The 126,413-nt window shown below is 39.0% G+C and overlaps 3 protein-coding genes and 1 long non-coding RNA gene across 6 annotated transcripts in view; 2 read left to right on the forward strand and 2 right to left on the reverse strand.

Annotated features, from left to right (window-relative positions):
- The first annotated feature begins 599 nt into the window (after positions 1 to 599).
- On the forward strand, positions 600 to 101,415 carry kif6 (kinesin family member 6). Its single transcript, XM_036593817.1, has 22 exons — positions 600 to 743; positions 3,116 to 3,225; positions 5,966 to 6,040; positions 15,881 to 16,028; positions 16,185 to 16,294; positions 18,080 to 18,209; positions 25,198 to 25,404; positions 26,063 to 26,206; positions 26,527 to 26,613; positions 35,567 to 35,670; positions 40,520 to 40,625; positions 45,483 to 45,624; positions 49,343 to 49,531; positions 68,220 to 68,322; positions 69,736 to 69,791; positions 85,339 to 85,389; positions 88,091 to 88,172; positions 89,501 to 89,636; positions 91,210 to 91,265; positions 92,844 to 92,927; positions 93,409 to 93,524; positions 101,314 to 101,415. Exons 1-22 carry the CDS (start codon positions 684 to 686, stop codon positions 101,319 to 101,321), a joined length of 2,304 nt encoding a protein of 767 aa, XP_036449710.1. The 5' UTR covers positions 600 to 683; the 3' UTR covers positions 101,322 to 101,415.
- LOC118823944 lies at positions 95,880 to 110,260 on the reverse strand. Of its 2 annotated transcripts, none has more exons than XM_036593816.1 (19): positions 110,214 to 110,260; positions 109,744 to 109,842; positions 109,509 to 109,644; positions 107,899 to 108,091; positions 107,050 to 107,094; positions 106,898 to 106,951; positions 106,035 to 106,097; positions 105,022 to 105,084; positions 104,705 to 104,758; positions 103,274 to 103,339; positions 103,073 to 103,135; positions 102,356 to 102,442; positions 101,856 to 101,912; positions 101,352 to 101,417; positions 100,482 to 100,541; positions 98,476 to 100,279; positions 97,654 to 97,701; positions 97,230 to 97,391; positions 95,880 to 97,085 (listed from the first exon to the last, which is right to left on the reverse strand). In XM_036593816.1, the coding sequence occupies exons 1-19, from the start codon at positions 110,230 to 110,232 to the stop codon at positions 96,763 to 96,765; spliced, it is 3,462 nt and encodes a 1,153-aa protein (XP_036449709.1). In that variant the 5' UTR covers positions 110,233 to 110,260; the 3' UTR covers positions 95,880 to 96,762. The 2 variants fall into 2 exon arrangements, with proteins under 2 accessions (XP_036449709.1, XP_036449708.1); XM_036593815.1 differs by having other exon boundaries at positions 106,898 to 106,960.
- Positions 110,261 to 120,545: 10,285 nt separating this feature from the next.
- LOC118824099 (potassium channel subfamily K member 16-like) lies at positions 120,546 to 125,184 on the forward strand. 2 transcript variants are annotated; one of them, XM_036594041.1, is made up of 6 exons: positions 120,546 to 120,658; positions 120,883 to 121,165; positions 121,272 to 121,386; positions 122,776 to 122,942; positions 123,338 to 123,506; positions 124,401 to 125,184. In XM_036594041.1, the coding sequence occupies exons 2-6, from the start codon at positions 120,953 to 120,955 to the stop codon at positions 124,622 to 124,624; spliced, it is 888 nt and encodes a 295-aa protein (XP_036449934.1). In that variant the 5' UTR covers positions 120,546 to 120,658; positions 120,883 to 120,952; the 3' UTR covers positions 124,625 to 125,184. The 2 variants fall into 2 exon arrangements, with proteins under 2 accessions (XP_036449934.1, XP_036449935.1); XM_036594042.1 differs by having other exon boundaries at positions 120,552 to 120,658; positions 120,880 to 121,165.
- The window catches only part of LOC118824100, an 18,657-nt gene continuing 16,361 nt past the window's right edge, over positions 124,118 to 126,413 (reverse strand). The window contains exon 3 of the long non-coding RNA XR_005008571.1: positions 124,118 to 124,620. This is a non-coding gene — a long non-coding RNA (uncharacterized LOC118824100). The remainder of the gene's footprint in view (positions 124,621 to 126,413) is intronic.

Consider the following 126,413-nt stretch of genomic DNA (forward strand, 5'->3'; position numbering starts at 1 on the left):
AATCAACTGAATTGTATACTTATAAACACTGGATGATACCACAACATTCATTGATTATAAGTAGCTAATTTGTGCCAAAATTAGAAGTAATATGTACTGTATTTGTGCATTTTTTTTATTTCAAATTTTGCACTTTTCAGAAACTATCATATTCAATGAAATAATACAAAATTTATATTAAAAGGGAAACATTACAACAAATATGTTAAAATAAATAAAGGATTTGGAAAAGAAATCAAATCACATCACATCTAAATATAAAAAATACCATTTTAAGGGGATTCATACAAAATACTCATAATATTTCAAGTATTTGTTGGGTTATTTTTGGTCTTTTGAGTTTAAAATAAAAGAATAAAAGAATTAAAATTATTTCCTACCAGTAAAATGTAAAATTTAGGAATTTAAATGTATTTTTTCTTCTAGATATTTTCCCAGTGCTGCTATTTTAGATGCGTATGAACACAAGACTACATAGCTCAGTAGGCTTCAGAGAGTGACGCAGACTTCTTGTAGCCAATCACATTTCACGTTTTCACCACGTTGCTCAAGCCACGCCTCCTCGCCTAGCAACCGCCACAAACGGAGGGAGTCTGGAGGGAGTATGGAGGACACTGGATACTATAGAGAGACTATAAACTAACTTATTTCTCACAAAAGCGCCGCTTCGGCCGCGAGTGAAGATGGTAAAGCAGACCATTCAGATCTTCGCCCGCGTTAAACCGACGGAGAAACCGCCGGCGGTGAGTGCTTTGGGCTTCAGTGCTGCTGAGTGCAGTTCACCTGGAGCCAGTGCTGTGCAGGTTTTCTCAGTTAATGTGGGGCAGTCCTCAGGTCAGTGCAGTCCGTCACTGTCTAAAACAGTTTAGCAAGTTATCCTACACTCATTACATTATCGACATAGCTAGTTTATAACTAGTTTTACTAGTTAAGTGTGTCCTGAATGTACCTGCAGGTCAGATTAGCCAGCAAACAGCACAATATTCATATTCATCATTCATTCACACAGGTATTACAGCAGGTTAAGCTCAGTAAATTGTGGAAGCCAATATAGAAAAATGTAGTTATAGCCCTTTAGTAAATCATACTAATGAAAAAGTTTTCCATTATTATGACTCACCTTCTAATAATTATGACAGCACCTTCCTTCTATTATGAGAAACCTTTGTCATCATTATGAGGTAGTAAGTAATTATTATGAGATACTGAGTCACAACTATCAGTGCTGGAAACAGACTTCCATAATAAATGCACTAATAACAATATAAAATATTCCCATATTGCAGGTGTTGTTAGAGGCTGTAGCCCATCTATTACCATGCACTGTGGGTGGGTGAATAGCAATGCTTCTGCACTTGAGGGAAAATTAGAGGTACACTTGGTAAAATACTATGTGATTAAAAGTACAAGTACTTTATCTGCATTTCTACTTGAATAAAAGTACTTTCTTAAGTGTATGTGTCCAACATAAAAGTACACTGAGGTATTATAGATCTTTTATAATATTATTCTGTTGGACAAGTGACCTGTGTGGTTGCAGACGTGGAAAGCTTGATAGAATACTTGTACTTTTACTCAAGTGGTATTTTACCAAGAGTACATCTAGGCCACTTTTACTTAAGTACAGAAGTATTGCACTTTGTCCACCCCTGCCAGTTTGAGAGTTTTGAAACCATGCGTCTGACTTGAGATGTGCAATATGGCAAACATGTCATAATGTCCCAATGTTTATTTTTTCTGACATCTGATAAACTGGAACAGACAATGTAGTTCCACATTAAAAATACTTTATAAAACCAGCATTTAGCAAATTGGGCTGCACTAAATCCACTTAAACAGGACTAAGTATGAGCTCTTTGTAATCAAACATGCGGTTGGAATGTTTTTAAGTACTGGCGATACCCACGATAGGTAAGTATAACGGGAGGTGTGTCTTCCAAAAAGTTCCACAAAATATTATTCCAAAAGGCTTGGCTGTTATCAAGGTGCTTTTTGTTTTTAATGATGATGGAATGATGAATGCTGACCTTATCTGAGGGGAAGTGTGGCCTGCGGTTCCTTAGATGTCGTCTTGGTTCTTTTGTGACTTTCTGGATGCGCCGTCGCTGTGCTCTTAGAGGAATTTTGGTAGGCCGGGCACTTCTGGGAAGATTCCTCACTGTTCCCGTTTTTCTCCATTTGCAGATGATGGCTCTCGCTGTGGTTCGCTGGAGTCCCAAAGCCTTAGAAATGGCTTTGTAACCCTTTCCAGACTGATGTATCTCAAATAACTATCTTTCTCATCTCTTCCCGGAAATTTCTGTGCTGCTTGTTGGGACCTTTTAGCCCAATTCACATTACTGGAAGGACTCTGTTTAAGGATATTTAGATTCACCAGGGCTGGCAGTAAAGGCTAGATGTGTCAAGTTTAATTAATTCCAATTATTAACTAAATTTGGTTTATTGATCTTTGTCTTATGTTAAAATGTTAAAAATAGTTTGACAAATATGTAAAAATGGAAGAAATCAGACTGGGGCAAATACTTATTTACTGCACTATAAGCAAGTAAGTCATCACACTAATGGGGTGATACATGGACAATGGTGGGATATAGACATGGATGGACTGAACATTTGGGCAATGCAGTAGCTGAGTGTTGTCAAACAGATATTAAAGACTTGCTTTCTTTAAGACTTGTCACGTTACACCTGTGTACTCAAAGCTTTGAATGGTATTCAAGCTTTCAGTGCATGTAACAGGTCAAAAATGTGTCTCATTGTCAAGAAGAATGCTACTTATCAAGGAGTGCATTCATTATACAAGCAGCAAGAACAGCAGTTAAGAGCTTTGGAGCTCTTCATGAATGTTCAGTCTACATAGCCTACATACCAGATGAGCTAGGCCATGTGTAGACACATTTGATTGTTCATTTACAGCTGATGTGGGATCTCCTGTTTTCCCCGCCCTGTCACATCTGAGTAAACTCACCAGGTGTTTATTAAGCAAGTCGTGAGCTGAGTCAGGTGTTTTGGCAGGTTTCCTGCAAAAGTGTCTGGTGAATGGGATCCTCAGAGGCCACTGCTCCGTAAGTTGTGCTCTCGAATGAGGAGGCTTTTTTTCTCTTGCTTTTTCCAGGTGTACTCTGTGGATAATGAGGAGCAGAGCGGAGGCAGATTGGAGTTTGTGGTTCCAAGAGATCTAGCAGATGGCTTCATCAATAACAAGAGGGAGAGCTACAGATTCAGGTGAAAATAATAAATGCAAATGTTAACATGCACTAGTCTGCATCTCACCACTCAAACATTAGACTGTACTGTACATGAATAATTTGTTGAAAACTTTAACTCAAAATTACACAGTTTTCCCTTTACCGCAAAAGTAGCCATCAGCTAAGACTATAGCTGTGAGGCTAATGTAGCTACATATAATAGAAGTTTAAATTGAGCAGAGTTGACTAGAGCTTGAAATATTTGTCAGAACCTGACAGGACCCAGCTATTCTTAGTGGGGACATCATTTCTCGAATATCTGTCGCTCTGGCAGTGTGGTCCGGTTAGGTCCTCGAGGTCAGCATGAGAACAACACATTAGCCTATGCAGCCTAAAATTTATTCAGACTGCTATCTATTAGAATGTTGTTTGAAGGCATTGATTCTTGAATATATATTTTAAAGTGAACTTCAAATGTAATTTTATTTAGCTGAAAATTAGGCTATTTTTTATTTTACTTTTTATTTTATTAACTCAGGGCTGTTATTGTCGTTAGGTAAATTAACACTGTCAGTAAGGTAATTTAGCAGGCCCCCCATTAGGAATGTGCAGATTTTATTTGGTCTCTGGTTGGTGGTCTTTGGGTTTGGGTTGGGTTGGCTTGGCTTGTCACAGTCATTAAGTTTTACTTGAGGATTTCTTGCCATGTAAATAATTGTGATTAACAATTTAATGTAATTTATTTATTTTCTTTTTCATTAAAGGCATTTAAGACTACAGGCTTAAAGTGGTCAAATTGGGTTGGGCTTCTTAGCTGTTGATACGTGAGCTCAAATAAACAAACATTGCTCACTGCTGCCCCTCTAAAGGTGATATAGCACCACTCAAAAGTTAGAACTTCTGTTGTTTTTTGTAAGAGCCATGCTGAATCTCAATAAATGTTTTTTGCTTTCATTTATTTATATGCTTTTGCCTCATCTGAATGTATGAACATGCATCCAATCCACATTCTGTTTGTTGTGATTTGAACACATGATTGTAAAAGCTAAGGAATATCGAAAGTAGTTGTGGTCGGCTGAAATAATTATGATTGTGAAAGGCCTAGTTTGGATTCAAATCTTGTGCTGTGGGTCAGTTCAAACTCAGACAGCATTAAAGCTCTCAAAGATGTTAGATAATCTGAAATAGACTTGCTTATGTTGTTCCTGACACTGTTTGACATACAGTTGGCTTAAGGGCCCTGTATTGTGGGAAAACAAAATTCCCCTTGCTTAAGTCAAACTTGAGCTTTGTTAAAGTTTCAGAAACATTCCCCTATGGAAACCTGCTGCAAAAAAACAGCCCATTTTGAATTCATTTTTTCTGTGATGCCGCAAGAACCAGCTCTTTTTCGTAGATCCATCTGTTTAGCCTACAGCAGTCTGCCCATTCATATTGAAGCTATATAGATTTTTTCACTTCTGAGTGCTTTTTGAATAAGCCATAATACAGGACAACCAATCACAATAGAGCCCGTTTATCTAATATCAGTATTACAGGCACAGTAACGAAGACAGTCTCTTTAATTCTTAGAAAACAGAAGTTGGAAATGGTCTGTTAATGTTAATTATGGCCATTTTTGGTCAAATATGGACCTCGGGAATAAAATATATATATATATTATATATATATATATATATATATATATATATATATATATGCATACATACAACAAAAATGCAGAATATAGGCTCTTTAAAGTCAGCAAAGTGTGTTGCATAGCAATAACAGTAGTAGTGGCAATTTAAAGCCTGTGTGTTGTCCATACTTTTGTCTATTTTTATAGAGAGCAGTATGCCATGCAGTCTCAGAAAACACACAAGGATGTCTATTTGAAATTGCTTAGCAACTCGATACAGTTTTAAGCGATTGTGTGATGCTTTAGGCATGCAGTTCGTGCGATGCTAACTGGTGACGTGGTAGCATCCATTACTTGTTGGCTGCATTAACCTCATAGCTTCGGCGCAAAAACTAGAGAAGCAGACTTCAGACACCAAACATTTCCTGGTTGATTGTTTTTTCATCAAACTGTCCCTGTAAGTATGCACATCAGGTCGTTATTAATTCACACAATTACTCTAACACTATGAATTTAGGGTCACTAACACAGCCAAGTCATTTTCACTCTTTGCCATTTAAGCCATCGTGTTTCATGAACTATCAGTGACATCTCTGTAAAGCTGGAGCTGCAGCATCTGATTTACTCTATTCACGGACACTCATGCTTACCCAGTGGCCAGCGCAAATTCAAAATTCACAGTTGTAAGCGCCAGTAATGGATAGTGCCAACCACAGGACTTTAATAGACTTCCCAAATCTCCTTTGCTCATGGAAAAGAAATCCCACATTTATGGCATTAAGAGTTGATTCCCATTCTTATCCCGTATAGTGTCACCCGGGACATTTTTTAACAGGGTGGAGCAACAATACAGAGCTTCTGAATAGAACACGTTTATCTTCAGCGCTGTGTTTCGAAAGAGTAATCAAACACATTTCATTCGAGACTGGATTCTGCTTTGAAGTAGACTTTCCAGAATTACTTGATTCTAACATTCCTCTTGCATATTCTCTGTGAAAATATTTTCTCAAATCCCAGTCTTAATGACAAGTTGACTTCAAGCTGACTTTGGGTTTTATTAATTTTTTGTGTTTTTAATTTTTGTTTTTTGTGTTTTATTCATTTTTTGAGTTTTATAAATTTTTTTGAGTTTTATTTAATGATTTATTTTTCTTTGTAGGTTTCAAAAGGTTTTTGATCAAGCAGCCAAACAAGAGGAGATCTTTGAGACAATTGCCAAGCCTGTAGCTGATAAGTGAGTATGATAGCTTGCTCTTTGGCTATATTTACACAGACAGTCAAGTCTAATTTTAACATGTGCCGTATGTATTTTATCTTTTCCTTGACCTGTGAACCACAGTAAACTAGAACCAGATCTTTTCCGCTTTGATTTGGATCGTATTCACAGACCAATGTAGCCGTTTCAGCAAACAATCACAGATCATCTTGTCTAAGTAGCAATAGCTTAGACAGGTTCAGTCAAGCCAAGACAACAAACCTGAATTCTTCATTACAGCCTTCTGTTTTTATTCTACAATTTCTAAGTCATGCAAAACATTTTTGCCTCTGCCAGAGCTTTTGTAGTATAATATTGAAAAACCTGGTTGAATGCTTTATTCAGATTGGTGAATGACCATGATTTTCTGATAATGACCAGTGCATAATGACTTCTATTTCACACCGAATCATATCACACCAGGGTTAATTAGGCACGGCTCAGGGTTAATTAGGTACGTCCTTCAAGCTGGATGTCCTCTAGTACGATATGAAACAATTCCTCGGACATTGTTTATGAACATGATTTGAAACGGTTTATTACAGCAACTCTAGCTATTTGGCAGGTCATGATTTTGGGGCACTGCAATTCACTGTGATGGTGGACCCTGTGCTCCAGCAGGAGTGGAAGGACATAAGAAGAAAAGGGCATTGTGTGGTGTAATCTAGCCTAACTAAAATTATGCTTTGTGGGAAAGACTGCAAACATCCTAAATAACATTCAGTGGAAGGAAATGAACCATTTGGTGAATAGCTACAGCATTAGCAGGACAGACTAGCCTCTGTTTGCTTCTACAGGTTGTTTTCAAGGTGGTTAAACATCTCTTTTCATCAGGGTAGTTGAACCTTCCTGCCACGGCTTACTTTGAATATGCATTTGGAACTACTTAAAACAGTTTACGGAGGTTTTACGGTCACCTGCAACCACTACTGCATGCAGTACTGTGGTATATCTGTCACTGCCTGGACAAAACCTTGCATCTCCAAAATGGACTTTTCAAGAGAAGGAGAAACATTGTTCACTTCTAATGGAAGTTATTGTAAAATATTGAAGTAATTTTGGACCATTTCTTTAAGTCACTTCACTATAAGAAATTTAACACAATTTAAAAGTTATGTGTCGTTTTCAAATTGTGTCAAAAAGTAATAATAAGTTTCAACAGTGGTGATACACAAGTCTGTAAAAGGGTACCAAAACAACTTCTATGACTTGTAGCAATAGCTCTTTTTTTAGTAATACCTTTTTTCCATGTGTCCATTCAAAGAACAGTTTAAGAATCCAAATTAACCCTGTCCCAATAATTGATATTACTGAATATTAAATAATTTGGCCCCACTTTATTTGGATGGTCACCTATAGATGCTCTACAGATACTTAAATCATTAACAAACTTTCTGGTGATACACAGTTGAATATCAAAACTTTATGGTTGTGAATAGGTTTAGGAGTAGGTGTAGATTTTGCCTTGAGGTTAGAGTTCGTGTTAGGTTTAGGATTAGGGTTAGATTTAATAGAATCTTCCACACTCAACTTCAAGTCCAGTTGCGTTTAATGTATATTTAGTTGAATGTCACTTATTGATATACTGACCATCTACAAAGCATCTACAGTGGACCATCCAAATAAAGTGTTACCCATAATAGGTGCCTGCATTATGTAAATTATCATTCTTTCATTAATTTTTAATGCTTTGCCTTTATTTAACCACCTCCTTTGTAGAATCGGTACAGTTGAAAAGATTGCACTTAATACAGCTGTGCAAACAGAACATCACCAACTAACTACCTACATGCATATATGCTTTGAACGTCATGTTGAAAGATTTTAACATAGATTTTTAATCTGGCAAAGAGTGATGAGATAGGTGCAAATGAAACGAGGCAACTCCGGATTTATTGGTGTCAGTTTGGCAGAATTTTTTTCCAACAAACGAATGCAGAGAACCGCTGGATGTTAACAGTGTTACATGCCAACTGTACAGAAAACAGTTATCATTATAAAGTATTAAGTAATATTAGCCAGCCTAGATGGTAATTGTATGGTAATTATGGTGCTTTGTAACTGAATTTGGATCATGATTATCTAGTTTATTGCAATAATTATGCTTAATGACTGTGATTGTTCATCTAGATTTACATTATTGTCCAAGCCTAATTCAAATTGCTCTTCGAGTTGCCATGGTTCTATATAGAGTCATTGCTTTTACTAAAAACCCCTGAGAAACCATTTTTAAAGACTGCATAAAGAAATGATATTGATACTGTACACCTAACCAAACAGTTAGCGGCGTGTTGAGAGACCTAGCAAAAATCCTTATAGGCCTTAACTTTGCAGTCAAGTTGGTCGTAAATTATCCCGAATGCAGTGAATTTTGTGACAATCACATATAAATGAATGCTCTGCTTCTGCTAAAATCTGAAACCATTAAATAAGTCCTACAAAAAATGTGCTGTTCAGTTTTAGCAGAGTGCTGTCAGACACAGCGAGGTCTCTATGGTTGAATTGCAGCTGTAATGTCTGCTGTAAAGTGCTGCCTTTGGAGCAGTTCTTAGCATTTCTCCCACTTATCCATGTCACTACTCTGATAAAATGAAATGTAGTCATTTTATATAGGCTAATTTTCTGCTTTTACCATCTGAGCCAAGCTCATTTTTTCATCATTTAAGCTCAAGCCAAGCTTTTTTCACCTACTAGGTTGCGACCTGCCTTTTTGAAATGGAGTGTTGCAGGCTATCTAAGTGTAAAGTGTGCAGGAAATTGTGAATGGTGTCTGGCCTGGACTTGGACCACACAGGCTTCATGGCTCACACAGAAAGCTGAGCTGGTACATGGACAGTAATGAAGGAAAGCTGTGATTCTTGGCCTGTCTTTGCCCTCTAACCACTGAATGGAGCATTGGCACTACATACAGTGCCATACCAGTCAGCCTTTGGAATTTCACTCGTTTCATCATATTTAGATTCTTGGAACGTAGAGGCGGCTGGATTTTGGAAAATACTCAATTTGTTGGTGATGATGATTTGATTTATTGTGTGAGAAGGTTATCATGAGCAGTTTAGTTCATTGGTTTTACCAGTGAAAGGCCTTTAGCATTCCTTCACTTACAAACCTTTAAACCTATAATATTAGTACAGTGCTGGCGAATGGCCTCTTTTAAGTTTACGAATACACTTGGTCAAAGCCTTGATCAACTCTCTCCTCCATCGGATGCCACGTGGCTGTATCTTGTCATTCTCATCAAAAAGTGGCTCGTCTAACAGTGAAATCATAAACCTCCTCACCAGCAACCAAAGGCACCATGAAAAACATGTCACCGAGAAATAAAACCAGGTCCTCTGAATATATTAAAAGAACGTCTCTCTTGCATTACTCATAATCTCAATTTGGAGTGTGCTTAAAACCCCACCCTTCATGTGGGTTGGTAGACCTTTAATTACCATGACGACTCAGGATAGGGACAGAGTGGCATGGACTTCTTAGTGACTCGCCCTTCGATCTTACCAGAGAAGTTTTATATAGACTGGTGGTGGATTTATAAATCCATAAGGAAATTTCCATTAAGAGGGGAGGAGCAGGAAGAGGGAGCTTTTGGAGGTGCAGACTTTATGAGGAATGTCTCTGCACAGAGCTTTTGTTGACTGCTGCCATTTGTGACTTGATGCTTAGTGTGAAACTTTCTGTAAGTCGTTCGGCTTTTGGTCTGTGAGCTTTCAAAGAGGCAGTCGTTTGATTTTGCTCATTAGAAGTCTAGACGTATTGCCATCACTTTATTGTTTTTTTTAAATGTAATGACACAAACACATGATTAATTACTTAGTCATGTAAATTACATGTGTATTCTATGTACATTCTGTATTGCCATGTTTGAATCTGCACTGATATTTTTGTTTTTTTTAATATCAACAAAAGATAAACATGGAAAATGTAAGGGATGTGTTTATCTTTCTGCATGACTGTACACACAACAAGAACTTTTTTTAATCTAATTCAAATCATAATAAAATATTTCCTACCAGTGAGGGGAAAAAAATCATATAAAATACCACCACATTTTTATTATTGTCAGTGATGATCTCTGAAGGTTCGTCAGCATCAGCATCAGCAGTACGTCAGTAATTATGACTGTATGACAGTTTTGATTTCATCATTCTAATTTTTGTCCCTACACTGTAAAAAATCACTGTAAAATTGCAATAAACTACTGGCTAATTTCACTGTAAGTTATTGTATCATATTAACAGTAAATTACAGTAATATAGCGAATATGCAGTCAGCTGGACCACAAGATTACTGTGATGTAGCTGTATTGTTTTTATTTTTTGTATTGTCTGTATTTTTACATAATGACTGTAAAAGTAACACAGCTCAATAGCCAGTAATCTACTGAAAATTTACATATTAAAATAATTTTACCATTTATTATAATTTTACCAGACATATAAATTTATATTAATTTATATTGTGTTCAGGTTTTCTTGCAATAATCTTAAATGATTATATGTTAATGCTGGAATACTGGAATGTTGCTGCTCTTACCAGGAATAGCTAGTAAACAATAATTCTAAACAATTATGAACAATTGATTTAGAACAAGAATAGAGCAAGATCATATTTTTGTCCTCTGGAGCAGTTTGAGTCTGAAAGGGTTAAATGCTCAGGCACTGTGAGACATTCTTGGCTAATGACTGAACACAACAAGCAATCGACTAGTCTGTAAATAAATACTATTGTATTTAACCAGATTATAGAGAGATTGTAAAACTCCAACATACAAAGTAAAAAAGTTACTTTAATGTCTGTTACAAGCCTTAATTGTCCATGTTTACGGTGGAGTATACTAAAAACATGACCAGACACAACCGTTAGCTTGATGCTGATATTACATAGGGATTTCTATTGATGGGCTAATGGAAATTAGCATTATGTCAGTGGTAGAGAGCGAATTGAAAACATGAAAACGTGAAACACGTTCATGATTTTATCTCTGTTTTACAGACACTAAGTGTTAATTCAAGTTATTCGTCCCTGAAGCATCCCAAAATGGTTTAAACATCATCCTGTGCGCTGTTTCATCGTCCCTGGGACGACGGGACAGCAGTAGTCTGATTTTACACTGTACTTATAAGTTGTGCAAACATGACCAAAAGCAATAAATATCACACCAATCAAAATAAATAAATAAATAAGTAAATACAGTCAGTGCAAAACTTTAAAAGTCTCACCAAAACCTGAATCATCAGAAAAAATTACATATTTTTATTAAAATGTTTATGCCTTTTTAGCTCAGTGTCAACCTCACAGTAATTTGCTGAGTTATTACAGAAAATATCTTAAGATGAGTTGATTTCACAATAATAATAAAAAAACAGTATTTTACTATGAAAAATTTGTGAAATAACAGTGTGAATATGGCAGTAAGAGAGCCTGAGAAAGACCATGGCGTGATCTCTCTTTCTCTGTCTCTCTCCCTGTCTCTGTTTCTGTCTCTCTCTCTCTCTCTCTCTCTCTCTCTCTCTCTCTCTAGCTAATGATTTGTGGTTTTCACTGATGTTTTATATGATCTGTGTTCTTACAGCATCATCAGTAGGACCTTTCTAAACGTCTCATGGTACCAGTCTGTTTAGTCAGAGACCCCCTCTTGCTTCACTGATTTGTGGATGAGTCAGGCGATGACCAGTTACTCCTTAATGTCAAACAGCTCCCAGTAAGCTTCCAGGATGCTGTTTATGAGGACTATTTACTACACTTTGGGCATTCCTAGACTTGACTTTTCCAGTCTTGTCTAATAAGTGGTTGGTGCTAAATGTAGACAGGTTCTGTGAGTCACCAGAGCAGTTGTAAGTAGCAATTCAATGTCCATAGTATTTTATCACCTGTAATGGACTTTGCTGAAGAAGAAAGATGTTCCACATATGTCAGTCGTTTTCTGCTCAGGGATCGAATAATTCTTTGATTTTTGTTGCACGCAATTCTGCAGTAAACTGTACTGAATCCAGATGTCATTGCACAGCTCATGATGACTAGTACCGTCAGGAAATGCGACTCCTAACAACTGTGCAGGACCTGGTAGACACCAAAACGTCCCCATCAGATGAGCAGTACTTTTAGCTTTCTTTTTTGAGAGAGAGGTGAAAATCAAGCTCCATTCCTGCTTCAGATTTGAAAAAATCCACAGGTGTTTCTGTCCATCCTTCCACTGTGAGAAGACAACTCAGAAGACTTTACTGAGAAAAGGAAACAGATTAACAAAAATAATAAAAAAAAAAAACAATGCAAATTAAATAAAGAATCTGCTGGTGGACAATGGACTAACCACCCTAGAGTCCAGATCTCAGCATCACCGAATGTGTTTGGGATTTTTTGGGTCATGAAAAGCAGAAAATGCAACAAACTTCTAAGACTGAACTTTGGAGTTGTGGAAAAATATCCCTGCAGAGCAGACTGGAATAAAGAATGTAATAAAGATAGATTTTGATATTATGTTTAGTTGTTGCAGCTTCTGTGTTATTTTGGGTTTTATGTTTTTTGCCTTTTCTCCTGACGCTGAAAAATGAGGAACTTGTTTGACCGAAAGTTAAAGAAATGTAGGGTGTTTTCTTACTTTTGCACAGAACTCTAGTTGATCAGTCATAAAATATTTGGTGTCCAAAGTTTTCTTCTTTAGTCTTGCCCTGGAGCTGTGAGGCTAATATAGCTAACAAGTAATGGAAGCTTGTACCCACCTATTAGCATCATGCTACCCGTGTGCCTAAATCAGTACACATGTTAAACTGTGTAAGTAAGTAAATAGTGTAATAGCTGTAAATCACTCTTAAAAAGATGGTTCTTCAAGGGTTCTTTAGTGAAGAAAATGGTTCTGTATAGAATCATAAACACTCAAATAACCCTTTGCATGATTAAATGGTTCTTTAGATTAATGGAGAATGTGCTGTAGATGTTTTTTGAAAAGGGTTCTATATAGAACCTTTTATTGTTATGATTCAAGCTTGTACTAATACAAGAGCCCTTTTTGGTGCCACATATAACTGTTCAAAAAAGTTCTAAATAGAACCATGTACAACACATTATTCATCAGTCTGAAGGACCCTCATGCCAAGGGTGCTTTGAGTGTTCATGGTTCTATATAGAAACATTTTTTTTTACTAAAGAACCATCTTTTTAAGTGTGTATAAAGTAGGCAAAATTCGTCCTTCAAAGTAGCTGTTACTTAAAAAGATGGTTCTTTGAGGGTTCTTTAGTAAAAAAGGTTCTATATATAACCATAAACACTCAAAGAACACAAAGAACCCTTTGCGTGATTAAAGGGTTCTTTGCATTATGAAAGCATTCTTCAGATTGATAGAGAATGTGTTGTGTATGGTTTTGTATGAAACCTTTTTGAAAAGGGTTCTATATATCACCAGAAAGGGTTCTTCTATTGTTACAGGCTAAATCAGTACACATGGTACATAGTAGTAGAAGAACAGTAATCATAACAGTAGAGTAACAGTAGAAGAACCCTTTTTGGTGCTATATAGACCTCTTTTTTTCAAAAAAGGTTCTCTATAGAGCCTTTTACAGCACGTTCTCCATCAATCTGAAGAACCATTTAACAATACAAAGACCCATTTAATCATGCAAAGCGTTCTTTGAGTGTTCGTTGTTCTATATAGGACCTTTTTCTTTACTAAAGAGCCCCTGAAGAACCGTCATTTTCAGGAGCGTGGATAACAGATACACTCTCATAAATCAGGTAATTTACTGAATGTGTTTCACAGTGAGAAAGGTGGTTTAAGGGAGGGATATGATGATTGTGATTGTTTAGATAAGGCAAGTCCTTGAAATAACGTCTTTATTTCACAAATGTCATGCTGTCCATATTAGCCCTGTGTCATTCAAGACGTGCTGTGGTGATTGGCAGTAATTGAGGTTCCAGGATAAATGCCCAGAGCAGTGGAGCTGTCCTGTGTAGCTCCTCCAGGAGCTCTGCGTAACATCATAATCACCATCAGTGCCTCCACCGAGTTATATCCAAAACCAGATTCTCTTACCCGCACTGCAACCATTACACCCTCCTACAGACATTTACGCTGAAAGATCTAAGGAAATGATGTTTTAGTGGCATCACGTCTGCTTTTTTCTCACTTCACGTGAAACGGTCTCGGGTGTCGGCCGCTTATCTGGTGTGGTCGGTGCGAAGGAAAACAGGCTCTAACTGTTTGTAATTTCTTCAAATCTTCAATGGTTTGCAGTCGAGTTAAGTGTAGCTCAGGTTTCCTGAGTGGCACCCTGAATGCCTGCTGCAGTGCCAAACCAAAAAGTGCTCTGTGCGATCCATACTGGTTTAGGGCTTCTGCTTGCAGTCGTTTGTCTGTCTCCATGGCCATGAGCGCCTCAGGAGCTTTTCCTTCCCCTGGGTGATTTGGAATGTCAGGTTTAATTGAGCCGAAGCTTAGAATCTCAGACACTGTCAGCAATTTTGTGCACTTTTTAGGGCCATGTCTTCTGCTTTGGTGCTGCTAAAGGGGGATTTCCACTGATTTTTCAAAATTTCTGAATAATCAAATGATTTAGATATAAACAAAGTTGTCCAGAGTGGTTTGATGTTAAAAATGCAGCATTCTAGAGACATTTACCAAGTCAGCATTGTTCACAGCAGGAGTGAAAGGACCCAGACATCTGAAGTGTTTAATGATGCCATATGCTACCTTTCAGAAAGTTCTTACAGGAAATGGTAACAGATACATGAGACATTGTTATGCAGTAGTTTTGCGGCAAGCATTTGGCTTTATTATGCCCATGTGGGGTATTGTAAGGCACAATAACTCCCCATAGGAAACCTGCTTTTTCTGGATTCACCAGTATTTTGCCTTTATTAACATGACATATAAAAATCAGAAGATACATGTAGGTTCACTGGGGTTTTGGATAGTAAATAAAATGTCTGTATTTGCATTGTAGACATTGTGACCCCTGGTTCCTATCACCACCACTGTAAAGAAAGAGTCAGTAAGTTTCTCTACAGTGAACCATTTCACATTAAACCACACTGAATAACTTTGTTTACATCTCAACCACTGAATTATGCAGAAATTTTGAACAATTGGTGGAATCCCCCTTTAAAAGATACTGTAATTTTTAGAATTAGAACAAAAATAATTGTAGTATATTAAATGCACATTATTGAATACATGTACCGTAACATGACATGGTCGAAGATCGGCTTGTGTTATTTTGGCCAAAATAATTTACGTAAGTTCCATAAGTTTGGGCACCCCGGACACTTCATCTACAGAGAACACACTTCTGCACATTTAAATACACAATTTAACATATTAAAAACATAAATAAATAAAAAATAAAACATAAAGTGTGGCCAGTGCAAAACTAATGGCACTTTTTATATATTTATATTTTTTTATTTATTTATTTATTCCTTTTTTTTACAATATGTTAAAATCAGCAAATAAATATGTTCACTAAAATTTGAAGAAAATACCATGTTTAAGTTTGTTCCCTGTATAAGAAGTGTTAACTAATTCTAATTTTTACTTAGAAAATCAACAAAATGTATTTTGATCTTGGGGGGAGACTTTTACATACAACTGTATCTTGATTCTGCATCATTGGTCAGAGGAAAAACATTGTTAATATCTGTATTGTAATAATAGTTGTGATAATAATGAACAAATTATATACTGTGCAGCCCTTGTGTTAACCACATTGTATGTATGTGTTGAGTGTATATTGTGCAGCCCTGGTATTGTATGTATGTATGTGTTGAGTTTATGTTGTGCAGTCTTAGTGTTAACCATGTTGTATGTATGTATGTATGTTCAGTGTGCTGGCAGGTTACAATGGCACCATCTTTGCCTATGGGCAGACTGGCAGCGGCAAGACCTTCACCATCACTGGCGGTGCCGAGCGCTACAGTGACCGGGGCATCATCCCCAGAACTCTGTCTTACTTATACCAGCATTTCAGTCAGGTTAGAGGCCACCTGCGATTTTCTCTTCAGTGTTTTTCAGTCTTATCGTTTTTGTTTTTTGTCAGTGTACATGCAGTCAGAGTTACTGAGCTGGAATACCACTCTATAGTTAGTGCTTGTGATCCCTTGTTCAACTGATTTTTTCCTTATTTACAGGATAGTAGCACGGTGCATACCACCCACATATCTTACCTGGAGATCTACAATGAGGTGGGATACGACCTTTTGGATCCCCGGCATGAAGCATCCAAGCTGGAGGACTTACCGTCAGTATCTCATTCTGTGTTTCAGTGTACAACAGTACTGCACAAAGTCGTTGTACCCTCTCAAATACTTCTATTCAAATTTCATTCAAATATCCCTGGCTTGGCTGGCTGCTGACCGTTGTGGCAGTTGAGGTCCTATAATACAAAGAATGTTCCTCTCAATGATACCAACTTTTTATATGAATTGAATGAAGATATTCATTTAGAGATTTGGTTTTTTTTGCATATACAGTTGTAAGCAAAAGTTAGGGTCAAATTACATTTTGTTAAAGCAAAAGTAGTGTGTTAAACTTAAAAAAATAAATAGAAATAAAATTTTAAGAAAAAATAAAATCAAGTCTGTTCTCTGTAGAGGATGTTTTCACATATTTTCACTTAGAAAGTTAACAAAAGCGTATAATTTGAAACCCGTGGGTTTCAAATTAGTGTCCCAGGTAAAAAGTACTTTGTCGACACAAGTAGGCAATATTTGAGTTAAGCCACGTCCCAAAGCAGGGTTGTAAAATAACAAGCTTCGGTGACAGGAGTGGATGATATCTGTCTCAACCACAGGTCAGGAATTTTCATTTACTTGTGCCTGTGGGCTGCAGTTTAATCTGAGCTGCTTCAGAATACGTCCGTCTGCCGTTCCTTTCCCTTTTATTCCTATCTCTGGGAGTCATGCTATCTCTGTGTATCCCACGGTATTTTCTCATTCTACTTCTCAGTTCTCTTATGGGGCTTCATTTAGATTTTCTCTTTGAAGTGTTGCTTAATGAACATGGAGCTTTTTGTGTTAAGAGGTTTGATCTGTGTGTGTTGCTGTTGGTCCTCTCGTCTGTTTTCTCTTGCTCTAATTCTCTCCTGTTGTCTTGCTGTCTCCTTTCTGTGGGTATCTAACTCAAGGCCTCAAGTCCCACTAATTACACACTGCTGAAAATAGACAATGCCCACTCCTGACCACACAGGCTAAACTTTCAAGGAGCTATGGTACTTGAAATCCTCTGTTACTGTTACAAGCAGGCTGTTTTCTCCTTCTCTCTCTCTCCGGCTCTCTCTCTCTCTCTCTCTCCCTCTCTCTCCCTCTCTCTCTCTCTCTCTCTCCATTTTCTCTCTCTCTCTCTCTCTCTCTCTTTATTCATACTGCTCTTGTTGTGCCATCCAAAACACTGGGTGTCAACAGTTAGATTACAGTTCAGCTGGGCCCAGCCTGTCAGAATTCCCTTCCACAAATTGAGCAACGGTCAGACTTTTTAACACCAACTGACAAAAGCAGATTTTGAAATGTTTATCTCATAGCTATATCTGTAGGCATTTCCATTCCAATTTTCCGTAGACCCAAGATTAATTGACAAACCAACCTCATACTCTTATTTTGATCGGTATGCGGCCAGCCTGCCTTCCCTTCAGGAAGCTGCTGGATTGCATTGAAGCCATAAGTTCAAAGCTAGCTTCCAGCATCTGCGCAAGCCATCGCTGAGCCCCAAAGGCACTGAACGTGGGCAGTAATTCATTTGTTTGTTTTGAAAAAGCTTGCCGGTTCATTATCACATTATAAGCCCCTCCACTTGATGGATAAAGCATGTGTGTAGCATGTTGCTAGTCCTACAGTGTTGGGATGCACAGCTGTGGTTTGCTTGAACTGTTTATATAAGTGGGCTTAGTTCAGTGTGTTTTCCTCCAGTCCCCTGCAAGCACTTACACTGCATTCATTTGCCTGGTGTTGGCTGTTGTACTGGAATGACTCTCTCGATTATCTTGTGCTTTGTGTTAATTGTTTCCATTTTGATGTTTTCCATTAATAAGGAAAGTGACCATAATGGAAGATCCTGACCAGAACATTCACCTCAAGAACCTGTCATTGCAACCGTCAGCCAATGAGGAAGAGGCGTTGAATTTGCTTTTCCTGGGTGACACCAATCGCATGATTGCAGAGGTGAGTACCTTACTGGTCAGCTTCATTCCCACGAGCCTTAGAAATTCCATGAATGTTTAACATGTGAAATACTTCGCTTCTTTTTGTGTTTTAGTGGGATTATTTCATGCCTTTTCTTCCCGTATCCTACATTTTTCTTGTATTTAATATTTTTCCTTGAGGTCCACTGATGACGTTTGTGTGGTTTTATGTGCCCATGATTCATTTTTACATTACTGTTTTCCAAACCTCTCTTTATTCCTTGGAATTAAACTGTTCATGTAAGACTTGTATATGTAAATAAGCTCTGTACTGATTGGCTGCCCTCTGTTGTGCCTCATTCAAAAGTCACTCCAGGCTGAAACATTCCTTTCAATTTTAGTGTGAATGAGCAGAGCTAAGCTGATGTACACTGAGTAAGCTGCTATATGCAAATGTGCATATGTTCAAATGTTTTTGTGACATCACAGAACAACAAGCTGTTTTAAATGTTTAGTCTGTATATAATACTTATTGTGAAATCAATGAAATGTTTAAATATGATTTAACTCTATGGATCTGTCAAATAATAATACATTACATAAACAGAGAGACACTCTGTGATGTAAGTGGTGCTTTAAGGTTGTTTTGAGCTTTAAAGACTAGTAACAGAACCTTGAAATCTATCCTGAATGATACAGGCAGCCAGTGCAGCTCTTTCAAAACGGGAGTGATGTGATCTCTCTGTGTTGTTTTTGTTAGGATGCTGCTGCATTTTGTACGAGTTGTAAGGGATGTGTAGTTTTCTTAGGAAGTCCAGCAAGAAGAGCATTACAGTAGTCAAGTCTGCTAACAAACGCATGAACAAGTTTCTCTGCGTCGCTCTGAGATAGAAAAGGCCGAACTTTAGCGATATTTCTCAAATGATAAAAAGCTCCTTTAGTGACCGTGTTTACATGTGGGGTAAAACAGAGCTCAGAGTCTAAGATCACACCCAGGTTTCGTACTTCAGGTTTGGTAGATGAAGCTAAAGAACCAAGTTTCTCAAAAATCATTTTTCTCTGAGTTTCTGTACCAACAATCAGTAATTCAGTTTTTTCCTGATTTAATTGTAGAAAATTTTGCAATATCCACTGAGAAATATCTGACACACAGCTGGTTAGTCTGTCTACAGAGTCTTGATCTTCAGAAGGAATAGTAATGTATAACTGGGTGTCGTCAGCATAGCTATGAAAATTTATACTATGTTTCCTAATAACATCACCTAGAGGTAGCATGTACAAAGAGAAAAGCAAAGGCCCTAAGACTGAACCGTGGGGGACTCCACAGGAAACAGCAGATCGTTTTGATGAATGATTTCCGAGTGAAACCATGAACTGCCTATGACTTAAATATGATTTAAACCATTCTAAAACAGTGCCTGAGAAGACGCTGGAGTAAAATCTTGTGGTCAACGGTATCAAAGGCTGCACTAAGATCTAATAAAACCAAAATAGAAGGATTTTGTGCATCAGCGCTGAGCCTTGAGTGAGCACCAAGGAAATACTGGCTTAGTATTATAGAGTGCTAGATTTAGGCATTCGTCCTGTTAGCACTGTTGCTGTAGCTTGAGCAATGCACTTATCTTGAGCAAGGCACTGAATTCCAGTCTCCCTTTCCACACTAGCATGGTGGCCCTGTGAACCCATGACGGGTTCTACCATGGATAAGTAAAGATGACCCCTTTTCACAGCAGCCATGAACTGTAATTTCCGGCTGTTTTCCAAGGTCCCTCTGCTGAATTATGCCTTATTTTCTTTCAGTAACATTGTTTGACTGTATTTCAAAGAAATGTGTAAGCACATTAGCTCATTAGCTAATTGAGTTTTTAATTGTCCATCTGTGAAGTTCTGAGAGGAAGCTCATTTAGGGTATATTGGGTAGGATGTTCAGATATGAGTTAAATTCCTTTCTCCACACAAGGTTTTGGTTATAGATGAACAGATTACAGTAATGCAGTTAATATGGTAGCACTTTATTTGAACCCCGCTACATATCGTTGACATAACCATGCTGTAAACATATCATAGCAGATGTCATATGCTGTCATGAGTTGTCCTGACAGATTATGCTTGGTAATATATAAGTCTCATATATGATTTGGAAAATCTGAAGTGAACTAGCTTTTCATCTTTGTAAGTGAGTAAACAAGTCATATTAAAGTGTTTTATGGTGTTTAAATGCTATTTTTTATTGTGGCTGTTGTATGCTATGAGTTGCATGAGCTGCAGTTGTGCTGTCTGTTGTATCTGGGCCACGTTTGTGGAGAGGTGTGATGTTTTTTTGCAGCAGAGGGTTCTCACCCCTCCCCTCGCCTACATTGCTCGCTAGCAGCTCAACACAGCACATTTCACACACAGAGACAACAGTGTCTTAGTTAATCTGATAACACAGATCTGGGGACAGTATTTTATTTGATTATATTTTTTACAAATATCCAAGTTGATTTCCATTCCTCCACCAGGGGGCCACAGAAAGGAGCTACAGGACAGATATATTTTGAAGAAATTGCTTTTAAGTCTGTTACAGTTGCCACATCATTTTAAAGAATTAACAGAATTGTTTGGTTGGGGTGTTGACAAAATAGTGTGACTTACTAGAGAACTTACTAGAATGAGAATATTTCAACTTGAAGTCAATAATGGATCAGTGTGTTTAGTGACTTAGCATGTATTCATCTAATCAGTGTATTTTAGTCAGTATGTTTCATGAACGTTTCATTATAAATGAATACATTAAAGATTTCAGGGAGCTTCTTTCAGCATTCTGCATTTGATTCCAAATTGACTCAACAGCTGCGCTCTCATCTGGATATAACCTTAGTGTTGGAAAACCCTTTAAGAAAACACATAGCGACTCCACAGTGCAATGATTTCAACCTGTGGGACTGTTTCTATCAAACTGCTGAAGTAACAACCAAAGAGGAAGTGTTACGCAATTTGGCAGGTTTGGAGACATTTATTATTTTAATCTGACTTTTTGCTCACTGTGATACATTGAGAATAGTCGTATGCTTTGTTGCCAAATTCCTTCAGGCCTCATTGTTTCCAGAATCACCACGCTGAGGACCAGCGATGCTTTTTAAGTCGTCCCTCTGCTATCTGACCTGTTCTCTCTGAAAGGGAGCGATGAGCTCATGGGTCTAAAGGCCCAGCCACCCACACTTCCCAGGTCAGTAAACAACCCCCTGTTCACTGGAAGAAGTGAAAGCTCTGAATGGGGTCTCTTTTCTTCATTTCCCACCTGGCTGCTTACGTGAAGCGCCCCATGAAGCAACCTCTGACCTCCTGCGATGCTCCACAGCTGCGGTTCCTGTGTCCTGCAGCCACAGCAGCCGGATTGTTGAGCCAGGGTCCGCTGACCACTGCTCCTCTTTTGGGGTCTTGCTGAGTCAGACATTGCTTGAAGTGTGTGGCTAGGGTGGCTGGCAAGGGTCAGCTTTTTTTAAGTGTACACAAGAACTGTGGTTAGAAAGCTCAGTGTCTGAACCTCATGAGATTAACCAGAGAAAGGGAGCATGTCAGATCAAATTAATGTGTTTTGTTTTCTTTATGGTTTGGTCAGTTTTTACTCAGCTGTTTGTGGTGTAAAAAGCCACAAACGAGTATATATTCTGAGCTATTAGCTAAGAGTCTGTCTATGGAGTTCTGAAAGCAAGCTCACCTAGGGTAAAGGGTATTACATCAGATATGGGCTAAATCCCATTTCCCAATTGCACTATGGAAAAACATGAGGTTTTAGTGATAAGGTTAAAGTGATACACAGTTAATAGGGTAACACTTCACTTAAACCCTACACATTGACATAGCCGTGCCATAAACATGTCATGGCAGATGTCATATGCTGTCATGTCTTTTTTGTGTGTCATGTTGCCATTACTGTTAAGTTATGATAGCTTATGTCGCATAATCATTTTTATTTTCTGCTCTGGTTAGCCATCAGACCATGAAAGTTGCACATTATTGAGCATAATCTGTCATAACTACTCATGACTGCATATGATATCTGCTACGGCACACACATAATGTCCGATATCATGATGGCTAACTAGTACACAGCAAAAATGAGCATGTGACATAAGCTCTTAAGATGTCAAATATTATGTCATCTGTCATGACCTGTAAAGGTAACATGACATTGTTATATTACTGAACAGAATTTGTCTTGACAATTTATGGCTACATAGGACATCTGTTATAACATGTTTGTGTAGCAAGTTTCAAGTAAAGTGTTACCGTATACTTTTCATGTATAAAAAGTTCAGTCGCGTTTCAGTTGCGGCTTTTGGTGACGCGTTATTTTGATATTCAATTGTAGGTGATTTGTAGATGATCACCTTGTCTTTAACTAACATTCCACCAGATAAATATTAAAATACAAATAAAAATACACTTTTAATGACGATCAAACTGCTCAACATCTGATCCATGAAACTTTCCTACAACGTGGAAACAAGTGGAAATTTTAGTGTAAATGGTGAATCAACTTCAGTGTGTGAAATCAAGCCTAACAATACCTAATTTATGTAGCATTTACATGAACCACACCCTAATTCATGCAGATGTTTCAGTAGGGAACAAATAAAATGACAGCATTCAGCAGCTCATGAGCCGATGGCTGTGCTTATTGAGGTCGAGCAATGAGTGCACTGCTCCCCAACTGACCAAACTCTACTGTGTTAAAACTATGACCACTGGAAAGATTAGAATGTGAAATAAACAAAATATGTATTATTGCCATGTGTGAGGTGCTTCTGCATTAGTTGTGTTTTGTATTTTTTTATATTTTGGGCGGTGTCAGTAGTCAAGTCGAGCCACTGCACAAAGTACTATAACACAAGGATTTATAAAGAACACATGAGGCAGTGTGTCATCTTGAATAACATCACAGCCATGATATTATTTGTGAGAACACTTCTCCTCAAGTGTTCCAAACATTGTATCAAACATGCTTTAATACTGGCAATTCCTTCAGGCAAAGAGGTAGTAGCTTGTTGAGTTGCAGACAGAGCCATAAAACTGTTGCAATATCAGGTTTACCTCAAATTTTTCAAAACTTACTAGATTAACCTGAAAGCTATTTCTTCCCTTCCAGTCTGTAAAACATTTCACAGGCCATCTTGTTTGCCGAATTGTGTTCTGTTTGTTTAGTTGTTCCGCCATCACAACTGCCAACCGAAAAGTAGGCCTGCTGTCACACTCTTCTTCAGAATCTGAACAGGCTGCAGGTCAAATATTATCTTACAGTAGTTGTCTAATCCATCTGTTTTCATCTTTTGTCACTTAGCAACGAGTGCAACAGTCGTTGTGAAAAAAATCTTGCTGTCACAACAGACAGAACAGGTAGAAAGCTTCTCAACCAATCAGATAGTGCTGTCGGAACTGTTGAATAAGTAAAACAATGTGTGTATGGAAATATAAAGAAACAATAACCTTATATATTTTAGGCAACTAGATAAAAGAAAAAAATTGAGAAATAGTAAAAATCAACACTTTGGTGAAGGTCAGTTTGTATACACAGCGCATGCAATTGTAAAAATTCTTTAAAAGTGAGATATTAATAAACTCTCAGCACTTCCATGTATGGCACATGCAGATGAGTTATGTTGGTTTTATTCATGGTTTTATTTCTCTAATGTTGAGGATGGTATTTTGGCTGCAGAGCTCTGCACTGTAATAGTCAACATGGCCTTGAATCAGTGAAGATTGTGCTGTCTGATCGTGTCAGTAAGCATGTGCTCAGTCAGCATTGCCTATGCATCATCAAACTCTAAATACAGTGCGCCTTTATCTGCTCGGGCTTTGGGGCTTTCTGTCGCTTCGATGTCATTCGAGGTTACACGCAGTCTCTCATTGAAAAATGTGTCCCAGTGAGTCAGACCAGACCCGTGCTTTGACCTGATCTGACCTGCTTATTTTTGACACTGGTAAAAGAACCTCATTCAAATGACTGCATTGTTTACCAGGCATCAGTCACACATGTCTGCCATTGATGCAAATGTTGCGCACATGCAAGGAAGCTCATACAAACAAAGAAAGGTCCCTGTTACAGCGTATTTGCTCATGCTGTGTTTACTCTGTGTTCCGCTGCTCCTTGCAGACGTTGTTCACAGACAACAGGATCTTCGTTCCCACCCCAATACAAAAGCAAGATATTAGCCGACTGGATTACAGGAAGAATGTACTAGTGGCTTAACTGGACTGCGCTCATGCATACAGTACAATCATACCAATCATACCATCACCATCAAAAGTCTGGGGACTTTTTCAGTGGAATGAAAATAAGCATGTTTTTGTCGGTTTGCAATAACTAGATCAGGTTTACTTTGAGAGAAACAATGTTACAATGAATATTTGTATGTTTGTATCAGTGCTGTTTGTGGATGTTACAGTACAACACATTATACTTTATTGCACTGTATTGTTCCAAATTGTTGCTAAGATGTTAGCTTGGGGCTGACGTGTTAGCATGGGGGTAGAGCATTAAATCCGAACACTATGAAGCACAGCGCTTGTTTCAAATATCATACTTTTATAATGAAAACTGTGCTAATAAACTGAAAATTGAATCATTGTCATATAAAAAAAAAAGGGACATTTTTAGCCTCTCCTTATTTTGGCCATATCGAAAAATTCAATGAATCAAGACATCAGTGTATCGTATCAGATCGATTTTTAAATTGTTTGAATCAATGCGCCCCCTTGTGCTATCTTAATAACCTCTGTCCTCTGCATTTGCCATACATGGACGTGCTGCCCATTTTATCCTGTTGTTGTGATGTCAGCACTCAAATCAGCACTTAATGAAGGTACTTTAATGAACGTGAAGCTGAGTGTTAAAAAATACTGGCTTTCTGATTCAAATATTAGTAAATAGAATTTTTTTTCTAGGTGTTCTTATTTCCTGAAAGGTAAGAAGGTAAAGTGACATGAAATATACGTCACCTTCTTCTACTAATTATTGCTATGCTGTCTCCCTATCTTTTTTCCAGACCCCCATGAATCAGGCCTCCACGCGCTCTCACTGTATCTTCACCGTTCACCTGTGTAGCCGTGAGCCGGGCTCAGCGACTCTGCGTCGCTCCAAACTCCACCTGGTGGACCTGGCTGGCTCTGAGAGAGTGGGAAAGACAGGTGTAGGGGGCCAGATCCTGACTGAGGCCAAGTACATCAATTTGTCACTGCATTACCTGGAGCAGGTCAGGAAGCTCTGTTCCTAATGTCCTTTTTAGCATTGAACTGATGGAATGTCTGGGCTGATAACAATATCCGATAGTTAATGCCTTATTATGGCTGGTACTGCTGTCAATATCTTTATGCACCCACTCCAATTATCGTTCATTTAAAGGGCCCGTATCATGGAAAACCGAATTTTCGTTTTTTTAAACAAAAGCGTTTTATGCAGTATGTGAACACTTGTCCATTCAGTCCTGTATGGATGCAAAACAGCCCATTTTGAATTCATATTTTACTGTGCATTTAAGACTGATATATGTAAATGACCTCTGTTTGGCTGTGCCTTGAATATGCCGCATTCAAAACGCAGTCAAGGTAAAAACACATAGAACTTAAGCATGAATGGGTGGAGCTAAACTGGTGTAGGCTGAATAGCCAGATATATGTAAATGCATTCGTCACAAAACCAGTGATTTGAATATGGACTGTTTTTGCAGTTTAGTTTCTTATGTGTGGACGGGAGAGAATGGTACATTTTGAATCTTTAACAGTGTTTACATACTACATCTGACACTTTTATTTTAAAACAGTGAGATTTTTTTTTCCATATGGGCCGTTTAAAGTGTTGATGTCATTGTTCTCAAACTTCTTTAACCTCACAAGCCTTCTGTGTTATTTCAGGTCATCACAGCTCTGTCAGAGAAGAACCGCTCTCATATCCCGTACCGCAACTCTATGATGACTTCTGTGCTCAGGGACAGCCTGGGGGGCAACTGCATGACCACCATGATCGCCACTGTGTCAGTGGACAAGAGGAACATTGATGTAAGGCTTTGTCTTATTTAACACTTAACTACTGTCTTAAGTGCTTTTCTGGTCGTGATTCAGTTTCCATTTCACGTAAACTGCAAGGAATCACATTTCAGTTCCTCATTCTCATAACTACTTTTTAGTTCCTGAAAAATAATAAGTCTTTATAACAATAATATTGAGTCATAAAGTTAATTGCATGCAATAAACTTGCAATATAAGGATTGACTATAAATAAATGTAGTGACTGCAAGTTCAACTCTATTTCTAAAAGAATGTTGATGGAAGAAAGCATGTTTTCTAATCTCATGTGACGATCTCTACTTTCATCTTAGGAGTCTATCTCCACCTGCCGCTTTGCCCAGAGAGTGGCTGTGATTAAGAACGAGGCTCTACTTAACGAGGAGCTGGACCCAGCACTGGTGAGTCAGCACAGCTAAACCTTTCCTCTTGTATAATGTGATGACCTGTCACTGTGTTCATTCTTCCATCGTTTAACAGGTTCTAATACCTCTTGTCACACTTATTGGTAACACTTCACTGCTTATCCTCCTACATAACATTGACAGAACCATACCATAAACATGTCATAGCAGATGTTATATGCTGTCATAAGTTGTCATGTGTTTTGTTCAGTAATACAACGGTGTCATGTTCCCATTACCAGTAATTGTCATGACAGATGACATAATGTCGTGAGAGCTTATGTCACGTGCTAAATTTACTGTGTGCTCTAGTTAGTCGTCATGATATCAAAGCAGCACACTACCGAACATCATCTGTCATAACAACTCATGACAGCACATGATATCTGCTATGACATATTTATGACATAGGTATGTCAGTGTTATGTAGCAGAGTTCAAGGACCGAGTCAACAATGAACTCTTATATAGATGTTTGACCAAATGTTCCTGCATATCCAGCACTGTATCTAACACAAATATATCTACAAACTGCTGTGATAGTGTAAAACTGTCATTACATGTTTGGTTCATTATGTAAGTGAAAATAAGTAACCACATTCTCTATAGGGAACAAACAATGTTGTTGCTCTTTGAAAAAAAAACTCAGAGTATTTGCAGAATGGTAACTTTACAGGAGAAGGCAAAAACCTCAATTTAGTGAATTTAGACCATTCATATTGGTCCTTTTATGATGTAATTTTGACATGATGTAAAGGACAGCAGCTGTGCTCAAATATAAAAATATTAATACATGCATACATGATCTAAACCACTTATCCTTCTGGGTCGCGGTGGGGTGCTGGAGCCTATCCCAGCTGTCATTGGGCGGAAGGCAGGATACACCCTGGACAGGTCGCCAATCCATTGCAGGGCAGACAGACAGACATACACATTCACACCTAGGGACAATTTTAGCATGTCCAATTAGCTTAACTGCATGTCTTTGGACTGTGGGAGGAAACCCACGCAGACACGGGGAGAACATGCAAACTCCACACAGAACGGACCCTGGTCACCCAGCCAGGAATCGAACCTAGGCCATTCTCGCTGTGAGGCAACAGCGCTACCCACGGCGCCCCCGTGCCGCCACAGTATTAACATATAATATATTTTTACATTTTATTTTTTTCCAATGTGTTCAATTCAGCATATAAACAGTAATTGTGCAATAACATGTGCTGGATGTCTGGATGGGTGCAGTAAAATGTGCTGTTGTGTGTTCTGTGTAGAGGATGTGTTCACTTATTTTCACTTTCACAGAAAACCAACAAAACATAATTTGACCAGGGGTCCCCAAACTTTTGCATACAACTGTATTTTGATATGTTATCTGTACTTGGATCTATACATGGATGATTTACCCTGGGAAAAAAGGTCAGTGGTCACTAGTGACCTGATGTTTGCATTTAAGGGTTAGCGTTAGGTAAAAATGTTAAATGTAGATAAAGACAAATTGACACTTAATATGGGTGGATGGCTTTGAATGTCCAGAATGTCCAGAAGCATCAGACTCCTCTCTCACACCTGTGCTTACATCGTCCACATTCCACCATGTCATCAGTGGGACTGGCTGCATGTCTTTGCGCACAAACATGGAAAAAAGCCGGTGAATGTCTTTTCTGATTTCTCGCATCATGTTTGCATTCCACTCTGAAAGTTTACATGCTCCGATTTTATGGCTCATCACTCAGTGGTGAACATTTCTTTCCCATACTGAATGTGCCTCAGACACACCTACTTATTAGCAGGGAATCACCATTTGGTGAAGCCTGATTGCTATGTACTCATTGACACTGCTTTCGATGGCAAACAGCTGTTAAAGCAATGAATGTAGTGCTCCTCAGACAGATATCTGCAAAGACCAAGAGTGTAGTGATGAGCGTAGCTTCAAAACGACTTGGCTCGAGGGTTTGAGCTGAAGTGCAGGTCCCCAAATTAACACAGTGCTGTTCTGTGAACCCTGGTTCCACTCAGAGTTTCCCAGCCTGCCTGCATCCCATCCATCATCTCCTGATTTTGACTGCTGACGTTAAGTGATGACTCCATTGAGAGTGAAGGTAAACATGGTGGAGTGAGCAAATGCTCCTGATTTGTTTTCATTGGAGCTAAGCTAATGAATCTTCTCCCTGAAACGTTCAGCAGAAAAGTTGAGGAAGGAAAATGCAGTGTCCCAATCACCCTGGGCTGTTTTTCCTCCCAGAACTGATAGTACTTGTTACGCGGTTCTGCTTGGGGAGCTTGCTAAAAGTTTCAGTGCAAAGATATATAGATGCTGTGCACCTTTGCCCCGTTAATCAGCTCCTCTCTGAGCCACCCTCTTTCTCTTGCTCTGTCGGTTTATTTCCCCTTGGTTCAGCATTTAGAACTTGGCTGCCCAGTTTTGAACCCTGGAGAGGTATTTTTAAGAGAGTCTGCGGTTGCCCGTTAATTGAGCTGGTGTCTGCATAGGAGAGGTGGAGGTATGGCTCATATCCTGCAGCTACCGTTTGACTGAAATGCAACCCCCACCTCCCCAGCAAATGAAGCCGAATTTAAAATAGGGATGGGTAGTATGACAGTACAGCTGTATGCAAAAGTTTGAACACCCCAGTCAAATTACATGTTTTGCTGATTTTTGAGGTGAAAATAAGTTAACAAATCCTCTACTGGGAAACCTAAATAAGGCATTTTTCTGTTAATTTTAGTGCACAATTTCCATGTATTTGCCAAATTTAACATATTGGAAAAAATGAAAACAGAAAATATAAACAGTGCCATAACTTCTATGTTTTTTTTTTTCCCCCAAATATGTTAAATTGAGCAAATAAACAGTGATTGTGCATTAAAATGTGCAGAAGTGTGTTCTCTGTAGAGGATGTGTTCACTTATTTGCACTTAGAAAATCAACAAAACAAGTAATTTGACCAAAGGCGCCTGTGACCGTCTGTTTTGGTTATTATGATAAATTATATTACTCTCTGTATTCTGAGTACATCATGGATATTATTAGGACTTATAGAACACTGAATAATTACATGTAACAAAGACAGATGTAGACAAATTATACAGAGACTGTAAACCTGTGTGTAGTAACTGTGTAAGTGCACAGTAACAACTAGCTGACTGGATGTGAGCCCATTATGCCATTTTTCTGCCATGTTTTTCCAGTTGCTGGATGTTTCCGTCTATAACTCCTGAAATATGTTTTTCTGAATTAGAAAGAAATTTAAAACGTACTGTGTTCCTTGTTTTCGTAGCCTTTTTAGTAGTGACACAAATTTTTCAATGGTGCATTTTGTCTGCAAACCTTCAAAAAAGTAAATGTCATGATACATATTGTGTATCGTGAAAATGTCCTTAAGCAATGTCATGTTATATTTTTCCACCCACTCTTAGTGGGTAGTGTACAATCTATGCATTTTTGCAGACCAAGGTGGCTTTTTCCAGTTGTTTTTAATGGAAGAGATGCATTTGGTAGTGTTTTGAACAGAGTGATACGGGCATCCTGAATTGAAAAAAATCTCAAAGCGGTCATGTAACCTACATCATGAGCTTTTTTTCCTGTGCTGACCAATCTGATCAAAAGAAATGCTGTCTTTAGGGGACAGTTGTAATGGAAGAGAGATTATTAAAGTTACTGATTTCATGGATCAAAATCAAAACAAACAAAAAGCAGCTTTTTGTAGTTCAGCTTGTTTTTAATAGCAGCACCACACTTGCTAGTTAATAGTAGTAGTTTAACCTACAGTAGTACAACTTTCTGTTGTACATATTGAAACAATTCCTAACTTGCACAACTGATTCACAGTTACAGTACGACACTGTTGCTTAACAACAGGGAACTGCACGGGCAGAAAGGGGGGTACTTGACAAAGCAGGATTGCTCATTCATCTGTGTAACTTAAAATAGTTTAGTAAAGAATCTGATTAACTCAGCTTTCCCCAAATGTAGTCAATCTGCAAAGACATGTTTGATATACAAAGACTACTTCTTTAGTTTTGAATTCAAGGTATGACGTTAATGTTGCTTACAAGTAATGCAGTGAACTGCATGCCTAAATCAGCACATGCTTGCCTCTAACTGTTGAAATGTTAATGATATCAAGCTTTTGCATTTTCTGCACAATATGGGCAAAAGTATGGACCAATTCAGACTTTAAAATGGCTGCTGCTGCTTTCTTTTAGCTATGCAATATAAGCTTTTGTCCATTTTTAAAGATAACAGTTTATAAAATGTTATACAGTGTTAGATCCGATTAAGCAAGTTGATTTGCAGTTATGTAGCAGCTCATTGTTTGAGACAAGTGTTTGATGGTTTCTACACCAGTTTGCATGGTGCTAATTGGTGGGTATAAGCTTTCAATCGTTATTAGCTACATTAGCTTGGAGAAGCAAACTTCTGACACTAAATATGTCTTAGTTGATCAACAACATTTGGGATAAAGGGAAAATTGTGTAAAGCCTGTAGTAAGCCAGAAGTGAGTATTGTCCAATAAGAGAAAAGGTCAGGGACATTTGTAGTGGTCAGCTGTCACTTTTGGCTTATCTAGTCATGAGAGAAAGCCTGATTTGTGGCAATACCCATTTGGAGTCTTGTTGTGGACACTTGTATTAATTCATTCAGTTATGAGCTCTATATGCTTATTATTATTATTATTATTATTATTATTATTGCATTGAGTGCTCACACATGCAAAAATAATGACTTGCCTCTGGTGCTATTTACCTACTCTCCATCAGTTTCTATTTTTTAACATGAAATCATCCTAAAACCTATAATAGAACTAAAACTGACCGAACACATAAATCGGGAAGACCTTGAGCGTGTTTTAGGGCCGTTTTGAGTTTCTGTAACTGAAGAAAACATGGAATCAGAATCTACCGCAGTCTTTTTGGAAATGTGCAGATATTGATGTCATTGGTCATACGCAGTGCCTCCCTCTGGGCTGCCGGTTTATTCTCAGACACTTGGACACTCAGACACTGGTCCTGTGGTTCCTGCGTGGTTTCACAGTCCAGAATAAAACATGGTGACCGTGGGCCTGGCCTGCTGGACCCAGCTGCTCGTGTTGCATCAGCCTCAGGGCGTGCTGGATGCTGGATGGGTGAGAAGTAGCTTTTGGGTTCAGGCATAGCCAAACACACAGAGATGTGGCTGTAAAAAGACACGGTAATGGTAACACTGCCCTTAATGTCAGCAACACACAGCTGTGGAATTTGGATGCCAAAACCATATTTCCCCAAAAACAACTGGATGATCACGATTGTTCTTGCTGCTGCATAGATAAGTGATGGCATTCAGTATTATGTACACCATAAAATGTAAATATAAATGACCACTACTGAATTTGAGTTCAGTAATGAGTGTAACTGAGTGTAATGATACATTCAGCCCGTGATTTAATTTGCGTCTCGATATTCTCATGATATTTTGAAAAAAAAATTTGAATGAAGAAAATTTGATGACTGTATCCATATTATTACACAACCTACTAATGTTTTAGTTAAATGTAGGGCATCATATGCTTTCAAAGAGGGAGGATGTGATAATTAGTTGTTATCGCCCACCCCTAATTCTTTGGCGATATGAAGCTGAAGTCAGCTATTCTCCAGCTTTTTGTTCGAATTTTCCTGATCCACCTTAAATGGAGAAGCAATTACATTCTGGTGCTTCAGACATCAGTACTGCTGGAATATTTAAGGCGGAACGGGAAATTTTGCTAGCTAGCTACCAAGACATTAGCATACTATCAGCGATTTTTTTATGCTTGTTATGAAGAAAAGGGCCATAATACATTAAAACGATATTAAACGGATGGAGTGTGCCTCTGAAAAACCTTTGTAGCCCTAACGCTTTGCCCTACTCCTCTACCTCAACTAAAATTGGGACACCCTACTCCTAGGCGTGAACGCGTAAAACCGAGGGCTAAGGGCTAAGTGGTAGGGGTGAGGGGTGAAATGGGATTGGGCCAAAGTGTTCTTTGTCTTTCCATCTGGTCTTATTGTTGTCATGGAGAAGCCACTGTGATATTAAGGAGGTCTCTTTTTTGATTTTTCTTTCCTGTGAGTTGCCCTGGTGTCCTCTATGTCACTGGGACCGTTTAGATTGATAGCTAGTGACCTTTAACCTCTATCAGCTATGTGTCAAAAGTTGTCTGGATGCCAGCACATACTTGTTTCTCTCATCGGCATTTCTGTGTCTGTCTGTGACTGACCGTGTGTGTAGACAGAAGGGAGGCGGCGCATTTTGGAAATAACATTCAAGGACACTCCACCAAAAATGTAAAGAAAAGAAACTATGCGAGCAGCTCCCCCCCAGTCCTGATGCCGCTGGAGCTGTTTCACTTTTCCATTTATAGTAATGCCTCCTATCTCTCCCACTGGCCAGAGCTTATCCCAGTTTGACCTCTTAAATACACACAAAGTGTCAAGTTCAGACTGCAGAGCGCAGCATAACTGTGACTGTTAATGATCAAAGTCAGACGGATGTCTGGATGGATGACCTATGACCTTGACTTGGAAATCCCAGCGCCAAGGCTTTCATAGATTTAGCATGATCCTCTTGCAATGCAGCCAAGACATAAGCTGGGGTGGGATCGTACCCAAACTGACCTTTGACCTCGTGCCAGAGGAGCTGTCTGAAAGCTAGTGGTGACACACGCAGAGGGGTAGTGGGTTGTTTCTCCTAGGTCTCAGTGGGTTGTCTGGGAACTGAGCTTATCTCTAATGATTACAGTGTAGGCTGGTTGTTATCAGCATCTTGAATCCCTTTGTTTTTAGGGAGAGGTTATTTTCTGAGAAAACTGTGATTTTTGTGTTAATGTTGTACTGTGGGGTGACCATTTCCAATAGAAAGCCATCATATCCACAACAGTGCCCTACCTTGTGTCTGTAGTGTTGTGCTGTAAGGATTTTTATGAAAAACAGAGAGATTTGTTTTTTCACTTCAGTTTTTACATTGCTTTTACAAATGTATTTGAATTCAGTTGAAATATGAGTTTAAAATATTTATAAATATATTTCTACTTTTCTAATTTTCTCCCCAGTGTAGTCATAGTTGGGTCCACCCACTAAATAGGTCTCCTCCTATCACACAACGCTACCAAGCTGGGAGGGTGAAGGCTGGCGTGTGCCACGTCTGTGATATGTGAAGCACCACTGCATCTTTTCAAACTGCTGCTAACGCAATGTCACTGGACAGTTTAACACGCTTGGAGGAGAATGCTAACTGCCAATTCTGTTACATCTGCTAACAGACGCCCATGTTGGCTAGTATTGCTCTGCGTGCAAAAGGGAGGTTTTATGCTCTCTTGGACTCCCAGCCATGGATGGCTGTGGCATTGCTGGATGAGCATATTTTTTCCAAGACTACTGGAACAGTGTCTTAACTGTTGGGACTATACTAAGCCTGTGAGCTTATACTTATAAACATGACCTAATTCTGCCACACCTTAGGTGTATACTAGGCTTCTCCCTCTTGGTCTTTCTGTTTTGTTTCTGTTGTATTTTTTTACTTTCTTTGATTATATGGTTGAGTATCCAGTAGCCTTGCTGTAGTGCATATCAACTCAGTGGTGACTTAAAATGATTCCCATAATTGTCGTTTTAATTTTTTCTAAAGGCATTTTTACACTCGTCTTTAAAGGGCCTATATTCTACATTTTATTGATTTATTTTTACATGACTCTCTTTATCCTGTTTTATTAGGCTGTATACAGGCTGTTTTATTAGTGTACCTTTAACACTGATATTAATAAGCTCTGTTCTGATTGGCTGTCCTATATTGTGCCTCATTCAAAAGCCACTTAGGGCTGAAACACTCCCTAGAACTTTAATATAAATGGGCAGGCTAAACTGATCTAGGCTAAAAGGGGTGGATATATGTAAATGAGTTGGTTCTGTGACATCACAGAAAAAATGAACTCAAAATGGGCTGTTTTGTCAGCTTAGTTTCCATATATGCACCACTTGGACTGGAGGTTGAAACTTTAAATTTGTTTACACATTACTTTAAACACATTCATTTAAAAAAATGTAAAGGAAATTAGTTTTTTTCATGAAATGAGCTTTTATTTCTTCTTGTTTTAGTCCTAAATGTAAGGTAAAAATAAACTGGCTACTCTTGCATCCTCTTGTGTTTGCAATACCACTATGTATTTTCTATGTTTTTTCTATGTATTTTATGACTAGAGTTGTCATAGTCCCCCCAATCCAGCTACCTTTTGGGGTTGAGTATCGGCCAGTACTGATATGATACCAATACCGGTATGTTTTTTTGCAGAAAATACAGCCAAATAATTTAGGTATGATATGTCGAGTTGCCATTTAATACCACAGACAAATTACTTAATTTTTGGTATGTGCATAATGTGACATTCTGGACTGTTTTTATTTAATGACCAGTGAGTAGAATTGTGGCAGTAGTGTAACTTTGTACATGCTTCTGACGGCATGCTGCTTGCAGTAAAAGGCAGAAGGTACCCTCAATGCATAGATGGTCACTCATTTTATGTGCCAGTGTTTAGGCTAAACGTCACCAAACACAGTGGAAACACTGGTGCTGCAGATATTACAAGTTTTCATATTAAAATACATGAAATATATAAAATAGTTGCACATTTAGATCTCTTTATTACTTTCTGAATATGCGCCCCACTGCTACAGGTTATGGTTATTGTTGACTTATATCACTTCTATGACCACAATATAAAGAAACAAAGGATTGGAACTGGATCAGGCTAATATAGCTGATACCTGATCTATTTAAATGTTAGATCACATCAGATCCCTAGAACTCATGAATCAGTGTGGGTCAGCAATGGAAAATTAAATGCAAAGGGTTTACATCAAAGACCTCACTATAGTTACTGCAAGACTCGCCATAAATTCCTTATCAAAGTCTTGATGGCTTTATGTTGCTTGTCCTACAGATGATTGCTCGCTTGAAGAAGGAGATTCAGCTTTTGAAGGAGGAGCTGGCCATGGTGACCGGAGAACAAAGGAATGATGAGCTAACTCCAGAGGAGATCCAGGGGTACGCATGCAGTCATCTTTTGTACCTCACATAATCAGCCAGATGTGCGTTTCTTCTTAAAGACTTTATCTTAACCCAAACACAGACACGTATAAAGTCTAAAGTCAGTGTGGTGCCAGTGCCGTTTGATACCGCTGCATCCCTGAGCGGGGAAAGCTGGAACATATGGTGTACTGTTTTGTCCCTAGGGCCAAATTGTGTTGATAAAAATAGAGATAGAAATGTGAGAAAATGTAGGAAAAATGTATTATTCTGGTCTTTTATTTTATAAAGAATTTTTCCTCTCTACTTATAAATGACTTGCTGGCCTCAATCAAACCACTAGACGTACAGGCTGTATCCTTTTAGCAGTGGAAAGGCTGATATGCCACTGCTTTGAATTTAGTTAACGCTTACTTTCTGCCAGTTCAAAAGGGTGCTTTCTCAATCACACAGGCACTGTAACCTATTTTTAACATGTGGGGTTAAATCAGAATAGCAACCGTGATATGCCACAGGACAGATTCACGAGCCTATTCAGCAGTTCAGCAGGTTCTTGTGGGCAGCCGCCTGTGTGTGTTGAGCCTGAGAAGATGTGTGTAATGGTCTGAGCAGCAACGTGCTTGGATGCAGTCATCCAGGTCAGCGGGGACTGGAGCTGCGCTGAGCTGGCCTAGCTCACCTTCCTCCTTGTTTATTGCTCAAAGCTAATGGAGGATAAAGATAAAGGAGCTCAGAGAGATCCATGTTGTTGTTTGTGGGCGGTCAACATCAGATCACGATAATAATACTGTATTTATGCGTCTTTAATGTGGCCTCGGTCGGCCACTTCCAGCGTGTACTGGGATTGTGATAAATAGGGAGTGGACAGGTTGAGGATTACTGTGAGTAGAGAGGAAATCAGGCCGTGCTTAGGTTATTATACGCTGCTCGTCAAAGGCTTGCGGACACTTTGCCTTCTTTAAAGAGCAGATTTTGTCTAATTAATCGTTTGATAGTACAAATTATTATTAATAACACATATTGAACCTCTTTTGGCCCAAAGGTGGTCTAAACACCTGAAATTTGAGTGCTGATGAGTGTAAATATACACAAGGAGATAAAATATGTGAGTCCCACAATTGTCCAGAGGTGTTTCGTCCATTAAGGGTACTGGAGTGCCGGCCTACCGGTTAACATGAGCCAAAATATTTCTATTTAGAAGGTTTCTGCTAAATATTTCAAGTTTTGTTTGATATATGCATGCGAAATAGGGTTGAATGGCAGTTTGTAAATTATTGTACAAGAGCAACATAAGGGTGCTGTGGCCGTAGTCTCTGTCTCTGCCACTGTGGACCTGAGGACCTGTGACCTGAGGATTCCAAGCTCTCCGTCAGATTTCAGTGCCTTGCCCTTAACCTATCAGCAGTGCAGAAAAATGATTCAGGTCACTGGAGAAAACGTCAGTGACCAATCTAGTGGCTAACGCTAGGCAAAGTGAAGTGCTTTAAAACGATTGGCCAGATATTCTCCTATTTAAGGCTTCAGGCGCCAGATGGCTAATGTAAAATTGCCTGCAAAAACAGTTGAGGCACTAATTTTAAATCCGTTTGAGGGACCTTGTTGAAAAATGAATGGTTAAACAGCATAATTCATGTCTAAATAGGACAAAGACTAATCTTAATCTCCCATAATGTGTTCATAATTTTCCTGTTACCTAATTTGGTTTATTCCTGCTGCATGTACTGTGATTATTCTGTTTTTATGACCTTTCAGCTCTGTGGCTAATATATCGCTGCTGTCGGAAAAAAACCTTGCATCTCCATTTTTGTCGTTTTTCAGTTTTTGACATAATTTGAAAATTCCTGTAGCCCTTTACATTGTGTGTAAATTTCATGATGGACCAAAAAAAATCTGGTTCCATTGACTCACATTAAAAGTAAAGTATGTTTTTTCCTTCTCCTGTAAAGTTACCATTTTGGAGATACGAGGTTTTGTTCTGACAACAGCGATATATTGGTATGCAATTCTGCAAGATTTCATTCACTTATTTAGGAAAATTCATATGTTTAGTGTTATTTGTTGAATGCTGGTCTGTTTATGTTTTGAGCAGGCTGGTTGTCATAAGGTTTAGTTGGTCTTGTGCCTTTTATCTTGGTTGATGTACCTTATGTAATATGTGATATATGTCTGCTGCTTTGTCTGTCAATTTAAATGCAAAACATTTATGAAACAATGTGTATTTGGCATTTCAGTTTTATATGCAAGGCACCTAATGCTCTTGGCTTGTAACTTACACTCACTTAAGTTCAGCAGGCTGAATGTTTGCCACAAGGGGGAGCTATTAGTGCTCAAGTAGCTTATGTGAGCATCATTAGAAAAGAGGGACTTGCATAAATAACAGTTATGTAAGCATTTACACTGTGACATGAGAAACAGTTTTTTCATTAGTTTCATTTTACGACCACAGGAATAAAAAACAGCAGAGGTGTTATGGAAGAGTGGAACAGTGACACAGTGTGGATAGGGTAAGGCAGAAGAGTCCAGTATGACGTTGCCATCCCAGCTGCCAAAACTATACTACGTCACTGGAAAGATATAAACAAATAGAAACTTTCTGTTTAATGTGCTAAATTATTGAAATTGGAAAAAGAAAAATGCTAAATTATTTAGAAATGTGTTAAAATGCTGTGTGTCCCCAAACCTTTGACGGGCAGTATAATGAAATAAAGTCATTTTAACATTTTTAGTTAGATAAAGTGTTAAAAACAGTGGACGCTGCATGCTTACGTTGGCTAGGGACCTGTCCTCCAAAGTCTTGATTCCCCATTACATTCTTCCCACTCCTTGGACTGGTAGAAGCGCTGGCACTGGTCAGGGAACATGTGGGCCTCAGAAATGCTTGCTTCACCTCTTTTCTTGCTCTCTGATGTCTTTACCTGTGGCTGTATCTCTGTTTTATTGTTTCCTCCCTCTCTCTCTGCTGATGATGGCTCCCATCTTCCCCATCCCAGCACTCTCCTCCAAAACTCTCTTGCTGGCCCTGCCTCGCGTCCAGCCCCCCCCTGCCCCGTGCCAGCAACGGACACATTTGATGATGTTTGTGATAGATGTTCTCTTGTTTATGAGGTGAATCTGACCGCCTGCCAAACAAACAGGAGTGCTGGAGGAAGGTGGTCTGGCCTCAGCATTTTCATACCTGTCATAGCCCCCCTCTGCATCGCGTCCGAGTATTTAGAATATCCGGTAAACACAATTAGAGACAGCGAGAGAGTTATGACACTGAAGTTCCCCGAAACACGCCGTGTGAAGATGAATTGGATTCGGATTCCAGCTGAATGAACTTGATGACTTCCAGGGATTCTGAAATCCAAGCACAGCCTTTGTTTAAAGTCTTCGTTTGTGTAAACTTTGTTCACATTGACACGAAGGATACTAGTGGAAAACTGGAGTGCACTTCACTCGCTCGTGTGTGCTTGGAACTGTCTCTGGCCTCTCACCCATCTTCGATTCCTCTGGTCCTGTCCAGGCCACAGACTGCTAATGTTTGGAGGGTCTTCTTGTGATAGTTTATCAACAGGTCAGCTCGGTGGAACCCTCAAACATGCTAAAGTAAATAGTTTTGCTTTTACTCAACTCAGAATTTAAACATTTTATAGCATCGGATTCAAACACGACTCTTGGCTGATTAAGTGCACGCCTTTAAGGATGGTTTGATAGTCTTTTGTTCTGCGCGTCTAAATCTGCTTTGGAGCTCATTCCGTGACAGAGGTTTGGGCTGTTGAATGTATGTAGAATGTAGGGAAGCAACAGGTCTCCAAAGCAGTACTCGTGTATGTTTCCTGAAAGTACACTCTTAAAAAAGATGGTTCTTTATGGGTTCTTTAGTAAAGAAAATGGTTCTGTGTAAAACCATGAACACGTGCGATCAAATAGTTCTTTGCATGGTGAAATCATTTTCCAGATGGAGAATGTGTTGTATCTGGTTCTATATAGGTCCATTTTGAAAAAGGGTTCTATAGAGCACTAAAAATGGTTCTTCTATTGTTACAAGCTCAACATGGTGACAATATCAGAAGCCTTTTTGGTGTAGTATAGAATCCTTTTCAAAAAGGTTCTTTATAGAACCATCTACAGCACATTCATAGTAATATTTACAACCCTTTTCTTTACAAAACGAACCCTTGAAGAACCAATGACTGGCACTCCCCTTTTACCCTTGTTCTTCAATGGTCAGGACCTCTGCAGGACCACCAGAGAGCAGTTATTATTTGGGTGGTAGGTCATTCTCAGCACTGCAGTAACACTGACATGGTGGTGGTATGTTAGTGTGTGCTGTGCTGGTACGAATGGATCAGACACAGCAGTGCTGCTCAATATCACTGCTGGACTGAGAATAGTCCACCAAAAATATCCAGCCATCAGTGTCCTGTGGGCAGCGTCCTGTGACCACTAATAAAGACTAAAGACACAACCCGTGCAGCAACATATGAGCTGCTGTCTCTGACTTTACATCTACAAGGTGGACCAACAAGGTAGGAATGTCTAATAGAGTGGACAGTGAGTGGACACAGTGTTTAAAAACTCCAGCAGCACTGCTGTGTCTGATCCACTCGTACACCTGCGCAACACACACTAACACACCACCACCACGTCAATGTCACTGCATAATATCTACTCTGTGGTGGTCCTGTGGGGGTTCTGACCATTGAAGAACAGGGTAAAAGGGGGCTATGCAGGGAAATAGATGAACTATAGTCTGTAATTGTAGAACTGCAAAATGCACCTCTATGTTAAAGACCTGATCAAATAGACAAAGAGTGGAGATACAAAGAAAGGTGCTAATAAAGTTGTCGATCAGTGTATGTGTTTCTGTGTGTACATGTCATAGGCTGGAGGAGCAGGTGAAGGTGTTCCTTGATGACCCTGACCCTGATAGAACACTGGACCTAGGGCCAGACATGAGAAAAATCCATCTCTGCTTTTCTCTGCTAAAGGTATGACCCCTCAAAGCCCTGCCCGTCTCTCTTTTCCCCTGCTTTTCTTTCTCATCTCCCCACATCATGTTCTGCCATTGCTGTTCTGTATTAGGACAGCAATCTACTACCTGGTTCATCCTTTTCCAAGCCTGTTTTTATTTGCACTGTTACTCAGTCGACAGAATTAACATTTGAAGGACTTGTTTGGGTCATGTTATCCAAAACTATAAACCCTATCAAACCTACAGACACCTGTAAGAAGTCAAGGTTCTGTTTACAAACAATGTAAATATAGCCTCACAGGTACAACAGTGTATTTGTACCTTTTCATAACCAAATGTCTTAAAACGGAACAATAAAATAAAAAGCCTGCAGACGAGACGGGGTGTGTGGAGTCAATACAGCTTAAAAAATCTAAATTTTGAATAGATTATGATACAGTTATGTTCCCTGACTAAAGGTACTGAGATGTACCCTAGAGAGTACCACCCCAGTGGCAAGACGGGCACTGCCCCAGTGACAGTTTAGTAACTTTATTTCTGAGAGTGCAGTGATACATTCAGAGACTTTGACTTTATCCTTTTTAAACTTATTATATTTATAGTTTATGGCTTAAAGTACTGAAACTGTTTCCTATATTCCATTCATTATTCCATCATATTGTTGAGGTCCTACCTCAAAAGGAGCATGGTTTATTATTTTTTTCTTTTATTATATTAAAAATTAATGCTGCCTTCCAAAGTGGTTGACCATGTGCATGTCCACCTTAAGACTGTAGTAATGCGGAATTGTAGCTTTTTTCTATCACTATTTTAAAAAAAGCACATTCTCAGAAAAAAGGCACTAAACTGTCACTAAGGTGGTACTTTAAAGGGTACATCTTCACTACCTTTAGTTAGGGAACATAATTGTACCATATTCCTTTTCGATTAACTGGAATTAACTCCTGTCTTAACTCCAGGCTTTTTATTCAGCTTTTTTCTTTTAAGGCTAAGAAAAGGTACAGATATTTGTCTTTCTCCTGGGAAAGTGAATGTAGTGTACCTGTAAAACTCCTTTCCACAAATGGTTGTAACTTCGATGGTGTATTTATATTGTTTGTACTTTGGTGGACAAGGTCTACTTGTACAGTACCCTTTTTCTGACTGTATGCCAGTTGTTGTTTTCATATATGGTAAGTTCCCTTCACTAAAAGACAGAGGCCAAAAAAATCACATGCACATTTCCAGCCTTTTCAAGACTAGGTTGTTGATCTGATGCTAATTGTACCCCTTTCTCAGATGATAAGTGAAGCTGTACAATGTGAACAGTGCTTTACAGTTTAAAAAGGCTCCAATTAAGTGTGTTAAAGCTCTTTATTGCGTGTGATCTCAGACATAACTAATGCTCTGGAGATCCACTGACCAGCTACTAGCTCCCTCTTCTGATAGTATTGTCTATGACACATGACCCACACTGACTGTACTGTGCTGGCCTATTTGTTGTATCTTGCAACTAGATAGAATCTTATTTTGCAACCAAAACTACTGATAGTCCAGTTAAAAAGTCCTTTAGAGGCACAAAAACTGGACTTTGCTGATGGTCTGACCGCAGCACCATTATAGTCACATTCCATCACTTGTATATTGTTTGCTACACCAATTAGAAGGTAGGAGTTAAATGCACACCATCAAAGCTGCTGTTCAGTAAAGCTCAACAATACCTGGACTCGAATGGACAGACTTGGTCAGCAGCTTATTCATCCTAGTTTTAAACGGTGAAGAATTTGGCTTCTGCCATGGTTGACGTCAGTGCTCCAGCTCTACTGTGGCTAAGATGTGTTTATTTCACTGATAGTTGCACTGAAATCTGGCATTTTTCATGACGTCTTGGCAGAGGAAGGTTTTATCTCTTCTCAGCGTTGCCTCTTGTTTTCACTCTCACTCTCTCTTTCTTTCAACTTTGTCTTCATGTTTCCACTTACCCCCTGGCTGCACCTTCAGAGTGCCTCGCGTTGCTGCGTATGAAGATAGAGCTGCTGCTCTTCTTCCAGTAGCCAGAAACACTCTGCAGCTTCACTCAGACTCACACTACTCACTTACAAACACTGCCTTCAATAAAAGTGAGAGACTACCTTTCATTTATTTAACATTCAGTCACAACGGCTGTTAAGTAGCAGGTATTCATTTTATCAGAAGATATTTCTGAGGTTGGTAGATATAAATGAATGTACTTGCATAAGGAAGGGGAACGTCAAAAGAAAAAAAAGTGAGAAAACAGCAGTTTTTCTGAACTGAAGTTAAAAAAAAAATGGAAGTTCTAGGGAAAATGTGACTCCTAACAACCATGCAATACCACCGAAACTGTCCTCATGAGTTAAACAGCACTTAAAGCTTTCATCTTTGAGAGAGAGGAGAAAATTAAGCTCCACTTTTGTTCAGATCTAAAAAAATTCACGGGTGTTTCTGTCCATCCTTCCACTGTGAGAAGACAACTTGGTGCTATGGGTCTGAAAGGATGTGTAGCTGTTCAAGAAGCCTCACTGAGAAAAAGAGACGGATATAAAAGAAGAACATTTGCAAATCAAACAAAGAAGCTGCTGTGTTCTTGACTGACCACCCCAGAGTCCAGACCTCAGCATCGCTGAATGTGATTGGGAGTACTTGTATATTGAGAAACAGAAAATGCAGCCAACTTCTAAGACTGAACTGTGGAGGTGTGGAAAAATATCCCTGCAGATTTCTTCGAAAAGCTGAAAGCAAGTTTCCTGAAAGAAATGGAAGCTTTAATAATGGCAAAGGGTCAAACACTAAATACTTAAAACGTGATGTTATATTTAGTTGTTGAGACTTCTGTGTAAATTCCTGTTAATGATGTTTCCTGATTTTTTTTTTTTTTGAACTTTTGAACTTTTTTAACCCTTGGAAGTAGCAATTATCACCACTGATAACAAGAGCATGTTGAATTTCATTTTAAGTACTGTATTTCTTACTCGTAGATGATTAGAAGTAACTATTTATTTGGATAGCCCACTGTAGATGTTTACTTCGCATTTAAGTGACATTCATTTAAATATGTATTAAATTTGCCTCACTGCTCCTTAACACTAAGCCTAATATTCGCTCGAACCATAGCTTCAACCCAAAACCTAAACCTAATCCTAATCCTTGGTCTTGAACCGAACCTTAACCCTAATGCTAATGAGAATCACCAGATAGTTAACAATTTGAACATCTGTCGATAATCCATAGAGAGCTATCCCAATAAAGTAGGACCAAAAGGAAAATTCTATTGTCAACATTCAGTCAATGCCACATTGAGTGTGTTTGTAAGTAGAAGGAGAAGAAATGTTTTATTATTTTGTATTTTGCCCTGTTTTTGTCATTGTGTGACATTGAAACAAACAGAAAAACTTCAAAGTCGATGATTCAGAATCGAAATCGAATGTAATTAATTACGTAACTGACATTATAATGAATCATGTAGCAAAACAACAGCAATAGCTCTAAATGCAAGTCAGGAATTCACATGGATATGGGAGTTGTTGGCTGTAAGCTGCGTGTTTGCACACCCACTGAAACTCTAATTAACTCTACGATTGGCCCTAGCCTGAGTTTGCCCAACCACACCGCGTCCCCTGCACAGGCTAAATTAGACATGTCTGCTTTCACTACTGACCAAGAACAAGTCATATTTTGTCCAAGAAGTTTCCATTTTTAACAAGCAACTAAAAACAGGTTGTCTAAGTTGAGATTATCTAAGTTTATATATCCTCTGTCACAGCCAAGCCTAGTTATTATCTAAATGTGTTTTTACAGACCTTGTGCTTTCTGAAAGATTAGGCCTCTTTACACTGTGGAACATGTATGCACACATGGGGGGATCTGGCACGTGCTCTGTTCCGTCTGTACATTCTAAAGCTGCCTGTCTGTAGCACAAGCTTGCTCTTATACGCACATAATCTGAATGATGTGTCTCATTAAATATTCTTATCAAGTTGTGTTAAATAAATAAAGAAAGAAATATATAACAAAAAAAATCAAAAGAGAAAAAAAGTCAGAGACCACGCTTTGATTTATTTCATTTCCAGTCAAGAAGGCCATGAAGTACAATCATCATTTTCCAGCATTGTTAAAAATGCGGAAAACATATATTTAACAGAAAATTGAAGAAAAGATACAACAAATAAATGAATATCAGTTTTTTTCAGTATTTAGTGTGTCCACGCTTTGCCTTTATTACGGCTTCCATTCTCTTCTGGAGACTCACATACAGGGATGTTTTTCCACACCTCCAGTCTTTGGAGTTTCTGCTCCTCACAATCCAGAAAATCCCAAACACATTCAGTTATGTTGAGGTCTGGACTCTGAGGTGGTCATTCCATTGTTCTGAGAACACCAGCAGCTTCTATGTTTGATTTGCAATTTTTTTTCGTCTGTTTCCTTTTCTCAGTAAGGGCTTCTCTACAGCTACACATCCTTTCAGACACTATAACGTAAAGATGTCTTCTCACAGTGGAAGGATGGACAGAAACACCTGTGAATTTTTTCAGATCTCAACAAGAGTAGAGCTTGATTTTCTCCTCTCTTTCGAAGATAAAAGCTTTAAGTACTGTTTATCTGAAAGGGACAGTTTTGGTGGTCTACCAGGTCTTGTAAGGTACTTAGAAATCACATTTTCTCTGTAGCTTTAAATAATTTTTTGAACTGAATATTTTTTCTATATTTTTTTTGCTTATTTTTCTTTGACTTTCTGCTTCCTTATGCAAGCGAAGTATGTTTTATCTGACATTTGCACATTACTGTATGTTTATACCGTATATGTATTGTTCTGGTTTGTTACTATATGTTTAACTGGAATAAAGCAGGAAGCTAACAAGTGCTCTACTATCTGCAGGTGAAGGTGCGGGAGAAGCCATGTGTTCAGAAAGAGACAGATAACACCAGCCATCTCGCATCATCAGACACGCAGGACAGGCAAGCTCACAGAGAGCTGCTGAAACTGAAGGACATGCTCACTCAGCGTGACAATGAGATCAGTATCCTTTGTCCAGTCTGTACAGCACCATTATGTACACTACAGTTACCCCAGTTACCTCAGTACTGCTTCTTTCATGAACTGCAGTACATGCATGCATTTCTTGATAACCGTTTTAATGAGCCTTGGAGGGCTATCAGTATTAATTGATTGATACTCAGACCGGCAGTCTAATGGCTAATTATTAGTAAAAGTGCACAGATAATTTGATTCCAATATGCTGTAGTAAATATTCTGAAAAAGGCCAGCATTAGAAAAAGGCCAGGAGATGCCCTTTTTTACATCTACTGCTGTAAACATGCCAAACCATGCTTCTTTTGAGGTAGGACCTCAATAATATGATGGGATGTCTGCATTTCATGTAAGAATAATGAATGGAATACAGGAAACAGTTTCAGTAATTTAAGCCATAAATTATAAAATATAAGGATTTATGTGTAAATAATCAGGTTACATAAAATTCCAACAGTACATCTCCTTACTGTCGAAAGTTTGTGTACCTAGTTCACCATAATTGTGCTTGTTTAAGGGTGAAGTTTCACATTTTTGGGGTTTGGGGGAAATTAGCGTTTTAACCACGTCTTGTGTCATTACATCTGACTACATACGGTGGAAAATTTAGACGATGACTTGATCATCTATTGGTACAGTTTTAAATCCAATGTAAACATGTTATCAGGCTGACATTTCACTTTTGTGTATTTTGGGTGGAGAGGGGTAATCTGAAGTTCATCTGTTCCTATAGAACAGCCTCATTAAAATGACACGCTAGCAGTCACACACATCTGCATTGGTTTCCCCCATTAACCCCTTAAATGGCCAAGGCCCAAAGTTTTACTGCACACTTCTATAACCTAAGAATAACTCCATGTAGTCCATAGTCCATGTAGTTACTGAATAATACGCATTTGTATGTCATTAGATTTTAAGGGGTTAATTAAAGGGGAATTTCACAGGTTTTTCAACATTTCAGCCTAATTCAGTCATTGAAGTCATTCAGAGTGGTTAGACGTGAAATGGTTCACTATAGAGAAACATAACTAACTAGTAAACCAACTAGTAAAGTCCTTTTGTTGATTTTCTAAGTGAAAATAAGTTAATACATTTTTGTACATTTTAAAGCACAACTGCTGTTTTTTTTTTCTTTTACTAAACATAACATATTAAAAAAGTCCAAAACATTAAATGTGTTTTTTCCAAAAGTTATGGCACATTTTATGTTATGCTTTTTTACAGTATGTTAAACCTGTTCCCTGTAGAGGATGTGATAACTTATTTCTACTTTGCAGTGATCAAACTTTTGCTTACTCTGGTATCGTGATAATAGTAAAAATAGTGGTAAGTCTAAAAAATAACGTTTTTTGGGGGGTGCCTACCTTGCCTTACAACGCCCTGCATTTGCCTCTCCACCTTAAATTGATTCAAAATAATACATTTTAGCCCAAAAAAACATTCCAAATATTGAGCACTCTGAGGGTTTCCCCAGTCACAAGATAAAGACATCAATATACTCCTTTTATGGCTTCCACACAGCAGCTAAACATAGTAGCACACTAAAAGAGATGAAAGTAAAGACAGGCTTAGTTTAATCTCTTATCAAATACATCAGGAAGCCTTCAGCAGTGAGTTCTCATATACCTCGAAACACCGTATAGAGCTTATGACAGCTCTGTTCCCACCATAAATATTGAGTTTTTCAGCACAGCAATATTAGCTTGCATGTCACTGGTGTAAGGGAAAGATTCATTGGTCTCCATGAAGAATCCAAACGTATTGGCAGGGCTTAAATCCTCAGTTCAGACTACCATCTCCCCTTGAGGAGGGATATACTGTACTGGACTCTCAAATGCACTCACCCACCTGGGCTTCAGCAGCACAGTGCAGGGGAGATGAATTTACTGTCTTTGCTTTGCAGGTCGTCTTTTTTTCTTCTTTGCACTGAAAGCAAATGTGGAGACACGATTTTTGCAAGTGTTCATAACCACAGCAAGCTGTTGTTTGGGTCAAAAGGCAAGACACCAGAACCAGTATCAATAAATTAGAGACTTCATACTTCGTTCTTGTCAGATGCAGTTTATTGATGCATTACAATTGCCAATATTCTCTCCATGGCTTTTTGTTTCTGAAGATGTACATCAAAACCCCCGAAACAGATCAGAATGTTCTAGTTCTAGTTTTCTTCTTTTTATTGTCTTTGCATTACGTTGTCAGTCAGCTCTCTCACTTTGTTTCTCTGGGATTGTGAACATCTGCTCATGTTTCTCAGGGTCTGATTGCTTCAGAAAGACTGAGGGTACCAGTGTTTTAGTGTCATGTGCACCAAACAGGAAGCAGAATTGTGGTTAACATTTCATTTTTAAGCATTTTTAAGCTTTTAGCTTTGCTTTAGCTTTTATGCAATGCTGTTTGGAGGGCAGAGATTCACATGGGTTTATTACACATTTCAGTAAGCACTGTAGTCCATGTAGCTACTGAATAATAAGGCTTAGGTTGTAATAAGGCTTGAATGTAAAGAGGTTGATAGTAAAAAAAGATGTTACATAAGGTATTACATGCCAGCTTCTACCTGAATGTTACCAGAGAGAGAGAGAGAGAAAGAAACATGGGGCCCACAGAAGATCTCTCCAGGTCTCTCAGTAAATGCAAATGTCTGAAATGAGTTTTCTGTCCCCGAAAGTCTTTCTCAGTTTAATTGGTAGACCACCAAAACTGTCCCCATCAGATAAGCAGCACTGAGAAAATCAAGCTGCTTCAGATTTGAAATAATCCACAGGTGTTTCTGTCCATCCTTCCACTGTGAGAAGACAACTCAGTGCTTTGAGTCAGAAAGGATGAGTAGAAGCCATTACTGATAAATGGAAGTATACCAAAAAAAAGGAAAACTAGTCATCAATATGTGGAGTAAGGTTTTATGGACTGATGAGTCTTAATATGTATTTGGGATTACTTGGATCACACGAAGCAGAAAATGCAACCAACTTCGAAGACTGAACTTTGGAGGTGTCAGAAAATATACCTACAGATTTCTTCGAAGCTGTAATAAAGGCAAATGGTGTAAACTGTTTGCTGTATAGTTGTTTTTGTATAGTTAATTATATGTCTCCTGCTTTTTTCTTGACCCTAAAAATGAATAGCTTGTACTTACAGTCATTCTGACTGTAAATGAGATAAATTAGTGGTCCCTGATTTTTGCACAGTACTATACATGTCTTCCAACATCCTTTTCTTAATATAGAAGCATTTGTTCTAGTCAAATAGTTAGAAAAGTCCTCATTCTCTTTGGATCCAGGATCTGGTCTCCACCAAAAACATGAAAAACTTGCTGCCCTAAAAATATTGAGCCATTTATTTTAATGTTCAGGGCCAAAACATATTTCAGACCTGCAGAATTATGAGTTTGTCTTTGCTGACCAGCTTCATTTTTAGAGAAACCAAACTATATGTCTTAGTGCCCCACATGGTAAAATAAGAAAAGAATGTAGCAGCCATAAAACAAGCAGCTCTTATAAGAACCATGATTGAATTCCTCATTTTTATGGTTTAAAGATGAGAAACGTTGCCCCTCAGCTGTAGTTACAGTGTTTTCTGCTGTTCATCTTCTATGATCTAGACACCTGAACCTGTCTTCATATTATCTATGATATCAATCTTGCAAAATCTGTTCACTGGAAACACATTCAAGTTCAAAATGAGCACCATTCTTAACCCAAGCTTATCAGGTATACTGGTGAGCATGCTGAAGAAGGAAAAGAAGAAGGTTCAAGAAGCCAATGCCCAGTTAGCAAACTTCTCCAATGGAGATATGACATCACATAGCTCATCCACCAGCACTCTTGGTGAAAAGAGGTTGAAGGATGAAACTTCAGAGAACTTCCCACTTGCTCAGCATCTGATTAACAGGCAGAGAGGTGAGTAATCAAACCACATTTTTTCTGCCTTACATCATTTAATGGCCTAGATTTGCATGACTGAAATGCCTTTGAATGCCATTATGCTTAATCTGAAGGCCTGATGACACATTTTGGGGAATTTTAGGAGTTACTTTACTTGATCTGACTGACCTTTTGGATGTTATTATTTTAAGATTGTTCATACTTTGTACAGTCTGTTCTTTAGTGGCTACATCCATCCTGTAAATGCTCCTTCGATGTCTCAGACCACCGAGAACCTATCAGAAACACCAAATGTTCCATGATCTTTATGATTTATTACAGGGACCATATTGTACATTTCACTAATATTGTATTTCTCCCCTCAAGTCAAGTTTTAATGTCTTCTGTGGTTTTATGTAGCAAAAGTAGTCATAATTCATTTTTTACATGACAATTTTCCAACATTTCTTTACCCCTTAGAATTAAACAAGCTGTTTTTGTATATGTAAATTACTTCTGTTCTGATTGGTTGTTCTTTGTTTAAAAAGCAACCCAGGCTGAAATGGTGTACAAAACTGTATTAGTTTAAGGAGAAACACTCCGCTGCACCAGAGTTCGAACTTCTGTCACTCCTTTTGGATGTATAGATCCTTCAAAAAGCTATGATAATACATTTGTTTTCTCTGCTGCTAACTTTTAAACATTTTCCCTGCATATTCTTCTCCTGCAGTAAAAACACTGCATCGCTTCAATGTGCTGAACTGTTATATCCTGAATGAGTGATCGTGCACTGTATGTGGGCACATCTCTCAATTATTGAGTTTAGGTGTTATAGCCACACCCATTGCTAACAGGTGTATAAAATCAAGCACACTGCCATAAATCTCCATGGACAAACGTTGGCAGTACAGTGGAACAGAGACATTTTAAACAGTTCCAATTTAGTGACAGCAGTTTGGGGAAGGCCCTGTCCTGTTCCAGCATGACTGTGCCCCTGTGCACAAAGTGAGCTCCATAAAGACATGGTTTGACAAGTTTGATGTTGAGGAACTCCAGTGGCCTGTTGAACTTGGGTGTCCAACAAGCTCATATAGGTGTGAAGGTCAGGTATCCACATAAGTTTTGCCATGTAGTGTAAATTCTGTTGTGATTGGTTACCCTGAATTGTGCCTTGTTCAAATAGCAGTCCAGGCCTAGATGTGCAACAACCTGTTAAGTTTGGCATGAAAAACTTAGGGACATCAGAAAAATTCAGAAAGTTTTCAGCCACTAATTTTGGCTCCTTTGGAATGTTTTGGAATCATTTTCTTTTCCCACAAGACTGTCTACAGTAACAACACTCTACTTCAATATGAATAAAAAGGGCTAAATTACTGTAGCCTGAATGGGTGATCATATGTAAAGTTGTTCATGGTTCTGACATCACGATTGTGTTGGTGCAGCAGCTTTGCAGCATATATGGACTGGAATGTTTTGAAACAGTGTTTATGATATGTTTATGCTGCAGGTTGAGATAATGTTTATGTAATAAACATCAGCCTCTTATTCAGACCTTTTTTTTACATTTATGGCATTTGGCAGACACTCTTATCCAGAGCGACTTACAGTTTGATCATTTTACACAGGTAGGCGAAGGTAGTGTTACGAGTCTTGCCCAAGGACTCTTATTGGTATAGTCTAGGGTGCTTGCCTAGGCAGGGATTGAACCTCAGCCTACAGCATAGAAGGCAGAGGTGTTACCCACTACACTATATTCATGATGTGACTCCACAAAGTTACATGGCCATTACCAGAACTCATATTTAGAATACAGTGTAGGTAAAATGAGACAACAAAGGAAAGCAACTGGTCAGAAACTACTTCTGGAACTAGTGGAATTTAGTCCTCAGTATTGTCCCTTGTAAGTGTTGTGATATTCTGGAAGTTCTTATTTGCTTAATTTCCGTGCACTTATTGGGGCTGTCTTTGTGGCAATAATAAGCAATGATATTGAGAGCATACCAAAGTTATTTGGACCTTTGCTGACCCCAGGGTTTAATGGGAATATAAAGATTCTGTTCAATCTTCTGACTATTTGAGAAGCAACAGGGTCTAGGATTTTAGCTCAGAAACATAACCAGTTGCTTTCACCATGCAGAGTGGTTCCTCCTGTAAGCCTGGCTGTAGCCTTGGGTAAGAGCGCCGCAGCAGATTCCATCGCTTTTCAGGAGTACACTGAGAGAGCCAGAGCTCCTCACCATTAACCACCATGTGTTTGGCTCTCAACCTCTCAGCATGGTTTTGTAGGGACTTAAAGATGATGATAAACCTGGATGCTGATAATTACTGTGATCGTGGCTTTGGGGATGCAGCGCGGGCCAGCAACTCATCAACCGAACCGCTGCTCCTGTCCGCTCCTCCACAGGCCCCGGATCAGCCACCCCTTTCGCTGGACATTTTTGGTTAATGATGCCCCCGCTCGGTAATAGGACCAGCGAGAGTAATTGCAAGCAGGGTTCAGAAAGAGGAGACCATTAAAAAACAAACACATGTTTGGACGGTGTCCAGGTCTAGTTAGGAGAGAATCAATCACTCATCAAGCTGCGATGCACGACAGCTAATGGACAGTCCTGGAGAGTCGTGTTTATAAAACGCTGAATAAATGATGTGTGTGTATGTGTGTGTGTGTGTGTGTGTGTGTGCGTCTTGCGGGCTGCTTCTGCGTTTTTTGTCTCAGATTTCTCACAGAAAAACTGTAATGGACCCTTGTGCCATCACTGCTCTGTATTTGCAGGGGGAATTTATGAGCTGGTGGTGCTCATTTAAATTCGGTTGATCCGTCACATCCTAGTAACTCTAGTAGTTCTGGACCTTTGCGCTGTCTCAAGACTGCATTCCATCTGTTGTCCAATGCAACCAATACTGAGGTTAACAGTGCAGGGCAGCTGTCCACTTATTTCCTCAAATATTTACATTTTTTCTTTGTACTCACAGTTCTCTGCTTCTGTGTGCACAACCTTATGGCACACAACATGAATCAGGATCAGTGTATCAGTGAATCAGATGCCGTTACATGTTTTTTCGACAAAAGCCTGGTTTTGAATTTGGATTTGGTGAATTATTTTTGAACGTTGCTAACCAGGTTTTCTCTGGCACGTCGGTGACATATTTCTTCTTATTTTTCGCCAACATATGCAGTAATAAATTGTAGCGAGGCACACGTGGCTTAATATAAACAGCGTTGCACTGATACAGGACGAGTGCTAAGTCAGAGGGCCTAGCCTCATTTGAACCGAATGAAATGTGGATTGAACATGTTGTTTCAGTGTTGTCCGCTAAATTGGAGTGCTGGTGTTTGTTTAGCGCCTAAGAAGTGCTGGACTTAAAGACAAAGCCAAAGGAATCTGAAATGCTGCAAACTTTGCAGAATCCTCTTGGCTTGATCTCAAGACTGGGAACGCTCAATGACCTATGGGGCTGTTTTTAGGCAAGTTCCCTTACAGGCAATTAGTTATCCATTCAAATGACATTTTTAGAGATTTTTTCTCATCTCAGCACATGATGGGTATTTACATATACTTTACAATACAATACCTGATGACATTAATTAAATATATTACATCAAGAGCTGCCACTGTCTGTATTTACACCGATCAGGCATAACATTATGACCACCTGCTTGTTTCTATGCTCATTGTACATTTTATCAGCTCCACTTACTATATAGGTGCACTTTGTAGTTCTACAGTTACAGACTGTAGTCCATCTGTTTCTCTGCATACTTTGTTAGCCCCCTTTTACCCTGTTCTTCAGTGGTCAGGACCCCCATGGACCCTCACAGAGCAGTTACTATTTGGGTTCGTGGATCATTCTCAGCACTACAGTAACACTGACGTGGTGGTGGTGTGTTAGTGTGTGTTGCGCTGGTCTGAGTGGATCAGACACAGCAGTGCTGCTGGAGTTTTTAAACACTGTGTCCACTCACTGTCCACTCTGGTGAACTACCTGATAAAATGGAGAGCTGATAAAATGGACAATGAGCATAGAAACAAGGAGATGGTCATAATGTTATGCCTGATTGGTGTATACTGTATGGTATCTGCAGGTATTAGCCATTGAGAAATTTTGAGAAATCACATGTGCACATATCCTTATACAGCAGTATTTAATACAGAAATCATCACTTATAAGTAACCTGAGTACCACCACTAAGGTAATGATCATTTCTGCTAGCTTTTCTGTGAGAATTTCAGTGTTATGTTACCAAGCTGGAGGTGGTGTTCACTTCCCACACTGAATAATACTACTTAGGCTAGCTCTGCTTAAAGACGGACATTTGAAGTGCGTGAAAAATTCTAACAGATGTTCTGATCCCCTATTGTTTACTTTGCATGTTTGCAGTTTTACAGTGAATCCTTCAGTAAAACCTATTGAGTCTTAATAGAGGAGCATGTTAGCCTGTCAGCTGTCTTCTGAGCTGTTCCTCATAGACCTACATTCGTGAGATCCTGCTGAATACTACTGATGCTCACATAAGCAAACTGAGTGCTATTAGCTGGATTGGATTTATAATGGCCTGCAGATACCATATTTAATTTTCATGAATTTATCAAATTTGAATGATAATCATGACACTCCTAAAAGTTTTTGCCAGTAAACTGAAAGATTATTGTATTATTATACTATTTTTATTCATTTGGAAATGATGTACAAATTAAACCAAGTAAATTCAGTTTGTCACTTTTTTCTAAATCAGTGATATGCTTTCGTCAGGCTATGGAGATCCTGGTCAGATAGGCCTTGATAGGTGTCATGCTGAAAGTTCATGTGCTGAAGAGAAATAATTTAGAGAAATAACATCTCCTTCTTTTAAAGGAGCTGCACACTTTAACTCAGTTTTTGGCTTGTGTCTCAGTACTGCAGTGGTGTAATAGTTTCTCATAACTTTTCCTGGAGGGAAGCTGAGAAATCATACAGACGCTTATAAAATCCATATGTATGTCCTAATTTTGGTCTGGCAGATGGAGAGTTAATTTTGGACCAATCAAATAATTAGAACATAATGTTCCATAATTTCTTAGATCTGGTTCTGATAACACATCACATGGCACTTTTCGTTAGAAACAGTTCCAGTGAGATCATTATGCCATTACTACATTACTTACTATTACATCAGTGTTAATTGCCAAGCCTTTGTGTTCTCCCTGCGTTCATGAAAGGATTCGACTCCATCATGTACAATATGTATCATATCTGTGTCCTTGTAGGGCCACTCTTGGCCAGGTCCTAATTTATGGAAAATAATGCTCAGCAGCCAGTTTTTGAGAGTGAAACAACTGCTAAGTGCACCTCTCAGACATCACTTGTGGATGCGGTGACACTAAGGAGGCCGTGGCCTGGCCCCACCGTTCATCTCGTTTAAATGCCTTGAAATCATCAGAGTGACCCAGTGTAATTGCTGCCATACTCCCTGATCTGGTGAAGCATGGTCCCTCGACGCCTCCGGGGCTTCTGCCAGCTGCTTCTGCTACGCTGTCATTTTAGAAAATAAGCTCACCCTAAATAGACTCCATGCACATTTCTTCTCTAAAGTGCCTTTAAATGAAGCTGGGTGCTTTAATGCATTACATGTTTTACCATAATAGGCACAGAGATAGATTTTATCTCCCTGTTGGAAGTAATCGTGTTCAACTGTGGTCTAGTGGTTACATACATAAGGATCTGTAGAGAATTTTACACTGAATGGGAATAAGAAGATTTAAATGGTTTTAAAGCTAAAATATTTTTGAACCACACTTGCTGTATAGCTTTTTGTACATGTTAAGGGGGAAATCTTCAGATTTTTCAAACATTTCCATGTAGTTACATCATTAAGATGTAAACAGGTCATTCAGAGTGATTTGATGTGAAATGATCCATTCTAGAGAAAATTGTTCACAGTAACAGTGGTAGGAACCAGACGTTCGAAGTGTTTAAGGCCTCTAAAATCTATATCACATAAAAAAAATGCACACAATGGTTATGAATATGCTGCCTGATCGTTTTTGTGGTAGTTTTGGGTTAGGTTTTGGAGATATAGATATATATATATTTCTCTTTATTTTATATTTTCATATATATTTAAAATACATTCAGGATAGAAAGGTACAAGTAGGGAGTTGTGAGGCAAAATACCACCAAAAGAATACTTATTTTACCTTTATTAAGTTTACAGCACTACAGTAACACTGACGTGGTTTGTTAGTGTGTGTTGCGCTGGTCTGAGTGGATCAGACACAGCAGTGCTGCTGGAGTTTTTAAACACCTCAGTGTCACTGCTGGACTGAGAATAGTCCACCAACCAAAAATATCCAGTCAACAGCGTCCTGTGAGCAGCGTCCTGTGACCACCAATTACATCTACAGGGTGGGCCAACAATGCAGGTCTAATAGAGTGGACAGTGAGTGGACGCAGTGTTTAAAAACTCCACTGACCACTGAGGAACAGGGTAAAAGGGGGCTACCAAAGTATGCAGAGAAACAGATGGACTACAGTCTGTCACTGTAGAACTACAAAGTGCACCTATATAGTAAGTGGAGCTGATAAAATGGACAATGAGCGTAGAAACAAGGAGGTGGTCATAATGTTATGCCTGATCGGTGTATAACTATGTTTATGTTTGAAACTCTGTCATGCCTGAGTTCACTGCTTGTTTTGGGTAGTAAATAAAAGGGGCTGTATTTGCATTGTAGACATCGAGACCCCTGGTTCCTGTCACCACAACTGCAAAGAAATCTGAGTCAATAAATTTCTCTACAATTACAAGTTTTACATCAAACCACTTTGAATGACTTTGTTTTCATCTCAACCAGTGAATTATGCAGAAATGTTAAAAAATCTGTTGAATTTTCCCTTCAGTGTGCACTCATTCACAGACTGCTCTTAGGCCGGTTGTTAGCTGAAGTTAGACAAAGCAAACATTATATTCTATTTAACTGTTTTTATTGATTGTGTGTGATTGTCTTCCTTACTGGACATGGCTAATTCCATTAGATGGGTCTTGTCTCATCCACTGTGTACTTAGAACTTACTCGAATTGAACACTTGAGTAATAAATGAACATTTACCAGAAAAACACTGGAACAGGGACATGGTCTTACTCAGCCGAATGATAATTGACACAAGAAAAACATTAACTCTTCAGCACATAGCGATCTAAGAAGTTGTTTTCAGGTCTCTGAAAGTGGACCAGGAACTCAAACTCAGAGAATAAAACCATCCATCCCTTGCCACTTGTAAGCAAATCCAAAGCTTTTGGAATGTTTTTAGGCTTGTCTCACTCTGCAGCAGGGGATCTGCTCTGTTGCAATGCTCCGGTGTTGTAAGGCCTCAGTCTGTCTGCATGCAGTGAAGAACAGAACGGATGGGCCTGATGTTATCCAGAAGTGCTTTGCGTCAATCTAATCAAAGGGCCAAATCACGGATGGAGCAGCTGGGGAAGGAATGTGTGCTTTCTTTGATTGGTCCTGAAATATCACATTCTAGAGGAAGTGCTTAGTTCAAGAGATGCTGAGGATCTATAACTGTTTCATGATCGTGTAGAGTTAATGGAATTATACGAAAATAGTGTGTTCACTGATTCCCATGGATAGATTTGAAAAATATCATGAAGTTTATCTCGAAAAAGCTTTGGAGAAAGTTTTTTGTGGTAGTAATGTTTGTTACATGATTGTCTCATAAAAGCAAGTAACAGTACGTTTGGTTTTATAAGTGTGACTTGTAAAGATCATGACTAACCCAAACAAAACCAGCAAGCATGGTTTGTGTGGGTTGTGGTAAATCCGAGTACTGTTTCATGTCGAAGCTTTGCTGATGTGACTGTGCTTGCCTCCCACTACCCATGACCACAGTCATATATCCTCCATGCCACATGCCTGCCACCTCCAGTGCTGATGCCATAGAAGCTTGTTTATGGTCATATGCAATGATGACATGGATTTATTGGTGAAAAACAACCTACTGTAATGGCCACTATAGTAGTATTTTATCTTGGATACAATTTAAACACTTAATGTCATTTTATCTTTGGTCAGAAATAATGTCTGTGTAAAGAGAGATGTGTCAGAGGTCCAAACATACATTGATGCATGATTCAGTTTGATGGGGCTCAATCAACTGCAATGATATTTTGGAATCTTAGAACTGATTATAACTAATTATAGTAGTATTCATTGTTCAGTACTGTGCAAAAATCAGTCAGATTCAAGGTTACTAAATATGATATCAACATTTTCAGTATTTAGTGTGTCCACCCTTTATTAAAGCTTCCATTCTTTTCAGGAGACTTGCTTTCAGTTTTTCAAAGAAATCTGCAGGGATATTTTTCCACACCTCAGAGTTCGGTCTTAGAATTTGGTCTTGCTTCTAAATATCCAAATAATCCCAAACACGTTTACTGATGCTGAGATCTGGACTCTGGGTTGCTCAGTCCATTGTTCTATGAACACCAGCAGCTTGTTTGTTTAATGAGCAAATTTTATTTAGTGCTACACATCCTTTCAGACTCATAGCGCTGAGTCGTCTTCTCACAGTGGAAGGATGGACAGAAACACCTGTGGATTTTTTCAGATCTGAAGCAGCTTGATTTTCTCCTCTCTCTCAGAGATGAAAGCTTTAAGTGCTGCTTATCTGATGGGGACAATGTTGGTGCAGCATTGTTAGGAGTCCCATTTTCTCTGTAGCTTTTAATCATTTTAGAGCTCCAGTTTTGGAAACTCCTATTTTTTCTTGACTTGAATTTTGGACTTGTACCAAAATTATCCAGACATCCGTAAGTAACGAATTCATCTACTTCCGGTTGCCATTTAATTCAATTACATGTACAGACTTTGTATAATATTCATTAAAAGCACTGATCAATAGAATGGGACAATCTGGAGCAGCTGCATGTGACCCTAACGTCACAATGCTCAATGCCAAGCATCAGCTAGAGGGTTCTAAAGCTTCCCCAGCTTTGGGCTGTGGAGCAGTGGAACTTTGTTCTCTGGAGTGATGAAGCACCATCCAGTACCTCTGGGATGCGTTGGAGTGATCCAGAACTAATCACCTAACATCAGTACCTGGCCTCACTGATGCCCTTGTGGCTAAATGCAAAAGGATTCTCACAGCAATGTTCCAACATCCAGTATAAGGCCTTTCCAGAAGTGCAGAGGCTGTTACTGCAGCAAAGGAGGCTGAACTTCCTATTAATTCCCTTGATTTCAGAAGAAATGTTGGATAAGCAGGTGTCCACAAACTTTTGGACATGTAATGGGCTCCTCCATTTACGTTTACATACGTAAATTGAATTATGGTAAAAACTGAGATTTCATAACACATTGAATTGTTTTTTAAAGAATCGTGTTTGAATCAGATGCCAGTGTTTGTGTATAATGCCAGCCTCGTCGACTGTAAACTGATTTTAAGAGATCAAGCCTGACAGTTTGCCCTTGACTTTAGATTTCAAAAGTGCGTAAATGTCCACAGCTGTTGGTTTACTTATAGTTGCGCAATTTTAAGTGCGATCTGGAGATAGGGCTACTCTGCCTCGAAGGCAGTATGGGTACAGCTGGATAATTGCAGACCTCTGCTCCTCTTGGATTAACATTAAGAGTATATAATGAGTGTGACCTTTCCATAGGAGCCATTCTGGCTCTGTGATGGCCCTTTGAAAGACCAGAGTCTCTGCCTTTTAAGCACCGTGGGACTTGATACCTTTTTTTGCTATTGTATTCTCATTGTACTGCTCTGTTACAGTATGCAGTAATACAGTATGCAGACTAGCTCAAAAGTTTGGGATCAACATTCAAAAGTTTGGAATCATGTTTTTATTAATGTAAAACTAATTTAGTTGCAGGTACATGTTTGAAATGATGTTAAAGTATCACTGCTGCTGGAATCTAATTTTGGACCATTTCTGTTTTGTTATGAAATCATGAAATTTTAACACAGTGCACAGGGTAAATTAAGTTTTCAAACAATGGAAGTTTTTGTGCAATAGTGACAGTATGCTCAAGTGTTCCATATCAGGTGTTCTCTGACTGGCTGGCATGATAATCACGCAAACTGTCTCAATCTTTCTAAAAAATTACAGTGCTGAAAAGAGCTGAACGATGTGTGTAAAATATCAAATTGCGATTTTTCTGACTAGTATTGCGATGGCAATTTAACCGCTTAAAACCTCAGACTTACTACATACTAAGACTTATTATTCAGTAGCTACAGGGACTTCAGTGCAAACTGATTGTGCTATTCTTAGGTTAAAGAATTGTGTAATAAAACTGGCCATTGAAGAGGTTATATGTGTTTTCTTTAAATTTATCTCCAGGCTATTTTTGGCCTTGAAGTCAAGCACATCTATTATTTCAGGCTTAAGCCAGTGTACGAGTTCTGCAATGTTAGATTAAATCCCATTATCTAAAACATGTTAAGATAGCTGTGAATAATATGGGATAAAATTAAAATTGCAGGTCTTGCAATTTGAAAATTACACTTTTTCAAATTTTCATTTTATTACAAAAACCAAAAGATTATTTGCTGAGCCCTAGTCCAGAGCACAGTCCAGTTTTTTCCCATGTGGTGTAGCTACATGACCTACAGGACCGTGTACACCAAAGTAAAGAGCTTAAAGCGTTCTGCGGACCTCCGTAACCCAATATGCCCTTTAGAAGTATTATGTCCAGGAAGTCGTCTAAATCTCTTCACGGTTCTCTTCTTCGGTCATTTCTGGCTGTGGCCTCCTGTTGTGGGTTTGTGAATAATGGCTTTATTCACTCTAAGCTGCATGCTCGCTTGCCCCTAGTTCAAAGAGAAGCACAGCTTGTTTCTCTGTCGCATGGACACATGGTGCTCCCTGTTGCTCTGCTGAACCGCTGCACCTGAGCTGAGATGGACAGCCACTTCCATTCTTTACTGTAAGCAGAGCTTCTATTGAGATAATACGTATAGCAGACCAGGCTGTCTAAACTCTGAATCAAACCACTCTTGAGGATCAGAGGCCTTAACTCTTTTAGTTTCCCCTCAGAGGAGCGTGCCTGAGGAGTAGAGCAGTTTCAGAAAGTGATGGGTGCTATGGGATGTGCACCATGCCACCAAGTCAGCCATTGCCTTGCCATCAAGTCTTTGACTCACTTCCATCACCATTTCCCCGAGGCCTAAAAACATCAGCAGTGCAAAACTCCTTACTCTCTGGATGTGTTTCTTATTACAAAACACATTCTTACATATGCTGCAGCTTTCTGATTACTCATCTGATTGTCATCTCAGTTTATGCCGATAGAGTACCGAGAAATTCCAGCTTGGCTTCTCCAGCTAAAAAATTGTGGTGGTCGTAACCCAGCCCCTCTAGAACATTTAAAGTGTGATGTCATGTTGCTTGTGGAGAAATATTTCTGGAATGCTCTAGTTTATGATTCAAAGATGAAGCTGTTTCCTTCGCATGACTGTTGGGGAGTTTTGTTGTGGTTGGCTGTTGCAAGACCTACTTCAGGGACGTTTCCTGTTTTTAATCAGGGTATTCCAAAAATAAAAAAACAAAATTCCAAAATGCCTGGCGATTAATCTCGCATGGGCTCGTTTCTGCTCCCTCTGCACACTGTGTAATTGAAATCATGTGATAGATTTAGGGGCTTAGGAAAATGCCACAATCTATAAATGCAGGAAAGGAATTCACAATACAATTGTCTTTGATTTCCATGCCGAAGGCAGAAGCAGCACAGATGACTAAACAATGCCAGAAGTCCCACATTTAACTCAACACACTTCTGCTTGGCATCCACAATGTGTTAAGTGTCTTTTAAATATGTCATAGGCTACACGTACCATCCAGTGTGGAGTGTTTCTCTAGTAAAACGATCACCCGAGTAAAAATAGTTGGTAGTTAGTTTTAATAGAAGCTGATTAATAGCTCTGTTTGTCAGATGAAGCTGGAGCTGTGGGTGATTAGAGGACCTTTTGCCTGCAGTTTGTAATGAAGTGCAGACGAGAAAGTGTGTGATGTTAAGAATAAACATGCCCTGGATACAAAGCTGTGTCACTCAGTAAAACAATCTTTTGTTTTTACTGTATTACAGCTGAATAGTGCATTGTGTTTACAGTGGTTTTTTTTTATTATTATTATTTTTTTTTAAAAAAGTCTTCAAATGTGAGGTGGTGCGACCATCCAACCATTTTGTTTGCCGTCATTTTACTTTATAAATGTTTAAAATATTAACATGTCGCACATTAAGGCAACTTTTAAAAGAACTAACTGCAAAACTTTTGTCTGTAAATGTTTATTTGCTTAAATGGCACAACAGACAACAAAGGGCATTTATTCTGACATGCTTGTAAGAAAGAGTAGGCAGAGTATTGCGTCACAAAGAAGACCTAGTTGGTCATTATATCAGGTTCACTTCATTAAATGCACCTCTTTGTTTTCACACTCTTTGTCCATTTTATCAGCTCCACTTACTATATAGGTGCACTTTGTAGTTCTACAGTTACAGACTGTAGTCCATCTGTTTCTCTGCATACTTTGTTAGTCCCCTTTTATCCTGTTCTTCAGTGGTCAGGACCCCCACAGGACCACCACAGAGCAGTTATTATTTGGGGGGTGGATCATTCTCAGCACTACAGTGACACTGATGTGGTGGTGGTGTGTTAGTGTGTGTTGTGCTGGTATGAGTGGATCAGCCACAGCAGTGGTAACTCAAATAATTCCCACCTTGTGGGGGTCCTGACCACTGAAGAACAGGGTAAAAGGGGCTAACAAAGACTACAGTCTGTAATTGTAGAGCTACAAGCTACAAAGTGCATCTATATGGTAAGTGGAACTGATAAACTGGATAGTGAGTGTAGATACAAGGAGGTGTACTTAACGAAGTGGCTGGCTGGTGAATGTGTGGATGCGAAAGTTCCAAGCATCAGAGAAAATACTCATTAATTTGGGCATTAAGCATTTATTTGATTCAAAAACCCACAGACATTAAGAGTAATGCAAACAAACAATAAACGATACTTTGTGATTTGATGTCTGTTGGTGTGCTCAACCATTTCCAAAGCTCTCGTCAAGGAAGTCCAGCAAGAGCAACATTTAAAAAAATTAAAACATCAACAGCAAAATCTTGTTTTATGTAACAGTATTTATATTTAATTGTTTTTATTATAATGTTAGAGGGTGTTTTACTTTACCAAGACAGTTTTGCTGTCTTGGGTGCCTAAAACATTTGCATAATTCATTATATATACCATCCATACATATATCTCTTTATCATTTACTCTCTTGATAAGAAAATATTATTTATCATCATGACAAAGCACAGCACATTTCTATTGTACAGTATGCATTAATAAAGCCCAACAGGCTTCTTGTCTTTGTCATTAATCACGATCAAGATTTTCTATAGAATACATACTGTATCATATGTCAGGCTACATACACAACATTAAGATCAGTAATTGTTCAGTACAAGACATTAAACATTTAATATCCAGTGTATGTGGCTGTGCATGCTTTTGTTTGAGATCATCTGAATTTAACAGATGTCACTTTGTAGATAAAAGACAGAAGGTTTCAGTTGGTTTTCCTCTTGTGCATTAATCATGAAGATGAAGGAATACATTGCCATGCCATATGACATGGATCTGTACTACTGCAGGTAATTATACTAAATATGCTGACCGTATGGAGTCCACTTACTGCCAGCATTTTAGAAACATGGGTTTTAAATGTGCTCGGGTCACGTCTGAAAACATAGATGTCTCGTACTTGATTGAAAAGTGCTGAAAGGCCCAGTAGATTTATCTCTGAGAACACACTGAAGTTTTGATTAATATCTTGTCACAATAATGGACATGTAATTGTGAAGATTATTCCTGGAAGGCATTAGTTGCTATTAGGGTGTACATTATTTCTTCATCTCAATTTTTCATCAGAACACTGTGTAGATTGTTACATCCATGTGAACTGAGCAGCCTTTTCCACAGTGAGTTAGGCAAAGACTAAGTGTTGTTGCAAAGCGTAGATAAAGTCATGGTTTATTCCTCTGTTCCTCCATTATGTTGTGTATGGCCTTGCCCCACATTGCACTTCTCTGTTTTCAGCTGTTATTTAACTACTCCAGATAGCGATTAGCTAAATTTGGAGTGTTACAACACTCGCAAATGAATGTGATTCCCATGAGTGCTCTGTGGTTTTTCCTGTATTTAGTTAATTACCTGAATTACCTATTTACAATGTTTAAATTGTTTCCATACTTTACCTCATTACGACTGAATTACAGTATAAGCAGGTGCATTCGCTTTATTTTATTTATTTATTTACTTTTGCTGGCTTGTCGGAGTTTTCTCAATTGCAGTGCTTCTATTAAAGACCTGCACAGCTAAAAATAATCATTTTAAGAGTTTAACCCCTTAAATGACCTTCTGGCAGGTCTTAGCTTCCATTTCACTCTCATATCTTAAAAACAACTTAGCAGGTTTGCATTGCTGTCCATGTAGTTACTGAATAATAAGCCATAGACTTTAATAAGCCTTGAATTTCAGGGTTTAAATCTGTTGATGATGGTGCATTATTGTGTGTGTCCATTAGTGTGAAGTGACTTCATGTTACTGGCTTACCTACTCTATCAAGAGGAGGTCAAATGGTCAGAAACTGACCACGTTACAAAATGATCTTTACAGAAACATTTCATAACACGTTTAGAACATCATAGTAATGAAGGAAGACTTCACTAAAGTCTGAGACTGAGGTGGACGTGTCTTTCTCTTGTAACTTGATTCATATGAAATGCTACAAAATCACTGGAATTCCTACAAATTTTGATGCGATTGGGTTGTTAATACAGCACAGCTTAAAGGGGCAGATTACTGACAGTCTGCTGGAGCTTTGCAACTTCATAAATAATATTCAACTAGTATAATATAAACACCTATTTTGCTCACATGCTTTTTGTATGAAAATCTGTTTCCTCCAGGTGAAAGTTTTTTATCCTGATTTATTTTAGGGTTAAACTGTGACCATTAGATCAAAATAATTACTTATTTTCTAAAGATGTTGATCTAAAGACTTTTGCTGTACAACACTGGGCAAACCTCACCTGTATAACACTGACCCTCCTGTTGAACTCTTACTATTTAATCATAGCCATTGCTTCACCTGCTTTTCCCCTTTTCTGTGTTTTAATATTTTATACTAATGTTAAAACCTTATCCTCTGTTTATTTTGCTCTTTCTTATTGTTTACTGTCCGGTGTCGACCAGAGAAGGATGGGTTCCCTATTTGAGTCTTGGTTCCTCTCAAGGTTTCTTCCTCTTGCTCTTAGGGAGTTTTTCCTTGCCACTGTCACCTTCTGTAAAGCTGCTTTGCGACAATGTCTATTGTAAAAAAAAGAGCTATATAAATAAAGTTTGACTTGACTTGACTAGTAAGTCAAAAGAATGTGTTTTTACTCATTGATAAAGTATGTAATATTTCTAGGGATGCACAGTGATATCTAAATCATATCGGTATTGGCAGATATTTGGTTAAAAAACATACTGGTGGGGCTCCCGAGTGGCGCAACCGTCTAAGCGTTGACCCTATCATCAGGAGATCGCGAGTTCGATCCCTGGTGATGCTACAGCCATCCGTAGCCGGGAGTCCGAGAGAGCACAACTGGCCTCGCTCTCTCTGGGTGGGTGGGATGGCCCCTCCCTCTCCCCCCGTCACTCAGCGCGATGCTAGTCAGCGCAGGCGTCTGTTAGCTGACGTAACAGATCTGGCGGTTGGCGCTGTCCTCCGAGCGCGTTCGGCTGTCCAGTGACGTTGCGTGAGCGGCAGTTCGAAAAGAAGTGGTGGTTGGCTTCACAGGTCTCGGAGGAAGCCTGTGTTAGCCTTCACCCTCCTAGCGTTGATAGCATCGTGTGATTGGGGGAGTCCTAACTAGCGGGTGGAATTGGAGACGACTAAATTGGGGAGAAAATCGGGTAAAATTAAAACATACTGGCATTGGATAGATTAGAGAAATTTGAGAAAATTATTTTGAAATGTTATGAAATGTTTATTTTTGACTGGTGGAAGGAGCTGAATGTAAGCATTGCTATTTCAGAGTATTTTATCGTTTTATCTCATCTCAGTATTTTGTGCTTTGAAAAGGAAACTTCTATAAATACATACACAATGAGACAAAATCACAAAATAGATTGATTTGATGACCTGGGCATGGTCTCGCCCCTTGTATGTAACACCTGATTAATGTTCTTGCCGGTATATTCATCATGAACTGAACTGAAGCCCTGAACTGCTGGAGGTTCAATGTATACATGGTCACATAAAGCACACAGCTGCTCTGAGAATGCTATGGAGTGATTGTGGCTTTAACAGAATTTGGGACCAAACCAATTCCCAGCCAGCGCTGTGAACATCAGTTAACTGTCTAAAACACAATCATCCTGTGTTCATGTTGCTGCTGGCCCTCTATTACATGCCTGTCCGACTGTTACATGCCTGCTATTGCATGGCCTGGTGCACATTAGCTGACCTACACGTCCCCCTGCGGTGCTTATTTTGAACTCCTAACTAGATTATAAAAGGGAATGAAATCTAAGTAAGACTTTTCGGCTTGATAATTTATCTCGCCTGTCTTGCGGTGATTCATTTACTGTATTCTGTGGTTGAAATGTCTCACCGGAGCTCTAAAACAGGAGTTCTTTATGCACACTCCAGTGAGCATCTCTTGGTGTTGACCTGCCAGAACCAGTCATTGCTCTGCACCTGGCTTCATTTATATCTGACAGCTGTTTTGGCCAGGCCTTCCCAGGTCAGTGATTTCAGCCCGTTTCTGAGCTGGAGCTTTCTGCTCCAAAGGATTGTGAAAGCTCCACACAGCTCTGACAGCATCCAGCACCTTCTCAGGAGGATGGAATCTCTCAAACAAACACGCCAACAAACAGAGAACATCTTGGAAGTGGGAGGACGGTTCCAAGATGTGTTGTCGCATAAACGTCCCTTTGCTAAGAACAAACAGCCTCATTTCAGTCATGTGCAGACCATGGGCTTGTCTGTTTGAAACTGCTGCTGAATTGGGGCTGCACGATATATTATTTGTTTATCATTATCACAATGATGAGTTTTGCAATACTAATATGGGCAGAAGGCCAAGTGAGACTTACCAATCACGGGATTTTTACTGTGCGCTGTTAGCATAGTAACACATTATAGCAGCATCACGTTAGTGAGTCACCGGTGTGTTTTTGACATATTGCACATCACATTCATCACATATGTAGCAATACCAGTGCAATACTAGTATTTTGTGCATATGGAGCAGCTCTATTCTTACACCAGCTTTCCTGATGCAGAACACTGGAGGAAACACTGTTACTCGTTGTGTATGTCTGTCTTGTTACTGGGTGAATGAAGGCAGACATGATGAGCATAATACTGTGCAAAAATCAGAGACCACCCTTCCTTTATTTAATTTCCATTTAAGACTTAAGAGTAAAAGTTATTCATTCAACATATATTTAACAGAAAATTACACAGAAGCCTCAACAACTAAATACAACATCATATTTTCAGTATTTAGTTTAGGCCACACTTTGCCTTAATTACAGCATCCATTCTTTTCAAGAGACTTGCTTTCAGTTTTTCAAAGAAATCTGCATGGAAAACACTTTTAAAGTTCAGTTTTAGAAGTTGGTTGCATTTCTCATGATCACAGTGGCCCAAAACACATTCAGTGATGTTGACGTCTGGACTCTGGGCTGGTCAGTCCATTGTACTGAGAACACCAGCTGCTTTTGTGTTTTCTTTGTGTCTTCTTTTTTTTGCCTGTTTCATTTTCTCAACAATGACTTCTTGACAGTTACATATTGTTTTAGTTGAGTCCTCTCACAGTAGAAGGATGGACAGAAACACCTGTGGATGTTTTCAGATCTGAAGCAGCTTGGTTTTCTCCTCTCTCTCAGAGATGAAAGGTTTAAGTGCTGTTTATCTGATGGGGACAGTTTTGGATTTCTACTGTGTCTTGCATGGTTGCTAGGAGTCCCATTATCTCTATATCCTAGCAATAGTTTTGGAAACTCCTGTTTTTCCATTTTTTCCACTTACTACACTTATTAATATAAAATTCCAGTGGATTATTCTACATCTGTTTGAGAAGTGTCAACTGAAAAAAGCATAACTTGTACTTAATAGCCGTTTTGACTAGAAATGAAATAAGTGAAGATTGATCTCTTTTGCAGAGTTTTGTAATTAAACCCTTAAACAGTAAGAACTCATCATTGGGTTCAGACTTCAGTCTCTCACACTTGTAACTCCACAACTTAGGTTCATAATTTTTACAATTAATTGCAGAACAATAAACCTGCAGTTTAAAGGCTTATATACTAGTGGAAGAGCAATATGAAAGTAAAAACTGTGGATTATTACCATCTTTACTGATTTGAGTATGGAGATTGCTAAAGAAAAGCCAGGGTATCTCCTTCTTGTCTCAGAAACATGGTCCAAGGAATTTGTCTGGTCAACCTCATTGCTTAACCTCAGGGTTTTTCTACTCTGCCTGTATCAGCTCAGATCTCTCTTTTATTCCAGCTTGCCACATCAGACACGAGGCTCATTTTGGATAATGATATGGTCTATAATAGAATAAGAGCCGTCTGACAGTGTGTGACTTGTGGTGAACTGATCAAGTGACATGATCACATATTAGAGAGGCTGTCTTTTTACTCAGCATTGGTTTCTGACATGCTTCCTTTTCCTTCTCAGGACCAGAGCTGTCTATAGGCCGGCAAGAGGCATTTGAAGTATTTAGGAGAGATCATGAGGATCGTCTCACCATTGAAGACAATAAGGCCATACTCAAGCAGAGGTCAGTCTCTTTTGACAGAATGGGTAAAGTTTCATCCACTAGATATAGACAATGAGTGATAGACAATGAGTTCCCAGTTTATTAGGTACACCTTCCTTCAGCCTTTGCTCATTTTGACAAGTATACCTACCAAATACAGATGGTGCACTTTGTAGGTATACTGTTACTGACCAATGCTGCACAATTTACCAGCCACCCTCCACCTCAGTCCTGGAGGATGGATTCCTGTAGAGTTTGGTGGTTTTCTTTGGTGGGTTTATTTAAAAAAAAAGGCTTATTATTCAGGAACTACAGGGACCTTAATACTAACTAACTGAACTAACTCCACAACAGCTAGCGAGGGGGAATTACACTGACCACAGTATGGAGTTGCTTTGCTAGCCGAAAAGAGTGCTTAGCCGCAGGGGAAAGTCTTACTCCACAGCTGCGGTGCGTCCCAGAAGCATCCGGCCCAGGAAGCCTTGAAGGCCGAAAAAAGTCCTTAGCTATGAAGGGGTAGTATTTTCCTCCAGTCAAACATCACCAGTCCCTTCAGCCCAAGCGGCTGTCCCAGGCAGCCATGTGGCTGCAATGTAGTGTCGCATAGGCAGCTGGCCCAAGAGGCCTCCTAGCCACAGCATAGCACTGCTCATACATCCAAACACTACTGGTCCAGGCAGCCCCACAGCTGCGATGTAGTGTCAATCAGGTCCCTGGTCCAGGCAGCCTCGTAGCCGCAATACAGCGTCACTCAAGCGGCCAGTCCAGGCTGCATCATAGTTGTGATGTAGCGTTACCCAAACGACCAGCCCGAGAAGCCTCTGAGCCACAGTTGGTAAATTGGTCTTGGCCGTTAAGGGGCTAATTACATCATATCTCAGTGCTGTTGTTGCATTTATTTGATAGGCAAAGAACAGAAAAATGGCTAAAATTCGTAGAATTTAATTTAGTAAGAAAAATTCCAGTGCATCCAACGATAAGCCCAGTGTATCTTTTTTACAGTGGTAGAAACATAGAAAGTGCTGACTCTACACACTGATGTTTCACTCTGGCCAATGTGAATGTGCATGTTAGTTCCAGTCTTTAACTGTACACCTACAAGGTGTACCAACAAAGTAGGTGTGTCTAGGTGTGACAGTGAGTGTAGGCAGTGTATGAAAAATACAGCAAAATTGCTGAGCCTGATACACTTTGTGTGAGTGTCGCTACTGATTTGAAAATGGTCCCCCAGCCAAATATTCTCTAGTCATCAGTCCTCCAATGGTGGCCTTTTTTCAATGACAGATAGGCTAAATAGTGACTGACCAGTTATTCATAGCAACGGATGTTCTACAGGTAGTAGGTGTTTTAATGTTTCTAATAAACTGGCAACTAAATGCAAAGCATTTTATGATGTGAATATTTTTCACATGAGTGCTTCATGTTGATTTACAGGTTTGCAGAGGCTAAGGCACTTGGGGAGCAGGTTAACCAGGCCAGGAACAGAGTCAGTAAGTAATTCAGGTTACCAAGCATTCTAAACACTGCGTGTACAGTCACTAACAGAGGGCTGAGCATTACTTGCCAACAGCTTACTCTCCAGAGCTGTGAAGATATAAAACTCTGACTGCCAAGAGCATCAGCGCCATTAATACCGTTACCTTGATCAAGAACAGTCCTCGGATGGCTCCCTGATGTGTCTGTTCTGTTGCTAACGCACAATGTTTCAAAACCGCACTGTTGGATAACAGCCCTTTTCATTTAATAGATTGGCCCCTCACCAGGGTCCCTCCTCCCTCTGAGTAAAGCGCTGTCACTCAGCACATTCCAGGCCTGTTCCAGGACCTGGGAGATCCTGGGAGTGAGCTCAGCTCTCAGCCTGGCTCTTCCGTCCTTGCAGTGTTTTACAGGGTGGGAGCTGCTGCTTTTATGAGCCCCCTGAACACACACCTCTGCGCTTTTCCACTGCTCCCATGGAAGCTTGCTTCATGCCAGATTGCTGGCGGCAAAAGCCTGGCACCATTCTCACACTCAGGAGACGCCAGGAGTGACAGCGGGATGATTGGGCTGTGTTAGGTTTCTACAACCTGTAGTGGATCGTTTTGACAGCGTACTAAAGTATCTGCTGGTGTTAACAGAGCGGAAGGTTTATTTTTTCTGTTTTTTCTCGAGTCGCTGAACGTATTAGTTCCAGCTAAGGTTTCCATCAGCATGGGGATTGTTTTTGTCCAGCTGTTGACAGTATTTGTAATTGTTTAATTGATGAAAATTTAAACCCTATCAGTCTACACTCTTAAAAGTAAGTGCTCCCAGTAGGGCTGCACGATATGGATTTAAAAGGTGTAGGATATCACGATGGCGATATGAGAAGTGATACATTATGATTAAAATAGTATGACCTCTAAATGGATGTGATGGAAAAAAAAAACAGCAAGACATACAAAATTACAACAACACTATTCACTATTGTAAAAAATAAAAATAATAAGATACTAATAGCTACTTACATTATAGTCTCACTGATCCAGACGTGACCTCTTACCAAAAATACACATCTAGGGGCAACCATGAGAATTTTTGGGCGAAATGGGGGTAGGAGCGTAGACTTAGTAGGGTGGGAACCAACTGAGAGTTAAATTTCTAAACCAATCCAACTATTCTTGAAGGTGGAGCTCGACGAATGGTGCACTTGTCAACGTTATCGGATGGAAAACGAGTGCATCACTAGCCCATGGGTGTAATGTAAGTTAGCATGGCTGAAAGTCCCCAAAAAACTTATTTAAAAATAATTATTTTAAAAACTTAAGTTAAACTTTAGTTAAAGTATATAGTTATCACATGGATGGAGACACATTACATGTGGTCAATTTAAATATTACATCCTTCCAGGGGAAAACAGTCCCATTAAACCAGATTATACAACAGCTTTAGAAGATATTGATGGACAAATATGAAAAAGTTAATAATGCTTAACGATGTGCTGTTACACCCATCCAGTTCCCTTTGCATTTAAAAAAACGAACTTGTTTCTTCATCATGCACAGTAATGCACGTACAACCAAGACCATCAACTTTTGTGTTTTCTACATAAAGTTGTAAACAGCTGTTCAGACTTGGTAAACTACGCTTTTTCCATTTCCTGTTGACAAAAAGCTAAAATTCAAACAAAGAGTTCAAACAAAGTATTCGAAGTTTCATTGAATCATTAATAAGAGCATTTCACTCACATTATTGATTGTACTACAGACATTAAAAAGCAAGCGCTAAAGGGATTTGGTGGCATGGTTTAGAAGTGGTGCACCCCTGTTTGTGGTGGATTTTTCTGCAGTCCAACACCAAAAGTTTAACAGGTTGTCCCCAGACTTATGTCTAACATCAGAATTGCAAACACATGTTTGTGCACAGTAAGGCTGAAAAACAGTCAACATTCCCTGGACAGCTTTTTCTATAAATGCTACAGAATGAATTAATATGTGTACTTTAATTATTTATTTAGTCTTACAAAATGAAAACAAATATATTTAGTTTCCTATAAAACTTCTAATGTTTGTGCATGTATTTGTGACAGTAGCCTTTGCTGTTTCATATGTTTGATGTTTGAAGCTTTTTCAGGTTAGTGTTTCAGGATAGAGCAGTTTTTGAGCAATGTTTTGTAATGGGCTGTTTAGCTGAATGGCTCGCTATGCTGCAGAGCAGGGGTCAAGCCCACCACACGAAAGCCTGCAAGTAATTACATCACTCTGACCTGTTGTAATCTATTCTGTCATCGCAGCCCTTAATATGATTCTTTGTGCAGCCCTGGTTCCTAGATGGTTCTTGGGTTGGACATACGATTCTAGGAGAAAATACAATTGGTATAGAACCAGTTTTATGTTATGTGGAGTCTTTTTAGAATAAATAAATAGTATGTTAAAGAACCATTAGATGAAGGTTTCTGTAGAGCACCAGTGGTTCTTCTATGGCATCACTCCTAGGAACTCTTATTTGGCATCTTTTTTTTTAAGAATGTATGAAAGCTTTTTTTTTAATATTCAAAAGTTCAGGAGATCACCAAAGACCACCAAAGGTACACTGAGTAAAAAGTTCTGCATTGTTAGCAAGCTTTCCCCTCGCCTTTTGACGCAGTGATATGTGATCCCCTCCATTCACACCTAACAACACCATGTAGGCCTCTCTGACAGCAGTGATGACAAGAGCAAGAACGAGCCAAAACAGTGGAGCTTGAGGAACTGTCTGTACATCAACAAGTTCAGCCCCTCTTCTCCTTCAGGTCAGCACCTTTCATCAGGCCTGTGTGGACAGTTAGCGTTTTTTTTTTCTAGCTCATTTACTGTCTCACGTTCACTTCGTTTTGAAGTGTTGCCAGCTGTTACTTCAAGGAACCAGTCAGTAACAATCAGAAGCTCCATGCAGCAGTACAGTTTTCAGGATCAAGCAGCTTCACGTGCCACTTTTAAAACCCAAGACTCGCTGTAATTTCAGCGGGTAAAAAAGAAAAATGTCTCGACCAGAAGTCTGCCAAGTCTCTCTCAGCAGCGTAATTACTCATCATACTTATCCAGTGCTCAGTACATACTGTTTATGTGTGTTGTGTCTCGCTCTGCTGGTGTTTGATTGAGGTTCGGATCGGGTTCAGATGAAATGGAGCACCTCACCTCACAGCACCACTTGGACTTTTCTTCCCCAAAGAGTCACGCATGTGGGTTTCAGTGGCATTTATCTGCGGTACCAAGCACAGCGCCAACAAAGACATCACGCCCTGACACTCTAGAGGCACTGACGTTCACTTCAGTGTTATCCTTTGGTAGGGATACAGCTGAAGCCTGTAATTTTCATTGTGCCAGTAATCTCTTTTATTGTTAGGAAACACTTGGGTGACTGAATTAATGCTACTGTAGACGTAGTGTCGCGTAGTAGATTGGAAAAAACACAGCTAAAGCACAGAGGAGACATGGCAGAGAGAGTGCCAGTGGATGTTCTACGTACAAGCTGAAGTTCAAACTCATCTCAATCTCTAGTTCATTTTATTTTCCACTGTACTTTTGTAGATTTGGGCCCAATCTCATTTCTTATTTTTACCCCTACCCCTGGTTTTGAGTGTCATCTTACCCGTTAGAACTGAGTTACAAGGGATAGTGGTTGAAATCTTCCTCTATGCAATGGGACCCTCAAATAAAGAAGAACATTACTTCATTAACAGCTACCAGCGCTGCTCTGTAGGCGACCCTGCCAGTCTGCAGTGACAGCAGAGGAGGGTAAAGGTCAGCAACCTCACTGCTGGGCTTTAGTTACATTTAAAGCATCATATACCTTCTTCAGTGTTGTGAAGCTGAAGTCAGCTATTTACCAGCTTCTAGTTCGAATTTTCCTGTTCCATCTTAAATTTAAGGTGGAACGGGAAATTTAGCTAGCTAGCTACCGAGACAACAGTGTACTACTAGTGATTTTTTATGCTTGTTATGAGGAAATGGACCACAATACGTTGAAATGACAGTAAACTAAGACGATACAATGTTTTTTGTACATTTCTAACAGAGAAAATCCTCACATTTGTGGGTTTCTTTGGTCGCTTGTGCAGCCATCTTGCAGGTTTTTCTTTTTTTTTCTAATAATACTCCTTTTGGGGTGTGCCTCTGAATAACCTCCGTTTGGAGGGCCTTGTAGCCACGCTTCGCCCTAGCCTTCTATCTAAATAAAAATCGGGATGCCCTACCCCTAGACGTGAACATGCAATACAGAGTGATGAGGGCTAAGTGGTAGGGGCGAGCGGTGAAATGGGATTGGGCCATAATAGAATAAAACATGCCTAACTTTACCAGTCGGTGCTGGTAAACGGCATCTGACCTGCCTTCATCTAGCTCTAATAATGAACAGCTGAGAGTGAATTACCTTCACAGCCACAGCTTGCAATACTAGTTAGTGTGTTTGTTGTTGTTCTTGATGTACAGTGTTCATTCACATGACATTTTGTTTGGGATGTGCATGTTGGAAATTAGGGTTGTTTCAGGGCGCAGGTTCGTTCAAATGTGAACCATGAAGTCGAAAGATCGGATCTGAGCACACAATCGGAATTGAGTACTGAGGCTTGTAATGTGAACATAGCCTTTAAGCTGATGTTTTTTTTTCTCCTAAGTAATATTAAGTAAAATATTTATGTATATATATGTTATATACACTGATCAGGCATAACATTATGACCACCTCCTTGTTTCTATGCTCATTGTCCATTTTATCAGTGTGTGTTGTGCTGGTCTGAGTGGATCAGACACAGCAGTGCTGCTGGAGTTTTTAAACACCTCAGTGTCACTGCTGGACTGAGAATAGTCCACCAAGCAAAAATATGCAGCCAACAGCGTCCTGTGGGCAGCGTCCTAATAGAGTGGACAGTGAGTGGACACAGTGTTGAAAAACTCCAGCAGCACTGCTGTGTCTGATCCACTCAGACCAGCACAACACACACTAACACACCACCACCACATCAGTGTTACTGCAGTGCTGAGAATGATCCACCACCCAAATAGTACCTGCTCTGTGAGGGTCCATGGGGGTCCTGAGCACTGAAGAACAGGGTAAAAGGTATGCAGAGAAACAGATGGACTACAGTCTGTAACTGTAGAACTACAAAGTGCACCTATATAGTAAGTGGAGCTGATAAAATGGACAATGAGCATAGAAACAAGGAGGTGGTCATAATGTTATGCCTGATCGGTGTATAATATATATGTTTTGTTACATTGATATATAAAGGATTCCCATTTTTCTGCAAAGGTGACCATTAAAGGCTTTATAGACCCTAAAATACTGAACTTATTTGTTTGTTCATGGGTAGTGACAACATTAAGTACAGCAGTAAGACTAATGAATCTTCTTCTAATAGACGTTCAACATCTAGTTTCAGTGGCCACAGTGAGGTACGGCTCTTTGGAGCCATAGCTGCCAGTGGGCTGTTGTTCTTGGCCAGGATTCCACTCTAGAACCCTGTCCTATTGGACAGCAGGCACTGTAGCCCTCTCTCACTGCCTTCCCCTGAATACATGAGGACAAACATATCTGATGGAGGGCCCTGTGATGTATGTGCTCGGCTGCATGAGAAGCGAAAAAAGCCGCCGAAAAGCGATCGGGGTCCCCGATAGACTTTCCAGATGTGTGGGGATTTATGGAGTCCTGTCCCACGTACAGCATCTGCTATCCTCTTCGCTGATCTCCCCTTCCCCCCAGCTCGGCGCTCCGGTCAATAGCTGTGGCCCACGCTCCTGGAACAGTGGATCAGTCACACAAAAGTATCCGGATGAGCATAAATACCATCAGCATGTTTGGGGCATTAGAGCTGCATGTGTTTGTCCATCTCTGACCTCAATAGTTTCCTTGGTTTGGTACGATTGCTCATAGTAATGCTGTTTTTCTCCGTTATTTTTTTGATATGAGAGTGTTGGGAAAGGTTGTAAACACCTCCTAGGGATGAGCATGGACTTTGTAGAGTCCATGTGTTCTTGCCTAGCCATTACAGCCTCGCGTGTTTATTGTTGGTGGCCCAAACCCCAAACTTTGAACCAGTGTCCAAATGCGCTCCTGGAGTATCATTGTGGTTTTGTATTGGAATTTGTCTATGGCATAAATGTTGTCAACAAGATGCAGGAATAGTATGTTGAATATATCATTATTCTATCACAGACACTCACACTTTCAGAGTGCTAAGTTTTCAAAAAGCCTTTTGAAAGCATTGACTGTGCTCTTTTGCCTTCTGACTGAGCAGCATTCACATCGCTGGCGAAGAAACATGAAGTGATGCTGTTGGTCGCTGTCCCAATAGTTCAGACACTAGTGGTTTCTGTCGAGTTTTTGTGAATTAGGGTGACTGCGGGATAGAAAATCCGAGGAGAAGAGCATATTTGTGGGTAAGGCGGCGCCTCTGTGCTCACGTGTACAATTATTAGTGATGAATCATGCGCTCATCAAGCTAGTGTTTACCTCCACCGCGGCCTTACTTCTATATAAGCCTCAGGAAACCAAATAAAGCTGATAAAAATAAGTCAATGGATGATACTTGCCAAGATCCCTTTTTAGTCAGCCTTGAAGAGACATATCACATGGTCTGGCTAAGATTGAGATCATTTTTTGGAATATCCATTGAATAAGAACACAGCAGAAAGGGTCGTTCATACAAGATTTAACTATACTGTTTATCTTGTTCACAGAGATGAAAATAGCCCTGCTGCTGGCAGCAAACGGCCACATGGGAAACCCTTTAGTTTTGTGAAGAAAGTGCAGCAGCAGCAAAAATCTAGAATATGTTTTGGATGTAACCGAATAATTTGCCTTTGCCCAACAGCAGTAAATACTCCATTTAGATGCTAAATGGAGCCTTTATCATAATACTTATACCTATTGATCATCCAGATTTGTGGTCAAGATGGCTTGGACATGAGGGGATGGACCATTTAAGGGCACTGGGATGGAGGATGTTATTCAGACATTTGGAGTACATCATTTACTAAGGCCTATTAGCTGTGTCTGCTGAAAGGAATACTTCACTCAGAAAAGCTCAAATGTCTGACGCTGAATGAAACCAGGTGGAGACGTTAGAATTCATTCATTTATTGCAGGATTATCATTTTTGGGTGAAATGTTCATGTCACTGTAGATCAAGCTCAGGTTGATGTATATTAACACCTCTTCACAGTAGCCATATTTGTAGGTGAGCAAGCAAGTCAACATTTACAAATGTGTTTTTTTTTTTGTTGAAGTGCTACTTTTTATTGTGCCAGATGACCACGATTTTTGAATATCCACAAAGCTGAAGTTGTGCTGTCTGTTTTATCTCAGCACGGCCGCCTTTGTAAACAGGTGTGAATTGTTTTCACAGCAGAGGGTTTTCACGCCTCCTCCTTCACCCCTTATTGCTCACTAGCAGCTCAACAGAGTCACAACATTTCATACATAGAAAGCCAACAGTATCCACGTTTATATGCAGCCTAATTATCCGATAATAATCAGACAAATAGCTCAAACGGAATAGAATACGTCCATGTATACTCCTCATTTGGAATAGTCTAGTCAGATTGAGGCCATTCGAAATACATTTTCTTTCCGATTGAACGAGGTGGGTAATCCTGTAAATAATCTGTTAAATAGAAGAATAATATCCATTTAAACGCCTGTATCTGATTACATTCCCAATCGAAAGTGTAAGTACGTTCTGCACATGTGCGTCGCGTTATAACGAAAGTTTATTAGTTCAACATGGCGGAGCAGAAACTGGTCTGCAGAGGAGACGAAGTTTATGCTCTGATCTTTAAAAGACGGCGGCGGGACAGACGTCCAGTTTATGTGTCTCAGAACACGACGTCTTCCTCTCGGCCTTCTTTAATAAGTACATGTGAAGGACGTTTTCCTGAGTCTGACATCATTTCAAAGTAATTAAAAACACAAGCACTGCTCACTGCTGCTCATCTCACTCTGACTGGGACTCACGTGATGCTCGTTGTCATAGTAACGTCTACACTAAGCGGTGCTCTACGCATGCACGTAATTTTGGAACGGATTACTTGTAGTGAGCATGTAAACAGAGATTTTCCAGGAGATTGTTAAGTAGAGTGTGATATAAACACCTCAGTCTTAATGTATAATCGGAAAGTATTCAATCGGATTGGTAAAAATCTTTGCATGTAAACACAATTAAAATCATTTATTTAATCATAGTAATTAAAATATCCATGGTGACTAGAATGGTGACTAGAAGGCCTGCAGAAAGAAGCTACCTGACAGAATGAATAATAATCTTTAATCTGAAATTACACTCATGTGAAAAAAAGCTTCTACAAGTAAACTTCAGTGCAGAAATAAGTCGTGTGTCTTACATTCCTCACTGATCTTTTTTTTTTCTGGCTGTATGAAATACATACATGCTGGTGAACTCAAGGACATCTTTGCTCCAACTATGATTTTATGCTGCCGATTGCGTATATGCTCCAGCCCACAGGAATCTCAGAATAACTGTCAAGGCTCTTTGCTGGAAACCAGACATTTACAGATATGGAAACATCTTGTGACACATGTATGGGTTTGGAATTAATCTGAGTAACATGATGCTGAAGGCCCAGTGTTTACTGGAAAAGGAAAATAACTGGACCTGCAGGAGACCCTTGTGGCACAAGTGGCACGCTCCATTCCTGTCCTCCTGGATTATAAATTCCTGTGGAATTTCTGTAGAGTTCAACATCTTACCAAACTTGTGTTTGAGCAATGTGAATGTCAGACACGAGTCTGATTAGAAGAGGCACCACACCGCGCTGGGCTGTGTGGGATCACTTCAGTCCGAAACATAAGGTCATGTTGTCTCCATCGTCATCCTCACTACTGCAGATGACTGTTGCTTTTGTTAAAGAAATAGCTTGGTTAAAATCGAATTTACATAATTATTCTCTTACCGTAAATTTGCTTGTACATGGCCAAGACATGTCCGGTGTGGCTTCTTTAGTTTTGTAAAAATGGACAAAAGTTCACTGCCTTACGTTACTCGCAGCATCTCAAAACTTGACCTCTGTCCATACTTTTGTTGGTAACAGTGTGTCATACACTGTCAGAAACCACATAAGCAAGTCAATTTTAGATTACTTAACAGCTCAACGTGGTTTGAGGCAAGTGTGTAATGATTTAGGCATGCAGTTTGCACACTGCTAAATTCCTAAGTATTTCCATTACTTGTTAACTGCGTTAGCCTTGTAGCTCTGAAATCTGAAGAAGCAAACTTCAGACACTAAGCTGGTCTTGGTTGATTGACCACATTTGGGGTAAAGGGAAAATTGTGTAAATTAGTTTATCTTTTTTCTTATTATTATTTATCTTATTTCTTATGATGCAGTATCTCAAGAAAGTTACACCAATCAGGCATAACATTATGACCACCTCCTTATGTCCATTTTATCAGCTCCACTTACTATATAGGTGCACTTTGTAGTTCCAGAATTACAGACTGTAGTCCATCTGTTTCTCTGCATACTTTGTTAGCCCCCTTTTACCCTGTTCTTCAGTGGTCAGGACCCCCATGCACCCTCACAGAGCAGGTACTATTTGGGTGGTGGATCAGACGCAGCAGTGCTGCTGGAGTTTTTAAACACTGTGTCCACTCACTGTCCGTTCTGTTAGAAGCACCTGCGTTGTTGGTCCACCCTGTAGATGTAAAGGCAGAGACGATATCTTATCTGCTGCTGCACAGTTTGTGTTGGTCATCCTCTAGTCCTTCACTGGTGGTCACAGGACGCTGCCCACAGGACGCTGTTGGCTGGATATTTTTGGTTAATGGACTATTCTCAGTCCAGCTGTGACACTGAGGTGTTTAAAAACTCCAGCAGCACTGCTGTGTCTGATCCACTCAGACCAGCACAACACACACTAACACACCACCACCACATCAGTGTTACTGCAGTGCTGAGAATGATCCACCACCCAAATAGTACCTGCTCTGTGAGGGTCCATAGGGGTCCTGACCACTGAAGAACAGGGTAAAAGGGGACTAACAAAGTATGCAGAGGATGGCAGATGACAGATGGACTACAGTCTGTAACTGTAGAACTACAAAGTGCACCTATATAGTAAGTGGAGCTAATAAAATGGACAATGAGCGCAGAAACAAGCAGGTGGTCATAATGTTATGCCTGATCGGTGTATATCTGAATATATTATATATACATATATACAGTGCTGTGTGAAAATCAGAGACCAACTGTTTATTTTCGTTTTTCAGTACTGGAAAGCAAAAGCAGAAAACTTATTTAACAGAAAATTACACAGAAGCTACTAAACCACTAAATGTAATATTGTGGCGTCAGCAGTGAAGAGCCATTTTCAATATTTAGTGTGTCCACTCTTTACCTTTATTACAGCTTACAGTCTTTTTAGGGGACTTGTTTCAGTTTTACAAAGAAATCTGCAGGGATATTTTTCCACATCTTCAAAGTTCAGTCTAAGAAGTTGTTTGTATTTTCTGCTTCTCACGATCCAAGTAATCCCCAACAGATTCAGTAATGTTGAGGTCTGGACTCTGGGTTGGCCAGTCCATTGTTCTGAGAACACCAACAGCTTCTTTGTTTAATTTGCATTTTTTTTTTCATTTTTGTCTGTTTCCTTTTCTCATTGAGGCTTCTTGAACAGCTATACATCCTTTCAGACCCATAGCGCTGAGTCGTCTTCTCACAGTTGAGGGATGGACAGAAACACCTGTGGATTTTTTTAGATCTGAAGCAGCTTGATTTTCTTTTCTCTCTCAAAGATGAAAGCTTTAAGGTGTTTATTTGATGGGTGCAGTTTTGGCTTTGACTTTCTTTCCTCTTCCTTATGCAAGTGAATTATTTTATATATAATTTACTCAGTAATGTCTTACTTAATGACTTTTTGACTGACTTTTACTCAGTGCTGTATATACAGTGTGATTCAGAAAGATTCATCTGACTTCAAACTGATTTATTTCACTTGTAAATCATTACAGAGCAATGCAGCAAATTTTGTAAGTGGTTTAGGCCTGAATTTTATTATATAATTAAGTGCTCAATATGAACCTCCTCCAGCTGTATGAACAACATCCACGCCACAGTCAAATTCATCCCATACTCGATGTCGGGTGTCACTGTACTCACGGCTCTTTCATTGCATTTTTGGAGATTGTCCAGTGTTGTTGGGAGTGGTGGCACCTAAACAGAATCCTCAACCTACCCCCACAAAAAAAAGTCACACAGCGTGAGATCTGGTGATGCTGGTGACCTTTTTCTTGGAACTGTTGGTACCAACGATGAATGTTCTGAGCTGTTGGAGGTTCACTGCCATGCTGACTTTTAGAAACTCTATGACCCCCTCTTTCAATTGGTATGTGATTGGTTCCTAGGTGCCTCACGGTTGTAAAAATATGCCGCTTTGAAATAGGATGAATCTTTTTGAATCACCCTGTATATTTTTGGCCCACAATTTCTGCCTGACTCAACATCGTGTCACATGCGCTGTGAGCGCTCAGCCTCACCTCCTTAATGCACATCTCACCACTCACAGGACACTCAGCCATGCACCGGGTGAGCATCTCTCCAACAGTCATACATTGCAGAGAGAAACGTACAGCGAACATAGAGCGGGTGCTGTCAGCCACGCTAGCAGCCTTCCAGCCCTTATACTGGTTCTTCTGGTTCCTCTCCAGGACTTCATCTGCCCCTTGTGCTTTCTCATTCTGTCAGCATAGGCAGGTCATGCAAGGTTCAAACCACTCAGCGGTTCTGCTAAGTGTTTCTTAATCCCGTTACTTTATGAGGTAAGTTATGGCCGGGCAGCCCATGCTGATCGCCCTGGGGTTTGGTCAGGCAACTGGATCTCTGCTGCTCCGTCGCCCCTCGGGTGTGCTCACCTCATCCCGCTCTGTGTTAACACGAACACCTGGCTGTGTGTATCACTGTCTTCAGGCTGACTCTGACCACTTTTTCTGATATCTACTTTTGTGAACTTGAACTCGAAAAGACCTTCGTGTATTGTTATATAGGTATATGTTTTTGCATTCTTCAGTGTAAACAGTTTTCACTAAGCTCTATCCCATCTCTGGCTACTCAGCTTGTCAGCACCGTCCATTTAGCAGCCTAGGTTGCCATGTGGCTTCCTCATCAACAACACCTGAACAGTGTGAAGGAGCCATAGCACAGAACCAGACCACAGCGTGATATATGGTCATGGGTTCAGAAGCAAAAACTGAATGTCAAGTTGGCTGACATTTTTTCCCCTAAGGATGAACAGTGTTTGTGGAACAGCAGCGCTTTAATAAGGGAAATGACAGCTTTTCATTTGGCATCTTTCCTTCTGGATGTGCCGAACATGTCACGCGCTACTGTAGAACCTGATCCAGCGGACCTTGCCATGGATATTACTTTACCATGGACAGAAGTGGGTCACCAGTAGTGCTACCTGATATTGGGATCCCACATGTCACACAATATTTTATCTCTGTACATCCTCTGGGATGAGTGAAGGGGGGCCACAGACAGCAAGGCGACTAGCTGGGTCGCACATTTGCTCCACGGGTCGCCTGGGACACTTTCTCCAATCTTCTTCTTCACTTTTCCTCCATCTCTCCTCTCCTCCTCCACACTCCTTCCCCTGACTATTTCAAATTGCCAGCAAATCCATTTGCTACTGTTTGATGGCCAGGCATTGCTGCTCCTCCCCCTCATCTATTGCTCATTTCAGACTTATTTAGCTTTCTCTGCAGTGGTCTTGCCTCTGCTCCTATTATGCGAGTCGGTAAAAATGTTGCCATATGTCAAAGGAATACTCCAACGTTTTTCACTTCAGTCCGTTGCCATGGACAATCTTTTTTAAATGTTTTTCTGCGCTTAATAAAGAACAGAAAACCTGTTGACTCAAAACTCATTTATAATAGAAGTCAATCGGCAGGTGCAGCTGCACAGTGTCTGGTACTGTATTATAAGCTGTGCAAAAGTCAGAGACCATCCTTCATTTAATTAATCCTTTAATTAATCCATCCTTCATTTATTTAATTTCCAGTCAAAACAGCCATTAACTACAAGTTATCCTGCTATAAAAGGACCATTAGAAGCTTTAGGATTAAAACCTAATGGTTTTGCTTTCTAATAGGAATTGGCTTAATAGTTTCCAATAGATCCCACTAGTTTCCTGTAGAATACCTTTAGATCCCACTAGAACACCATCAAATGCATTTAGGATCAGCCATTGGTCAGCTGTTAAACCATTAGGATGCTTTACATTGTGATATCAACCTATTAAAAAGCCAAAACACATTATAAAACTATTAGGAACCAACAGAAACACTGGATGGTTTCTATGGTTTTTTTTTCTTTTTTTTTTGGTATTCATTTTTTAGCATAAGAAAAAAGCAGAACAAATGTATTTGACAGAAAATTGCAAACAAGTAAGCATTTCAATTTTTTCATCATTTAGGCCCAATCCCATTTCACCCCCTGCCACTTAGCCCTTAGCCCTCTGTTTTGCGTGTTCACGTCTAGGGTTAGGGTGTCCCAATTTTTGTTGAGATAGAGGGGTAGGGTGAAGTGTTAGGGCTACATGACCCTCCAAACGGAGGTTTTTTAGAGACACACTCCAAACAGAGTGTTATGAGAAAAAAAGGAAAACCAACAAGATGGCTGTGCAAGCCAAGTATTTTCTCCGTTAAAAATTACGATAATTATTGTATTTTCTTAGTTTAACATCATTTCAATGTATTGTGGTCATTTTCTTCATAACAAGCATAAAAAATCGTTAATAGCATTTTAATGTTTCAGTAGCTAGCTAGCTAATTTTCCTGTTCCACCTTAAATAGTCCAGCAGTTCTGACGCCTGCTGCACTATTTAAGGTGGAATGGGAAAATTAGAACAAGAAGCTGGTGAATAGCTGACTTCAGCTTTGTATCACCAAAGAATCAGCGGTGCAGTGACCGATAATAAATAATTGTCTTATACCCCCTCTTTGAAAGCATGTGATGCCCTAAATGTAACTAAAGTCCAGCAGTGAGGTTGCTGAACTTTACCGTCCTCTGCTATCACTGAAGATGGGCCGGGTCACCTACAGAGCACTGCTAGTAGCTGTTAATGAAGTAATGTGTTTTTTTGTTTTTTTTATTTGAGGGTCCCATTTTGTAGGGCAAGTTTTTAACCACTACCCCTTGTAACTCAGTTCCAAGGACACTCGAAAACAAGGGGTAGGGGTAAAAAGAAGAAATGGGATTGGGCCTTATTGTGTCCACCTTTTGCTTTTATTACAGCTTCTGTTCTTTGTGAGATTCTTGTTTTCAGTTTTTTCAAAGAAATCTGCAAGGAGATTTTTTCACACTTCCAAAGTTCAGTCTTAGACGTTGGTTGCATTTTCTGCTTCAGTTACATATAAATAAATCTATAAAACATTACTCCACATCTCAGGTGTCCAGTTTCAGTGTTCAAATTCTCATCTTTGTGTGTCTATTTGGTTTTCTCAGTAAGGTCTTCTTGACAGCTACACATCCTTTCAGACACATAGCACTGAGTTGTCTCCTCACAGTGGAAGGATGGACAGAAACACCTGTGGATCTTTTCAGATTTGGAACAAGAGTGGAGCTTGATTTTCTCCTCTGTCTCAAAGATGAAAGCTTTAAGTGCTGTTTGTCTGATGGGGACAGTTTTGGTGTCTACCAGGTCTTGGACTGTTATTAGGAGTCTAATTTTTTTTTTATCTTTTTTTTATTAAAACTCCAGTTCTGTTCACTTATTTTCTCTTGACTTTCCATTTGCAAGTGGATTATTTTGTGTCTAATCTCCATAAAAAATATTTCCTGAAAAAATGAATAACTTGTATTTAATGGCTGTGTTTCTAAGTATAGGGAAATCATTTGTATGCCTAATCCACTATATGCTACAGATGCAGTAGATTGAGATTAGGTTTTAAAATGCAGCGTTTGTAAGGAGCTAACACAATAAAAATATAATCCTTTGTAGCATACAGTGTATATAAATACAGTGGAAAGGACAAAATACTTGTTTTAGAGTCATGGCAAAGCCTGAAATTAGTCTACCTGTCCCCTGTCCCTTCTGCTCAACTGTAGCTCTTCTGTATTCTGCAGCACCCCACCCACCCCCCCCACCCCCCTGTCCAACCACATGTTTTATTAGGATTGTCAAAGTGTTTAATCTGGCATATCAACAGCACCAGCACTCTACACTAAATCCACGTTTTTCCAGCAGCTCCCATTGTAAATGTTCTTACACAGGCACACAACAGACATGTATGTTTTTGTATGGCTGCCATAAATTGTTAGGTCTTAGCAGTGTGGCAGCTGTAATAGATGTGTCTGGGGCCCAGCGTTGCGTCTGTGTTTATGTGAAACATACACAGCCTCTTAGACATAGTCCTATCGCCAGCCATGCTGGTAAACTGTTTTATAGCAATCCTCACTCCCAGATCCCCTGTCATCCATCTCCACTATGTCACCTAAAGCCTGTTTAGCTAACCTTGCGTAAATAATGTTATGTTAGTCTCTCTTAACCTCCTGATTCTTTCTCTACCTGTCTGCTACCCCACAGATGAGCTGAAGAAGCAGTTGGAGGTGAGACGGATGCAGATGGCCGCACAGGGTAGGTGATGTCTATCATCCGTACTCCATCATGCCTGTCTACTGAAGTCAACAGAGGGGTTTCCTTATCTTTTATAATGACTTTTAAAGTTCAAGTGGGTGGGTGAGTTTCCTCATCATTCACAAAACAATTAGGTACACTAGGCCTGGACATGATGGTGTTTGTTAATCGCAACCGGGACATTAACCTTCACAATACACAGCACCAATAGGGCAAAAGTACAATATGTAAATGAGCCTTCTAACCAATCACTGACTGTTTTATTGTCTGGTGTGAGCATGCTGACCAAACACAGTGTTCTTTGGAAGTTTAGAGGAATTGAGGCATGCACAAGACCCAACGAACATAAATCATTTTGATCGATTATGTTTGCAATGTATTTATTTCATTTCCAGTCAAAACTAGAGTTCAAAAAAGTATTAAAACATTTTGAGAAAATGGGACTCCTAACAACCGTGCAAGACCTGGTAGACCACCAAAACTGTCTCCATCACACACACACACACACACACACACACATTTTCTAAGCCGCTTAACCTTCTGGGTCGCGGGGGATTTGGAGCCTATCCCAGCAGTCGTTGGGTGAAAGGCAGGAAACACTCCGGACGGGTCACCAGTCCATCACAGGGCAGACAGACAGACATATACGTTCACAAACACTCACACCTAGGGGCAATTTAGCGTGTCCAATTGGCCTAGCTGTATGTCTTTGAAACTGAAGGGAAACCAACGCGGGGAGAACATGCGAACTCCACCCAGAGAGGACCCTGATCGCCCGGCCGGGAATCGAACCCAGGCCCTTCTTGCTTGAGGTGGCACTGCCCCCATCAGATAAACAGTATTAAAAGCTTTTATCTTTGAGAAAGAGGAGAAAACGAAGCTTCACCCTTGCTTCGGATCTGAAAACATCTAAAAAGGAAAAGACAAAAAAATAAAATTTGCAAACCAAACAAAGAAGCTGCTGGTGTCCTTAGAGCAGTGGACTGGCCACCCCAGAGTCCAGACCTGGACAGCATTGAATGTGTTTGGGATTAATTGGATTGTGAGAAGCACAAAATGCAAACAACTTCTAAGACTGAACTTTAGAGTGTGGAAAAATATCCCTGCAGATTTCTTTGAAAAACTGAAAGCAAGTCTGTAATAAAGGCAAAGGGTGGAAACACACACACACACACACACACACACACACACACGCACACACACACACACACATATTTTCTAAACCGCTTATCCTTCTGGGATGCAGGGGGTGCTGGAGCCTATCCCTGCGATCATTGGGCAAATGGCAGGATACACCCTGGACAGGTCGCCAGTCCATCGCAGGGGAGGGTGGAAACACTAAATACTGAAAAATTGATGTTCTAATTAATATGATGTTACTAATTAAATATGCTAAAATATATGCTAATGTATTCTTATGCATATATATCCTTGATATATTAGAATGTATATTGCACTTGGTAATGTTATTTTGCCCACATTATACAAGCCTATCCTTTAGTAGCCTCTTTGCATTGTAGTATATTTACAAGTATGCTTTTGGTAGATGCTCTTATCCAGAGCAACCTACAGTTTAATCATGTTACAGAGGTAGCGTTATTAGTTATTAGTCACAATGACTCTTATTGGTATAGCATAGCATGCTTGTCCAAGCAGAGAATCGAATCCCAGTCTGCTGCGTGGAGGGTGGTGGTGTAATCCACTACACTATACTAGTCAATGAATCACTGAATAATAAGCCTAAGATTGTAACAAGCCTGGGCTTTTAAGGGTCAATTCCCTTTCCCTTTTGGAAATAAATATCTGGGTACATTTTTGACTCATTTTTGTTTTTTATATAGAGCAAAATTTATCGCAATAACCTAAAATATCACAATGTGACTTTTTGCCCAATATCATTCAGCCCTGATGTAGAAACAAATTTGGATTAGACAGAATGGGATGAGTGTGGGTGGCATGGCACTGACACTGATACCTTGTTCTTGATAAACAAGTTGGAAGAGGGCAGCTCCATGTGTACAAACATAACCTATGCAGCCAGTGGCCTATCGTTTAACTGCATCAAAGAAGAATTTCTAAGAAGGCTGCTTTTTATTATGGTGGCACATGTACTAGAAACACACCCAAGAGCCTTGAATATAGCCATTCTGTATACAGAAGCTTTTGACTTCATGGTGATTGGGTGTGTTGCTATGAGTGTCCTGTCTACAGCGACTTTGTGGAGTGTTTATGAAAGACTACAATATTTTGGTTCTGTGGTAGCGTGTGTGGCCTTAACCACTCACTGTTAGATGTGGAGTTTGTTGGTGGCATTATGTGAGCTGATTCTGTGTCTCAGCTCACATTGCTCTAAAAACAAACAGAGGGAAACGTCCCTGCTGTACCACTGACCAGGGCCAGTTTCCCAAATGCACCTTAGTGTTAAGATCATCTTAATGGGTAGAGAAAGTGATCAGTGTGATGCTCGCTCTACCATATGGGAATCATCTTTGTGCTGAGATGCTTTTGGGTAACCCAGTCCAGTCTAGTAACCAAAGGACTGACCAATGTGAATGGAGAGTTAGAGGATGGACAGTATAAAGCACACCATTCCCAAATCGAGCGTCTGTGCATCTGTGTACGAAACAAAGACGAAAACAAATCATATTGAACTGTAAAAATAAATGAATATAAAAATGAAGGCTGGTTTCTTCTACTTCAGGTGTAACGGGGGGGCAGCAGAATTCAGAATCGGACCCTGTAGAGGAGAGACTCCGCAACCAGATTGAAGAAGAGAAGAAAAGGTGTGTTTTATTCCTCAGATGCTTGCGATATGGTCCGACACGTTCTTAAAGGGGAATTCCACTGATTTTTCTAAATTTCTGCATAACTCATCCATTGAGATGTAAACAGTCCTTGAGAGTGGTTTGATGTGAAATGGTTCATTGTAGAGAAACATACTAACTCAAATCTCTTTACTATAGTGGTGATAGGAACCAGGGGTCGCAACATCTACAATGCAAATATAGCTATTTTATTCACTATCTTTTGAGTTTTTATATGTAATATGGATGATGGTGAAGTCTGAAAAAGAAGTTTTCTTTGAGGACTGTTTTTCCTTAAACATGTATTTTAGGTCAAAGTCTTATCTCAAACTATGATGAAACACTGTCCCACACATCAGACAGCATATTCATAACCATTTCTTGTAATAATTATTTCTGCAGTTGCTGTAAAGGGCATTAAACTCTTAAGACATCTGGTTCACCAGCACTGTGAACAGCTTTCTCTAGAACAGCGCATTTCACATCAAACCACTCTCAATCACTTTGTTCACAATCTTAATCATTTAGCTATGCAGAAATTTTTCAAAATCTGTGGAGTTCCCCTTTGTCTTTTAACAAACAGCAGATATCTCTACAAATTAGTGTACAAACTCAAATCTGCTCATATGGAACAAACAATATATTCCAAATGAAATGTATGAAAATGGCCAAAAATGTATTTGTTAGATATATTTTTAAAATGCATTTTTTGTATTTGCTGTTATATCTTTTTACATTTTATGTAGCTTTAACAAAGTTTACACATTTTCCTAAATGTACTGACTTCTGTGTTTTTCAGTGTACTTTGCATTAATCACTGTATGTATATGGTAGAACAGCACTCACACAAAACATATGTCAAACAAACAAGATATCAAATCAACAATCAACTGCATTTTCATAGTGTATTAATACCTACAGCACTTGCTTTGCCATATTAAATATTCATTTGCTAATGTTTACAATTAAGATAGTGGAATACAAATTCATTTCAAAGGGTTTTCCAGACAGTAAGGTGCATTAGACAATTATGTAGGCTATTTTCATACATTTTCAGATGTATTTGATAAATACATTTACATACATTTTTTTGTATGATACATTTCTGTGTGTAGTATTTCTCTATACATGTTATAATACATGTATGTTAAAATATATTTGGTTAATATGCCAATATATTCAGAAACACATGTTAGCGTTTGTAATGTATTTGACTTGTGTTTGAAATAAACAAAAATATATGTCCATATATTTTTTTTCCATATGCATGGTATTCATTTTATATGCCTTTACTGTTCCTTTTATAGTTATAAGAGCACTTTTGGGCATTTGAAAGGCTTGAAGACAGAGATCGAACATCTACAGCACCTGCTACACAAGTCAAAGATCAAGCTGCAGAAGGATTTTCAGGACTGGTGGACCCAGGAGGCCACAAAGCTGCAGGTTCCATAGCTCTTCATCTGACGTACCTCACAAAACAGAGCTTGCGTAAATTCAGTTTCGCAAAATCAAATTGCATCTGTCTCCCAGACCCAGAAATAGCCAAAGAAGTGGTCTGCTGTGCCGTCTCCAGATGGCTGATGTTGCTCAGACGTCTCTCAGATCCAATGTGGTCCATATTTTTAATGTTATTCAGCAACATCTGACCAGCAGACTGAGCTGGAAATGCCCTGTTTTGATCTCGTCAATAGGAAATATGAATCCATCCATTCGGGCTCATGAGCAGCTGTGCAGCATTTCGCCATCCGTGAATATTTCGCTCATCGTTTCCGGAGGAAATGGCTCATCTTGCACTTTGACTTTGCGTGTTCTGTTTTGAGTTTAGCTATTAAACTATTAAATTGGGGTTGAGAGATATTTAAGACCTCTTCTAGTGAACAAACAGTCTTTTATTATACAATGGAAACGTCTGCCTGAAAAGTTTATAGGAACTCCAATTTTAGGACACTAAAGTACCTATTAGCTTATTAGCTTCTGAGTCAGCTTTGAATTTAGGGCTTAATTTAGATAATGTTTTCTCTCTGGAACAGCAAACTACAATTTATTCATAAGGTCTACTACTACTTTTTTTTCAAAATACAGATGTCAGGATCCAAGACATGTTCGAAATCTGCTTCAGCGCAATAGCAGTGAAAAAAAAAGTACTAACAACTTAATGGACAAAGAGACAGCATCACAAAGAGACACCAAAACCTGCAAAAAAACATTGTCTATAAAAAACTTCACCCCCTTGGAAGTTTTCATGGTTTATTATTATACAACATTGCATTACAATGGATTTAATTTTTCTTGCTTGTTTGTTTTTTTTTTACACTGATCATCTTTGATGTCAGAGTGAAAACAGATCTTTGCAAAGTGATTTAAATTAATTACAAAAATAAATCACAAAGTATGTGATTGCATAAGTGTTCATTGCCATCCTTTGGCAGCAATCACAGCAATTTTTTCTCAGACCTCTTTGCAAAACTGCTCAAGTTCTGTCAGGTTGCATGGGAGTCATGAGTGAACAGCCTTTTTCAAGTAGAGCTACAAATTCTGTATTGGATTGAGATCTGGACTCTGACTCAGCCCCTCCAGGACAATAACAATGCTGATTTTAAGCCATTCCTCTGTAACTTTGACAGTGCTTAGGGCCATCCTGTGCTGAAAGACAAATCTCCCAAAGCTTAGGTTACTTGCATAATACTGAATGTTTTCCTCTTGAATTGATTTGTATCTTGCTGCACTCATTTTAACCTCTGCCCTGCTGCAAGAAGCATCCCATAAACATGGGGCTGCCACCACCATGCTTCAAGGTGGGGATGGTGTGTTTATGATGAGGTGCAGTGTTTGGCGATAACTTCCAGGGGGTGAATACTTCACAGGCATTGTCGATCACGTTAAAACTAGTCAGACAATATCGCTAACTGAGTGTTCTCTTAGCATCAGTCATATCAGAGCTATGGTGTTTAGTTCACATAAATATGTGAGATTTTAGCCAAATGTGCTCACGGTGTCCATGTGTATCATTTTGCAGAAGGATCCACGACCAGAGAGAGTGGAAGTGAAGCAGAGCCAGGACAGCACAACCAGGTAAGACTAAACATTCCTCAGATACACTCAGCTCCATAATTATTGACGCCCTCGATAAAGATAAAAAAGTTTTATGGTTAATTAGCTCAGTCTCACATTGAAAATATATGGTTTTGTTAAAAAAAATATATTTTTGATAAGGATTTTTGTTGTCTTAGATTAAATTTACTTAAAGGTTAGATCTCATATTTTTCAAAGTAAGATTGAGCTACTTAACAACAAAGACATTTTATTTTTTTTACCCACCTTTTTCAGTTATTATGGAGCTGACTGTACATACATCTCCCAATACAGGAAAAGTAAGACAAGTAAAATTGGATGTGACCCTCATGACCATATCTTTTTCTTTGGCTATGTCATTTACATCTGAATTAAGCTCAACCTTTAAAGAGCTTTTGCTTTGCAGGATATCCATATGCAGTACATTTATTTATTTTTCTAAATAAATCAATTTGTTCCACAAAAATGCTGAAGATCTTGGTCATATCTTAACCACACATATCCCCAGTCACAGCGATATATCTTTATGAAAAATATTTAAAGCAAAACACAGATTTTTGATAAGAAAGTGCTTTAGGCTCAAAGCATTTGTCATGCAGCTGTAGTTATATATAGTACTGTCAAAGTGTGTACGAGAAAAAATGGGTGAATTATTTGGTGGGATAATGGGAATGTATTTTGGCAGCTGATTTGAGCATGTGAGGAGAACATCAGCGCTTCCTCTCAGTGCATTCAACATTGACAGGAGAGTCTATTTTGGTATTTCTGAACTTGCAGCCCCCCTAGTGGACGTATATTCTGCAGGCTCCAAATGACATGGTAGGATCAGCAGTCTGCTGGTCAAATTCATTCTTTTTCAGCACTGAAACTGACTGCTTTGTGTCCAGTCTGAAAGTTATAAGACCAAGTCATAATTATTTTTTTTTTCTTTCTACAAATTATTCTGGGTCAGTTTTCCAGACAGGGAGAGATTAAGCCTAGTCCTGAATATGGATTTTCATTTCAATAGAGAATCTCCATTCAGAATGCTGTGTAGTCCAGGACTAGGCGTAGTCCCAGTCCAGGAAACGGATCCTACAAGTGCCAGTCACAACATATCGTCGCTGTCCAAAAAAAAAAATCTGTCTTCATTTTTGTCGATTTTTTTTTCTACCTCATTTTAACACACCAGCTTTTTTACATCGTGTGAAAATTGTTGAATGGACCAATAGAAATGCTCAAAAATCACTTGGAATAAAATCTCTTTACATTAACTTTCATTAAAAGGTAAGAGGGTTTTTGCCTTCTCCTGTAAAGTTACTGTTTTGGAGATACTTGTTTTTCTTTGGAAAGTGATCATATAGTAAATAAAGTGTATAATTTGCCTTTTGGAGTGGAAATCCAGAGTAGAGTGAGCTGGCTTGGCAGCTGAGTTGGGCCTAGAGTTCTCCTTTGGTCTCCATTAAACTCTTAAAATGGGCAGGATAGCACTTAATATTTCACCAAGGCCAGACATGAGAAGAAACAAACAGTTTATCATTTATTTATCAGTTATTTTCCCTGTGTTTTATTCTCATAAGGCTCGTTGTGATCTTTTAGACATTCCAGTTCACCTGATCATGCCATCAGCACCCAAGAGAGAAAACTCAGAGACCTACCTACTCCATCTGCAAGAGATCTGAGGTAAACAAATATGAGGATAAACATATCCTGAGTACAAATAGATCAGTCACATTCAGCTGGATATATTAAGCGTTATGAGGATATATTAAATGTTATTATAGTTATTTCTGAAAGAGCGTTCAGTAAGTCATACCATACAAATGGTTTAATTCTGTAGAGTTGAATAAAATCTGATGAAAAATACAACTAATATGACTAGAATTACCACATCTAACCCTATTTTAAGAACCACAGATTATAGAATAGAAATGGCACAACATATCACTCCTGTGTACATTTAGGTATAAGTTTAGATATTTGAGCTACTTTGGTCTGACAAACAACGTGTTTACATGTTTCAGTACAAAGTCTCATACTTTAGACCAACTTATAGATCAACTCAGGGCCCCAATGGTCCATAGCTTTGCTCCACTTTTACCTTTATACCAGATATTCTGTATGCTTAATGGCTTGGTTATATGTTCATGTGTATGCTTTTCAGAGCCTTGTCTTCCACTGCCCTGTCCTCTTCATCTATCCCACTAACTGGAGACCAGCAGACTGATGCGGATATCATGGCCTTCATCAAGGCCAGGCAAAGCCTGCTTACCAGAACAGGTACCTCTTAAGTACTATTTAGATAGAACTAGTTTTACATGTGGAGGTAGGGTGAAGCCAGTTAACCACTAGATGTGTTTAATGCTTATAACCAATTTGCACAGGATAAGAAATCTGTCTTTACTGCAGAAAAGAGTAGAAAATGACAAAATATTTGATATAGCTGTTATTATATTTACCCTAACCATCTGTCTGGCTGTCTTAGATGGATTAGCATCATCACTGGCTTGAGAATTCACAGCCAACAGTCAACATCAGCATGTAAAACAAAACGAAACGTCTTACATTTTAATGTCCTGAGCTGCACTCCTGAGCAGGATAGTACATATCAGCTTGATTTTAGCCATGGGGAACACAAGTAAATGCTTCTTCGATACTTAAGAAACCCCTTGTCCACAGAATATGATAGCGCTTTACTTAATGTCAGTCTCACAGGATTACTATGACCTGGGGCTATTTCTATGCTTTGTTTTATAGAAGGTTATTGTGCTGGAGAGTTTTGAGTTTTTTAAACTTTAAAGGATCTTTTGAGAGCTACACAAACATCTTGTGTAGTGAGCACCCAAATAAATAAAAAAAATAATTCATTTACTTACGATCTCCATAATTTAGAAGTTAACCTTTTCAACTCCTTGAGACCACCGGTGGTTCCAAAACGCACTTTGTCATATTCTTCATAACTTTCATATTTCATAAGCTACATTCAAAAGGTGGGGGTCGTATGAGAGCTGTAACTGTCTTCTTTCCAGTCAAATAGATGGGTAATGGAATTTTAAACCCTTATAATAAAAGAAGCTGAACTCACAATTTTTTTTGGTAACACTTTACTGTAGGGTGCTGGTCATAAGGCTTTATGACACCTACATAAGCTTGTCATGTCAAATGACATAACCATACATAAATGTTTATTAATGCTTATTCCAATAGGCGTCATTCGCTATAAAGGTTAGATTTGCCAGTTTTGATCAAAATTTGCTAAAGTAGTCTTTATGACGATGACGCCTATTGAAATAAGCATTTATGTAGGGTTATGTCAGTTGTCATGACAAGCTTAGGTAGGTGTCATGTAGCCTTATAAACAGCACCCTACAGTAAAGTGTTACCTTTTTTTTTGTCTACTGAAAGTCGACCCATTTTTCCACAAATCTGGGCTATAAACTATAAACAGATGGCGTCTCTTCAGTGATCTGCTCTGTAAAAATTATTTTTATAAAAAAATACAAACAGCGTCTAAGATTTTTGGCTTTCAGCAGTAAAATGTAAGCATCTAGCAATATGTGTATGATCATAAAACACATTTTCTGTTCATTTGAGGGGAGCTTTTACAAAAAAACAAAAAATAAATAAAATAAAATTTTACATTTATTTGATGCAGTTACTAAATAATTTGCCTTACGATTTGGTCATGAAAATTCAGATGGAAAAACCATAATATACCCTGGTCAGTATTAATGTAGTGTCCAGCCGGAGCAGAAACACACTCAACAGCAAGGCACACAGTAACTTGTCAGCAATAATGAAGTTACACAGTTACTAAAGAACACAACAGAGACGTACGCATAAAGGGAAAGTACACAAAGTGTGAGTAAAACAAAGGGGGAAGATGCACCCAGTATACAAACTGGTGTCAGGAGCCAATGGAAAAGTTAGGAGTCTCTGCAAAAGGGTTGCATAGATCTATGAAGTCATGTCATGATGTTGTAGTTGGTCATGTTAGGGAACTATTAGGGTCTAAACTGGTTTTCTCTATGATACAAATGAATGGGATTTTTGAAAATATCGCACACTGAGGTAAACAAAGTCTTCCATAGCCGATACGTTTTGCTTTACATCCATTTTTCCTCCTAATGTTGATCCTCCGAGTTAGAAGGTCAGTAAGAGGCCGAAATATGACTATTGCTACATGCAAGCTAACACTGCTGTGCTCACTGAACTGACATCATAAGACCGCCAGCCTCTCAGAAATACCCCACACAAAGTATGGGGTTTGGAATATTTTTGTTTACCACTGGGTGCAGCGGAAGTGATTTTGAAAGCAGCTTTCGTTTTTCTCATAGAAGAAAACTGCTTTAAACCCAGAGTTTCTATTACAGGCACCACGCCGACTACAGAGTGATGTACAACTTTAGAGGCCAAATGACCAAACAAACACTCGTCAAGTAAAACTGACAAACATACGGACTCAGTTTTACCCAGTGAGAGAAAACTGATCAAAACCAACAGTGCAGTTTAAATCCATTTTTGAGTGCACACACAATCCCAAACGCAAGTGAAATGAAAAGATGTTTCACATTTACAGGATCTTTTATTATTAACAGCCAGTGTTAATCTAGGACAAAATGCTTACAGGGCTTCCTTAAGCAGAGTTATAAAAAACAGTTATAAAAACAAGCTTAACAAAAAAAATCTATTCATGAAAACAAAAAAGAGCAAATAAAAGATTGAAAAAGAATTATATTTATGTATCACCTATGGATCAACGTTGTTAACAGCTGCAGAAGGTGATCACAGTGTGCGCTGTCTGACAAAAGATCTCTGCTGAATAACCCAGATTCAGAACTACTCTTTGGGAGGATCGTGAACCAGTGCTTGCTGCATTGGCAGGTTAAAAAGATGATGCTTTTTGAGACGTTAGTGACTGGTTTAGTTTGCCCTGAGTCTGGCTGACTGGAGCTGGTTAGCCTTGCTGCTTGTGGGATTAGTGAGCTAGAGTTGTTTGGGTTTGCTGCTTTAAGTAGTGGTGCACTTGGGTTCTCTGCCTGAGGAAGTACTATGGTAGAACTTGTGGGGTTTAATACTTGCGAAATTGCTGCTTGTGTAATTAGTAACTTTGGTTTGCCTCTTTATGGGGTACATAAATTACGTTTATTGCTTTTGAAGGTGGTAAACTAGAGCAGTTTGAGGTTAGACGTGGTTGTGTGATAGAAGTGGTTCTGGTTGGTTTTGAGGTGAAAGTAGAATAGTGCTCACTGGATTTTCTGCTTGAAAAAGTAGTGAACCTGAAGTGGTTGGGTTTGTTGGAGGTAGTGTGTTGGTGAGGTGCTGGACGTGGCCCTATGCTGAGGTGCTGGACGTGGCCCTATGCTGAGGTTTGCTGTTTGAGGGTTAGAATATATTCAGTTTGCCGTTACAGTTTGAAGGAGAATAGAGATTGGTGGGTTTACTGTGGGGGGTTGTACCCCAGGCCTGGTTGGAAGCACTATTTAAGGTGAAAGTCCAGCAGATATCGATGGGTTTACTAAACATTTGAACCGCTTGGATTTGCTACTTGAGGCGTCAGTACAACAGGCTTGTCCGAATGAGCCTCAGCTGCATTTGCTCTCATAAAACTTTTCCCTGCATTTCTTACAAAGTCTTTGATATTCTGCGTAGTTCTACGACTCAGCACAGGTTGCTCCAGCATTAGGCAGCGTTGACACTCTGGCACTGAAGCCAGTTTCCCATGGTAAATGTGTTTTTTAAAGTGCTTCATGACTGCAGCTTTCTCTGCTATTGTCCATGGCTTTTTTATACACTTCCTCCTGGGCTCATCCAACTTATTTTCCACCTGAACAGGACTCTCTGCCGAGGAAATGGGAAACACTGCAATTAAGATAACTAAGTAAAACAAAATTTTAAAAATGATTTAAGTATCAAATTGTACTTCTTTGTTAGAGGCTAACAAGTGTTAATGATAGCTTTGGCTTTGAATGTGGGGCAAAATACCTTTAACAGCTTCTTTATTTGCAGAATCAGTGCCCCCTTCCTCACAGGGTTCAGTAGACCCAGTGCACGCTGTCTCTGATGTCTTAGTAGATCTAGTGTTCTGTTTCTTCCATATATTCTGTGCTGCAATCTGCAGTCTTGCCCTGCATTGTTCAAAAATCTCTTTTTTACAGAAAAAATAATACATCGTGAGCACAGACAATTGGATAGAATTGGGAATGATAATACACAATCATTTAAAATCATTTATAAACTGCACAGAATTCTCTACTGAACGTATATTCTATAACTTACTGTTCTATAAAATATCCATATGATGAAATTTATGCTATGGGTATCTGACTAAAGACCATGAACAGTCAAGTTTGGAATAAGATTGATAATCAAAATCTGATCTGTGTTTTTGATGGGGGAAATAACTTACCACACTCTTTCTCAAAATCATCTTCACTGTCGCTCTCATAGATCTCATCTGAAAACATAGTATTTTGTTTTATAGTTCAGAAACTGTGGCAAATACTGGATATTGTCAGTACAAACGGCTAATATGATGAAAAATCTAACATTTCCTTGCTTTTTTGAAATGAAAGAATTGAATGCAGTATGGAAACACTGGTTTTAAAACAATGTTTACTCCACAGTCCATATATGGAAATTAAGCTGCAGCCTGTTTTGAACTGAACTGAACACTGAATTGCTTTTTATGTCAAAACCAAAAATCCATCTATTCAGCTCACAGCAGTTTAGCACAACCTATTAATGCAAGTTATAAGGAGTGTTTCCGACTGGGCTGCTTTTTGAGCGAGGCACAATATGGGGCAGCCAATCAAAACCAAGATCATTTACATGTGTCAGAGAGTTCTGTTCACACTTTTGACAGTATTTTTTAAATGTGACATTACTGGTTCTGTTTTGTCTGTTCCAACTCATCAGACATCAGAAAAACTAAATATTGTGATTCATATAGTGTATCATGAAGATATCTCGCCCACCTCTATTTTGGAAATCTGAATGTTTGAAAATATTGTTCAATTACAAATATATACTTTTAATGCACTACAAAAAAATACATTATAAAATAAAATAAAATAATAATACAATAAAAGTCCCTAATAGTCATCTAGCTCAGTGAGTGCTTCTCAGCCCAGTCCTTGGGGCCCACCTTATTCCACATTTTTGCTCTACCACAGATCCCATCAGAGATGTTAAAGCAAAAATCACTGGACACTGAAAGACAGGAACATACCTGGCAGTGCGATGTCATCCAGAGACTCTCTAAGCAGCTCAGCAGCACTTCCCTTCTCTATGGCCAAAATGAGCTTGCAGAGTTTGGCCAAACGTGCTGTGGCCTCAGGCTGTCGGTAGTACGCCTTTCGGACACTTATATCATGGCCAATGAACTTTGCCAGCTTCTCAAGCTCTTGGTTCTTCAGGCTGAGGACTTGGGTGAGTGTAGCTATGTGTCTGCTGAATGAAGTGGACCTGAGCTGCTCTGGATTTACTGCACCACTTTCTTTGGCACAAATTCTTAGAGCATTTTCTCCCCTGTAGCTGTACCTGCTGCCTTTGGGTTGGCCAAAAACAAAGATGTTACTGTCACAGACACCACATTGCTCTCTTTTCTCAATCAAGAGCAGCAATGCACTGATCATTTCTGGCGTTAAAATGATCGCTACTTGGCCTTCCACGATCTGCTTGACCTCAATTCTGCAGTAATGTTTAAAGAACTCTTTTTCAAATTCTGTAAGTGCATCTTCAGGGACCTGCACTTTGTCTCGTTCCTGGAAAGCTTTGATGGTCATTTGTGAGACTTCTCCATGTCTGCGATTGAACGTCAGGATTTGTGCCAGTGTCACTTTGGAAAGGTCTGCGTAACTCTGAGCAGTTGGCTTCTCTTTCAGTTCCTTTAGTGCACGTTGTGAGGCCTTTTCCAGATAGCAGTGAAACACTCTGACGTCCTGGACAAAAGGCAGTAAAGGAGGGTTGCCGAAAACTGGAGTCACAAATTTTCTGTCGCCTAAAGCAAACTGAGACCGTGCATCATTAAAAAGCTTGAAAAATACAGCAGTCAAGTCTATTAATCTTCTGTCATGAACTTTGAATGCTTTCTCTGCAGTCATGATGCAAAATTTTCTCAATATCAGTCCAATTCGGCGTGCAAGGCCTGGCAACACAAAGCAGTTTGTTTCTTCATTAAATTCAGCAATTTCTTTGACGGCTTCAATAACTTTCGGAAAGTTTAATGGTTTTATAGCTTCAGCCAAGTTCCTTATGGATGATTTCTTGTGCAATACAATCAAAAACTTCCCAATACATCGAATAGTTTGTCTAACAGACACATGTCTTTCTTTGGCTTTGCTGTTTTTGTCAAAAAAATCTTGCGCCAATCTCAGTACATGCTCGTCATTTCTGACAGCTTGCGCTACTTCATCTTGATGCATTCCACAAAGCACCTTCTTCACATCCTCTGAAAGATGCTGCAGGTGTGGGCATTGTGCCATAGCTGCTAAACCCAAGACTTTGGTCTTTGTACCTTTTGGCGTATCTCTGTCAGGATTGGATCTGCAGCGTCGAACGTGTTTCCAAAGTTCTTTACGCATATACAGCCCTTTGCAGTACATGCAGTATTCAAACTTTCGCGTATCAATGTTGTCTTTTGGTGTTCGTATAGCCTTGATCACTCCTCTACGTTGGCTAAGAACCTTGTTGTTGTGTTGGTAATTTCCTCTGTTCCTTAGTACTTCTAGGATGCGTTTCCTTTCTTTTGATGACTTCCGTAGTTTAAAAGCATTTGCAATTTCAAAATTTCCTTGTTTGTGAACTTTCAAATGCCTCGCTATTTTGGTGTAAGCCTTTCCACACACAAAACAGAAGTTCTCCTTGGTGGCCTGTGTGACTAAATGATTCTGATGATTTGGCGTTATCGCTGGTTTCTCTTCATCAGAGTTTTCATCTGAATCTGTCTCAGAGTCAGGTATGAATTCTTCATCTGATGACACCCTTTCTTTGTCATCCACATCTGGGTTTGAGCTCTGGTCATTCTGAGAAGACTGAATATATATATATAAAAAAAAAAGGTATTGTAGTAAATATGGTTAGACTTTAGTGAAGCACTAACAAATGTTCTGCTCAAAATCAATAACAATGCTAAAAAAGAGGTAGTCATTTTTTGTTTAATAGATATATTCGCTGTAATTCATTAATATTTACATTCGTAACCAAGGGGCAGCACTAAAACACCAGAAATCGTACCTGTTCTGCAGGTTGAGATGAGGCTTTGTCACAAGTCTGCTGCTCGCCTTCACAAGCCATCTGCACAGAAAAGACCATTTTGAGTTACACTGCCCATACAAACAAGAGCTTGGTGGCATGAAACAGCTGATAGACTGTGGCCAAGAACATTTCTATTAAAACCACTTCTCTGATAATTTGAGCAATGACCTTAAAGAAATGTTCTCCGAGACACAGTGTGATATACCGCGGTGCGAGGAAGTCACACATGAGTGTTATGGTGAAGAACGTGGTGTTTGAGGTTGGCTTTCTAGAACTACTGAGGTGCTCTGAGCCAAAAGTTGCCCCAGTCACGACATAATGTTCATTTTAACTTGGGATAGTAATGAGCGTTAAATATAGCTCAATAGCTCATTATTGCATATTGCAGTAATTTTATCTTTCGATTTTTTTGGTTATATAATCAATAGCATATTATATTTGCCAGCCTTACATACTCGGTTCTTATGTAGGCTATGTTTAATACGGTTTCGGGCTGTTTGTATTTACATTCATGCCTGGTCCCACCTATCAATACGACATTCCAGGGCCCTTTATAATATCTTGGTACATTAATACAGAATTTAAGCTCATAAGTGTGTGCATATCAAGTATTTTACAATAGCTTTGAATTATAGCTGTGGCGTTCGATGGCTGGGTTTCCCGAGAGCATGTTAGTACAAAAGTAAATGGTAGAACGAGCATCACATTGAACACTCTCTTTACCTGTTAAGATGATCTGAACACTAAGATGCTCTCGGGAAACCCAGCCCTTAACGGTTAATCATTAAGATTTGTGTCGTTTTATCTCCAGGTTTTTGACGCTCTGTGGATACGGATCAGAAGTCATACCTGTACAGCAGGCTGAGTCTGAGATGAATCTTTATCACATGTCTGCTGCTCCCCTTTACAAGCCAACTGCAAGGGAAAGACCATCATGACTCCATATATACTGTCCACGTGTGCCCCCTTCAGGCTAACATTCATTTACGTTGAGGAGTTTCACCTCACTGCTGTGAACCAGCTTATTCGAAACCTATGGACCAGACTTCTCAGACACTGATCAAGCTTAGTCTAGAAAATCCCAACACACCTCGCTATTCATACTTCTGTAGAGGAAATCCCTTTTTATAGGCCCAGTTTAATGTCTATCTTGAAAATAGAGCCTAAATTACTTTAAGACAGAATATTATGTAACGCAAACCTGTTCATCTGTCTGCATTTTAGACGGTTTATGAAGTTTGCATACTACCTACCCTCTTCACCCATACTCTGTAGTACAATGACATAACTTTTCTGTGAGTAAAATCAAAGCATGCCATCTTTCACATTGAAAGTTTCACAAATGAACCTCACCTCTTCACTCACAGGAGCGGAGTCATGATTTCTTTCCAGCTGATTGTTCCCACAGGTCTGCATATAGAACATTTGTGCAGGATTAAAGAGGTTAAGACACAGGAAATCTTACTTGTGCACCTCTCCTAATTGTAAGCAGAACAAATAAATGGAAAGGCCAGTGTTTTAGACAGCCTGATAAACAATGCATTTTCAAAGGTGATGTTATGGAGGTAGAGATGTTATATGAGATGTTATATTATGCCTTAGTGTAGTGCATTAACATAGAATATGTGTACCTAATGCCAAAAAGGAAACTTGATGCACAGCAGTATAAGAGCACCTTCAGATAAACTGGTTTAACTCATTTCCAAGGACCATGTATCACAAAAGCTCATAGGAAATATAACCAAACAAGTTGCAGGACCTATGAAGATATGAGGCCGGGATCAAAGCTGAAAGTTCAACAATAACTAAAAATAAACTACTCAAAATGCTAATTGCTGCATTCTGAACTTTACCTGTTGTGTGGACTCTGTATGAGACTCTTCTTCCACACATGGATCAACTTCCATACAAGTTTGTTGCTCCTCAAAGGCCTCCTTCTTCTGTACGAGAACAAAAATGAACACTTTATACTACAGTACAGAACATGACTGAGAATGTGATGACACAGGTCATTAACCACGGTGGCACAGTGGGTAGCGCTGTTGCCTCACAGCGAGAATGGCCTGGGTTTGATTCCAGGCCGGGTGACCAGGGTCGTTTCTGTGTGGAGCTTGCATGTTCTCCCCGTGTCTGCGTGGGTTTCCTCCGGGTACTCCGGTTTCCTCCCACAGTCCAAAAACATGCAGTTAAGCTAATTGGACACGCTAAATTGTCCCTAGGTGTGAGTGAGTGTGAATGTGTATGTCTGTCTGTCTGCCCTGCGATGGACTGGCGACCTGTCCAGGGTGTATCCTGCCTTCCGCCCAATGACAGCTGGGATAGGCGACCCAGAAGGATAAGCGGTTTAGATGATGTATGTATGTATAGGTCATTAACCAAACAAAGCTGAATCTCGGTAAATTGTTTGGTGGCATGAAACAGCTAAGAGCTGACTGAGCAATTTCCTGAATCTTAACATCAGGCTCAATAACTTCAGCAGATTACTTTAAACGTCTACTGCAGTATCAGCCTGCAGTGAAGAAGGGACCACTTATTTTAATTAGAGTGACATAACCAACTATAACATGAACCTGTTCTGCAGACTGACTGTTGAAAGCCTGTTCCTCACACTCCATCTGCTCCTCATGAGTGACCTGCAATACAGTAAAACGTGCAACTCTTTCTTTGATCGCAGTCAAATAGAACAGAATGATTTATATGTATTGAATGTTTTATATCAATCTGTTTTGTTGCCTTGTCTTGTCTAAAATAAAAAGTCACAGAGGTCAAACCTGATTGGTTGGCTGAGGTTCAGATGGCTCTTCATTCCTGGATATTACCTCTTCATTATTATTGTTCTGGAATGAAAAAAAAAAAATCAAGACCTGAGTGATTTGAAAAAGTCAAGGCACTTCAGAAAGCTTCAGCCCATTAGCTATGGGTAAACACGATCCTATAAGCAATAATGATTAAGAGTTCTCCACTTTGTAGCACTCTTGCGAAGAGCACTACACTCCGATTAAATTTTCATGAAGACTAATTTTCCCAAAGTTAAGTGCTTGCAGTTGATAGCTTAAGCAGAATTGCTCCTTTCCTAAGCGTGCAGCAGACATTCATGGATGCATCAAAAACGAACGATTTAAAAGCCCAACTAAGTGCCAGATCATCTGCTTCATGGAAATGAGTGGGAATAACGATTAACTGTTTAATTTCTGAACTGGTGTTAAACTGATGTTGATATAAGCCTTTTTTGAGTGTAAGTGGTTGTTAGTCTATACCCAGTTATTCTATGAGCAATGCAAGCAACTGAGGCACTTTTCTTCAGCGCAGCTAGTAACAAAGTGAAGCACAGTAACACTAAAGTTTGGAATAACATGACTAATCGTTATTTTGTTCAATCACTACTTAATATGCTTGACTGACATAATACAGCATAGACTGATAAACTAGACAACAGATGGTATTACTTAGAGGCTTTTGGAAACAAGAAGTGATAAACAACATATAGTAATTTACATTTATAGTCACTTCTTATCAGGTTATCTGCCTCATCTCTGATGTTACACAGCTTTATTAGGTGCATTAGGTGTTCATCTAAGTAGTGCTAAATCAAAAATTCTGTGCCACAAGAGTGTAAAAGTATTTGCTCCCTAATGATCTCCTCCATTTTTGCATATGTCACACTAAATGGTTTCAGATCCTCATTCAAAATGTATTAAAAGACAATGAGAACATTAGTTTTTGTGGTTCACTGGAGTTCCAGAGCCTTAGAAGTGGCTTTGTAACACTTTCCAGACTTTCTTTTGATCATGGCATAGTGCGTTGCTTGTTGAGACCTCTTAGCCTACTTCACAATGCTGAAAAGGTTCTAATTAAGTGATGTTTGGATTCAACACGGCTGGCGGCAACCAAGCCTGAGTGTGTCTAGTTTAACTGATCCCAATTATCAATTAAATTAGGTTACCTGGTTGATTGAGTAACTAAGGGGCAATTACTTTTTCACACAGGGTCAGCTGGTGATATTTTTTCTTCAATGAATGAAATGTTTATTAAAAAACTATTTGTTCACTCATGTCTTTGTCTTCTATTAAATTTAGTTTAAAGCTTTAATAATTAAGTGTAAAAAATATGCAAAAAATAGAAGAAATCAGAAGGGGGCAAATACTTTTTCACATCACTGTAATTACTTCAATAACTGAGAAGGACGTAAAGATTTACAATACCTGCAGACTTAACTGGACCTGGGGGAAATCATCCTCACATATCCTCTGCTGTTCCTGACAGTGAAATGAATCAAGTCAAACATTTTCCAGATTCATGTATTAAAGTTCATCACTCTGTTGACTTTGCAATACTGGTCTGCAATACTATGACTTTTCTTATTCTGTCAAGTCAAACATGTTCTGATGTCAGGCTTTGAGATGAAACACTCTTCAATATCATCTACCCCACAAAATCGTTCAGCTTTCAGTAACAAAACAAGTAAATCCATAATTAGGAGTAAACGAGGGGCTAACTCAATATTTTCTGGAAGTCTTACTTGTTCAGTTGTCTGGCTTTGAGAAGCTCTATCAGTACATGTTGGCTCCTCTTCACAAACACGCTACAAAACAAGAAAAACAATGTTTTTAGACAAAACTGTGGATTTATTAATACTGTATATCTGCTTATTTATAATAAAAGAGCAAAACTAGAATACAGTTTGGTGTACTAAAACAAGTGAGATATGTCTTATGGTTTCCTAGGGTGCTCACATACTGCACTAATCAATGTATGTGTGATAGTGTTATAAAGTATATTATAGAGTATATAATAAAGTGATATACTGCAGTAAAATGACAGCACTCAGTGTTTTCCAACACCCTACAAACATCTCAGCCATTTCTGGCTTTTGTACATTAATGTAATCTCTTCTTTCGTGATTGTTAAACCTGAGAACCTGAATGTTGTCTGAGTGTTATGGTTGTAACAAAACAAATATTTTGGGTTCAACATTTTTTCAATATTTTAAAGTATTTTATGTATTTATGTAGTTTATGATTCTTCGGAGCTCTAATTATACTGTATAATACAGTTTGTTTTGGCTCAGACAAATAAAAGTTCTCAAGCAGAATATTTTCAATTTGTCACACAGCTTTCCAACAAAATAAACCTCCAAAATAAATAACCTCCAGGAAAAAAAAAGAAATTCAGTCATTTGAACATAGGTGCACACCTTAGTACTGTAAATACAAATACTGTTATGCCCACACATGGGAGTAATCAGTTTCGATTAAAGGCTGCCTGAAGTTTTACAGTAAATACTTTACTGTTAGGAAATAACAGAAATCAGTGGTTTTCATTGTTTGATCAAATAACAATATTTCAGTTATATTCAGCATGCATGATACATATTCATTACATGATACATACTCAGCTGACGAAATCTCAGATGACCAAACTGGTCACTATTAATATAATCTACAGAGTAAATGTGTTTTTTTTTCGTTTTGTTTTGACTGCACACTTTTCATTTTCCCTCAACAAATCAAACAATTAATGAGCAAATAAAACCTGATGATTAGTCTGTGATGCAGATGCCTCTCCGTTGCTCGTCCGCTCCCCATCACTTGTGATCTAGTATGGAAAGAAATCCAAATAATAAACCCACATAAAACACAGCTACATATTTAGGGTCTCAGAATGAAGTCAGTAGATATTCGAGAGGTTTCCACCATAGAGTGGAGACTATCAGGCAGCTGCCATTGGTATCTGTCAATGCAGAGTTTCTTTCAGGTATCTTGCAAATGTAAACTGCTTATACCTGGTTCACTATTTGTAACTGGGATGCCATTGGTCCCTGGTTCTGGCTTAAAGCTGCACTATGTAAGACTGCTTTGTTAAACTTGGAAAACAATTGCATTATGGAGTCAAGAGAAAAAAATATGCTAACATATAGTGACTGTGCGCTGTTGTGAGTCGCCCTGTAAAGTCTGAAATAATAACATAAACATCAGAGGCGATGAGGCAGGAGTCTTTCAGACCAGGTCTTTACATATTAGTGTCACATGCAGAGGCTCAAAAAGGAGGTCCGGCTCGATGTCTAGGTCAGATATGATGACAATAGTAAATAATTCACTCACATCCTCTAAAGACACCAAGTGTTGACTGGGTTCTCTTTGAATACTCTTTCAACACGCTCGCAATCATCAGATCTATGTGCTCAGGAAAGGCATCCGAAGCCCAACCAACGTTCTTCTACATGTTGCATGCAATTATACATTTCCACCAGAGAGGTCACCAAATCCCCAAATCTTTGATAGTGCAGCTATCTGGTGATGTCTTTCTCTTTTTTCCCCCAAAAGGAACTTATTAGCTAGAAACTTAGTCTTATTGAATTACCGTGCAGATTCGCTCTGATCACTGCTAATTCTTACCTGTTCCGCAGTTTCCGACGCTGACAGCCTCTCGTCACACGATATCTTCTCTCCCTCACAAGTCAATACAATCACAAAGTTATTTCAGTGTGAAACCTACACAACTTCACATCAATATAGTAAACAGCAGCTCACATAATGTAGGTATTTACCTCTTTGTCATCCTCAGATTTAGTTATGCTCCCCGTACACATCCACTGCCAATGGAAAAGTATTTATTAAAGATAAAATACTGTCATGGGGTAATGTAAATAAATCAAACTTTCTGAAACTTGTCTGTAAAGTAGTAAAAAATCCATTTTTATGTGTATCGCACAGAAAAGGCTCTGTACAGCTCTGCATGTATCTCTTCAGAGATTTTATCAAACCTCTAATTACTCCTTAAAGTTGCACTGAAGGGAAAATCAATTCATGCTCCACATCATGCCAACCATAAAATTAAATATCCTGAAGCATCAGCTAATTATTTCAGTAGCTCAATTAGTTTAGTGAGAAGAACACCACAGTGTGTATTCCTGTGGCCCTCTAGGAACAGAGCTGAGCCCCGACAGTCAGCAGATGGCTTATGAGTACAAACTATAAACATATCTCAGCCTGCTCAAACTGAATCCAGGTCTCCATTAAGGCTGTGCAGACTTGTATGTGTTTAAAAGTGCAGTATGACTTACTGTGGACTACAAAAATGAACAAAAACTTCACTGTGTACCTGAACACTTGGGGCAGCAGGTGTGGTGCTGAAGTCTGACTCCCCCACATAATACAACTTCCCTTTACGCAAGTTGAGAGAAGCTTTGGGGATGTGTTTATGGAACAGCTTTGACTGTTGACTTCTAGTCTGTTAGCAATGTTAGTCTTGTAACTCCAGTTCTAAACTAAAGAAGTAAAATCTGGAAGCCAAACATGTCTCGGCTGATCAAATACATCTGGGGTAAGTGGGGAAACTGTGTAAATCTGATGGTTTACCGATGCGTTCCTTTAAGAAATACTGGGTCTTAACTCACCGTGCCTCTGCGCCATGGAAGATCATAACCCCCGTAGTCGTAAGTGATCTCCTCCCCAGGCTGGATGTCGCGGAGTGCAAACAAACAAAGATGCGGGACTTGACTGACAGAGATTATCTTCATCCTTGAATTAGGATTACTGTCGTCATTAACAAGCCGTCCCAGAGATCCGTCATCCACCGAGGCGTCAATACTACATGCAACACATGATGATTAATAAATATGAACATAATGCATGCACATACATATAACTGTATTTCCATGTTTGTTTTTCCATTTTCTTCTTCATGATTATATGAATAATGTTGTGTTACCTCTAACCTTTACCTCAGGAACCAAAAGCAAAAAAAAAAGTTTATTTGTTTGTTTAACATATTCATTCACTCGTGTCACATCATATCAAGCAGTCCACTAGAAATTAGGAAACATCATCGATGGCTGTGTCTGAACTGTAATAACGCCAATGCAGTTAGAAGAAAATAGCAGAAAACCCCAGCACTGACAGAGTGTACAACACTGCCTTCTAAGGCCCTGACAGTGCAGGCAGCAAGACACAGAGACAGCTGCCTTCAGTTCTGTCACTGAGTAAGTCAAACAGCGAGTGAGAGAGAACAAAAATACGTACGTAAGTCGTTAAGTAAATAAATACGTAACCACCAAAATAGTTCTACATACCAAAACCAAGAGTTCATTTGCAAGAACAGATCTCCACTTTATTGGATTTTCATTCATCATGTTTTTTTTATTATGCCAGTAACATCAGTCAAACTGCAGTCAGACTGTGTTAAGTAAAAATAACAAAATACAGGTAACTTATAAATGTAAACTTTTTTTTTTTAACTTTTTGGTTTTTTTGTCAAAGGCAGATACCTCTCATGGCTATTTCATGTTTCAGAGTTAAACTAACCAATGGACACACGTTTCTTTTAAGTGCAATGTTTAACATTCCTTAACATAAAACGAGCAGGTAAAGTGCTGAAAATTGCAACAAAAAAAGCCCATTATTATCTATAAGATCAGACCTCAGAACATCCTAAAGCTGAATCTCAAATGGCTCACTGCTCCCTATATAGTGCACTATGTGAGTTATGAAATTATGTCTTTTACAAATATTGCGCTTCATGTCCAGTACGGAGTCGTTCACACATGCTGTAACTAAAGCGGTTCTTTATTAAACATAGTGTTCTCTGTTTAGATGCAGTAGCCATTATTTTAAGACCTACATGCTGCACTTTGTAGGGTGAAGGGAGCCGTTTGAGGTTCTGCCTAAAACAGTTGGTGGCACTGTTGCCTCTCATGACCCGAAAACTGTGTGCTGATTGGCTGCACAGATTTATCGGGTTCTGCTGGAGAACAGCACTGAAGTTTGACTGTTTCTACTGTAAAATGTGAACTCGCAACGTCTTGACCATAGACTTCTGTGACAAAATGTGTTTAGGGTTCAGAACGCACTGTGTGTTAAGAAGAACTCACCACAGTCTGCTCGCTTAGCGTTTTCTGCAAATGAACTCTTGGAGTGTTGTTGTGTATAAAGTAAGAGATGTGCAGAATGTATTCATTCATCATATCATATATCATATCAAGCAGTGCACCCAAATAGACCTGCATACCAGTAGCGAGTGTTGTTGTGGATGAAGTAGTAGGAGTAAGGGTCAGGAGTGCACTGTCCAGCCTCTCGCAGGACCCCTCTGTACTCCACTATAAAACTTCCCTCAGGGATCACAGCTGTGGCAAACACACCATAACCTGCAACAGAACCACATTTAGCCTGAAAGGGTGCAATAAAGCTAAAGCTCCTTCATCAGTAGCACACTGTGGTGGACTGTGAGCTGCGGGTGGCTCTACCTTTAACTGCGTTTATGAACCTGCTCTCCAGGATGCTTTTGTCTCGTCGTGCACATACATAATGTTTGGCATCCAGGATGGTTTTTTTGCATTTGCCCACTGCAAAAGAAAGGGTTACAGAAACGTTTATGGTGACGAATCTAATGATTTGGGTTAAAAAGTCAATTGAGGTTTAAAAAATAAACTTCCCATCATCAGAATTCAGTGTTACCCATAAAGTGCAGGAGACTCATCTGTACAGACTCAACATATGACTTACAACGTGAGGCAACGAACGAGGTTCCTTTCGGTCAGCTATTTTTCCGAGTTTTCCCGTTCCACCTTAAATGGTGCAGCAGGTACATTCTGGCCCCTCAAACTGGCGCCGCAGAATGTAGCTGCTGCATCATTTAAGGTGGAACGGGGAATTGCTGAACAAGAAGCTGGTTTCAGCCTGGTGAAAACAGAAGAGTTTGCAGTTGCTTACTTACTTGTGGAAACATGCACCATGCTGCAGAGCTCCCTGCATTACTGCACGCGGAGGGATAGTCTTGCGGCCAGCCAATCAGAGACCCTCATACTCACCGCCACATAACATCGTGGCTGTTCATTGGTCCTACCTGTGTATGTTTGGGTACTGGGGAAGTGGACGGAGTTGAAGAGACAGAGATTTAAACTGAGTTTATTTAGTTTACAGCTCTGTTTGAGAGAATGGACACATAAATGGTGGACAAATACATTCTCTCTTTATTAGGACGTTTTTCGAGATAAAATGGTCGCTTTGAGAAATCACAGCCTTTTTCCCGTTCGGTGTTAAACGGCTCTGTAGCAGGAGGCGCGATTTCTGTCTCTCCCTCTGGGGGGCGCTCACACACAGCCTCAATCTGTGTATTTCATCAAGCGGTTTTTCTCAGTAATCTGGATGATTTAAGCCAGAAGTGAGGATTGTCTAACAGGAATGACTCTTATATCGTCTGCCTTTGGGCAGTCTTGACCTTTGTAATATAATAATAATGCATTTTATTTATATAGCAAGTTCGCAAAGTGATTTACAATGAGGATAAAATAAAACACAGGGTGTCCCAAAAAGATGGACATCATTCCGTAGTCTAATAACACAGACAATTCCCCTTTAAATGATCTAAATTTTAACAAAATGTGTAAAAACTAACCAAGTTTAATTTTAATGCTTTTTTTCAGGTTGAAGAACGGCGTCCACTAGAAATGAAAAGGCATTTTGTGTGTTAAAATATGCTCGAACACAGTCAAACAAGAGTGTGCAGCCTGCATTTTCGAGAAAATTCAATTAAAATGCACCAACTGGAAAGCAGATTTGGACATGGCACAAAAAATTCAGAGAGGAAGGCTGTCTGTGCGGGGCAGAGGGATCTGGACGACCACCAGTATCGGAAGATATTACATTTGTGAAGCTGTGAAATCGGTTATAAAATCTACATCCCTCTGAATTTCTTGTTCGAATTTTGATAAATAAGTCTTGTTTTGTTCAACATGAAGCCTATTTAATTTTGTTTGCCTGCGACACGTAGTTACTCAGATATTCACATCTCAAATGATGTCACTTTTTTTGGGACACCCTGTATAAAAGATTTTTAATGAGAGGCAGTACAGTTTAGCTGAAAATAAGACCTTAATAAGGAATGCACAATCAAATTTAAAGAAGAGAAGTGACTGATAAATGAAAGACAGCACTTCATAAAGAAAGAAGTTCACAGTTACTCAAAGATCTACAGATTAATGTTTGAAACTTTGACCTCTCTGCCTCACCCGCACTGATATTTTTGCAAGTGTCCACAAAGCAGACTTTTCTCCTGTTTCTACACATTTTTACAAACTCATTAACATTTCACTACATTATCATTAATTAATTAACTTATCAATGAGACACTCTGGCCAGACTAGGAGACGCCCCTTCTGATGATGTATCAAAAGGTGGAAGGAAGTTTTGAAAAGCTACAGTCTTAAAAAAGATGGTTCTTCAAGGGTTCTTTAGTGAAGAAAATGGTTCTATGTAGAACCATGAACTCTTAATGAACCATTTACGTGCTGAATGGCTTCTTTGCATCATGAAATAGTTCTTCAGATTGACAGAGAATGTGCTATAGATGGCTCTATATATACAACCTTATTGAAAATGGTTCTATATAGCACCAAAATCTTCTACTGTTACAATGCCAATCTTGGAGCAATAGAGGAACCCTTTTTGGTGCTATCTAGAACCCTTTTCAAAAAAGTTCTATGTAGAACCATATATAACACATTCTCCATCAATCTGATGAACTCTTTCATGATGCAAAGAACCTTTTCAGCATGTAAATGGGTCTTTAAGTGTTCATGGTTCTATATAGAACCATTTCCTTTACTAAAGAACCCTTGAAAAACCATCTTTTTTAGGAGTGTACAGCTGCTTTGGGTGGATTTTTGAGGACGGGCCCTCAAAACTCCACCCCAAAGCAACTGTAGGATTTCAAAACGCCCTCACACAATTTAATACATCATCAGAAATCAGGAATGGGGTTTCATGGCCTGGTTGGAGTGTTGAGTAACATGGGCCAGATAGGTTTTAGACTCTGAATGACAAAGCTATTATTTTGCTCTGTTGAATAGCTCCTTTTCTTTTGCTCATTAAAAAACTATCAGCTAAAATTTGAATATTTGGATTTTCTTAAAATGTCTCAAAATACCTGAATCTCTACATGTAACTGAGTAAATGTAACTAATTACTGCCCCCTCTGATTACATGGGCAATGTTTCTGCTCAACAATTTCTGGAAAATACAAGAATTTCAACATTAATTAACAGTCCTTGCCTCCCAACCCCTTAAAACCCATCACCGTATGGATGATCCTTGTAAGATACATAAATAAAAGCAAATTAAAAGCAAAATACTATTAAAACCCAAATAAAGAGAATGAATGCTGTCTGTAAATCTCTCTGGCAGACGTTGATGCTGGAGGTTACAGTTTTGTAAATACCACCCTCTAGTGTTCACAGCATCACAGAGCAAGTCATGTATGTACAGACTGAGAGCTGGACTCTGGAAACCATAATGCATTTGTCTCTCATTTTCCATGCATTTCCAAGTGAAGTGATACTGGGGAGGGTTTTTTCTCAATGATAGGTGGGAGTGGAGGGACGTGAAACATGATATTACTGGTAGATATTATTTTTTCCCATCTGGTGCACTCTGACATAAAAATAAAGTCATTACACTTTGATATAAGATGACAAAAAAACAAAAACGTTTTTAATGATGACATGGTGCTTAAAATCAGCAGTCATGAACTAACATTTCAGATTTCAGGTTGGCGCTTTAATGCTGACATGTCTTGAAGGGGAATTCCACCATTTAAAAAAAAAAAATTCTGCATAATTTAATCATTAATAAGCAAAGTTATTCAGAGTGGTTTGATATGAAAGGGTTAATTTTAGAGAAACTTACAGACTCAGATGTCTTTACAGTGGTGGTGACAGGAACCAGGGGTCGCAATGTCCACAATGCAAATATAGCAAGTATAGCCGTTTTATTTACTATCCAAAGCCATCAGTGAAGTAAAATAGTGATAAATCAGAAAAAATATTTTTTTATTTTGTCATACAATATCCTGCATATACCTCTCCACACTGAATGTTTTCTTAAAATTATGTTTTAAACAAAAAGCTTATCTTAAAACTATCATAAAGCAATGCGTCAGACATCAGGCAATCAGTGTAATAACTTTCTGTGAGGGAGCTTTCTATCACCACCTCTGAGTACAATTCCAACTTAGCATCACAGACCAAACTTCTCTAAATGACTTTGTTTACAGCTCAACAACTGAACTATGCAGAAATTTTGAAAAATCAGTGGAGTTCCCCTTCAATCCTGCAGTTTGTCAGTTGGTCAGTTTATTTCAACTTTATCCCCAGCAGCTCATTAATCTGCTTTCTTTTAGACATCATACAGACCAGGGATGCTCAACTCGTGTTCTAGAGGGCCGTACAGGTTAATACTCAGTTAATTATGGGTTTAGTTGATATGCTAGTGCAGATCAATTTCAGAACAAGGCTGGTCTCTGCCCCTCCATGACCAGAACTGGGTATCACTGAATGTGGATTACCATAGCGAACAGGAGAATGTCCACTTAGTACGCTCCATAAGTATGTAGACATGTGTGTAGAGTGTGCTGCCCTGTTGAAGTTGCTCAGTGTGAGTGAACAGATGGTGCTTGAAACACTCAGATGCTGGCTTGGCTTTTTTCTGTTTGAGCAGTGGTGTCAGTGGTGCAGAGTGGCTTTAGGAACACTTCCTTCCTGCACTGTTTCCACTGCTCCACTACACTGTGAACCCTGTGCACTTCTAACAGACTGACCGCTCTAGCTAGGCCTCTCTAATGCGCACACTTAGTGTCCTCTCCCAAAGGTTCAGCTACACTTTCACAATAGCTGTGCATTATCTCAGGTAGCTGCTCATGTCAATATCATAATTAAAGAGTTTTATTCCAAAATGCTGTAAACAATTTTGGATATAATGAGTTTTTGAAAAGAGTAACAGCTCACATATATTAGAAAAATATATATTTATCTAATAAAGGTGCTATTAATCATCATATAACACTGATATTTCTTGTATGTGTAAATCCTACTACTTCTTTAAAGTGGTCTATAATGTGTTTTGGAATGAAAGCTTTCAATTTGTCTGCTGGTCACAGGTTGTGTTTCTTACATGGTTTTACAAAACTAACGGTGTCTACATTGTTCGGTTTTTCCTTGATCTTGATGGTCTTACTATTAAATGGCCCATGTCCTAATATTTCTTGTATTTAATATGACTTTTTCATGACTTGTCTTTTTATGACGTTTGTGTGGTTTTATGTACCAAAACCAGTAATGATTCAATTTTTTGATTCATTTTTTTTTCATAACCATTTTCCAACCTCTCCTTATCTCTTACAGTTAAACAGGCTTTCGTTGTTACTATGCCGTTAAGACTGATATATGTAAATGGGCTCTGTTCTGATTGAACACTCCAGGGCTGAAACACTCCCTTTAATTTCAGCGAGAGTGGGAGGGGCTAAATGGCTGAAGACGGAATAGGCAGATGCATGCAAACACACTATTTTTTTGTGACATCACAGAAAAAATAAATTCAAAACAAGTTGTTTTTGCAGGACAGTTTCCAAATATGTATGGACTGGAGAGTGAACAGTATGTTTTAAAGCTTTAACAATGTTTACATGCTACATCAAACTCCCTCATCGCAAAAAAGTGAGGACATCCAGTTTCCATGATATGGGACCTTGAAATAACACTGGATGCTAGTTTGTGATCTCATATCAGGAATATCTCTAATACTGAATTTTATTTCCTCGTATCATCGCTGTCATACTAAAACATTGTATCTCCATTTTTGTTATTTTTTACTTTGCATAATTTGAAAACTCTTGTTACTCTTTACATTGTGTTGAATTTCATGTTGAGCAGACCAACAGAAATGGTCCAAAATTACTTGGAAAAAAAATCTTGTTTCATTGAAGGGGACCTATTACGCTTTTCCAGCTTTTCCATTTGCTTTAGTGTGTTATGTCGCTTTTTGTGCATGTAAACAGTCTGCAAAGTTACAAAACTCAAAGTACACACCAGAGGGAGTAACTCTCTCCCATAGAAACGACTTCTCTCAGCTGTCTGAAACGCCTTGTTGGAAGTCCAGCCCTTTTTCTTTGTTACAAAATGATGCAATCTAATAACACAATCCTTATTGCCCGCCTACCGGCAAGCTTGGCACACCCTCACACAATGCACAGCAGCTACTGGAGCCCAGAAAGAGTTAATTCAGTTTTTTTCAGTTTGTTCAGGTGGCACTCCTGACTCAAACTGATACAGCAGAACCGACACCATTGTAAGAATAGCCACAGCGGTGTTTACAACTGCCCAGGAGAGAAGGTCTGTCTGCAGACTGCAAGACAGGGGCGGAACATGTAGGAGCAGAATGAGTAGCAGGATGGAGCTACCGCGTTCAACCGCTCTGACGGTTGACCAACCAGAACAGAGTGGGCAAGCTGACCAATCAGAGCACACTGGGTTTATCAGGAGATGGTGCTCAAAGACAAAGGAGCTCCATCAGAGCATTTCAGGCAGTGGGTGAATAGACATGAACAGTATTAGAAAATTATTGTGTTTTTGAAACATTGAAGCATGTAAATCTATTCTAGCAGACCCCAAGAATAAAATTATGGTTTAGCACTTGTTACTACCCAGATAGAGAGCATATATGTCCACTGGCTTGATAAGATGGGCACCCCATTGACTGTTTGCCACTGCTGGTCCACCCTCGGATCACCCAGATTATTGTCCTGCATAAAAGCTCTAACTAGTTTTAATCTCCCCAAACAGATTTTAAATTCACATAGCCTTTTATTTTAGAACAAAAACTGTGACAGATCAAAATTATTTACTAAACTAATTTACAAAGTATAACTAAAGAAAGGAAGGAAGGAAAAATAAGTAAATTGGAGTGTGAGGGAAAAATGAACAATGATAAGAGGAATTTTGTCTAATATTCTGCTTAACCACCGGTGGACCGCACAGAAAATGCTGAGCAAAACACCAGTGGACCATAAGCTTTGCCATAAGCGGGCCAACAGTGGCCCACTATCCTCATGGTATCAGAGTATAGATGATAAATCTTCTTGTGGACCATGAAAACTTTTGTTGTTGGTTATGTGGGTCACGCATTGCAAAAGGTTGAGACACCCAGGTCTAGAGTGTTGTGTCTTATTTTCTCATGTTTGTAAATGAGCTGTTATTTTCATTTATTGAGTAGTGTTTTTATCTTTCCAATGTTTTATTTATAGTCCTTGGTAAAGCACTTTGTGATTTTGTAACTAAAATTACAGTGCTACATAATAAAATATTATTATTATTATTATTATTATTACATCAATCAGTGGAAACACATGCTGATTCATGCTAGTGTCTTCTGTCGTGTTGCAATCCAAGAAAAAAAAGAAAACCATCACTATTTCTTAATTTTTTTAACTTTAATTTGTTTGCAATTTTAATTTCTATTTAAGCCTATGCTTTAACTTTGGTGGAAGTTTAAATGTACTGTCACTCTGTCACTTTTTTTCAGGACTGGCACCAAAATGAAGACTGCGTGAACTCAAGGACAACAGAATATACAATGAAGAAGAAACTGAAGTTTGTTTACCTAACAAATAGGATTCAAAGACATTTCATCAATGGGAGAATCAGCTGTAAAGCACAATTTTAGTGCCCTACAGCTTTTTTAACTCTGCACTAAAGCCCTTATTGGTGAATCACATGATCTAAAAGCATATTCATATAGACAATCACCATTGTATATATATATAAAGTTCAATATTGTTGCATGCTTAACATAAACAACCTGCCTGCAGCTTCCTTGCTGCCTAATGGAAGAGAACATTCTAGAAAGCGACAGGTCGGATGTCTCCGCAGTAGGCTGTAGCCTAGCAGCAGCATAAATCACTGGTAAAGGCACTTATCCAACCTGAGCAAATGTTTTCACAAGCTATCACACGGCGCTAACTGGATCAGATGTCTGTCAGCCTGCCAAGGCCTAGACTTGTTTACCAGAGTCATCAAATCATGTATTTTATTTGTTTTGTCTTTTCCCGGCATGTTGATTTATTGATTTTGTTCTTCGTCTGCTCGATATAAAAGTAATTCCCGTAAAATACAAGCACTTTCCTTTACATTGTTATGATCTGCTTGTTTCCATTGTAAAACTGCCTGTTCTTGTGACCAGTAACAGATGTGTCTGTCCTCTCTGTTTGGCTAATTACACTGTGTCTGTGACTTCATTAGATCCAATCAGCTGGATTTCTTCTTAAAACATCAGTGAGAAAATACTGAATCATGCCAAAGCTGCTTTATTAGGCTCCGCCCACAAGGGACACACTTACATGGAAAGTACCAACTGAGAGAACCTGAATATTTCCATTTTAATGGACAGCATGGTGATGTAACAGCCTCTGGCTTTTAACTGCCGTAGCAGTATTATAAAGTAGACATGGCAGCTATAAATAAGTCTACATATTGGGAAAATGTGGTAGTTTGGGAAATATTGAGGAGGTTTGTCCGTTTTCCTCCACAAAACGTATTTTGCATTTCTCTGAATAGATTTGTTTGAAAGACAAGCAGCTGAAAAAGCATTTGCATCAGAGAGCACTTGCTTCAGCCTCACGCTTACAGAGCCAGTCCATATTGAGTGTTTTTTTCTGACTTTTTATATAACTTTATATACATTTTGACACACCCTGTCCCCAAAGCTGGCCCACACAAAATCACAGCTTTAGCATGAATATAGTCTTAAGATGTTCTAAGACATCATGCTTCCTATATGAACACTCTCTCTCTTTATGTGCGACTCAGTCTGATTTCTGTGGTATAGAGAGTATTTTAACAATATTGTGTCTTTCATCAACGGAGCCCTGCTGGATAAATAACAATAACGCGTGGCCTGACTTAGTAAGGCGTGGGAATGAGATCATGCCTTATTAAGCTGTGGTCAAGGCTTAATTATCTCATTCCCACAAATTACTAAGTCGTGGCCATAACTTAATTATCTCATTCCCACGCCTTATTAAGTCATGGCCACGCATTAGGATCTCATTCCCCATGCCTTACTAAGTCGTGGCCATAACTTAATTATCTCATTCCCATGCCTTATTAAGTCATGGCCACGCATTAGGATCTCATCCCCATGCCTTACTAAGTCGTGGCCATGACTTAATTATCTCATTCCCACGCCTTACTAAGTTGTGGCCACAAATTAGGATCTCATCCCCACACTTTACTAGGTTGTGGCTGTGACTTAATTATCTCATTCCCACACCTTACTAAGTTGTGGCCACACATTAGGATCTCAACCCCACATCTTACTAAGTTGTGGACATGAATTAATTATCTCATTCCCATGCCTTACTAAGTCGTGGCCATGCATTAGGATCCCGTCCCCATGCCTTTCTAAGTCATGGCCATGACTTATTTATCTCATTTCCACATCTTACTAAGTCATGGCCACGCATTAGGATCTCAACACCACACCTTTCTAAGTTGTGGGCATGAATTAATTATCTCATTCCCATGCCTTACTAAGTCGTGGCCATGCATCAGGATCTCGTCCCCACACCTTACTAAGTCGTGGCTGTAACTTAATAATCTCAGTCCCACACTTTACTAAGTCATGGCCATAATTTAATAATCTCATTCCCACACCTTACTAAGTTGTGGCCACACATTATTTTTATTTGTACATGATGTCACCAGCAGGGCTTCATATTCACCAACCGTTCTTAAGGAGAAGTTTCTTCTTAAAACCCACTTAAACAGTTTTCATGAAGATTCTGTCATTCACCAGTGTTTCCTTATTTGGGATTAGTTTATTGGGTAAGAACAGAATCTACACACTCAAGAGCACAAAGGTGTGAACATGCACGGTTTAAGAACACATCATGAATCTGACATAGACTTTTTCTTAGGACTTTTTTGTTCAAGAACACATTTAAGAACAAACTTAGGAAGATATTGGTGAATGAGGTCCAATGTTGGCTTATTAAAGTTTGGAAAAACCATCTGTACATTTGGCCCAGATAAAAGATTTACTGCTCTGTTTCTACTGCACTGCAACCTCTGTCATCCTTATCTTCAGACCAATTAACAATAATAAAGTTTCAGTAACCCTGAAAGACTTTTGTAGAGATTATAGATATGAGCTCAGTACTTTTATCTGACCTAATTCTCTCCGATTTCCATTTTTGGACGTTGATATTATTAACGGGAAATTTTTTACAGATTGTCTGCCTGATTAAGATGTAAGCAAAGTTGTCCAGAGTGATTTGGTGTGAAATCCTCTGTTGTAGAGAATCTTCCAGAATCAGAATTGTTCACAGTGGTGGTGATAGGAACCAGACGTCTAAAAAGCTTAATGCCTCTAAAAACTCCCTCACAGAAAGTTATTACATAAAATGGTTATGAATACGCTGCCTGATGTCTGAGACATTATTTTATGGTAGTTTTGAAATAAAGTTTCAGCATGAAACTAATTTTTTCACAACTCACTCTTGGTGAACCGCTACATGCAGGGTGTTGTGAGGCAAAAAAGCCCCCAAAGAAAACATAACTTTTCAGATTTATCACTATTTTACCATCATCAGCATTACATACAAAAACTCTGAAGGCACATGTAGGTACACTGGTAAATGGTTATATTTGTATTGTAGACATCGCAACCCCTGGTTCCCATCATCACAACTGTAAAGAAATCTGAGTTTCTCGGTGGAGCATTTAAACCACTCTGGATGATTTGGCTTATATTTAGAATTTGGAAAAAAGTGTTGGAATTCCCACTTTAAATGATATTAAAATTAGTTCTTAGTGCCATCCTCTACATGAAAACACTGCTGTCTGTACCATCAAGCCTTGAATGTACACCCTGCCTATAAGGCTGTAACACTGGAGGTTTTACACTGGAAGACTCCCCTCGGTCACATCCGTCCAGAGGGAATAACACCAGCAGAGGGTGATTAATTGCTCACCCGCTAATGCTGTGCGCTCGAACGATCCGCAGCCATCAGATGAAACATTAACCAATGTTCTGCTGACATGGTGGTACTCCTGCGTTTTTATTAGTGATAAATGAGCTTGTGTGAGACGGCTCCTGCTCCGTATTATGGGATTCATGCTCAGTCGTTGTCACAGGAACCAGTGAGACACACGCAGTTCTGTCAAACATCCGTTTAGACTCGCTCTGACCAATCAGAATGAAGAAAAACTCCTCACACCCTGGTCCCACTCCTCCATCTCCTTCTGGACCTTTTCCATTGACTACTGGCTACTGACTACTGACTTCTCAAATCCATAAATCTATATTGGGGCGTATTGAGGTATTTAACAGGTAGGGTGCTGTATATGAGAAATACAGCTAGTTATTTAATAGATAGATACGGTTGATCTTAAAGCGCTGTTTCTTTTATTGAGCCAAACTTTTTCCATTTTTATTTAGCTTAACAGCAAAGATGGACATGTACTTTATATTACTAGTACATAATATCCTCTGGTCCTAAGACTTTTTTAGGATCTAAGAAGCTCTGTCACACTGAAATCCACACTGTCCAGCAGGATCACCCTCCGGAGCGGTCCAGCCCACAGCGTGCTCTCTCGGCGCTCTCTTGTATGCGTGTGGGCACACATGGCTCAGCTCCGGATTACGGGTGAGAAGTTTAGCTGCACCACTCTGCTCGCACTGTGCCAGTTCATCTACCTGCTGCTGGGGGCCACCGTGTTCCAGCTGTTGGAGAGAGAGGCTGAGAGCAGCAACCGTAACAATTTCCAGCTGGAGAAGCTCTACTTCCTGACCAACTACACCTGCCTGGACGTATCAGCCTTGGAGAAGTTTGTACAGGTTACTGTGCTGCTCTTCATAGCTACCTATGTTATATCTGAGATATTGCTGATTTATTTTCCCCAGTAATAGAAACTCTTATCGGATTGTTTCTGTTTTGCTGCAGGTGATTTTAGATGCCTGGGGAAATGGGGTGAATCCTTCAGGAAATTCCACTAACCCCAGCAACTGGGACTTTGGCAGTTCTTTCTTCTTTGCAGGGACAGTGGTCACTACTATTGGTAAGTTCCATGTTCATATTTATTCAGTTGCTGTCTAACAAAAATTCCTGTACTTTTCTTTATAATTTTTCAGCATTTTTTACATTTTTACACAAAAAGTGTTCATGATTGAATGAACAGAGCTTTGATCTCCTTACATTGACATACATTAACACACATTTTCCTTCTAAGAAGTTACTATTTTGGAGATAAAGGTACTATTCTGGGGAGAGTTTTGTGGATATACATTTATCACTGCTGTCAGAACAAAATCTCATATCTCCAAAATGGTAACTTTACAGGAGAAGCAAAAACCATACTTTACTTTTAATGTAAGTCAATGGAACCAGACTTTTATCCAAGTAATTCTGAAGCCATTTCTTTTTTTCCCATTCATCATAAAATGTACACACAATGTAAAGAGCAACAGACATTTTCAGATTATGTAAAAAACCTGAAAAACAACAAAAATGGAGATACGAGGTTTTGTTCCGACAGCATATATCAATTTTACATCGATGGATTGTGTGGTCTCTAAAATTAAAAAGAGTAAAATTAGAAAAAGTACAGAGAAATCGCAAGTATGAGTACTTTGTCAAAATGTGCCTAATTAAAAGTAAAGGTATAAAAGTGAAAGTACAAATGTATTTACCATCATATGCAAAAGTTTTGGTGCTACAGTTCACATGTTTTGTTGATTTTCTAAGTAAAAAAAAAGTTAACACGTCCTCTACAGAGAACACACTTCTGCACGTTAATGCACATTTATTGTTTTTTTGCTGAACTTAACCTATTGGAAACGAATATAAAAACATAATATTTGATTTGGGCAAAAATGATGACATTTTAAATTTCCTTTTTTTTTCAATACATTAAACTCAGCAAATAAATAGACATTGTGCACTAAAATTTGCAGAAAAACTATTATATTTAAGTTTGTTTTCTGTAGGTGATGCATTATTTTTTACTTCGCAAAGCAGCAAAACCTACTTTTAACAGGAGTGACTATAAATTGAAACATACTCAAGTATATAAAAGTAAATGTTTTGACAGATAAATGAATTTTTCTGCGTTTGTGTGGTGGTGTATGAGGTGGAGACTAATAGATGGTAATCAATGCAGTAAAATGCACAGAAATTTGACTGATTGTTAACAGAGATGGTTTCTGAGAGTAAAGAATTTTTTTTCTTGGAAACATAAATGAGTAAAAGTACAAGCATTCAGTTTTGATAATCCTCGAGTAAATTACACATCCTCCAAAATAATACTTAAGTATGGTAACACTACAAAGTCCACTTCGAACGCAAGCAGTACTTTCCACCCTACTGCTTAGTGGTATAGTGTTCACCTCTAGATCAGAGAGTGTGTGTTTGATGGTGGGCATTGATGTAGATGTTATATTTCCAAAAGGCTACGGAAACCTCTCTCCCACCACGTTCCCGGGGCAGGTGTTCTGTGTGTTTTACGCCCTGTGTGGGATACCCCTCAACCTGGCCTTTCTCAACCAGCTCAGCAAGTGTCTGGCTCTTCATTTGGGACACCTGGAGCACAACATGGTCTCAGTGGTGCCTCATAAGGTAATACAGTAAAGCTTTCTCTAAAACAGTGTCTGTAATCAGAGAGACTAGTTTTTCTCCTGATAGCAATGTTATTATTGAAATTATATTATTTTATTGTAATATTTGTTCATTATATATTATCATTTTTATATTATTCTAGTTAATTATTCTACTAAACAAATGTTGCTTCTGTGTAAAAACTCATCTTCAAAATTATAACTTTTTAGGACATGGAACAAAATATGAAAAATATGATAATGAATATATAACAGACTGGCTTAGCTCATAAGTGGCACCAGTTGTTTTTAGGATGTAACTGTTTTGTGACAAATCTCTCAAATTCTCACAATTTAAATCCTAAATTAATGTGAGTAAAAGCCTGAGATGATTCTGACTGTGTGTTTTGAGCACAGCAGTGTGTGGAGGCGTTGGCCGTGGTCCTGTTCCTGTTGATGGGCAGTACGCTCTTCCTGGTCTTCCCCCCACTCATCTTCAGCTACATGGAGGGCTGGTCATATGGAGAGGGTTTCTACTACGCCTTCATTACACTCAGCACCATCGGCTTTGGAGACTTTGTGGTTGGTGAGTGCTGTTTACTTTCTGACGTCCCCAGTAAAGCAGCCTCATTTTTCTCTGCTTCATATTAGTAAATTTATATCTAATTAAATGATCTAATTTAAAAAACGTGACTTTCTCCGAAATAATAACTTTTCAGAAGAAAAAAGAAACATTTAAATTTAAAGTGGAAGTTTTTTCGTCATTTGGACATTTTGGACCGTTTCTGTTTTCACATAGTGTAAAGTGCAGAAGATGTTTTCAAATTATAGAAATAAAAAAAAATTACAAAAATTTAGATTTAGTTTTTGTCCTGATAGCAATGTTATTATTTAAATTATATTACTTTCTTGTATTATTTATTTGTATTATATTATATTATATTATATTATATAATTCTAGTTAATGATTTTAGTAAAATAAAAAACTTTGCTTTTGTATAAAACCTCACATCTCCAAAATGATAACTTTACAGGACATGGAACAGTTTTTTTTTAAAATATATGTATGTTAATGTAACAATATTATTATGAGTATTTTGGGACATTTCTATTGGTCAATCTGGTATCATCAAATTAAAAATAAAGAATAATAATATTTGAAAAAATGTAAATAGCAAGTTTTGATATGACAACAAACACATTTTTTATCAGTGTAACTGTAAAGTGTTAACCTGAATACTTGTAGTATATAAAGTGAGTTTATGTATTTTGGTAATATGGAACACAAGTCATGAATGACAAATCTCTTACTTTATTCTCTAGAATTAGTAAAATGAATAGAATTAAATAGATTAAATGAGCTAAACTGAAGTATCCTTAAATACCTGAATTTACCCAATATTAACATACTTCGGAATATGTAGATGTCTACCAATGTACACTTTAAATGGGTTTGATTTGTAGTATTGCTCTGTGTCAGGCAATGGCCAGGACAGGCAAAATGTCTCAGTGTACCGCAGTCTGACCGCCGTGTGGATCATCTTCGCTCTGGCTTGGCTCGCTCTTCTCCTCAACATGGGCGCCAGGATCATTGAGCATTTTCTTGATCTTAAAAAGCCAGCTGCTGGCGGAGACGAGGCAAGGCCTTCAGCCAGGAAGCAGGAGGAGGGCCTGAGTCAGAGAGCCATCCAGCAGAGAACCTAAATGAGAGGACTTCTGTAAAATCAGTGCTGTCAGGAAATTACATATCCACTGCTGTAAAGCTGTACGATCATGCATTTCACCTGTACTGTTTTTTAGATGTCAGCACACAGGCCACTGTGGGAGCGGAACATTATGCACAGCGTACAGTAAATTCTAGATGTCATACATCAACGTTTAAGATGTTTCAAATTGTGAATATTTGCTTATACTTTGTAGAGTGGTTTGTTTGCTGTACATGTTTGTTTGTTTGTTTCCTTGTTTTTGCCATGGATGGAAACTGTGACTAATGTTACATGTTCTCTAGAAAGCCTGGCATTATTTGTTGTTGTATGTTAAATTAATGCACCAACATAAGAAGACAGATGTAGAATTTTATTGCTTATGCTGTATTTGCTGTACTAATTTCATGCAATGCTATGTTGCTGTTTATCAGTGTCAACTATCTAGCCTCTGATTTCTGAATCCAGATTTACTGAGAGACCTAACATGATTTGTACAGTACAGTGCAAAAGTCAGAGACCCCTCTTCATCTTTTTAATTTGCAGTTAAAACAGCCATTAAGTTTGTAAGTAGGTTTTTCATTTTTCAGTGTTAGAAAAAAATCAGAATACATTTCAGAGAAAACAACACAGAAGCCTCAACTAAATATAATAACCTTTTTTAGTATTTAGTGTCTCCACCTTTATTACAGCTTCTGTTCTTTTCAGCAGACTTGCTTTCAGTTTTTTGAAGAAATCTGCAGGGATATTTTTCCACACCTCCAAAGTTCAGTCTTAGAAGTTGGTTGCATTTTCTCTCCTCACTCTGGGGTGGTCAGTCCATTGTTCTGAAGACACTAGCACCCTCAAAATGTCTTCTCTTTTTGTCTATTTCCAGTTATTTCTCCTTGAGAGTTACACATCTTTTCAGACTCATAGCGCTGAGTTGTCTTCTCACAGTGGAAGGATGAACAGATGGACACCTGTGGATTTTTTCAGATCTGAAGAAAGAGTGGAGCTTGATTTTCTCCTCTCTCTCAAAGATGAAAGCTTTAAGTGCTGCTTATCTGATGGGGACAGTTTTGATGTCTACCAGTCTTGCACAGTTATCAGTTATCTATCATCATTTTTTTAAACTCCAGTTTTGGAAACTCCTGTTTTTTCACTTATTTTCCTGTGACTTTTCTCCTTCTTATGCAGGTGGATTATCGCATGTCTAATATCTTCAAAAATATCCCCTGATTAATGAATAATTTAATGGCCATTTTGACTGGAAATTAAATAAATAAAGTAAATTGCACGGTACAAATCTGCTTGGCCTAAACATTTGGGCCCAGCAGGTCACGGTTTATAAATACCACATAAATCCATTTATGTTTTTATTTGTGATTGTGTTGTAAATAACCAACATTACTTTAAAAAATAGATGCCAAACTAAAAGTCTCTGTGAGCCAATCTATGGGTGAGAGGTTACGGTTTGGCTAATAATAGTTTAGATTCCTGAAACGTGTGCACAGCGTGTTTGCCACGCTAGTGCATCGTCCCATTTGCATTCATGCCCTGTGTATTCTTTATCAGCCATGTCATTTGCATTGTCTTGTTGTTTGTTACATGGCTCAGGTTACACCCTGGAACATTATGCAACCAGTCAAATACATTTTACTGATTTTTGAAAGGTCTTAATAAGATTTTGAGGCCTATTTTTAAAAAAAATCTAATTGTGGTCAGACATTACCACATTTTAACTGGATGCTTTTCATAAACAATGTTTAAGCACTTCACGTTCAATGAGGCTGTGAGTTTAGCCTTAA

The sequence above is a fragment of the Colossoma macropomum genome, unplaced genomic scaffold (genome assembly GCF_904425465.1).
Source record: "Colossoma macropomum unplaced genomic scaffold, Colossoma_macropomum, whole genome shotgun sequence".
Lineage (NCBI taxonomy): Eukaryota > Metazoa > Chordata > Actinopteri > Characiformes > Serrasalmidae > Colossoma > Colossoma macropomum.

Coding starts and splice junctions, on each gene's coding strand:
- kif6 (XM_036593817.1), top strand. CDS start 684: ATGGTAAAGCAGACCATTCAGATCTTCGCCCGCGTTAAACCGACGGAG. Junction 16,295..18,079: donor TCCAAGCTGGAGGACTTACC/GTCAGTATCTCA, acceptor TCCATTAATAAG/GAAAGTGACCATAATGGAAG. Junction 45,625..49,342: donor TCAGCGTGACAATGAGATCA/GTATCCTTTGTC, acceptor CAAGCTTATCAG/GTATACTGGTGAGCATGCTG.
- LOC118823944 (XM_036593815.1), bottom strand. Junction 105,085..106,034: donor CATCACAGACTAATCATCAG/GTTTTATTTGCT, acceptor CTTGTTTTGTAG/CGTGTTTGTGAAGAGGAGCC. Junction 101,913..102,355: donor ATACAGAGTCCACACAACAG/GTAAAGTTCAGA, acceptor TTCTATATGCAG/ACCTGTGGGAACAATCAGCT.
- LOC118824099 (XM_036594041.1), top strand. CDS start 120,953: ATGGCTCAGCTCCGGATTACGGGTGAGAAGTTTAGCTGCACCACTCTG. Junction 121,166..121,271: donor CCTTGGAGAAGTTTGTACAG/GTTACTGTGCTG, acceptor GTTTTGCTGCAG/GTGATTTTAGATGCCTGGGG. Junction 121,387..122,775: donor GACAGTGGTCACTACTATTG/GTAAGTTCCATG, acceptor TATTTCCAAAAG/GCTACGGAAACCTCTCTCCC.